The sequence below is a fragment of the Rissa tridactyla genome, chromosome 1 (assembly GCF_028500815.1).
Source record: "Rissa tridactyla isolate bRisTri1 chromosome 1, bRisTri1.patW.cur.20221130, whole genome shotgun sequence".
NCBI lineage: Eukaryota > Metazoa > Chordata > Aves > Charadriiformes > Laridae > Rissa > Rissa tridactyla.
This window is the reverse complement of record NC_071466.1, coordinates 17,900,799-18,044,977: the sequence shown is the minus strand read 5'-3', so window position 1 is coordinate 18,044,977 and position 144,179 is coordinate 17,900,799. Positions and strand designations below refer to the sequence as shown.

At 40.7% G+C, this 144,179-nt stretch overlaps 5 protein-coding genes across 5 annotated transcripts; all 5 read left to right on the top strand.

Annotated features, from left to right (window-relative positions):
• The first annotated feature begins 27,646 nt into the window (after positions 1–27,646).
• LOC128914369 (collagenase 3-like) lies at positions 27,647–34,324 on the top strand. Its single transcript, XM_054213265.1, has 10 exons — positions 27,647–27,778; positions 27,879–28,120; positions 29,304–29,452; positions 29,542–29,667; positions 30,582–30,743; positions 31,370–31,487; positions 32,086–32,219; positions 32,573–32,732; positions 33,503–33,606; positions 34,224–34,324. Exons 1-10 carry the CDS (start codon positions 27,659–27,661, stop codon positions 34,322–34,324), a joined length of 1,416 nt encoding a protein of 471 aa, XP_054069240.1. The 5' UTR covers positions 27,647–27,658.
• A 33,132-nt stretch (positions 34,325–67,456) lies between these two features.
• Positions 67,457–73,874, top strand: LOC128912492 (stromelysin-1-like). The gene is made up of 10 exons (XM_054208490.1): positions 67,457–67,561; positions 67,710–67,954; positions 68,425–68,573; positions 68,670–68,801; positions 69,603–69,764; positions 70,360–70,579; positions 71,739–71,872; positions 72,378–72,537; positions 73,375–73,478; positions 73,680–73,874. Exons 1-10 carry the CDS (start codon positions 67,457–67,459, stop codon positions 73,778–73,780), a joined length of 1,512 nt encoding a protein of 503 aa, XP_054064465.1. The 3' UTR covers positions 73,781–73,874.
• Positions 73,875–82,787: 8,913 nt separating this feature from the next.
• Positions 82,788–91,436, top strand: LOC128914125 (stromelysin-1-like). Its single transcript, XM_054212719.1, has 10 exons — positions 82,788–82,904; positions 83,704–83,948; positions 84,037–84,185; positions 85,191–85,316; positions 85,876–86,037; positions 86,173–86,329; positions 87,317–87,450; positions 87,989–88,148; positions 89,475–89,575; positions 91,336–91,436. The coding sequence occupies exons 1-10, from the start codon at positions 82,788–82,790 to the stop codon at positions 91,434–91,436; spliced, it is 1,452 nt and encodes a 483-aa protein (XP_054068694.1).
• An 11,161-nt stretch (positions 91,437–102,597) lies between these two features.
• LOC128901372 (interstitial collagenase-like) lies at positions 102,598–108,107 on the top strand. The gene is made up of 9 exons (XM_054183339.1): positions 102,598–102,764; positions 103,052–103,200; positions 103,291–103,416; positions 104,143–104,304; positions 104,670–104,787; positions 105,446–105,579; positions 106,609–106,768; positions 107,688–107,788; positions 108,007–108,107. Exons 1-9 carry the CDS (start codon positions 102,613–102,615, stop codon positions 108,105–108,107), a joined length of 1,203 nt encoding a protein of 400 aa, XP_054039314.1. The 5' UTR covers positions 102,598–102,612.
• Positions 108,108–114,994: 6,887 nt separating this feature from the next.
• On the top strand, positions 114,995–122,216 carry LOC128901383 (matrix metalloproteinase-27-like). Its single transcript, XM_054183347.1, has 10 exons — positions 114,995–115,117; positions 115,473–115,711; positions 116,317–116,465; positions 116,563–116,691; positions 118,685–118,846; positions 119,019–119,142; positions 119,847–119,977; positions 120,203–120,362; positions 121,820–121,923; positions 122,116–122,216. The coding sequence occupies exons 1-10, from the start codon at positions 115,016–115,018 to the stop codon at positions 122,214–122,216; spliced, it is 1,401 nt and encodes a 466-aa protein (XP_054039322.1). The 5' UTR covers positions 114,995–115,015.
• The last annotated feature ends 21,963 nt before the right edge of the window (positions 122,217–144,179 follow it).

Here is a 144,179-nt window from a genome sequence, read left to right as displayed (position 1 = left end):
GGGAAGAATACTTTTCTTCTGAATTCCAAGGAGTAGCAGTCACAGCTCTCTATTTACGGATAAACAGAATTCAAGATTTACAGCTCATTTTTCTCCTCATTCCCTTTTTTTTGTGCTATGTATAATCATTTTTCTTATTCCCTGAATTGAATACATAAAGTAACTACTTCTATTACCACTTTTATTACTTTGTATCATATGCTATCTCCTCATCCGTTGCCTGTTTGTCCTTTTGGCACCTGGAACTGCAAATGATATCAATGTGGGTACACCAAGTACTGTGAAAGACAGGATCAGATTTTGAATTTGTGAAGCTCATAGAAGGGGATCCCACCCTCTTACATGACTATATAGCTGTGACGACACTCAAATTACTCCTAGAAATGCATTCATAATATTTATCATTTTTCAGGTGTTGGCATTGTGAGAAGCGCTACCAACCTTACCCAAAGCAAGCTAATTCTGGGAAGAACTGAGAAAAAAAATGGTGTTCTTTGTTTCCATCTAGAAGTATTACAGCCAAAGTGGATCCTGCAAATAGAACAACACATAAGATCCTTCTGGGCTCCCATTGATGATTTCCTAAGGCAGGGCAGACTTAATAGCAGAACTACGGGGAGCTCTGAAGACATTGGTAAAAACAAATTTTAATATTTTGTAGTTATTCTTAGATCAGAATTTAGTGAATGTTTGGTTATTAATAAAATGCCTAGACTTGCTTCAAAAGTAAGTATGTGATGAGAAAGGATTCCAGGGAAAGAGCTGAAGAACCAAAGCTTTCAGCCCGAATGGGCTAAAGCTAAGGTAAAAATCTGCAAGACCCGCTGCTAGGAAATGAAGTGTTCAGTATGACTCCCATTTCCTGAATAGTGCTATAGGTTGATAATTGAGGAGGAAAACATACCTTCTTGTACTTCTGCCCTTTGTACGAATTGCATTGAATCACAGTGCATTTAAGAAGATTAATTAAGGATTGACCGTTGGACCCACATTATATCCTATATGCAGTATTTATCACAAGATACACCAGAAGGACAAAAGGCAAAGCTACTGCACAAAACTGTGTGCCTTAGCAATCCTTCCTTAGAGCAGCATGGCCGTCAGCTTCATTATCTCACAACTCTGAATCAGTGTCCATGTAATATGAAGGGCAAATGATCTGAAATCCTAGGAAGACCAAACATTTTAAATTTTTTTTTATTATTATTGATATGTTTTTGACCCAAAACAATGGACAAGATCAGATTGTTAGTGTTACTAGTTTCATTCATATAAATACTTGCATTTTCTGTGCCACCTGGGCAAAGAAATTTATCCTTAAATGAAGTATCAGTATTTCTTGCTGGTATATTACCTATGCTGTAGGATCTATATAACTAAAAAAGAAAACTAAGCACCAGTGGCTTCCATAGCACACTGAGAGAACGCTGAAATCATCATTAAATAGAGCTGACTTGCAAGTACTACTCAGCATCCCAGGAAACCAAAGCCAACATCTGTTTTTACAAATGCAAAGGTCCTGGATCCAAAATGGCTTCATTTCACTATGACTGGGAGTTTCTGAGAGCAATCATTTAGTGTAGTCATTAGTTTACTCTGGCACAATAAGTGACCACAAGTTCCAGAGTGAAGTGAGAGCTTGTGATCTTAGAAATGGTGTACAGCAATCTGGACTGGTAAAGATGTAAGAAAACCTATAAATCAAAGTCTGTCTGTGCTTTATTTCATAAGACCCCCCTCAAAATGCCTTTTGGAATATTCATAAATTTCAAAATAAGGGAATTTTCACCATCTGTAATATACAGAAGAAGGGGAAGCAGCAGCTGCTCACAAGTTAAACAAAAGTCCTCCTAGCAAGAAGACACACAGCAGATCTCTCTTTTGCCTATGGCTCCAACTTTGGCTTCAGATCTGTGGTGGGAGCAGTGTCCAGAGGCTTGTGGTCACCCTTCCAGTATTCCGGTATCGTCACTAATTTGGGTCACCTGCTACAGGACTGCTTTCAGTTCAACAGCTCTATACTCTGTATCTAGTTCATTATGCCTCATCTGAATGCACATATTTTATGAACCTGACTGGGAGTAACTGGTATTTGAAGCATACAGTCACTGGTAAAATTAAAACTCGATGATTACTTTTCTCATTAGTTATGTGGTGCCATTTATTTGCCAGAGATCATATAGTGCCTTACTCATGTTTACATTCATAGTAATTAAAATTGCACCAACTATATTTTAGGTTCTATCTCAGAAAAACAAAGAAAACATTTTCCAGGAGTAGCTGCAACAACATTGATGCTGCTACAGCCTGCTTATCTTTGCTTGGTTATTATATCTTACCAAATGTAAGATAATGTTCTCATCAGTTTGCCAAACCCTGCAGCACCTCAAGTATTTACTATACATTGGCTTCTGCACCTTTAACAGCAAAGAAACACATCTGAAAAAAAAAAGGTAAAAAAACCCAAATCAATCAAAACAAAACAGAAAAAGATGGTCAAGCTTATTGATAGAGAAAGCCATCCAGGATATGTACAAGCACATGTGGTAACACAGTCTGTCGTACTCCCCATTCCTCCATACAGTTTTTGGTTAATATGTTCAATAAAACCAGACCCAGGACGTAGGCTACTACCTGAAATTCTTAGTCTCACTGGGAACCCGTTGTGCCCCCACCTGATGATGTTCATGCATTGATGATCCACTTCCCTACCTGGCTCCTTCACCTGCTAAGCAACAGAACCAAGTTTCCTTTTTCTTTTATTTCTAATTTAACTGTATGGTTTACACTTGTTGCTTTATGCGATCCTCAATAATCAAAAGTGATTCATGGCTTAATCTTTCTCATTTTATGCCCACATGCTACTGCTGTTACTTTATAGCCATACCTACTAGTGTTTCCACTTTGTATTCAATTCCTTCGTATTCGCAGGTATCTTCCAATATAATGGTATCTTCTTTTGACCTTTCTCTTGCTTCAGAAGAGTTTGCCTTTACACAGTTTATGTACTTTATTTGCTTCTCTTAGAGGTTACTCTTGTCCTACACTCTTAGATTATTTTCTTAGACTTGGACTGTTTTCTCAACAGATTGCATCTACCACTTCCGTGATTTTGTTGTGGTCTGCTTTCCTGAAACCAATTATTCTTATTCCAACTGTTCTCATGTCTTCTTTCTTTCTAAAAGCAAACATAGTATCAATATAGGAAAGAGAAAAGAAAGCTGTGGCAAACAATATAGAGTAGCTACAGTTGCTAGGTAATGACCTAGGTGGGTGATAAGACCTGTCAGTAATTATTTAGCTTTATTTTAATCTGAAGCTGTTGTTTCATATTCATTTTCACTTATGCATAAATGGATGAAACAGTATGTTATCATTGGTTTCTCTTGACAGTTATAATCGTGGGTTTTTTTCACTTCCAATGATCTCTAAAATATTTAAATGTATACAGAAGAACCTTGTAAAATTTAGTAGGGAAGAAACCATGAGTGTCCTATGCAATTAATACATCTGAGATGTAGATAAATAATTATTTACTCAAATCTGTATGAAAAACCACAGAGGGATACTTCCTACCTCCTTTAAAAAACAACTAGTGATTTATATTAAATAACAATACTTTTTCTAGAATGCTAATGCTTCTATAGGATGCTAAGTAGCACGCAAAAAGTATGAAAGGGATGAAGTCTGTACACTAAGAATTTATTGGAATTTAGCAGTAGGTGAAGTGTCTGAGTGATACACAATAAAAGAAAGGAAGGAAACACTTTGGCAAGAAAACCAAAAGTAACCTGTATTCTCATGAAGGCTTTCACAGGATTTTTAAGGATCAGAGGCAACTTCTGTTCTGAAGATCTCAACTAAACAGAGAAGAAAAGAAGAAACTGCAGGGGATGCAACTTCTATGTCATGGAAGGGTGAAGAGCTAAAATGTGCTTTGCTGATTAAGGAATATAAAGGTGCTGAATCCTTTGGCTTTAATACAATGGATGGAGAAACAAATTACAGATTACTTGAAATCTCTCTCTCCCACATGGTCAGAGACTTATTCCAAGCACAGGGCTCAGCTCTGAAGTGAAGAATACTGTGGTCCTGCTGCTAGCATCTGCAGGAGGCTCATTGGCACCCTGCAAGCTCTACTGCTCAGCACTATGGCAGGATTGAGCACACAATGAAATATTTGTACAAACTTGCTTTCCCCCCAGCAGTATTGTGTGTCTTAAACAGGACAGAAAATGACATAAATGTGAAGAAATATTTAGAAGCACACACTGGTTCCTCCTGCTTTTTAATGGTTTGTGCATTGGCATGTTTTCCATCTGTCACATAAAGTTGATTTCTTTGTTATTAGTTGAGGTTACTGTCAGTAGCTACTGTCAGTTCTGCTGTTTATAATCACTATGATGCTCAAACTGGGCAAAATTTATTTGGAGCACGGAGGTGTGCTTTTCAGTTAAACCTTAGTGTCTAACAACAAAAGACAACCAAGAAATGCTCTGTTCTGTGGCACTCTGAGGTTTTTACTGGCAGCAGCAAAGCCACTGCTAGTGTCATTTTCCTTGCGGTGGACTCTTCCCACACTGGCTGAGATGGCTGGTCACCCTCCTGCTAAGGTAACCCGGCGCCTCAAGCTTCTTTTCTGCTCTACTCTGACAAGTGAGAGACTTGCTGTCTGTGCCCTCTGAATTTGTGATGTAAACAGCATTTTTTGTGGTTACCATTCTTGGCAAAAGTGGTGCTTTAGGAATAAAAACTCCTTTGCTTGGAAAACAGGAAAAAGCAGTGAATGCCACTCAGAAGTCGGTATTACAAGCACCCATGCTGTATGGACTGGAAACAAATGAAGAACTGCCGTTACCCCAGAATTGCTGATAAGCTACACAATGCTTAAGAATGAGAAAAATATTTACAGGGCCTTATTTCAGGTCTCTGCTCTGCTCTGCCAGCGCAGCATGCAAACTGAGTTTTTAGCTACCCCGTACAGATTAGGAATCGGTCTTACAGCGAGCTATATTACTAACCTCAGAGCGTGGGACGAGGCTTTGAGATGTCAGTCAGTAGTGAGACAGGCAAGACCAGGTGAAGGGTTTCTGGCAGTTTATTTCCTGGAGAGGTACGACCCTACCTCAGAGTTACAATGGGATGCGCAGCTCCAGAGAGAGGGGAGATCATGAAAGATTACAATTTACCTGTGTCAGGCCAGAGTATGCTGATGTTGCATTTCTTCCCATCCCATGCTCTCGTCTCCAAGCCAGCCTTCTCGAACCTGCAGTAGAGACTGTTCCCTCTGCCTCTCCCAGTCTTTTCTGATGTACCCCCATAGGTCTGTCCAGAAAACATGATTCCAGAACATACCTCTGTTATATACATATATATACATGTATATAACATGTATATATACATATATGTATATAAGGCATATATACGTATATATGTATATATGCCTTATATACAAGATTGTTCCCAAAAGACACAGAAAATGCAGGAGAGACATACTCCTCCACTAACGCAACCTGGAACGGCGTGTCTGCTGCTCTGCACTGAGCAGCACACGACACAGGTCTGCCCACATGGCAATGCAGCTTCTCCAGTCCTATCCCTCAGGTGCTCCAGTATCTTCACACTTCACTTCGCTTCACCGCCACATGATTACGTTTAGGCCTTTGCTAAGGGTTATTCCACATCATGCAGGGCCTAACTGTAACTGTGATTTTGGGGCTGTGAGGACCCTCCAAGGCAATTATTATGACTGATTTATTCAAGTTAATTGCCTGGTAAAGTGCATAATCAGAAACTAGCTCTGGTTGGAAGTTCAGATACTGCTATGGTGAAACAAATGATGCTTGGAAGGCACAAACTGGAGTAGAGGTCTCAGCAAAAATACAATACTCTCAGAGGAGACTGGAGATACCCTCAGAGGAGATTGGAGAAAGCAATGTTCAACAGTAGAAGATAATTAAGAAAAAGGGTCCTAGAGATAAAATAAAAAAGAACATACAAAGACTCCATGGGAAATTTACTTCCCATGTTTAGTACATTTTCCATGATTCTTTACAAGAAAAATTGAGGTTCATGTTTTTATTTTTTTATTTTGCATGGCTTTCACTCTACTTGGGTAGTAGAGTTCATGTTTTGTTATACCACATGATCAGACAATATAGCTGATAATGCTTCATTTCAAGATTTACCCGTAACTAGTGCAATGAGTCGACTATGAAACCCAGAAAAATTAGCAATCATTACAGAAATCCATATGTGCTGATTTCCTTCTAAGACAACATCTTAATAATAAAACAAGGGTGAGCTTCCTTTCTGCTCCCCTTGCCAAGCTGCCCCTCAGGAGCAACTCGGGACCACCCTGTCCAGAGGCTGTGATGGAGGTGGCTGTCGGGACATGAGGTTTTGCTGCAGTCCCTGGCACTGTCCAGCCATCTCCAGGTTTCTCTCTGTCTGTCACAGGCTCCCCGTGAGCAGGGCTGTCTCTTACTTCTCTGTGTGCGAGAAGAAAAACGCCGAGGTCTCCCATAAAGAAATGCAGCCAGACCCTGCTGCAGGGGGCTGGGTAATTTAGAAAGGATTTTACTGTCTGGGGGCACATGCCGCAGAAAGAAGTGTATGAATACAAATATCGTAGTGCATTTGGATGAGTGATGGGAATATATTCCTCTCACATTTAATTGTCAGAAAGCTGACTTTTCTAGTTACGTTGTGTTTGAGATGGAGTTCAACCTGTCTGTGGAGGGGAGCCGCTGCAGACTGGTCCTCAGGCTGGCCAGCGTGAGAGAGGATAGAAAAGGACAAACCAAGACAAAAGCATTAAGAAATGCTTCTTGGAAATGAATCCGGAGCTCAGGTAGGGAGGTATGTTTATGTGCTGGGGTGTTGCAAGAAGTAGGTCAGACTTCCACAGGGGCCGGCCGGGAAGACATTCGAATAGCTGTGGTTTGGCTCTGGTTTGCAGACACCCCACAACGCGCCCTGGTGACTACAGCACCTTCTGGAAGCTTCTGCCAGCCTGTGCTGTGCCTGATGGGGGCTGAGACACCCTGACCCTCCTCACTGTGGGGCTCAAGCCACCCCGATCCTCCTCACCATGGGGCTGAGACACCCCAACTCGTCTCACCCTGACCCATCTCACCCTGACCCATCTCACCAACTGGCCATAACTTCAGTCTTGTTTTCTGCTAAGATTACACAGCTGCTGAACTGTCTCCCTCTTGTCACAAGATGAATAAGTTTTATTTAACTGGCTGAATTATTTCAAGCAAAATATTTTACTTACAACTGACTTGGTAAAACTTACATAATTTCCACTTCCCAAAGACAAGGCAGGGGAAAGGCCAGGATGTTCGGTGGCAGTGGCTTTCTCAATCAGTTCAGTTCTTCCAGGATAGTTTTGTCAATACCAGTGTAGCAATTCAGTAGAAAAAAAATGATCTAGAATAAAGGAAGAATTTGCCAAAGTGCCTAATGACATCCCCTTCCTCCTTAGGCCCTGCCGAGAAACAAGATAAAGTTCTCTGATTCCTTACTTCCCAAAATGAAGACTGAATTAATGGGAAAGCCACAAATTGGCTTCTCATTCTCGTCATGCTCCATGACCGCACGCAGCAAAATCATCAGCAGACAGGAGGAAACCCACAGTGGTGCTGTTCCACAGCAACCACCGGAATTACACTGGGAGTTAACATGCCCTAAAAATCTTATGATCTCTTTCTTCAGGTTGTACAGTCTTCCCTTCTGTTCCAGAAAAATAAGTCCTCAGTATGCGCTGGGGAAGATATTATCCTGCTAGGACTCCAAAGTAGTTACTACAAATAAATTTGTGGAATTACAGATTGATGGAAATATTCTGTTTTATTTCAGCACACTACAAAAACAAGTTTGTAAATCATCTGGTTTTTTTTCTAATATCTTTTTCCAGGATACAGATCTGAAAAAGTAGTTCTCAGTCCCGTTTCAAATACTAAAATTGCAAATGGGAGATTAAAGATAAAAAGACTAATATGCTGTGTTAGTCAAGAAAGTTTATATGTATCTGATAACTCTTTGTTGATTCCTTACTGTAGTGAGCTGTGATATGACAGAAATACAGGATCATATATGTACAAAATATATTTTTATTGAAGTCCAACAGACAAAGTACTGATAGAAAGAGAAATTATTTAATAATCAATAAAAGCTTTCTTGTGCAACTGTTGATCCTAATTCTCTGCAGAATTTCATCACTCTGAAAAATCTGTCTCCTATTCCAGACTATCACTTTTTTGCAAGTGATAGTGATATTGCAAGTTTTCTTGTGATATCCATTGAAACCATCCAGGACCTTGCCCTGTAACTCACATGTATAGGGGCATCAGTGTTAACAGCGAGTGTCTTATATTCTTCATGGGCTTTTGTTCATGACAGATTTAGAACAGAAATATTCGTAATACTATGTGCAGGTATTATCTTTTACTGAAAAGAAATATCTCCTTGGATATCTAGAACAATTAAATGTCTTCCATAACCATCATTAATTAAGCCCGGGGCTAAGAATATAAACTATATTTTTTAAATCATCTGGTAATCAAATAGAAAAAAAAATCTTTGCTATCTCTGTCATTAGTTCGAAAGCATTGTCAAAGCTATTAGCGTTTAATGCAGTTTTTCAACTCCATCACATTTCAGCTTCTGTATGACAGAGCAGATGTTTGAGGCAAAGTTCCCCTCATTTTGTGAATGGCCATGAGGATCCATCCTGGAACATTTGTAACCTCTGGCAAGAACTTCTGACTTAGCTAAAATGTCCACTTCTATTAGCCAAAGCGGCTGCGGGATGATTAACCTATATTTGTGGCCCAGCTATGACAGGCTGAGGACAGCATACCACCCTGACTCAGTAGTTTTATATTCCCTTTGGCCACAAAAACTCATCCTTGATGTCAGTATTTACGCTGCTCAAATCCCTACATTTATAGGTAATTTTTTTTCAACTGGCTTTTAAACTTTGCACACTTGGATTTTAACTATAAGCTCTACATACTAAACTTGAATCCACACTTCTGATGTTTTCCAAGATTCTTCATAAACCATAGACCTGGGGAGAGCAGTTCCGGCACTTCCAACCATTCAACACGTGCTCCAGTAAGTACATCTCTAGCTTGACGATGTAGGAACTGCCATGTAGTGTTTAACAGCTGCTGTGCTGCTATAAAATTGGCTGCTATACTTCCTTTCTTTATCATTAATTTGTGATGACTAGTGCTGTATGTGAGATATGGGGTTCTCATATCCAATGTTTTTAAGTATCTTTGTTTTGTAATAGGCGGTAAATATTTCCTCCTTGGAATGCAAAAACTCATTCCAATGGAGGACAAAACAAAGCAAGTTCAAGGTACCTCAGATCAGGGTCTGCTGTTTCATTAAATATTTTTGCTTATTCTACTTATTTCTAGGTGTTTTGAGTTCAATACCAGGATATGAATCATGTGCTGTGTTTGCTGGGCTTATTTCATTTTGTGGCCGAATACAGACCGTCAGCTCCAGGACACCTAGGATTACAGATATTTCACCTTTCCAAACTTCGGGCTGTAGTTTCCTTCCCCCTTCATTTTGGTTCCTCTTTAATTTTAATAGTTTCACACTAATAAGTTTATTATTTGTTCTTGATAGAGGCTTCAGATAAAGAACACAATTACACTATATTTTGTTATGATTCTTTTATTTGTGCCTATTTTGGAAGGGTTTTTTAACCAAGAATTTGTTAATTAGGAAGCTACCTCCAGATATCAAACTACACAAAATTTCTTGAGCCGTATCTTTTTCAAACAAAGTCTCATTTTTAACATGCTCATCTGCATTAATTTGCAACTAGAATGTACATAATTTCATATAACCAGAGTTAGTCCTTCAAGAAAAATGGAAAGGGGAAAACATGAATCTGTGAGAAAAAAATTTCAACCCATAAATCAGCTTTTCTTCTATGTCTCCTTTTCACGGGAAAAATAAATACATTCCTTAGCAAGACTGCTGCTCGGTTAACTCTGCTTGAGCCCGGGACAGTACCTGGGACAACTTGGAGCATCTTTCACATGAGGAGGATGAAGAAGTAATTCCATCAAATCTTTCTCCCTTGGTCTCATTACAATCATCCTCCCAAATGAATTAATCTAATCCCCTTCATGAATGCTGTACACTGTTATTGGATTTTTTTTTTCACTGCTTTGTCTGGATGCTCTGTGCTCTTAATGCCTAAATCATAGGATATTGTCTACTTTGCTAACGCGATCTCTCTTATTGCATTTCTGTACATTTTTCAGACCCCAAGCCTGTCTAGAATCCCAGTTTATGTGAAATGGGGTAATCTTGAAAACATTTATTCTGCATTAGAGGACTTTCCGTATTTATAAATATCGTGTGGAAGGCAGATGGACATATATTAGAAAAGCTCCTCTTCCCCTCAACTAACCATTGAATGAGATGTTACAATACAAGGATTGTAATCACTGTTTTGTTTATAACTGTATGGGTTAATGGCTTTTGTTAAGAAGAATGCATGACTGACCTCTCTTTCTGATACAGCTGTTAAAAATTTCATTAATTCAGGTTGAGTAGGAGTAAATAATTTCAGTGTTTATTATGCATTCTCCTCTGTGCCATGCCCATTCTAATAGTAGGCAGATCTGTGCTAGCATCTCAGGTTTGGGATTTAGCCTAGAGCTGTAGAGGTTCAACATTTTACCACTGGAAGTCTGTCCCTTGTTAATCAAGATAAGGGTCACTACATTGGAATTTAACCACCTACTCTATAAAGATGACTGACAAGTAGGGTTACCCCTTGTGACGACTTGTTTGGTTTGGTTTGGTTTGGTTTCAGTCTGAGTCAGACAATGCTCAAACTTTTTTAACAAAGATCCCCCGAAACTTAGCAGCTACTCAGAGAAATCAACATCTCTGTAGCTTCATTACTATCAGCAAAGAATGTCTGGATTAAAGCATTCTGCAGCTTCTATGATCAATAATGTCAGGGCTGAACCACCAGATCCTGTTGTAGAAACAGAAAATGCTTACTCTGAACAGAACGTTCCAAGAAAAAAGGCATTTGGGACAAACTGAGCAGGATTTTCCCCATGACGCGTTTTCAGTGCCTGGTCCAATGACATGGAGAGGTATCCAAGTTCTTAAAAAGATAGTTCTGAATGGTATCTGAATATCTGTATATCTAATTACCTGAATAAATATCACATTAGTATTGCTGTCCACGTAGGACTGTATTTGAAAACGCATGTTTTGTTTAGTCAGAAAAACATTTGACTTAGCAGAGCCCTGACACTCTGGAGCAATTCAGATAAATAGTGAGAAAGTTGTTTGCATTTTACCATGTATATCCAACATAGGTTGCTCATAAATGCTAGTGTGAATAAATTAACTGCATCTTTCAGCCACTTCTAATACAGTTTTTTGACTCTTTGCAAAGAGATTTAGAAGTTCTTTGTAGCAGTGTCTGTCTACACCCATAGACTTGAAAAAGAGGACTCTAAGATAAAGTAATATGTCAAATGGATCGCTTGGCTAAAGGATTTAAGAAAACGACAACACAGTATTGTGTCTGGGCAAAGATTAGCTCTGTATTTCTTCAAATAAAAAGACTAAGTATTTAGAAGATATTAATGTGGGCCTTTAACATGCAGCTCATTTAAGAATTCAGCAGTTTGTTGTTACGCTTCTAGTCATTATTTAATAGCACTTGTGGAAAATCCACTAGTGACTCACTGAAAAAACCTCTGCTTTCAAATGTCTGTGAAACACCTTACTCCTCATTCCTTAGATAAACAAGACAGAGGAGTTCCCTCCTCAATTGTCTCTCTAATAATCTAAAAATACTGTCTGAGTTTCAGACTCAGACTTGAGTCATAGTTTTATGTGACTCAAATAACCATCAACCAAATCTTATCAAATCACAACAGAATAGTTTCAGTTCTCTTAGGTTAAAATGGGCACAATAATAATTAATCCTGCCCAACTGCATGTTAACTTTGGCAACCTAACTAACCATTTTATGTTCTCAGGCATATTATAACCCTCATATACATGGTGCTCACTCACACTTCTAAATTCCATAATGAAAGAATTAAGAACAGCCCATTTTGAACGCTTTATCCTCTTACAAATCCCTTTTAGATAGCATTTTCAAGAAATTTTTAGCTAGTCACTTTCTTATTTTTTTCCTTTCTCTAATGAATATTCTAAGCATATGAATCAATAGAGTGCCTAGCATAGAATTTAAAGGGAGAAATCTACCAAAGGTGTGTGTATTTTGGGTTGTCAACTTGGTATTTATTTGGAGCTGGAATACCAACACACTGTGATTAGATAGAGATTGGATTGGGAAGCCATGAGCACTGGATTCTCGTTTGTCAGATCTATTGGTTGAAGAATTAATTTGCAAACTTCATTTGAGCATCCTGCGCTAGAGTTGTCATCATGTACTAGAATCTGGATTTTGAAATCTGTGACTGTCTTTAATGAGTTTGCTGATATTGCTGGTCTCTAAATTAATATTTATTGATTATTTCACCAATATTTTTAGGATCCTCCTCTATATACATACCATTGAATTTTCATTGACTTGGATTTGAGGACTAAATTGAGGTGCTTAACAAACTAACAGAAATGAATGCTCTGAAATTGATGGATAACCTTTAAATTTGGGACCAATCTTTCCCAATTTTACTATATACCCTGCAAGAAACTGCTTAGTTAGGTAATAGATATATATGAGGATTAATCATCTAATGTTTGTGAAACACATTGAATCTAGAAGACTAATTTTTAGAATTTTATCATTGACGGACTACTATGAAATGTGAGAAAACTCAGAGCTAAGAAAATATTTTAGACAAACATTTTGTTCACCAAAAACTACAATTTCAGTTCAGAGTGGGGGGAGGAACATGATTCAGACCAGACCCACAAAAATGAGCAAACCAAGAGCAGTATACTGAGTGTTGTTTCTCAGCAGCTCAGATCTTAAGATACTTAAGTTCCTTCTGAAGACGTTGCAATGACCTACTGGATCAATAACACCCATCATTCAAAGAATTGCAGAAACATAGGTTAGTTTAGGTTGGAAGGGACCTTCAGAGGTCATATGGACAACGCCTTGCACAAAACAGGCTTAATTAGACCATGTTGCTTAGTAACCTGACTATTTGAATTTTGAATAACTCCTGGGATGAAGATCCATAACCTCACTGGGCAGCCCATTCAAATATTTTACCTCCCTCATGATAAAGAAAATTTTTCTAATATCTAAGTGGAATTTCCAGTGTTCCAGTTTGTATTCATTGCCTCTTGTCCTTTCTCTGTGCACATCCAAGAAGTCTCTGTCTCCACCACCTCTGCATTTTCTTATAAGGTACTTGTAAATAGCATTAAAGTTTCCCCCTTGCTTTTTCTTCTCCAGCATGAACAAATACAGGTTTCTCAGCCTTTCCTCCTGTGTCCTGTGCTCGAGCCCCTGACCATCTTGGTAGCCTCTTCCATGTACTAGGGGGTCCAAACCTGGACACACCACTCCAGATGTGGTCTCTCAAATGCCAAACAGGGGGAGATCACTTCCCTGGATCTGATGGCTGTACTTACTAATATTACCCATGGATTTTGCATCAGTTTTGCTTAAGCCTTAATTCTCACAGACATATGAAATGTGATTTTTTTCCTTCTGACAAGAAAGACAAACAAAAAAAAATTCAGATAAAATCATTCTTTTTTAAATTTTTTCTTGTTCTGACTGAAAAAAAATATAAGTTATTCACACAGCGTTAGAAAAAACCACACACTTATCTGGTGCACAGCACATTGTATATCCTATGATTTAACTTACAGTTTGTTTAGCCACATGGGTTTTTCTGCCATGTCAGCATTGAATGGGAAATTGATCTTTTCTTCCTGTCATTTATTCTTTTCCTGTAAATTATAATGAAGCAATGCAGCTAGAATTGCACAATAAGTTAAACCAATACTTATGTTTTGATAATGTTAGAGGACAGTGTGCAGTTCTAGAGTTGTTGTTTTTCTACCACTAAGGAAGTAGTAGCAAAAATCTCCATTCATGTCAGCTTTTATTCTGTTAGGTTAGTTCACATTTCTTCTGCCTTTTGGATTTAGAAGGTAAGCAGCCTATTGTATAAGAGCAAGAGTGAACTCTACAAGAATAAATCTTCACTTGGAAATCAATGGCTCAATATGCTGTGGCAGCCAAAAGAAGTCAACAAAGTGCTGAGCATCATCAGGATAAGTGCTGTGAATGTGAATGATGGAGAGCATGATTCTGCCACTATGTAAAACCTTCCTGTGTTCAATTCTTGAGTACTTTGTGCAATTTTGTTCTCCAAATCTCAGAAAGGGTATAATGACAGTGAAGAAAGTACCCAGAAAAGCAATTTAAATTATTAAGTGAATGGATCAGCTACCAAATTAGGAGTTTGGAGAAGAGGAGATCAAGAACTTGATTTAACTAAGATTTACAAAATCACGAAGGTGAATCATAAGCTGAATGTAAAGCCGTTATGTACCAAATCTTACAGTATTAGAACTAGGGGGCATTGAATCAGGCTTGCAGGAGTCTGATTTAAGACAGAGAAATGAAAACATCTCTTACAGAGTGGTAAGTGAATATCTGGAACTTGCTATTGTAGAAGGCTGTGAAAGCAGCCAGCATCAGTCAAAACCTCATCAGACTCATGTGCTCCCTAGATATCATCTCTTATTACCATTGCTAAGGGACAGAATACTGAGCTAGATGGATCATTTAGTCATTTGTATGTTAAATGGAGAAACCGAAGCAATTCAGCAAAACTGAATGGAAGTATTTGTACTTAATGGTACAATCAGAGTTTTGTGCTCTGGGAATTAGGTACTCCGTGAGACAGGATTAAAAACTGTATTGATCCCTTCTCACACAACAAAGGCAGGAGGAACTGATTCAGCCCTTTAGTACAACAACAAAGCATTCATCTGAGATGTGGGTGAACCTCAGATTCCTCCTTTGAAAATTTAGTCTCCTAGTCAAATTCCCTAATAACCAAAAGTAGATCTGTCATGTTGTAAAGTCTTCTTCAGTCTGAAGACTTCCAGTTCTTGTAATTCAACTGCATTAATACAACATAGAAACAACACTTATTCTTTTTGTCCAGGTGTAAGTCAGAAGTTGATGCGTGTGATGTTTCCCAAACAGAAGTGGTAAAAAATGTTTAATTCAGAATTATTTCACTAGTTTCAAATAATTATTTATAGAAAAGCAACCTCCAGAGAAAGTCTGGATATTTCATAACATTTTGCTATGTTTTTTAGACAAAGCTAAAAGATACTGTTTCAATGTTCCTCTTTCCTCATCCAGGACTAAAGGAAAACAAACCCAAACAAACCTTATTTCTAAGGATTTATCTAAGCTTGAAATTTAAATAGTCTGTTATTTGATAGTAATAGAAGTATTTTGCATAGACAGAGTTTTCCATGTCCATTTTGAATGGGTTTTATAGATTATTTTGCATTGAAAAGAAATAAAGCAATAACAAAACTTAATTCATAAGCTCTGTGAAAGTTCCAGTGAACATTTGTCATGGTTTGCTTTCAGTCAGGAATTTCCATTTTATATGATAAGGAAACCGAAGGACCAATGCTGCCAGGTTTTTTATTAACTTGAAAGATTCTGACACGACTATGGGCAGATATTTTCTAACCTGTTTATGTAATAAATTACACTTTACATCTGGCTAGTGAAAAGTGGACTAAACAAACCGGAGGACACTAAAACTTTAGGAGTATGTGACTTGAAATCTTCCCAAGACCTTGGTCTGACTGTCTCATGGCCATGCTGATAACCTGATCACTTCCAGCACAAAAGCTGGCAAAGAGAAGATGCTGTAACGAGTTTAAAATATTCAGGTATAGAATATATTTGACTTAAGCCTTATGTCATTTTAGTGAGCTTTTTAGTGGTTATGAATCTGCAAGTATGAACCATCATACAAAGCAATTCTCATTTATGAGGCACACGAATATTGCTTACATTGTGTGTGTATTCTTTTATGCAGGTAACATTTCTTTCTTTTTCTAGATGTTCCAATAAATGGAACCATGCTTGCCCACCTGGAGGAAATATGTGCTGATGACTCCCAGTAGCCTCTAGTTTCCCACTAGTGCACCCTCAATTCCTGGGAAAAACAGTGGGAAATTTAGGGTGATCAAACAACTCTGAGCCTTTATTGGGTGGTTAATTAGTGGTATAAGTCATGGAATGGTAACCACCTTTTAGGATGTATGGATAATTATCACAGTGGGAGGGATTTGAAGCAGCTTTTTGATATGCCTAGTGTTTGTGGAAAACATCTGAATATAGTTAACTGTAGAAATGGGCAAAAAGTAGGCATCTGTACTGGATTTTAGACAAAAAATTACAATTGATTTAGCACAGTCCTTTGGTAAAAAATATCACTGCCTTCAGATAATATACATTAGGACAGTGAGATAAACCCAATAAGCGTATGCAGCCTTTGGATGGCTAAAGTCTACATGGAAATTAACAGCAATGGGCCACAGAAAATGACTGAGCAATTTTTTGTTGTGATGTTTTAAAACTAGCTAAATTAGCTAAAGCAGTGACTTCACTGTATTTTCCTTATGTGTCTTACAGATGTAAACTCCCATATGATTCCTTACTCAGGTATTGACTAATAACCACAGAAGTTTTCAGCAGGGATGAAAATACCAGTCTGATTTTTTTCCCTCTGGTGCTCTTTAGCCAGAGAAGGAATAGCTTATTTTATGGTGTCTATGAGGAGTCCACAACATCTAATGGTTAGCCTATCCCTTGGGAAAGGGCAGATTTCAATATACGCTAGCTGAAAACTAACTATAATTAGTATGCTGTTTTTCAGCATGTATTGACAATAAAAAAGAACTATTTTTATGGAGGTATTTGGCAGCAATTCTAAAGAAACACTGTGACAGAGAGAGGGAGAATACAGCAAATAACTTAGATCACTAAAAAAGTACTTGAACACTGTGAAATAGAAAGCTCCATAGGAAGCCCATAGGATTATTCATCATTGGTGAGACTGTATTGTGTCCAATTCTGGACTTCCCAGTGCAAGTGGAACACGGACATGCTGGAGAGAGCACAACAAAGGGCCATGAAGATGATGAAGGGACTGGAGCATCTCCCCTATGAGGAAGTCCTGAGAGAGCCGGGACTGTTCAGCCTGGAGAAGAGGAGGCTCAGGGGGATCTTATCAAAGATGATGGAGCCAGGCTCTTTTCAGTGGTGTCGAAAGACAGGACCAGTGGCAATGGGCACAAACTGAAACACAAGAGGTTCCCTCTGAACATTAGGAAAGGCTTTTTTATTGTAAGGATGACTGAGCACTAGCACAGGTTGCCCAGGGAGGTGATCTCCACCCTTGTAGATATTTAAAAGACATCTGGATGTGGTCCTGGGCAACTAGCTCTTGGTCACCCTATTTGGGCAGGGGAATTGGATAAGATGAGCTACAGAGGTCCCTTCCAACCTGTAATCTATAAAAGTTTAACTTTTCAGAATGAATATGAACAAGCATTTCTGACAAAGGTCACAACCTTGGCAAGTCTTCTTCTGTTAACTGAGAATAGTTCTAATTTTACTTTTCTATAATCCTTTATCCCCACTAACCAGTTTGAATTACTAGCAAATGGTCTTTGTCACTGCAGCAAATCAGAGCACACTGCCTGCTGAGGAAAGAGAAAGAAGCGAAAGATGCCACTTCTTGGTATTTGCTGGTACAGAAAAGAAAATTTTGAATGCCAAGGCTAGGAAAGACATGATTTGAACTTTTCAGCAGACGTAAGAACAGAGATATTTTGATGAGAAATTCATTTCTAAGGAGTTGTAACAAATGCTGCAGAAATTGCTCCCTTTCATTCTCATTTCATCCTACAGCTACTGTGTTCCATGTGCTCAGTGTTTAAAGCCACATCCAGGGAGGCTGAGTACATTTTACCAGGGACTCTGTGGGAGAAAACACCATCATTTTTTCCCCATCCCATGTATTTGCAATTGAATGCTGGTCATTGTATGCTAGGTCTTGTGAAAAAGAGGAAGGAAAGTTGTTATCTTTTGCTGAAAGTGAATACAGAAGGGTATCTGTACAGCAGACGCCAGGTTGAAAAGGGTAGAATGTCAAAGAATGGAAGAAAAAGAATTAAGGACATGGGTAATAATGGCTAAAAAGGCTCTGTTAACGTTATTCATATAAAGGACTCTTAGTGTGCAAGATATGTTATGGTTTTGAATAGGCTAATAAGATGTTCAAAATATTGAAATTATATATCTAGAGAACTTCAGTCTGAATCACATTGAAGTTAATTTGCATTTGCAAACTGTATTGACTGGTTAATTTTTCTATATCTGTTTCTGACCGGTATTTCATGGTAACTGAAGGTCCACTAATATCATGAAGACATTAATCAATACATTTGAGAAAACCTAAAGTAAACACATGAGAATACAATACAGATAGATTTCAAGTGGAAAGCTGTTTTTTTTTTTATACCAAGACTAATTCATACACAAATATCTGTAACATATGGAACTTGAGTATGTCTTAAGTGTCACACATCATAAGCATACTCACTGAAATGTTTCCCAAGTATCTGATTTTGATATTTCATTACTGATACTAAGGTATAGAATCACAGAATAACTTTGCCCAGAAGGGAACTCAGGACGTCTCTGGTCCAACCTCCTGCTCACAACAGGGTCAGCTCTGAGATCAGACCAGGCTGCTCAGGGCTCAGGGCTTCACCCAGTTGGGGCTGAAAACCTCGAAGGACGGAGACTGAACGACCTCTCTGGGCAGCCTATGCCACTGCCTGACTGTCCTCACGGGGAAAACGTTTCTCCTTATATCCAGGCGGAACCTCTCTTTTTTCAGTTAATGCTCGCTGTCTCTCACCCTCTTGCCCTCCACCACACTGACATGCCTGGCTCCAGCTCCTCAAAGACCTCCCACAGGCACTGGGGGCTGCTAAGTCCCCCCAAAGCTGACTCTGCTCCAAGCTGAACAAGTCCATCTCCCCCAGCCTCTCCTCACAGAGCTGGTGCTCCAGCCCCTAACATCTCAGTGGCCTCCCCTGAATTTGATCCATGTAGGGGAGTAAGTTTTTCAATTAAATGTACAGCCACCTTTATATTATATTTCTTTGTAATAGAAAAAGATGAGATGTTTATTTCTGTGCTACTTACCTTTATAGTTAAAAACATACGCCTCAAATCCCCCTTTACTATTCTCCTACCAGTAATTCAAACATTAATTTTGAGCTTACCACTTGCTTGTGGTACTTCCTATAAAACTGTATGCATCAGACATGTAGTTCCCCCGCGCCCTTATTCCCAAGAGCTTTTGCAATAGAGTTAAGAAACTGCTTTTTAAAAAGCCCAGCTGTATAAACAACGCGAATATGGTTGGCAAGCAAAAACCAGGGCTTTAAGAATCATACTTCCTTTCCTAAATGTTTTTTAAATGTATGGTTTTACTCCTAAATCTCCTTATAAATAAAAAATTCACAGTAAGCTTCACTTAAAGAGTTTTTCTTCCATGCGTTTCTGTGAAGGACAAGCACCTGTCCTTAGGGTTCTTTGATGCTGTCTTTTTTTTGTAAATTCAATGCAACTTTTTTCATTAATTTAATGTTATTCTGAATTATTTGTGTGCATATATGGGAGACTTTTATCCTGAAAAGAAATCTGGGGTAGACACCCAGGTGGAAATTCCAGTAGGTATTGTCTTGGAAAAAGAAAAGGCATCAGGGATACTGTTCAACTAAGTTGTACTTTTAATGATTGACGCATCTGGAAATTGTCTGGTAATACTTCATTCAGTATAGATAATTATCTTGTGAACTGCAGCTGTATATTTTTCACTGGTGTTGAAGAGAGGATTATCTCTCCTCCTCAAAATCCATATCATTACCCTGCCTTCTTCCTCTGCTGCATTTTTTCTTACAATACCTGGGATGACAAAGGCTTTCTTGGGGTTAGGTATTAGAGCCAGCACTGGTTTGAAATGTCTGGATTCAGTAATGATGGTACTTGTTCTGATTTGTTATTACTTAAAAGGTATAGAAGATATAGTGCTCTTAGGTAGTGATCAATAGAAAACTGAGTCAGAAATTAGTAGGAGTCTTCATTCCTAATAGCAAATGTGTTAACATACTTCACAGAACAGAGCTTGTGGAGACAGAAGAAGGATGTGTGTGTTTCTGTTAGGTTCCTAGCTCCGATTTTCATATATAATAAGTAGTCTGAACCAAAATGTTTCAGAGGACATTACTTTTTATTTCACATCCTTAAAGGGACCATTTGTCCTTCCTGAAGGTGTAGAATCCACAAATTTGAAGTTCAAATTCCAATTAGACATTTAACACGCAAAATTTCTATTTCATCCAAACAATTTAGTCAAATCCTTTGAGTGCCCAAACTTCTAGAAAGAAATGTTGAATCACTATATAAATAAATCATCAAATATTTTTTTCTTCCTAATGCTGATTTTTATGATATCTGCAATTAACTTTGTCTTTCTATGAACAATAGCTATCTATTCATAGTGGAGGTCTTAAGATTTCAGAATAAAGTTGCTATAGAATATTACTAAAGGAGTAGATTGACAGACAGGGAACATGTGTTGCCATAGTGGAAGAACTAAAATTAAAACATTTCAAAGACATATTATACATATTTGTGGCTTGACACAAGAAATAAAATACATCAAAACATACCAAGACCTAATTATGACTGTCAGAGAGCCACTGTGCCACTGAGGTAGTCTTTAAATATATTTTTGTGAGTATTTGCAAATGTAAACATCAGGATTTAAAAAAATAGAAATGTAAGGTGGTGGATGTCTCAAAAACAAATATAGAAAATTAAGTTTTTACCTTTGAACTGGATTCCTGGGGTTTCATTTTCCATTTTTTGTACTGTTGACCAGCTCCTTCCCATTAGGAGCAAAACTATGTTGGCTAGACGCAAACTTATTGTTTGCCTACAGTTTGGTGGCAATAGAAATAAATGGATATTTTGTACTTGATGTGAATAATCAGAGAACCCTTACAATGGAAGAAGGCTCTGAGGAGATGGGTAAGGGTGATGTGCTCGTGAATCTCAGGGAAGAATATACGGCCATAGGTGTTGCAAAGAAAGCTGAACTTGTCTCAGCACAAATGGGACTGGAGGCCACACCTGCTGCTTGGATCACTGTGCTAAATCAAAATTCCATGTAACTTCACATAATTTCAAGTATGTAAACTTTGTATTAAGCATTAAACCCTGCCTGTGTGGAATATCTGAAAGAGCCCAATCAGAGAGTATTGGATGTTGACAATTGGATACCACATTTTACAATGTAGTAAAGTACCCATTATGAAAGAGTAAAATACTTCTACAATCTCAGAACATTCACTGCAGTCATTCTTCAAATAATCTTTTTTCCCCCACAAGTTCCATATATTTCTTTCAAGAATCGATAAAATTCAATTACAGCAACCGCTATAAATATCTTCCTCAAACTGTTAGTGCAGCCTGGATACAGGAGCACTACCCTGATTGCAGTGAGAAGCACAACAAATAAGCCAGGTCTTGAGCAGATTAGTGACATACCACTGCATATGAAAATAAAAGCTGTTAAAAAGGCGACAACTGCCAAGTTATAACAGATAGTTTAGCATCCTACATTTATCCTGACACAGCAAAAGTCGTAGGTAGTTCATATAGAATGGCTAGACCAAAACTGGAAGCCAGTTCTAGCCCTGAGGAGCGTTCAGAGTGGTAAGGAGGAGCAGAACATGGTCTGACCTCCATGAGAGTTTGCAGCTACTGCCTTGCATGGAGCAGCTGACTGGGGCACCCTCACTTCTCTGGGGCAGTTTTCCTGAATCCCCTAAGTTTCTACCTGTGCAGGAATTGTTTGGACAGAGAAAACTTGGATTCTTGCACCTCTTTGAGGCATTTTCTCTCTTTTAGTTTGGCTGCCAGCATGAGGTGGGAGTCCCTGTTCCTCCAAGGCCAGACACAGCTGTGAGTGGGAGCACTGTCCTGGTAGGAGATGCACAGCGCCCGACTGCCTTCCAGCTGCAGAGCTGCCACCTCGCACAGCAACACAACAAACCTCTGCAACATGATGGCTCCTGGTTTGTTCAGGCACCATCAGAAAATAGGCCTGAAGATCAGCTCTAGAATAGGTCACCTAAACTGAAGTATCACTGTGGGCACCAGATGGTGGGGCTCCACTACAGTCATCTCCATTGCAGTCAGCAGAGCCCAGCTGTGAGGGACTCGGCACAGCAGCCTGGAGAAGGACATCTAGTGCCATTTGAGGTGCAGGAGGGAACCCAAGACATCTGCATGAGACTGTCAGATATGACATAGGACTGATGGGAGCTCCTTGTCCTTAAAACATTAGGTATCTATATGTGGGCAACTGAAATAATCCCAAAATGTCTACCACAGTCTAAACTGAACTGCTGTCTAGGGATTAGCAAGCGTATGGACTTCTCTGTTTATAATGAGAGTTTAGACACATGGCACCCAGGAAGGAGCCCAGATTTACTTCTTTTAATCTACAGCTGCATCTTATCTTGGAGCTCAGTGGATGCAGAAGAAAGGTGCTGCTGATCAGCAGCTCCCAGGGTGGCAGCAGCCCCCAGGTCCTGCCAAGCTCATGCAGGTGCAGTGCTGCAAGCAGCCAGAAAGGCACCTGATCTGTGGTGCCCTTTGCCTCTGTGTGACTTGTGGTCCACAGGGTCTGCAGGTACTCATTCAAACAAGAGCCATTGCCTTTTGGAAACATGTTTATATCATAGAATCATAGAATATGTTGGGTTGGAAGGGACCTCTAAAGGTCATCTAGTCCAACCCCCCTGCGGTAAGCAGGGACATCTTTAACTAGATCAGGTCGCTCAGAGCCTCATCATGCCTGGCCTTGAATGTCTCCAGGGATGGGGCCTCCACCACCTCTCTGGGCAACCTGTTCCAGCATCTCACCACCCTCATTGTAAAATATATATATGTTTCTTGCCTCTGGTACTGGACCCTGCTGAGCACCTCTAGGTACTCCAGTTGTATGTGTTTGCCAGCAAATGGCACAGGGATGCTGCTGTTTAGTATAAAAAGGAGTCAGGTTGTGTAACATCCCTGGCCATCCCAGCTGAAAAGCTGCTTGTGGAAACCATTCTCAGTTGTCTTTGGCCCCCTTCTTGTAACAGGTCCCACAGATGGAGTCCCACCTGGAACGGCAGAGCCAGAGTGAGTGTTTTTAACTACTCTGGGACTCCATTTACCCAGCTGCACAATAGGCCTCAGAATACCATCCTTCTTCCCAGAGGAAGCAGATGTAAATGTGATGGCATAGCCCTAGGCGCTGGAGACTTTCCACTTGAAATACAACTTGTGGTAAGAAACATTAACAAACCGACCCATTGACTTTTGTTTATTTGTCTTAAGTGAAGTGTCTGCTGTTTCAGGGTCACAGAGCATTCACCACATTCACTATGTAGTGCTATTTTGGGCACCAAACACAGAGTGTAAATCAAAACACGACACCTTTCAATTATTTGTGGAAGCAAAATGTATGTTGAAACCGTATGGTTGGCACGATTCTTGTTTTCAAATAATTAGTACCTAAATGCTGCTTTAAGGCACTTCATTCCTTCTCCCCACATCTCCCATCCCTCTTTGTCCATTTTAGCTAGGGGGGAAAACCGGCATGATTGTTCCAGTCTCTGCTGTGCCTGTGAAAATTACCATCAGCCCAGCTAACTTTACCCACACCCACAAGATGCCAGAGCTGCAGAAATTTTGCAGTGCTTGTTGAAATCTTACTATTCAGCAGTTTTGTGGGTTTCAGTGCTTTTAAAATGTGACTTTCCATGCTTGCTTGTTTGCACTGGGGTCAGCACAAGGTCTATGAACCACTACTGGCTGTTTTTACCTTCATTTACATCTCTCTCCACAGTTTTTAACTCCTTTCTTTTTTTTAAACTCAGACAGTGACATCACTTGAGCCTGAGCCGTAGATTTTACATGTTACATTGCCCAACACTGGCAGGCTTTGAAGTTGTCCTTTATCATTGCCAACTTTAAAAACTTGCTTGAGGCTTTGAAGAGTCAATATAGTAAGGTAATATACAGCAACTTCAGAGGTCTGTACTTAGTTACCAGCTCCGTGAAGGCTTTTTGTCTCCCCTTAAAAAAAAAAAAATCACATGCTACGTCTGCAATGCTGTTTTGGAAAAAGGGGGAATACTGCTCATTTTCATTGGCCCTTTTATGTGCTTGTTTGTACAGTCCTTCACCAGTGTTTCTTCAGTTTGTGTACAGAGGACATAAAAATCCATGCCTCAATATAGGCTTCTAGCCACTGGTGTAATATAAATAGCAATAAAATGTGTAAGAAAACATATTGGATCGTGTATATTTACACAGCCAGGGCTCCCAAAGGAATCAACTCAATGTGCAGAAAACACGATTCAGCCATAGTCCACTCTCAGACAGCTCATTACACACAGTCTTTCAGAAATCAATTTCTGTTTTAGCGTTTTCATTTACTCCCGGTGACAAAATAGTTACAGACTCCCTGCCTTTTTTCTCTTTCTACTCACTTGAAGAATCTGTTCAAAACGGTGGACTGTCTTTTCACTTGTTCATTTCATTGTCTTGAAATAGCAAAAGGCCCAGCCTTATGCATCTCTTCTTACACAAATATAGTAAGAGAAGGTTTTTTTCAGAAAGTTGCCTGGTTTAATTTTTTGCTATTATTACTTTGTCCAGGTTTTCGAGTATTCCTTGGAAATGCCTCAGGACAGCTCTACAAAGGGTATCAAAGGCAGTGTTTTTGAAAGAGTTTTCATTGTGAACTTCAAAGGACTTCAGAACATCTGTGTAAAAAATATTGCAGAGATTAGAAAGTGAAAAATCATTCTTCCCTACATAATCTGTCATTCTCTTGTCATGTCTCTTGTCATTGCAAGACAATCCTATTTACTACTGCTTTGACTGCTGCGGTGTAAACATTTTGAAGAGCAGGGCTCCACACCTCCTTGGAGGATCATTCGGTAGGCTAACACTGTTCTTTAATTTTACTCTTTTGCCTAGCTAAATATTTTTTTTTTCTGTTCTACATTTATATCATTCAAATATTGTCTCTGATTACTTGGTTTCGCCTTTAATTACCAGTTAGTGAAACTATATTTATTAAGATAACCCTGAAACCACTCAGGAATAATTTGGGATCATTCTCTCATAAAGTGTGATCACGTTTTGCAGTAACCATTAGGAAATTAATTTCTCCTATTTCAGAAACAAAGATTCCAACATCAGAGCTGAGAAAGAGCAGAGGTCTAAGTGCCTGACGCAGAATAAAAAACTTTTAGTTAAGTCTGGCAAAGGGCAATGATATACAAATGGTGGTATACAATTGTTCTCCCTTAGGTACAAGAAAGCTAATTTCAAAGCATTTTGAATTCACAGGGATGTTACCTGTGGAGTTTTAAGCTATTCGCTTTACTCATAGATTTCTGAGATATGTCTGGTACTGTTCTGCAGAGCAGTGACACTCACAGCTTCATAGTTTCAAGAAAGTGCTCCTTACAGCCATGAAAACTACAAAAAGGCAGCATCACTGCTCCTAAGCTCCAGACAAAGCAAGCAAAATTCACTGTAAACTCTACTTACTGCATAACTGAGTACCCCAACGTTAATGAAAGCAATGCTGCAATTATCAACACAGGAATTTTGGAAGGAAAGAAATAAGACATATACATAATCTGGCAGTCTGCATTAGCAAGGAGCGCAGCACATCAGCAATATAGATTCGGTGCTCGTCCTGAAGCTCTTCAGGGGAGAGCACTTCTTAAGAAGGTGGGATAATCAACAGTCTTTATGCCACGATTGCTGAATCAAAAATTCTCAGCCCTGGTGATGGACAGTGTGAAGGAAAACATACAAACTGCCTGAACAGATGTTGTCTATCCCTAATTGTAACTGTATTTATCACTGGCTGAGATGGGCACTGACATAGAAATAGCCTACATAACAAATTCCTCTCAGCTTTATTTGCTTTTGCTGTTTATCACCATAGGACAGAAGGCTAATATTTTCTGAGTAACAAATTGAGCTTTTACACATTCAGCTTCCCTGATTTTCGTCCTTTTCCTGTTTCGTCAACAAGCCAACATCCACGGCAGGGTAGTCTATTCCAGAAAGAGTGTACCGTTGTCTACCAGAAAGCTGCCTGAGGTTTTCCATGCAGGAGCAGCCTCCATGAAAAAGGAATGTGGGTTCAGACAAAACGGCACCTCTCCTTGGACCCATGCTTTTGAGCACAGGACATGATCGTAGAATCATAGAATACTTTGGGTTGGAAGGGACCTTTAAAGGTCATCTAGTGCAACCCCCCCTGCAATGAGCAGGAACATCTTCAACTAGATCAAGTTGCTCCAAGCCCCGTCCAACCTGACCTTGAATGTTTCCAGGGATGGGGCACCTACCACCTCTCTGGGCAACCCATGCCAGTGTTTCACCACCCTCATTTGTAAAAAATCAAAGTCTTAGCAGCAGCTGAGACTGGAGTGATCCTGGGGAGACAGAAATGATCTTTAAACTTTGAAGTATAATAATGCCCATGTCTGTCATAATGCCAGATTTATCCTATTATCCAGCCGTAAGTCAGAATCACACATTTCTGTCATTCTAGACACACAGGTTCATTGCCTACCTGTAGCTGGTAGATTGCCTCTCTCAGAGTAGTAGCTGTCTCATTGATCTATGGCTGTGCTGCCCTCATAAAGTAAATTAAATTCATGTTTTTTAAAGAAGACAGTTTGTATGAAATTGTCACTTTACATGACCTGATTTACTACTAATAAAAAAAAACATTTTAAATATTCAAAACTATTTCCTGATACTTAGCATTTCTGGTTTTAGGTACCTCTCAAGCAGTAAATTATTCTGAGAGACAGATAGGAAGTCACTTTAAAGATCTCTGCAGTAAAATTTGTGTTAATGCTTTAGAGTTGTGTTTCTTTACAGAAACAAGGAAATATAATATCCTATTGTATACTCCATAATGTTATTTCTTATCATCCAAGGCAACATTTATTAATAATTGAAGTGCATATGATCTATTCCAACTATTAAAAATTACTGTTGAATGAGGGTAATTACTGAAAAGATGCAGAATTTATTTAAAAAATCATGAAGCTTGTTATATATTTTTATTGTCTGTCAAATAGTAGAATGGCAATTTTTCTAGCAGAGTAAGTTATTGCAAAGTTATTGCCAGTGTAAGTCATTGCAAAATAATCAAAAAGTGTGGTTTGCTTCTGCCCATTTCTTCCCACAACCTATGTCAATATTCAGAGACCGTGTTTATACAAAGATACAGTTTGAGAGTCCTCAGTGGGACAACAGATGCCTAAACCACAGTGTTGGGGAGGAGAGAAAAAGTAGCCGTCTAAGCATGTTTACTTTCAGCGACAAGGAAGTTCTAAATTGTCCCTAAGTGGTGACTCACTGGGTTGGGGCTATAAAAGTAAAGGTAACTGCTCTCTAAAACATCAGGGCTTCAGACTTCGCAAATCCAACATGATGCAATCAAGACTTTCAGCTGTCTTTTTCTTGTTGGGTTTGCCATTTTGCCTGGCAATCCCTATTCCCCTTGAAGATAGCCATGAATTCACGGAGAAAGACCTTCAGTTTGCAGAGGTACAGTATAAAATAATTCGTTTGCATGGTTTATAAATAGTAAGTTGTGTAATTACAACTCTTTGGAAACTGGGCTTATTACTTCTTTTCCCTGTCTTAGCGCTATCTCAGGACTCACTATGATCTCTGTCCAAATCCTGCTGGCATAATGAGGAAGAGTGCCAACACAGTGGCATCTAAACTTCGAGAAATGCAAGCATTTTTTGGCTTGGAGGTGACAGGAAAGTTAGATGAAGAAACATACGAGCTGATGAAGAAACCAAGATGCGGTGTCCCAGATGTGGGGGAATATAACTTTTTCCCTAGAAAACTGAAATGGTCAAAAACTAATTTGACATACAGGTAAATGCATGACATTTTGAATGTTATTACTGTTATTACCTTCTTTCCAGATACCTTGTCCAGTAGGTTGCTCAGTATATGAGGCTGATGGGAGAAAGATGCATTTGAGTTTGACAAAATGCATGTTGCAGTTTAAAATCTTTACAGACCCCTTTTGGAAAGGTGCCCCAAGCCCACCTGACAGCCCAAGGAAGTAAATGCGATTTTTTTTCCATTGTGCTGTTTCATGGAGGAAAGCTGGTGTGGTGAAAGCTAGTAACTCCTCATCTGGCCTCCATGTAGACACTCTGGGCACATCCATGGTGATGAATGGAAGAGGGGTAGGGACTAAGATCACACACCTCACCACTGATCCTCACAGTGCTTAAGCACTTCTTAGCTCTGCTTTGGACCTGGCTTAGTGTCTGCTTCATGTATGTCTTGTCCTGGACATGGCAGCATAGATGCAAAGCAGTCTGTGCAATGTGGATGTGAGAGCAGGGACTGATCCTTGTCCCTCTTCCGTTTCACAGTCCAGATGTAGGTATCTGTGCTTATCCAGGTGCTAGATATCTGAAGGGGTCAGACAAACCCCCTCACCATGACCTCAGAAAGCTGACCTTGGGAAGCTACGGTGCTGAGAAGCTTCTTCTCCCTTAATACGACAAGGTTGTCAACAGGGGGTTTTGACCAGCTGCAACCTGAGTTTCTTTAACAGATTCCAAATATGATATCACTGAACTCTAGCAATTCAGTATCTTGGGATAAATATTACTTTAATATGGATGATTCTAGCCTATAAAAAGCTCTTTGGATCATGGTTTGCTCCTTCAGGAAGTGACGATCATGAGATATTTTATATGGCATAAAAAAAGGTTGAAGTTACTGGTATGATTTGACTTAATACAGAATATATCTGTCATTTTCTATATCTTCTGGTGCATATAAAACTAATTACAGAAATCTATTGGATCGTTTCAAATTGCTCTGAATTATTCTAATGAAAATAGAAATGGTTCTTTTTAGAAATGGTTCTTTTTAGTTTTTTGAATACTGTATGCAGCTGCTGAGCTCTGGTTTTAGATAAGAACATAGGGAGGAAAAAAGCAAAAAATTTTAATGAAGTGTACAGTTGGATAAAAGTTGTATTACACATTTTCTGCTATTCACACTATTTAACTGGAGATATTAATCTGTTTGATAGAATTATGAATTACACTTCAGATCTGAGACGTGCTGAAGTAGACAGAGCTTTCAAAAAAGCATTCAAAGTTTGGTCTGATGTGACACCGCTTAACTTCACCAGAATAAGAAGTGGTATAGCTGATATCATGATCTCCTTTGGCACTAAAGGTAACACAGAACCAATTATTTTTACGTTCTACTAATTGCTGCCAATAAAATGGGATGATTGATGTCATTGTTTTGAATATTGTTTAAAGAACATGGTGACTTTTACCCCTTCGATGGACCCTCTGGATTACTGGCTCATGCTTTCCCCCCTGGTCCAGACTATGGAGGAGATGCCCATTTTGATGATGATGAAGCTTGGTCAGATGATTCTAGAGGTAACAGAAGTTCCTGAGTTATTTTAAATGGTGGTAGATGGATAATTTCGTCCTGTTTGATATCTGTAAACAGTTTGTTTTGCCTGTTTACTGTACATTAGTCATTATGTTCACTGTCTACTCATAGGAAGCTGGGTTTAATCTCCAATCATAAAGGGAAGTATAACATACACCTACCATAAATTTTAAGATATACACCTCCTAAATGCAGTGATTAAAAAAAGTCACAAACAAGGTATTTTGTCAGCTTGGCATTTCACTGAGCTTAAGGGCAGCTAGTTCTGATCACAGACTGATGGGAATTACCTTACTGAAGTTTATAGAAAACACATATACTTAACTCAACTGCAAATCAGCTACCTACATCTAATCTAAAAATTCCTTGCCTTGCCTATTCAGGACAGAGAACAATATAGTACAAATAGAACAAAGCACTATTTTTTTTTCATCACCGTGTTATTTCACCCTCCTAGCATCAAAGCTAATTGCTGCAATACTGAAAACGATATGGACTCTCTACCTGAGGTGAATTCCTGGCAGAAATGTTCATGACTTCACTAGGAATAAGATTTCACCCTAGAACTTTCCAGTGTTGCTAAGAAATTTCAAGAAATCTAAATCTGCCTACAGAGCAACATTTTTGAATAAGATTTAGGTTGAACACCAGCTATGAGATACTCAATCGATTAGGCCCTTTTTAAAACAAAACCCATGGTAGTTTGAAAAAGAGAAACAATTATACATCGTTCTTCCATTAATCCAGTTGTCTCCTTCATTGTCCCATATGTTAAAGCACAATTAGTGGTTTAGTGTTCGTTAATTAGTCCAAGTCCACTCTGGTGATACAGGAAGTTATACGTTTACTTTCATGTATACATATACATTACATTTAATTTACTGGGGGTTTTTTATAGGGTATAACTTGTTTCTTGTTGCTGCCCATGAATTTGGTCATTCACTGGGACTTGAACACTCTAGAGACCCTGGAGCTCTGATGTTTCCAATTTACACATACACTGGAAAAACTGGTTTTGTGCTTCCTGACGATGATGTGCAAGGGATCCAAGAGCTCTATGGTAAGTCTGTGTAATACATAATATATGTTTCCTATATCATTATAACCCGTTACAGATGCACTCCACAGTTACTAAAGAGCTGCAAATGTTAAACAACAACAGTCATGACTGATCAAGATCAATTCACCAGATTCTTGGCAACCAGATTTCAGGAACAGATGATATTTAGCTTTTGCAGTTCATAGAGAAAAAAAAAAAAAAGAAAAAAAAAAAGAAGTAACACTGCAGAGTACAGTTGGCCTCTGTGCTGTCTCCTTTGGTGGTGAGCAGAGTCCTTCTACTTTTTGCCCTGCCTCAAAAGAGGAGGTAAAACAGAGCCTGAAGGGAGAAACAGAAATATCCATGTTTCATCATAGAATAAAGAATAAAAAGAATAAAAAGAAAAGATAATAAAACTTTTGGGGGACCTTCAAAACTTGGGATAAAGAAAGCAAGTCCATTTAACATTTTTGCAGCACAGCTGAACTGCAATTAATGTATTTGGCTGAAGGAGGGAAAGAGAGAACAGACTTTTCCCAGAACAAATCATCATTCTGTTTGGGAACTCTTCCATGTCCTATTCAATACCATGATCCAGAGAAAGGAAATGAACTTTGTCAAACTTAAGTCATACTATATGATTCCAGGGGCTGGAGACAAAGATCCCAACCCAAAACATCCCAAAACACCAGAGAAATGTGATGCAGAGTTATCACTTGATGCAATAACGGAACTTCGTGGAGAAATGCTCGTCTTCAAGGACAGGTAAAGAGACTGCCCTATCGTGGGTGGTGGGTACTGGATAAAATTTGAGCATGTGAAAACACCTTTTCAGTTTTTTACCAAAGATCTGAGTAAACATAAATTTAAAAATTCACAGATCAATATAGATGCCTCTAAGAAACTACGTCATAGATCTTTTTAGGCAGGATTTATAATACAATTTGACTTGACTTCCCAGTGAAGTGAAGTGAAGATGTTATGGCTGAAGACTGAGACCGTTTGTACAAATTTATCATTCCACAGGGCTTTCTTCAACATGCACAAATATACTGACTTTTATTTGAATTAAATTCTACTACGTTCAGAAGCCTTACGTATGGCAGCAGTGTTTCTCTTATTCTAAATGAAAAAAAGATTCATTTGTTTTTTGAGATGATCACTGTGTGAGTGACAGAAATGGTCTGCAGCTAGGTAACTAAGAGGAAAGGAAAGGTCTACTAGGGGTTCTATGTATTGAAAAAACTGTGTTGGAAAATAATTTAATTCTTCATTAGCTTTTTTTTAGTATAGCACATCAAACATACTGCTATTCTGTACAATGACAAGAAAAATTAAATCTATTTTTCTTTTCCTGTACTAGGTTTTTCTGGCGACTGCACCCTCAGATGGTTGAGGCAGAACTGGTGTTACTTAAATCCTTTTGGCCAGAGCTTCCAAACAAAATAGATGCAGCTTATGAAAACCCCATCAAAGATCTTGTGTTCATGTTTAAGGGTGAGTTTTCAGTTTTGTTGTTGGCAGAAAAATATACATATTTAGTCAAGCTTAGTGAGTGATGTAGAGGTAATAAATAGAAGAACAAAACATCCTACCTTCCTTGCTCATAAAACAAACTCTGTTGGTTTCATCCCATACAAATCTATACAATTTTCAGTGAATCACGAGATGTAGAATTAATCTCAAGTGCCTAGGGTCATAGTTAGCATAAATAGTTTAATACCTGCTGAGTATGTGACCTAAGAACCTGTTATTTGTATGAAAATAAGGATCAAGACATCCTCATTTTATTCTGCTCTCAAAGCTGAGCCTTTACAAAAGACTGATGCATATTCTGTTCTTATTTTCAGGAAAGAAAGTCTGGGCTTTGAATGGCTATGACATAGTTGAAGACTTTCCTAAAAAGATATATGAAATGGGGTTCCCGAAAGAAATGAAAAGAATAGATGCAGCCGTTCATATTGCAGACACTGGCAAGACTCTCTTTTTTACTGGAAATAAGTACTGGAGGTAAGGTGGAGACAGACTGGTGATTCTTTTCAGTGTCCCCAGTCATAACGTGTCCAGAAGTATCAAAAGATCAGCAGGTTGTTTCAAAGCAGGCACTCGATTGTGGCTCACATCGTGGTTTTCATTGGTATTATAGCTGTGCGGAATATGTCATAAAATTGTATGCAAGACTTTTTTAAACATATGGGCACAGCCTCTAAAAGCCGAAAGAGTGAAAGAAAGGAAAGGTGAATAAAATGCCCTAATACAAGACAGTTTGTAATACGGTCATGTCTCCTAGACAAAATTCCCATCTTGCTTCCTTGAGTAGCTTGTGTGGCACAAAATGGTATCGGTACTGTGAGAGTGAGACCTATCCCAGATCCTCAGTATGGCTGAGTTTTTCTGTCCATGAGTGGGGCTTACAGCCAGGTCTGATGCATAATTAAGATATTACCATTCCTTCCCAGTATCTCTGTGCCGAGCAGCCTCGGGGTAGGCTTGTAGTGCCAATACATCCAGGCACAATCACCTCCATATAATATGTACTTTAGAGATCAGTTCTGAAAATGTTGCTTTATTAGTTTTGTGTTTATTGAGCTTGTACTTCTGGTGGAAGAGTGCCCTGGGTTATTGCTCTGAGTTTCATGATCACATTAGACATAAGGTACCTAAAGGCGGCTGGCTCTTTCTGATGTTATATATGCCCTTTCAAAGCATATAAAGGGCACAGACCAATCTCCCAGCCTGTAAGTCTTCTGAATTTTTATTTTCTTGTGTGTTTAATATAGTTATGATGAAGAGGCGGAGGCTATGGAAGCAGACTACCCCAGGCTGATAGAGGAAGAATTCGCAGGAATTGGTGATCGAGTGGATGCAGTCTATGAAAGAAATGGTTTGTAATCTGATAATGAAACTTTACTACAATTAACTGTTGCTGAAACTTGAGATTAATGTCCTGTGGGAAAACCTCTCTTCTGTAATTTTGATTTTTTCACAACAACAGTTCTGTTCTCAACTGAATCAGGTTTCTGATCTAACTTGCCCACTGGACAAGGTGCTCTTTTAAACTGTGTACATATATATTTGAGGAGCCAACAAAGACCTGCCTCCTTGCTTAGGAAACCTAAAGGGATATGCTTAATATAGGAGTATTATAATGTTCCTTCAAATGGAACCCATTCCTGTCCAACTCTTCAAGGAGTATTTCCGAATCAGACTCTTAAACATTAACAGGCAAGCCCCCTATTTTCCTAAGCAAATGCTGTATAGAAATAAAATGTAGAGCTTGACACTAAATTAAAATACTAGTTATTTTAAAGAGATCCAGGTCTGGCAAATGGAATGAGGACCTTTGAAAATTTAGCTGAGCATTCTAGATACTAAAATATTACATTTAAAATAGTTATTAAATAATGAAAACAAGAAGTATAATTTTTATTAGAAGGATAATTTCAATGTGACAACATAGTTTTCTCAGGTTTAATTCATTTTAACTTTCCTTTTCCTTAGGTTATCTCTACTTCTTCAATGGACCGCTGCAGTTTGAATACAGCATCTGGAGCAAAAGAATTGTCCGTGTCCTGCATACCAACTCCATATTTTGGTGCTAATTACAGTTGAGTGCTATGTCATAGGCTGCAGAGCAGCTTGGAGTACATGGAAATAATAATGTGGGCATATAGATTTATTAGAGGACAGCAAGGTTCTGTGAAAAAGCACTGGCTACCTACCACCTAATGTATACTGTATATATGGAACTATATAGCTGTATGTCAGTCTGGGACTGAATTAACTTAACAGGAAAGAAGAAAAGAAATCATTAGCAATTTCAAGGGGCATTACACCATTTAAAGTTTGTCTGGTATTAAAGTGAGATGCTGGATATATCGTACATGATCATGAGCACTACTAATTCCCAGTAATCTGAGCATGTCTACCATCTTTCAAGGATCTCCTAGCATGTCCCTAGAAATAGACCTGATAAACCTAGCAGGGTTATATTTTTAAACTAGTCCTTCAGGTCTGTGTGAAATTACTGTTAGTGTACTGGGAATTCAGATGTGTAATGAATGAGTCAGGACTGCATGGTGACTCCCTGAGCTGGGTGACACCAGACTGCAACCCTGAAGTTATACAATTCAAAGGTATTTGAATGTATCCCCATTTGAATGGGAATCCCCCCTGGAAATGAATGCCCCTGTCATCTTTCGAATGAGCAGAAGGAACGGAAGCAGCGAGGTGTCATTCCAAAGCAGACAGAAAAGCAAGAAAAGGGAAGAATGTTCCCTGCAGAAATCATCAGCCTGTATGACACTGGGGAAACCAGAAAGTAGCAGCAACAACAAGAGAATCACGCAGGTTGAAACCTTGCATGAAGCTACATACAGTAAGTAACACGGCCCATGTTTGCAGCTGGTGTAAACTGAAGTAGTTCGAGTGACATTTTTATAGAGGTTATGGCTAGCTGTGCCAGCAGAGAACCTGAACATTCAAATCAAAATATTCAAAAGAACCCTTTTTTTTCATGTTGGTCACTCTTTTGATATCTACAGCAATTGTTTCAGTAAAATGTAAGTTGTGTGGGGTTTTTTGTTTGTTTTTAATCAATGCAAATGGTGTGGGACTGTGATTATTTTTCGGTTTAAAAAATAATATTAAATAAACTGGAGGAACAAAATGACATTGTGAAATGACTCCGTGCTTGTCAGGCCACACCTGGAATCCTGTGTTCAGTTTTGCTTCCTGCTTTGCAGAAAAGATGTGGACCGGCTGGAGAGGGTCCAGAGCAGGGCCACAAAGGTGATCAAAGGACTGGGAAGGCTGCCGTGTGAGGAAAGGCTGAGAGAAGTGCGTTTGTTCAGCCTTGAGAAAAGAAGGCTTAGGGGAGACGTTATCACCAATTTCCAGTATTTAAAGGGTGGCTACAAAGAAGATGGAGACTCCCCTTTTTACAAGGAATCACATGGAAGGCGAGGGGTAATGGGTGTAAGTTACTTCTGGGGAGATTCCAATTGGACACAAGAGGAAAATTTTTCACAATGAGAACAATCAGCCATTGGAATAGTGTCCCCAGGGAAGTGGTGGATTCCCCATCATTGGACACTTTTAGAGATTCATCTGGACACGGTGCTGGGCCATCTTGTCTAGAGCATGCTTTTGCCAAGGAAGGCTGGACCAGATGATCCTTGAGGTCCCTTCCAACCTGGTACCCTGTGATTCTATGATTCTGTCATTCCATAACTTAAATCAAAATATCCTACACTCTATGTCATAAAAGCAAGGCAGAGCTATTGGATAAAAGAAATCAGGAACCCTAATGTGTGCATTTTAGTCATTAAAATTTTCCTATCTATTTAAAAATCTGTTTTCCTTTTTTTTTTCCCTCTATAAAAAGAATGTTATAGAAAAGAGAGTAGGTGAGAAAGATAGAAAGACAGAAAGAGAGGAAAAAGGAAAGAACCCTCAAATTTGCACATGAAGAACTGAGTCGGAATTAGTCCATATCATTACAGAAAGTATGAGAAATTATTAAGAAATGCTGTGAAATTCATTTCCACCTTAATCTGAATGCTAAACATTAATACCTAATTGAAACTACACTGTGCTCTTCTGCCTCCTCAAAACCAGCCCCCAAGTGAATCAATCAGCCAGGCCTGCCAAGAAAGCCCATCGACACTGAATACCTGGCACAAGTTGCCAGGCTTACCCACCAACAGGCTAGGAGAGTTTAATTCTGTCACTTACATGACATAGATGGTCAGACAAGGAAACCTAACAGATTAAGTCGTCTCTTCTGACTATAAAACTGTGAATTAATGTATTCCAGACCTTAATATGGTTAGAGGACATTATGGAAACAGACCTGAAGAAAAACACTGTACAAATGGAAAAACTTAAAGTGGACTAAAATCAAAGTTCTGTTATATGACATAATATTGATAAAACTGTTACAGAAAAAGTCAACACAATTCTCTATACCTAGCAAACAGAAATTGGTTCATTTATATGTCAAAATAAATTTTGACAGACATGGTGTGCCTGAAAAAGTAATGCTTGATATTGGGCTGCAGTTTGGCTTACTCTGCAGTAAAATACGCTTCTGGACATGTAACCCTAGTCCTCATTATTCTCAGTATAAAGACTTTGTGGAAAATTGTGTCAAAATAAAAAAGAGTCTTCCACAAGGGCTAGTTGTTGAGTCTGAATGCTCTGAATTTCAAAGGTCTGGCCTGGGCCTCACTGGAGCAGGGAATGCAATGGTGCACAGGGAAGCAAGGGGACATCAATGAATGTCTTTCATATCTACGTGAATTTCTGGGGAAAAGGTACTGCACAGGAAGCTGGATTTTCCAGAGGCTTCAGCGTGATCATATCCAGCTGCTCCCCAGCCCAAACAGCCAGATTCCTGTTTGCCACTCGGCTGACTGGAAGCAGCCTCCGGCACAAGTCCAAGAAGGGCTCCAGCTCATGCGTCTGCATCCCCGGTGAGAGGCGTGCGCTGCTCTGTGGTTAGCTCTACCTCAGCTCAGAAAAGTACCAGGCTGTCAGTTCCTGGCATTTTGTTAAGAAAAAATGGAAACCAAAAATGCTCGTGCCGCAGAAGTAGAAGGCTGAGGTCAGAGCCAGGGGGGCCCTGACGCTGCCGTCAGCCAGAAAGGAAAACTCTCCGCAGAACCCAGTGCCCTGGACACGCTGGCATCTCCTGAGAATAACGTTGAACGCGTTCCTGGTGGGGACCCATATGGCATATTGCCCAAGATCATCAAGTAGTGAAAAGAAATGTCGTTTTCTTGAAACAGAGACTGAACTGACTGCTTTCCCTGAGATACCGTGAGCGAGGAAGGGACCATGAGAGGCTGAGACAGCTGTATCCCAGGATGTAATACAAGCAGAATTAATAACTTCCCACCAGATTGCTAGTTTTTATGTGGAACTACACAAATCCACCTAACAACACATGCACTGCTGTTGATTAATATGCCTTTTATATCTATTTTGATGTCTGCTAAGAATGATCATTTGGATAGGGGGAGAGGGTAAGGCAGGAATAGGAATCTGTCAGGTGCTCCTCAGGAATGGTTTCTGTGCTGGTTAAAAAAGCCTGAACAAGGAAGACTTAGAGGATGCAAATATATATTCTAGGACAGAAAAAAGTGAGCAAACGTCACTTTCCAAAGTGAGAACCCAGACAACTGTCCTCTAAATTCATTAATATGTTGGAATGGCAACATACAGTCTAAGACGTACTGTGAGCTACATGAGATTTACTACTAGCTGAGAAACTGGAGAAATAATTCAATTTCAGCATGAAAATGCTTTTTTTCTCAGCATAGTCTCCAGAAACCTCTCTGAGGACGCTAGATGGCAGTGACAGATTTGCTCCTTAGATATGATGAGTGAGGAAGCTGCAGCTAATTACAGCAAATTCTTACATTTGGTGAAGATATTAGAAAAACAACACTAATAAAGAGAATTTAATGATTATATTCTCTTGAAATGTGGATCTCTGAGTAAAAAGTTAGGGTATTAAAATGTTTAGGAAATTTCTCCATGTATTCACTGTCAGGGCCACTAATTTTTCAGTCTATTGATAGTCCTTTTCTCAACATCAATACAATGTGCTTAAAACAATATACTTCATGAACAGTACTTGGAATAATCCCCTAGTTTAACTTTGGAAAATTACACACATACACATACATAGACATATTCCAACTCCTCAGGAACAGGAGACCTTTTCAGGATACAACTTGATTTCTGAAAAAAATTACACTGAAGAATACGGAAGTAAGGCAAAAGCAGAGAAAAATATCAGTTGCAAAAGACCCAAGTAAACCAGTACAAATATAATCAAAAGTGTCTGAAATATCAAGTATGCGATCGCATCTGCTTGGAAGAACTAAGGAAAATTTCTAAGCCCTTCGCAGCTCATGCTGAGCTAGTATTTCCAGACTTGTGAATATTTTACAGATGGTTTTTATCTTTGAATTGCTAATACCATGCAGATCAGTAAGACTACTGAGCATTGCCTACATAGGCAAAAATTGATTTTCCTATCCTGAAAAGACTTTTGAGCCAAACATCTTTACTGTTTGCAACAGAAAGAAACAAGAAATTTCAGAAATTTTTAGTGGAAAAATATTTGTCCTCCAGGACAGTCCGTAGCCATATTGTCAGTTAGCATACTTACTGGATCCGGGGGGAAGAATATACTGTTTCAGTTTTTTGCTCAGACTGACTTAAATGAGGGTCTACACCTCAGTCTTCAGTCTTCTGGGTGAAAGAACTGCACATTCACTTATGTTATTGTGAGTTTCTGTCTGTCTGTCCTGCTGGCAATATTTCCTTTTTACACAAATACCATTAAATAGTACCCTTCGGAAAAACTGACTACCCACTGATCAGAAAGCTCATTTGGGATGTAAGATCACGCCCTTTTGCCAATTACGTTTGGGGTTTTTTGTACAAAGTGGAGTGTCTACACACACTGTGAGTCTACACCAATTCTCGGGTTTGAGGATTCTGCTGTTTCTGATGAAAAATGTTTCCAGAGAAAACCTCACCAGTTCTCCTTAACATGGTACAGGGGGTACAAAGCCCAGGGAGACTGTGTCTGGCCTGGGATCTTCCTCTTTCTTACCTAACAGTCTTCATGTGGTTGACGTATCCCTCTTAGTCACAGTCTTTCGATTACATACTGCAGTTTGAATTTCCAGCTAATGCTGTTCAGGAGTACCTCTGGCTCTCACTTCAGCTCTCCCCTCAACTTCGTACAGTGTTATCTCCTGTGTACTGTGCTACAGAGAGCGTGCTCTGTTTCTGTCTTCCTCATAGGAAATGGATGAGGGAGCATTTTGCTCCAAGAAAAATCTTTCCAGGCAGCAGAGAGCCAGGTAGTGCTTTCTTATTTACATGTCATATAAAAAATTCTCTGCTGCCACAATATGGGGTGCTTTTGCTTGTGCAGTTTGCTGGTGTCCCCTGAGTGGTCCACGCAGACAGTCCACAGTCGCAGGCAGGAAGGACATGGGCAACTGTAGCTTTGGCTGGAGGAGTCAGAGCTGTTGGTAGAGGGACAAAGATAATTTAGGTGGATTTGGTAGACAACTATGACTTCAGGCCCCCAGCAGCCAAGGCATGCCATGCATATACATTAAATTAATGGTTCCAGACTGTTGCAGGTGAATCAGGACATCAAGTCCTTCCTAGCCATGGTCCTTGTTGCTCTCGAGGACATGAAGGTGCAGAAAGTGCTCCTCCTTAGGGCCTACCGGGGCTTATTAATGTTAAAATAGTATTTTAAATTGTTAATGTTAAAACCAATTACACCGGTACAGTTTTGTTATTGTCAGGGCTGAAATGCGTATCATTTGATGCATCCTTCTTCTATTATGACTACTGATTCAGGAAAGGACTTAGCTCCCAAAGACTTCCCTTCTTCTCCATTCACACTATCGAGAGAATTATCCACCCCCCCCCCCCCGCCCCAAATTTTCCACTGACTATGGCTCTGGGCACTCTTAAGGTCAGTTGGTTCTGGTCTGGGCCTGTAGGGTACCTCAGTAAAAGAAGGTATGCAGGCCTATGAGCAGGTACCACAGAAGCCTTGGGTCATGCTGTGAAGCCTTGGCCACAGAGTACTGGGGAGAAGATGTCGCCCCTCACAGGGGCCAAGCCTGAGAGGTTTGAACACAGATATCTAACTCTCTGCAGGCCTCCAGGTTCTGGCACAGATGTGCCTTTGCCATAGAAAGTTGATAACTCACAAATCTTACCCCTGGTCCAAACTATGTGTTCTTTTGCTATAGCACATGGGTGGATAACGGCAAGTAAATCATCAGAGCTGCATGATGGGGTCAAAAGACATCAGTGATGGAGAAAAGGCAGATTAAGACAAACACCAGAAAAATTTAGTCATGGGAAGCTACAAGGATGTTTGAGGTCTCTCGAGGCAAATTGCAGTGCGGGTGCCCCAGGGCAATTAGAAGATGCCTGCAGTGCCATGGAGTGCAGCTTCAACAAAGGACAGCCCAATGAAGTGACTCACCAGGACAGTGAGGATGCGGCCAGGCAAATGGAATAACTGAGCTTGGTAAAATACATGCTCTCCTTCTAGCTACATATTTTGATCTATTAGTTCAGTCTATTAAATTAGACCCTGCAAGCAAAAACCATAACGGAAAACAATTTTTGTGATTCAGACAGAGCCTAGACACAAGGTTGTTTTACACTGCAAAGTAACCCATATCACAGACTTAGCTGATGGCTGGGCTATCTGGGTGTAGTTTCCAGGAATCATTTGAGGAACCTTTCTCATGGAAAATTTGAATGTGTCACACTAATAATTTAGCAGAGTGTTTTATTGACAAAACGGTTTGGGAAGAAATATTTCTGTAGTTCCAATGTGGAGTTTCTGCTCCAAAACAGAGGGAAAGAAACTCCAATGTGATCATCGGTCCAAAAATTAGCTTGCATATGAGAATAGATTTCCAACTGAGGTCAATGCCAAATTAAGAGAAGCAAAAACTAAATGAGGCTGTCGTAAGTACCGCAGAAGTGTCCTGTCTATAACTCTGTTGGAAATCATGGTGCAAATAAACTTTATCTATAAGGCAATAGAATCATAGAATCATAGAATGTTTTGGGTTGGAAGGGACCTCTAAAGGTCATCTAGTCCAAGCCCCCTGCAGTAAGCAGGGACATCTTTAACTAGATCAGGTTGCTCAGAGCCTCATCAAGCCTGGCCTTGAATGTCTCCAGGCATGGGACCTCCACCACCTCTCTGGGCAACCTGTTCCAGTGTCTCACCACCCTCATTGTAAAGAACATCTTCCTAATGATGGGATCTTAGCATTTCTTGGAAATAAAATGCACCCATCTCTATCTACAGTGACACAAAACAGTGCAATGACAGCATAGTAATACAGCAGGGACATACAGAACTGTAACAGGAGAATCAGGATGTAGTGGGAAATATAAAGCAAGAGATAACATCAGTTATTTCCAATTACTTAATTTATATAACTATTATGAGCATCTAAAGTGTAAGAACTAAGAAAGAAGTAATCAATAAGAAGCCCTGCTAGGGTCTGAACCAAAATTCAGACAAAATAGAAATATCAGCTCACTTGGCTTTGGTTCTAGAAGCAATTGCCCAAATAACAGCTGCTTTGCAGACTCTACTTGGGAAAATTAGTCCTCCCGCACAAGTGATCTCAAGTTTAATAATAACTTGAGAGAAGTTGCTAACAACATATATGCATTGTTTTGGAAGAGCACCTGGTTCTGGTACCATCCAAATTTTTCCACCAAATGACAGGAGAAGCCCTTTGGCAGCTTTCTGCTGGGTGCCAAGGAGGAAGTACACAGCTCATAGCTTCGTATTTGGGAATTTTCTGCGTTACGTTCAGGAGACTTAGAGTCTGAGTTACACGCTATGAAACTGAGTCACTTGATGCAAAAAGTAAATATCGGATGTGGGCTCACTATCCCTGGTGAGGCTGCACAAGCATCAGCTCCAGAGGGAAGATACTTGTTGAACATTCAGGCTCAAACAAACCAGTCGTGCATGCAGCCTTAAATAAACACTGGAAGTTTTAATTTTTGTAGTTCCTCTTGCTCCATTCACAGCTCTCTGCATTGGATTTTTCATGGCATTCCAAAGAATGACTTGCATCACGTTGACATGTGTTTAAAGTGTGAAGTTTCTCCTTGGATCTAATGATTACAGTTGCAGAACATGAGAGTTGCCCAGCTGTCCAAATCAGAGGCCATCTCAGACTGTCCCATTCCTCTCTATCCTTAATGGAAGTGAGGAGTAAATGAAATCCTGGCACAGAATATTTCAAGAGCTGCTGAATTTTGCATTGTGTTTCTTTAGTTCTTTCTTGCATAGATACAGGCGTTCTTAATATCCACATTTTCACTTGAATGTCAGATTTAAAATAATACAGTAAACACTGCAGATTTTTTGTGCTCTTTATGAAGGAGTACTTCCCTATTATCTATTTTTAAATTGTTGTCCTAGTTCACTGAATGTGTCATTGTTCTTACATCGAGAAACAGAGTAAATAAGAGCACCTACTTTCTTTAAGTTGCCTGTTAATGTATCTTTAGCAGATCTCTAATTTGTTTTGACTTTAAAACTGATGTTACGATGTTTTGCCCTTTGATGTGAACGATATTTTTTAATTCTCCTGACAGTTTTGGCAGTCTTTTATTCTTGCTATTTGCTGTGTAAGACTGTGTGACCAGAAGTAGACACAATATTGAGGTCAGACTGAATCAGGTCATTATGCTTCTTGAATTATCATCAATCTCTTTCTCTATACTTTATAACTTTATTGTTTATAGACAGCTCTTATAAGAGGTTCACTTTAACCCCTGTTATCAGAAAAACCATCTAATAAGGGAAGACAAGCCAAGGGAACACAAATTTAAGAATTCCTCCAAAACTCCAGAAAAATAAGCAAGAGACAAGGCATCATCAGTATTACTTCAGTGATTAGTTATCTGCAATTTACCATTTTGTCTGTGTTTATTAAAAGTCAGAGATTTACAAGCTCAGTATTCATCAACACTAACTGTCAATACTGAATCACAAAAAAGCCCATCCATCCTGTTATAATGGAACCACTTGGGACTAAAGGAATATATATTAGCATTAGACAACAATGGAGGGTTATGTGAATCTATTATTTGTTTTACTTCCTCTGATGTATCTTACTACAGGGTGCTTACTGCTCAGATGACTGTGCCAATTTTATGATGCCAGGTTTGAGAGAATGAGTTTAAAAAAAAAAAACAGAAGGAAAGAAATGCAGCCTGAAAATATGCTTCTAGAACTAAAAGATTCGGGAAAACACGCTACTTTATGACAGGGTAGAAGTTTAATGAATGTATGGAATGCAAACTTTGGGGGGACAAGATAGGAACAAAAAGTGTCAACAGGAAAAGGGGGAAGGTTGTCATTACCAGTAAACTCCAACAGTGATGTTATCCTTAAAAGGGAGGATAAATAAAAGCAAACTCCCAGGAGCAAGAAATGTCAAGCCAACTTTGACAAATATGTGAGACCCACAGATCTGATCCTATGCGTAAATAAATGGCCAGATTAAATCTCCCATTTTTGCAGATGAGGCTACAAGGTTGTGGAGCTGTAATTCCACACCACACACACACCTTACAACAACCACAGATGTGTAGGTGGCACAGATGTGTTTAGGTTCAGAATGAGTAGACTAAGTTTTGGTGAGATGATATAATCAAAACAATTCTCAGTATTTCCAGCGATACAATGTCACTGAAAATAGCGCACATGTAAACTACCTATTTTTAAAAATATCACTATGACATAATTAGCCTCACTTCCTCTGTGTTTGATGACTAAACAACAACGTACTGTATGTCCACATAGTCAAGATAGAAACTGCAAGCCTGTATGATATGACAATTACTGTATCATTAATGACTCACATTGAGAACGACCAGAAGAGACTCTTGCTTCTTCTGAAATATTGGGGCAGAAACAGAGGCAGGCTTTAGGGGCCAAGCACCTCAAGGTAAAAAGCTTTCTGTTTTGGCACAGACATGCTGTTTCTTGTCGACTAGGTAAAAGCAGTCTTCATAACTCTGATTTCAGATGAGTCAATTCCTCCTCCAAAGATTTTACGCTGCAGGTAGATCATAGAATGATAGAATGGTTAGAGTTGGAAGGGACCTTAAAGATCACCTAGTTCCAACCCCCCTGCCCTGGGCAGGGACACCTCCCACCAGACCAGGCTGCTCAAAGCCCCATCCAGCCTGGCCTTGAACACTTCCAGGGATGGGGCATCCACAGCTTCCCTGGGCAGCCTGGGATGTGACACACAGTGAGCTGGCAGGTATAACCGCAGTAGCCCGTAAGCAGACCTCCAGTCTGCAGGAGTCAGGGCCCATCCATGGTTTATTTGCTCCCCCCATTTTTCGGTGACGTTCTGTTGGATGGATGAGCCATTAGGCAGAATAACAAAGACAGGGAGAAGGACCACCATGAAGAGGGCCTGGCGGGGAGCAGGGAAGGGGAGGAAGTGAGAGATGGGCAGGAAGGTGAGAAGGATAGGTGATGATCTCCAGACTGCCCCTGGACTGCGGGGCAGGTCAATTCTGCAGTGCAGCCCACTCACACGGTCGGCTGCAATGGGGAAACGCTGGAGCAGACCCTTTGCTGCTCGGTTTCCTTTCTGTGAAGGACACAGTTTGTGCTTGATTTGATTCCCTGAGGGAACTGAAACATAGCAAGGGACTTGCAAGCTGGGAATTGCTCCCAAATCCTTTCACTTAGATGTAAGGAAGATAGTTAAGTGCCCTGGCTTTCTTACAGGTGACGTTGAATGACATGATTCAACATTGTACCTTCAAACTTTCACATTAACGGTACTTGGTAACTGAGCTTTTTTTTTTGGGCATATGATCTATACTGGATATTTTGCTAAGAAAATAGCAGGCTCATATGCAGAGCCAGAGACATGAAAGATTTCCAAGCCTGTTTGTTCTCTCAGGACTGATTTCGGAGTCAGGCTGAACTCTTCCTGTTTGATGTTTCATAGGAAGAAGGACGAGTTACTTTTATGTAAACAGTAAACAATTTCCATGAGCTGGATTGCCAGATCAGGTGTTCCCTGTTTCAACAAAATGATAGAATTACTGGGACTCGGTGTTAAGGTTAAAATGACATATCTTTCTGCAAGAAATTTCTGTTGCTTCTCAACACAAGGAACGCCTCGTAACTCCATGTGTGAGATTAACTGAGAAGCAGCTTTGGGTTGTCATGCTGCCCTCATTCCTTCCCCTTATGATGATAAGAGAACAAAGAGCGAACACGCAAGTTGGTGGTAGAGTGATAATGTCAAAGATGTGCCTTCACAGGCAGAGTCACTGTGGTCATTCCCATAGCTCTTAACAAAAAAAATGCTACATTTTTAAAGCATCTGGTACTACTTTTAAGTGTCACTTATGCTGCTAAGTGGCTCTTTGAGTGGTCTCGTTACACATTTGCAAGACTCGCAGCTAACTCTGTAAGTCCATAAGGCACCTGATATTTCTGACAACGAGCATGGCCAGAACTGCATGAGAGGTCAGACGTACAACCAGCCTGGAGCACATTATGAAGCACAGCAGCTGAACTATGCATTCTTCAACCCAATTGTCTCAGTCACCTTACATGGTAGTTGTCTAAGCAAGTCAAGGGACAGAGCCATTTGTCTTACTTGATTTTTGATAAATCATTTATGCAGGATACAAGATATACAGGTTCAAAATCCTTCTTTTCCTAAGAGACCTGAATATCTGCCATCTAATTCCTAGAGAGAGCTATAATCACCAAATTACCAAATTTCTCAAAGGTGTTTTCTTGTGCCCTTCCACTGAAGCTGTTCTTGTATAAATAACCATATTAAGCCAGCAAGCAGACAGTGGTACTGTCTCCCCAGGTATAGGGAGACCACCTGGCAGCAGGGGACTGTGGCCCCATTCTAACTTACACTGAACTCATTCAAATTCATACAACTTTTCTGGAGAGATCTGAGAAAGTGACTCTTTGCTCCCTACTGCTTGGCAGTATTTTCGGTTATTTCTGATGCTGGAGATCATCGTAAGCAATTGTTGCTTTTTTCTGTTGGGAACATCCCAGATTTAATGTGTGGGTGTAGTACTTGTCTAGAATGATCCAGTTGACTAGTCTGCTTCCTCATTTTGAATCATTAGGTATTTCCATCAAGCAGCTTGCACGGATTTAAATTTCTTTCAGGTCTCAGGTCCCACAAATCTTTTCTCATTTGCTGTGTCAGGCATTCCTGCTTCAGATGGCATAGAGTAAACAGCGAAGACCTGGAGGGCCTTTCTGCACCCGGCAAAAGAGCAAATGCGTGAGGCTACGGCGTATCATGTAACAGGAAATAGCGCTTGCTAGGACTTGTGCAGAGATTAATGTAGTTTGGATTAGTGTTGAAAGAGCAACGTTAGTCCCTAGCCTCTTAATTTTCTTGTATGAAATTTCTGTAGCAGTGTCTGCATTTGGATGTCATCCAAGCAAGCAGGACACCCATCCTGATTGGGTCCCCTGGGAACTGCTGTCACATAAATGACATAAATTAGGCATCTCATTAGGTATCTCATTCCTCGCCCCCCGATGCCTTAAAATCTTTCCTGTTGTTCAGTTTCAAGGAGTACAGAATTCAAGTATCATCCAGCAGAAAACACCCTGCAGGTAAGGAGATGCAATACAAATGTCCTGGGACTTTATCAAACATTTCTCAGTCACAGTCTTGTTCCCAAACCACCTGGAAGTGAACAGGTTATAACACACGATGGCAGATGATGGAACATAAGGGACTCATTTCTTAGCACAAACAATTGCAAAACAGAGTACCTTCAGCGAAGGAAGGTACAGGGGAACCTTCAGGGCTGTAAGAGAAAGCGTAAACCCAGAAAACAACGTGCACTTGCATCAAGATTTGTTTCAGCAGACCAGATGGAATACTTGCACTGTGTTACAGAAAAATGAAGAAAACAAGCTAGGTATATAACAGAAATAAGCAAATCAGTTTGTGCCACAGAACTACAGGATAACTTGTAAAACTCCTTTTTTCATACTTAGCTGTGAGACAGAAATGGCAGAGGCAGTACGCTGGATTAATCACTTCATTAGTAGGGAATGCTGCTTCTGTTCAAGTAATCAGTTCTGCGTTAATGTAATTTCTTTTCTTTTCATTCATTGAACCAAGGTTCACTTAAAGTCAAATAACTGAGACATCATGCACCTAATATTTATTTGAGCTTAAGGAAGATGTGATGTATGTTGCAGGTAGAACTGATTGACTGTGGGAGAAAAATAAATTCCTCTTTTGGAAAGACAGAAATTATTTTGGTTAAAGAATGAATTGGTTTATCACAACTATTTATTGATCTGGGGGAAAAATCCAGCGTCTTCGCAATTAGTTCCTGGACATAGAGGCTAGCTGGATTGTTAGGAATGGAGGTTCACCTTACACCCACACCAGACATATCATTTTGAGTTCTATGTAGTTTCCTTATGACAACAGTTTGACTAGAACTGATGAATTAACTGATGTTTCTGTTCAATGGATGACTTGAAAAAATAGCAGTAAAATATATTTTATTCACAGATCATAGTTCTGTGGTGATTTATACTAAGTCTGTGAAATGTCAGGTTGACCAAAGCTACAATGATGACCAGATTAGAAAAGGATACACAATCGTTTCTAGTGAATAAGGTAGAGCCAGTGATAAAGCACCTATCCTGGCTATTAGCTGGTTTATACAGCTGCCAATGGAACAGACAATAGCAGTGCAGCACAAACTCTGCCCGTACACTGTTAACCCAACACAACTTTTGAATTAGTGGGAACTGGTGAAGATAGCTTCTATCATTTTAGAATCACAGAACATCTCGAGTTAGAAGGGACCCATAAGGATGATTGAGTCCAACTCCCTGCTCCTTACGGGACTGCCTAAAACTAAACCGTATGACTAAGAGTGTTGTCCAGACGCTCCTTGAACAGCTTGCTGCCGTGACCACTTCCCTGGAAAGCTTGTTCCAGTGACCAACCACCCTCTCAGTGAAGAATCTTTTCCTGTCATCCAGTCTGAATTTCCCCTGATGCAGCTTCATTCCATTTCCTTGTGTCCTATCGCTGGTCATACTGGCACCCTGAGTTACGTAAATGAAACAATTTTCACCATTAGCACAGACACAAAAGAAAACAAACAAACAAACAAAAAAACACCAAAAAAAAAGAGAGAAAAAAGATTCATTTTATGACCAAATGCATAAAGAAAGTAGAAAGTTTTGGTTGTTCCTGAAAGTAGGTTAATGCTGTAAATAAGGACAACACACTGGGAGGTATTTGTGTGTTATGAAAAATGCAAAATTGCTCCATTTCATAGTCTAAACCTGACTTACAATACCTAAGGGACTCCGGTTATTTTTCAGTCTTGTTCTCTTTCTGCCTCATCCTGGGACATCCCTGCAGTTGTACAATTTGCCTAATCATCTCCATTGATCATCAGATTTCTTCATCTTGGCTCAGACTTCCATATATCTCCTTTTGAGCATATTGAGGCATCAAGCCATAGCAGAGGTAAAATGCCAAAGCCATCATGATCTATTGAATGTGGTATTTAGAAGAGGGATCTTCCTCACATCTTTTTTTTTAATATCTTAGTGCAGTGTCAGTGGCTTACAACAGCTGGTTTCACAACCAAACAGTATTCCCGTTGGTGCTTGAGCAAGTATTGTTCAGTCCAGTCCTGCTGACTTCAGTGCAATTTTTAACCATGAAACAGAGTGCCAATACCACCTTCCTCCCTGAACAGCAGACCAATAAAACATCTTCCTTGGCCTCCAAATGCATTATGTCATTTATAACCAAACTAAATTGTGGGGTGAAACTGAATGCAGAGCTGACACACGACTGAGCAGTTAGCAGTAGTAGTTAGTTAGTAGTAGTGATATTCACTCCTAGGTCAATTTAATAAAAAAAATAATTGTGCCAATTAAATCATTACACTGAAAAACAACTTTCTGAGCATCTACCCCTTTTCTTTTGTGTTGCAGCCTGGGACCCGTGTCTGCACTTTCCCACACCACAGTTCAGTCCATGCAGAATAACTACTCACTGTTGCTACAAATGAAAACTAAACTAAAACTGTTTTAGACAATAGCAGTTGTCTAGACAATTGCTATCACAGCTGAAACAAACTAGAATCTGTTCAGGCTGAAACAAGTCCAGAGAAATCCTGGTAGGTCAGTACAAAGACTGCGGACTTTTTCTAATGGCGAAAACTTGATTTACTGGACTACGCGGTGCTAAGAATTTTGTCAGAGTAAAAGAATTAAATAACTACTACTTTGAAAGTATTGTTTATAATGGTATATATTCAATTTGTATAATCATAACTCTCTATTAAAGTATTTCTTCAGGAAGCTTGTTCAGAATATCTATGCAAGAGTCACAAAATACTGTTGCACCGAAGTACAAGACACACTGTACAAAATAATAGGAAATCATTCTAATTTTGGTGTTGCTTGTGGAGCTGTTTTCTGTAGCTGGATTCAGTCAGTACTTCCTCTTGCTCTCTTGCTTGTGTAGAACACCATAATACAATGTCTGTTTATGAGCTTTATCGAGACTGATAACTCAGCTTCTTTATTGAGGATGATTTTGTAGCATTAAAAAAATAGTGCTTTTTTCTTGTCTATTCTGAAATTGGAAAAGTGACCCACCTGAAAAATTATTATTAGAGGAAAGCATAGGTTAAAGACATAGGTGGTTGTTTTTCATTTCCTTACTGAGATCACTGCCTGTAAGCTCCTATTCTACCTGCAACATGGTGCCTCCTCACATCTTCATGTTCATGCCTAATGAAGGGTTTGCAGAACCCTTGCATAGGATTTCAGCCCAAACTGCTGTGGGTCATGGCTCAGGGCCCTTCTCAGCAGCCTGTCCTGGGCCAAATATTGTCATGTCGCTAACTTTTGTGGAGAGGCTAATTTACTCTGTGGATGAGGAGTAATAACAGCAGAAGCTTTAATGAATATGGGTTGGCAGTTGTAATGAAGTCTACTCTTACTCCCTCTCTATGTCTTGTTCGCACCAGGGAGCAAATGATAGGTATATCAATGTTTCAAGTGAATAATAAGGCATTTCTATTAAAAACAACATATCATCTACCATTTTATAATAGTCATATCAGCTTTTTTGTTAACAAGGTATAGTAAAAAATACACAATGCTGATGCATGTGGCAGCATTAAAGGTATGCTGGATGACCTCTTTGAATTTTGTGGTTTACTTGTGACTTTGACCCTACAATTAATTTTTGCTTTATTCCTTGCCTTTTTTTTTGTTTTACAAAAAGTTGAAATAATGAGGAAAAAGAGTAAAAAGGGAAGGAAAGGCTAAGTTCAATTGTTTTAAAAATCCTTAGAGGCATATGTGTAAATGAGTGAGAATCTTGACTGACTGGAGAGAAGACACTGAGGTTAAACAGCTGTTTGAAATAGCCCCTGAAATAACGTTCATTTTAGATTATTACTTTTGGGACCTTTAGGCTGGGAATAATTTTTACTTGACTTTAGTCTTCTGAAGGTCAAATTGTCTAGTCCTTCTTCTAGTCAAAGGAGATAAATTTGTGCATCCAGAGATGATTCAGCCCATCCTAACATAGGTAAAAATACAATAAAATTATCTGAACATGATAAGCAAAATGAAAGATGATGAAGATATTAATTTTCTCATGCATATCCCTGACATTTTCTAATCGATAAATAATAAAACTCAGGGTTCATTTTTTAACATGCTTTCCTAGGAGATAAGGGATGTTGTGGGAATGAGACCCACATCAGGGCCTATATAATATTTTAACGTTCACTTCTAGTGAGCATCATCTGACAGGATGCCCGCCAGGATACTGAATGCTCTGGTTTGCCTAAGAGAACAGATAATGAACCAAGGATTTAGAAGAGACTGTGAGCAATAGACTCAAAATATCAGCTAGGAAGGACTGGTATGGTTTACTACTGTATCTTTCAAAGGTTTGTTTGTGAGTTGCTTTTTTCTTATCTTTAATATGAAGCATTCACCTCTCTGAACACCAAGCGTGTTGTCTAAGTGGAGTTGACTTGTACCGCACAAGCTCTGTTCTCACAAGAACAAAAAGTCGGACAGACAGACTGTACAGGTGTCTTGCACCTAGTGTAACATATGGAAGATTTCTAGAGCTCCAACATGTATTTTTCGTTGTGCTGCATCTGCTGCACTGCGAAATCTCAGTGCTGACAGGTAATGAAAGCACCATTTTGGCAAGGTGTCTGAGGGGTATTAGAAGGATTATGACTAGGGAATCACATCAGTCTCCTGACAGTCTTCAATTTTGAATTTTGTAGTTTCGCTCTATTTCTTTTGTACAAGTTCTCAGGGTCATCCTATATCACCCTCTTGTGTATTGACAGTGCCCCTGCATTAGTTTTTTGTGCCCAATTCTTTAGTTAAATTACTAAAGAAGAAAGATCCCATGTGCCAGCTGGTCCCTGAAGTTCTTCAGTTCTTCTCTTAGCATACCCTGTAGTGATCTTTACAGTTAGCTCCTTGATCTCCCTGCAGTTCTACTTCTAATCATCATGTTCTCTGTTTTAAATAATTTAGCTTTGGTGTTGCTTAAAATGCTTTATTAAAGCCCAAGAAAATGTGATCTAATAGATTTACATTGCCTGTTAAAACATTTCATTAGTCAAAGGAAGATATGAAGTTCATTTATCGCATTCCTTTGTTAAGTTCATGCCTTACTTATGTCATATTCTGTTAGCTTCCATTAGTTACCACTACCTTCAAAGTAATTTTTTGCATACTACTATGGTTGGATTAACAGGCTTTCTTTTGTTTGGATTGCTGTTCTACCATATCCAATGTGGGTGTTATATTTACTAAATTCTAGTAGTTCTATGTCACTCCTTGTCAACCAACTTCTTCCAACATGTGCTTACTGGCTTTTTTTCAGAGTTTTCCGTTCATATATTTTGCTCTGAATTATGCTTCAGCTGAAAAATATTGCTTTCTACTCCTTGCCCACGTCCTCATCCTCATGTGGTGTTTGGTCTTATGTTCAGTGCCTATATTCTTACTGAAAAGTGAAATGACAACTTCTGATTTCGAGCCATACCTAGAATATCTTAAATTTCTACTCCACTTTACACATAGCATCTTTGTTTCTTCTTGCCCTTTTTTTTACCTCTCTACATGATTGACAGTTTTCTTGCTACTTAATTTTTCTTTCAAGGTCTAGTTTGGTTTGACAGCTTTCACTTTATCCCTACATGTCCTAACCTCTAAATTAGAGCCTTCTTTGAATGCCTGCATTCTGTCACTTAACTTCAGGCCTGTAAATGAAATGCCAAGCCACATGTAAAATTCTTCTCTGCTTCCCATGTAGTCAACGGAGAGAGGCAGACAGAAAGTGACTCAACCCGCTAATATCTCAGTTTCTGTCCGAAGACATCTGGTTTTCTTTGTTGATTGTAATAAGGAAACTGAATGACTATGTTGCTAACCTAGACATATCTATGAAGCATCTGAATTTATGGGAGATTTATCTTAGATTTAGCCAGTTTCCTGTCTCTTACGTATGTCACCTCTGCTTTTTTTTTAAAATCAATTAATATTCTGATATGCTAAAGTACTTTTCTAAGATTGCATTTTTTGGACATCCAGTTTCTTTTCACCTTTGACGCACAGAAAATTCAGATCTTCTCTCACTCAAGTATCTGAAATTCTTACTTCAGTTGACTTCTCATCGGTTCCTTGATTTTGTCTAATGAAAGTCAAAATGCTATTACTAGTCAGTCAGTACAATTATACATTTTGTAGTCAGATTTGGCTTAATATGCTCGGAACTTAGCAAAACCCAAGCCAAAATAGAAATGCTTCATAATGGGGGCAGTGATTACTGGTAAGCACTGTGTTGACTGTAATACCAAGGTTCATCTGGACCCTGCAGCTGTTAATATTATTTGTTACAACGCAAGGGTGAGACCCTTCTTGTTAAACCCAAATGTTATCTGGTTAAAGCCATGATAATCACCTTTAGTCTCATATTATAGTTAAAGCAAAGAAACAGACTCTTCTTATAAAGCTCCATTCATGTATTTTAAGTGTGTACTTTAGGGTGGGGTGAATCTCATTCTTGGTATGTATATGTTTCAAAGGGTGGTATCCAATGTTAAGGGAAATTAATTTCACTCCTGAAGATGACTTTCATAGGTTTTATTTCTCTCAAAGCATTCCAAATGTTATGCTCAGAATCTACCCAGAGATCTCAGTCAGATATTCAATGGCATGTAATTTTGATCCAGATAAGTTGCTCTTCCTTTGAAGTTACTTGCTTGTTTTTATTCTATCGCATCATAATGCTTAAGGCTAATTGATCTTCCCTTTCTTTCTTCTCACCTCTGCCCACAACATGCACACATCACTAATTGTGTTCCACTCACACCTTGCTCTATCATGTTATTGTTAACCCTGTACTTGGATTCTTATTCTAAGATGCTATCTAATATATTTGGAGCCTTCATCATTTAAATGTTTGGTGTCTCTGTTTACAGTCAAAAATTAAAGATGAGTTGAGTTAAAAAATTTCAGAATTAAAATTCGGGATATTCTGCAAAAGAAAAAGAAAAAAGAATAAGAATTGGTGAGAAAGTATAAAATAAATAACATAACAAAAACAAAGAAAAACAATATGTTTGCTTGTAAGCAATTTTTTTGAATAAATGAATCTCCATTGTACATATGTTTTTGAACTACACTTGAAGACATAAAAAACTGATGATGCAGAAAGATTCAGGAAGCCTCTGAGGTCAATAATGCTCTTGGACAAATAATGTAGAAGTGTGGGAAAGGATAGAAAGAAGCCAAATCCTTGCTGTTGTTGATAACAGGGAAGGGAAGGAGGAAAGGCACATCTCTGGAGAGGCTTTACTGGATTCCACGTCTTTCAGTTTTCTGTCTTTTCCCACGTAGCTTTTGCTATTACAGAGCAATGGAACAGCCCAGGCCAATCGATATTGTACAAGTAATAAATTCAGATTTACAGACAGGTGAATGGCAGCTTTCCCCTGAGTTTGTTACATCAGTTGGCTTTATGATTGGTATTTCTTCTGCAGAAGTGTCTGGTAAATAAAAAGTTGCCCAAATCCCCCACTTAAATATTCTGAAGCGAGACATCAGAAACTCCAACTTAGCTTTTGGGTCTATCTCCTATGCTCTGTCAGGGCCTGGTGAAGAGGGTGCTGGTGGCATCTCTGCCAGGTTCAATGAGACCACGTATGGGGTGGCAGCTGCTCAGCGGGCAGGTTCTCCTCCTGGGATGGGGACCGAGTTGCATGGCCTCTGTCACAGCACTGGGGAAAGAGAGGAAGGAGCATTTTCCCAACTTTATTCAGACCCCAGCCCTGGCAGCTGCTATGGCTTGCAGGGGAAATATTGTTTGTGACAGTCAGTAAAGACCGCACCTGTGCTGCTAAGCTGATAGGGACGGGGCTGCAGCAGTGGTGGGTGATGGGCCATGCTATTCGGTTTTCAGCCCGTTCCCAGCGCCAGTTAGCACCCTGCGGGCAATGCCTCTGCTGGCGTCTGGGCACCCCAGGTGGCAGCATCAATGAAAGGTGCCTGTTTTGGAGCAGGGAGGGCAAGAGAGCTTGGCTGCAAGAGGGCATGAGGCACACCGTGCTTTCCGGGACCAGTACGTGATCCTCTCTGTTTACCTGGGTAGGTGTCACCAGGAGGCTGTCATCACCCTCTCCCTGTGGGTGCACAGATTTTACCTACACGACACACAGTGTAGATTTCTGTAGTAAGGCCTGTGCTGCCTCACCTGCACTGGTACCAATGTAATTATTTAAAGACGTATATGCACCTTGGACTCGAGGCAGTACGTTCAATTCTGTCATCCAATGTATTCTCTCAAGGAAATCCTCAGAACAACTATTGGCCTTAGCTACTTCTCAGGAAGGATCAGCGCCTAGGTCTTCATTATAGCACATGTGATTTTCAGAATATTTCCCTGTCCTAGTTGTGTTTCCTCATTCCCGTAGACCCGTGTCTTCTGGGCATTTGTCAGTCTCCATAAGAATAGTTCTGCCAGGCGTGGAATTGGGTACGTGACTGTTGCAGCAAAATGCAAATACCTTCCAGTAGTTTTTGCTCAAGAACAGAGCCTTAAGCAAATACTAATAATTTAATCACTCTGCTAAATAAATCGTAAGCACCTGAGTCACGCATCATTTTAATGCTCTTAAGAAAGAATTAGCTTCAATAAAACTGATATGGATTACTAAGTCAAAATAATTTTCCAGCAATACAACTAAGGTTAAATGCTCCTTTTCTGAAATGCCTGAATTGGCACATTCTCCTTAATTCCACAACTGGAGTACGGTAGCAATGATTGCACTGGAGATATTTTTCTAGAAAACTCTCCAGAGAAATTAACTAAATATGTTTCTTTTATTGCCACGGGGACAAGATATTATAGGATGATGAAAATCCTCTTGCACTTTCTGCATTATTATTTAACAGCAAACGTAATGTTTTTGCCTTTATTTTCATTATACTTCTTGTACCAATAATAAACACCGTTATCTTTAATTGATTATGTCAAGCGTCCTATAAATTGCTTGTGAGCAGGACACATTCTTGTCCATGTTTGCCATTCTCTGTGCTAACGATTCAGTGGTTGACATGACAGCCAGCTGGTTTTGGCACTATCTTTTTTACTAAAAGGAAAAATACAGAATTATTTGTACAGCTGCACCAAAATGTGGAATGTTTCTTGTGGAAGGATTTATCTCACCATTATAAAAGGGTTTTTATGGTCAATGGAGAAACAGAGGAAACTCTCTAAGAGTTGCTTCAGCCCATTCTAAAGGAGTTATTTCAGGCAGTTTGAGTGAATTATGTTCCCCAGACACCTCTTACACAACCTTGAGAGTAATGGGAGGTACACACACTTCTAACAAACTGGATCCCTACTTTACACAGACAAAAGTAGTTTAAATGATCCCCATCCTTAATGTGCTGGGGTTTTAGTACTAATGAAGGGCATGGCTGCAATGATTTTTTCCAGTCCTCTCAAGCAGTTTGTCTGCATGTACATGTCTTCATGTCCTTCCTCATTCAGGCTCTGCTAGTGCAGTGGAGGAATCTTCTCCCTCCAATCCCTTTACCCGTAAATTATCTCCTCTCAGAGGTCAACTGTGCATCCAGCAATCTTATTAATATTTATTAAGAAAGGCTTAGGGCAGACAGGACAAGCCAAGGTATATAAGCAGCTATGTAGTTGTGCAACTCTCCTTGCTCTCCATCTGCCTTTGGGCATATATATTGTGTTTAAGATTTCCTCATTAGCTGTGACAGATGAAATCACAAGTATTGCTTTGAGCGCTGGCCTCTCCCTGCTCTGAGGGATGTGATATTTCAGTCTGGAAGTTGCAAGATAGTTTTTGTCACAGATGGCAGCTTTCATTTAGTTAGAACTGTGTTTCAATCCTTCTGTGCGTGTGGGATTATTCCTCTGTGTTATGATCCTTTGGTAGTAAGATGATGTGCCAGTAAGGGAATGTATCGCATAATTCTACAGAGACTTTCTCTGAGTGAGTCTGAAGTTCAAACAGTCCAAAGGAAAGCATATTTAACCTCCTCACAAAATAGAGACCTGGAGATAAGAGAATTAATGTGAAAAGGCAAGAACTATGCCTGTGTTTACATTCACTGCATTGGTCGGTATGTGAGTAGGTTCATAGGTAAACAGCGTGGATGGATGTGTGTACCATCTGTGGCACTACCGTAAGTTTAGCAGCTGGGTCTCTCCATTTCTGTGCTCTTAGCTGAACATTAGATACTCTTTATATAGTGTGTTTTAAGAAAAAAAATATATTAAAATTCCTTTTTTCAGTTAAATGCAAAATGTGTTTTACAAGCAATATATACTTGATAGGACTTCATGCCTTAATTCTAATAGTGTTAAACTTGCCAAGTTTAGGCGAAAAGCTAACCTCAAATGTTTTCAGTGCTCTTGGCACTCAACACCCTCTGAATTTAATGTGGCTTAAAAATTTGTTGCAAATAAGCTCTTTCCCTGTTTTTTTCAGCTTTGGGCAGGAAACTGTTCTCTAAATATGTGAAGTAATAGGTGGTGTAGAAGTTTGGAAGAGCTAAAATATAATCTGGGAAATTTTAGCGTATTTGATTAGTATATTTTCTAAAGGAAAGAGAAAGTTTCTTTGTAAAGGAAAGAAAAACAAGGAAATTGCCAAGCATATTACGCTTGAGAAATAATGAAAATTTCTCTATTAACAATTTAACAGTCTTGTATGATTACTTCTAACACATATTCAGTGTCTGATTCATGTTACATGGAATTTCTCAAGTGTGTAGCAATTTATTTCATTAACTGCCCGACTATGACTTTTATTAAAATTGAATCACTTTTGAGCCATTATTACAACAATAAAACTTAGGAGAATTTTTTCACTCTTCCACCTGTGAAATTCCTATTAACACCAAAGGGAATTCACAGCAGATTCTCACTCACTTGACATAAAATGATCAATCTTTCATGTCAATTAAACTTTTCTTAATTTTACCCCTCAGTAACATGTGAATTCTCAAGTATTCCTCAAAGGAGAGAAGTCCTTTTTTTGCAGGACTTAGGAATATAAAATATACAATACTTGTTTTCAGAAGAAATAAATCATGAAAATAATTGCTAGTCGTTTTATTAGACGTTTGTTTCAGAGGCATTGGGATGAACTGTTCTTTGAATGAATCATTCTTTGAACTAATATAAGGGAAGACACACCTTTTTCTTGCAGCATTTTGGCATGTCAAAAGAATTAATTGTTTCAGATGAAAAATAGAAAGAAACCAAGCTTTTAAATGATCCTGCTCTCCATTCACTGCATGTCTTCAACTAAAAATAATACCTGGACAACAAAAAATTAATCACTTAATTCTTCTTCCATATAATGTGAATAAATGATGATACCTCTCTCTATTTTGTTACATTTTTAATTGCTTCACAAATATTATTTGTGTTCTCAGGTATAATGAGGAGAGAATATATGGCATAGACATTAGAGGAATGAACTAATGGGCCCATTTTACACAGCATCCCAGATCTAACAGACAAAATTTGGATGCTGCGAAGACAAAATCCCCACAGTGTAGCTCCTTTGAGAATAGAGTGGCACTCTCGGGCAGAGTGGCTCGAAAGCAGCCCAGCAGAAAAGGACCTGGGGGTGTTGGGGGACAGCCGGCTGAATATGAGCCAGCAGTGTGCCCAGGTGGCCAAGAAGGCCAACAGCATCCTAGCCTGTATCAGGAATAGTGTGGTGAGCCGGACTAGGGAAGTGATCATCCCCCTGTACTCGGCACTGGTGAGGCCCCACCTCGAGTACTGCATTCAGTTTTGGGCCCCTCGCTACAAGAGGGACATTGAGGTGTTGGAGCGTGTCCAGAGAAGGGCTACAAAGCTGGTGAGGGGTCTGGAGGACAAACCTTATGAAGAACGACTGAGGGAGCTGGGGTGGTTTAGCCTGGAGAAGAGGAGGCTGAGGGGAGACCTTATCACCCTCTACAACTACCTGAAAGGAGGTTGTAGAGAGATAGGGGCTGACCTCTTCTCCCTGGTGACAAGTGATAGGACGAGGGGAAACGGGTTCAAGTTACGTCAGGGGAGGTTTAGATTGGATATTAGGAAACATTTTTTCACTGAAAGGGTTATTAAACATTGGAATAGGCTGCCCAGGGAGGTGGTGGATTCACCATCCCTGGAGGTGTTTAAAAAAAGGGTAGATGGGGCACTTAGGGACATGGTTTAGAAGTGGCTCTTGTCAGGGTAGGCTAAAGGTGGACTCAATGATCTTAAAGGTCCCTTCCAACCTCAGCAATTCTATGATTCTATGATTCTGTGATTCTATGAATACCAGTGTCTGAAAGGATATTCCCGGGTCATCTGAGGCAATCCTAACTCTGTATTTTGCAGTGCAAATCCAAAGATCAGAAACACTAAAATATGAAAAAAGTATACAAAATATTTATGAAAAATCTCAGCCTATTCCCTGTGGCATTTTGATCATTTTAATACTAATTAAACTGAATCTGGTTACTATTTTTTTTATGTTGCAAGTATCCATTTGCTAAACAGCATAGACAAAAGAAGCTCTATTACTAGATAGATAAATTTTCATGCTAACAAACTTTTTTTTCAGTGTGAAAGACAAGCAGATGCCTTTAGAATCAAATGCAATATGAGATTATTTATTTAGAGTTTAATTACAGGTGTATCAAGCAATCATCTCTATAGGAAATGAGAGTCGGCATATGTGGGGCTGAGAAGCTATTACTAAGAAACAGGTAAGGCTAACCAAAATTTCATTGGGGAAATAAAATATCCCTAGTTATCTATGGAAGAAATAGAAAGGCAAATTTTGACCTGCGGACAACAGATAGATTAGTGAGTGGGAGGGAGATCAACATGTGCCATAATTGTGTGTGTGTTGATGCTGTGGTTTTAGGTATCCAGCCCAGCCACCTGATTTAGTTTCTGGCTCATCTTTGAAAGGCATTATGTAAGTCTCCCTTAGTTTGTCCTAAATAGCCACCGAGAGGGTACGTGGTGCACTGGATGAAATGTCTTCCACTGCAAGTTCATGTATGATCTGGAGATCATAATGGTTATATGATGAGGTGTTTACAGTAAAGACAGAGCAGATGCATTGATAAGCTTTATGTGTCTTGTAAATGCATGATCTAGGGAAAAATCTGTCATTATAAATTACACAGCTGCCTATTACTTCATTCCTCAAGCTCCGTGACAAGCCACAGCACTTCCTTCTGTTCGCATTCACCTGAACTACTTCTTGCAGTTCTGGGAACAGTTAACTGGGTCTTTAGGATGTGAAGCATTATCCTAAGGGATTTTGATCAAGTCTGTGATCAAGTCTTACAAAACTAGAGTGAAGCAACATCCTGATGAGCCTGCCTTGTGCAGGCTTTCAATTAGCTGGAGGTCACTGGATAATTATTTCCAACGAAGTCATGTGAGTCCAATTCCTTGAGAACATTGTGAGCATGAAAAAATAATTTAATTTAACATCTGTAACCTAATCCCTGCCCTTGCTCATGACTGCACATACAAGCTTGGCTATTGCACCATTCTCAGCAGTGCCAGCTGGAGAAACTGCTGCTCACCAGTCCCTCCCTCGGCTCTACAGCAGAGCCGATGCCTCCCTGACAAGCTTCACTCAAATCTCTTGAATTTGATTAAACAATTAAAGTTACAAAGGTTTAATGGTCCAACTTATTTTGGGTGAGGTAACATGAATTCACTTCAATATCTCAGCTAGATGTTCTGAGAGGACAGTAGCCTCTAGGAAGGCAGCTAGTGGTGAGCTGGAGGAAGCCACTGACAGAAAGTGATGTATTAATAAGATCGTTTTATCTCTTTGCTTTGGCCTGAGTCTACATTCTGGAGATCACAGGTGGTTCTCTGTTAACTACAAGAATCATATGCTCAAAGCAATTTCTATATAAATTAAATAGATTGTGAATTTAATATTTGCAGTATTTATTAAAATTTATCCTTTTAGGATATGCTTTTAGGAAACAGTCTTGGAATTGTGTTCCAAGGCAGTTTAATGTGTTAACTGTAGTGTTTGGTTATTTGAACTGGTAATCCAAATAAGCATTTTCTTTGGTATTCAGGTTTAAAAGAGATGTGAAAAGCTGATTGTTTCCTTTTAGCTTAGCATTGCCAAAAATGAACAATGACAGCACCTTCTTGTAGTGAGCATCTTTAAAGAAGTGTTTTGAAACTTTTTTTAATAACAGTGGCTTTTTTAATAAGAGTTTAAAATAAATCAATATTTTCCTTCTTTTAGACATACAACAAATATTCAATTCTTTTGGCTACCCTGCTTATGTCTGGCAGTTATCCTATAGTCTGTGGCTTCATGTCTAAGAAGTACATGTTTAAAACCATTTAATTGCCAACATTATGACAAAGCTGATTGATTGACAGATTAGACCCTTGGCTACCTGTGGTAACATCTAAAGATTTCCCTCTTCATCACTTTGTTCAAAGACATCTTTCTGCTAAGTGAAACCTTTGTGGGTGCAGGGCTGCTTGGAGCAGACAGGACTCTAAGATGGCTGTCAACGCTTCTGAGCAGGTGAGCAGCTCCACAGGAGATCCTACCTCCTTGTGGTTTTTGTACTACCTGAAAGGAAAGAAGCCATTTGATTCAGAACTATGGGCCATTAGAAAAGTGTAATTTTTTGGTCAGTGGTGGAGGCACCAGAAATTTTGAACCAAATCATGGTGTCTTCCACTGTCTTGTACGTTTCCATACTGCCTCCATCTCTCTTTGACACAGGGCTGTCTCAGAAGGCAGGGCCAGTGCATGAAGCATGTACAGTGAGGGCAAGATAAAGAACTGAGTGGCTGTTCCATGCATACCGATAACTCCCAAATGTCGCCAATGCATCTGGTGGCCACACATCTATGTTTTTACGGGGGGGGGGGGGAGGTGTTAGAATACTATACACTCTCTAACAGAAATTCTTCAAAGTAAAGAAACGATTCATTGCACAAATTATGTTGATCTCTAGCTAAAGATAATAATTAATGAAGGTAAAATTGATGTTTGGTACTCATGGTTTACTGGCAGTTATTTAAGGATCATTGCAGACCACTATACAAAGCAGTGATCATATCCAGATCAAACAAGGGTCAAGGACATGTGAAGATGTCAAAGAATTCCAAGTTTATTAACATATAAGTCTCCTTCAAAAAATGGACCCCTGCTACCTTAAGGCTGCACCAATCACTGGTCAAGTTCATTACTCAATATTTAAAATGGTTGTTCTAATCTCTGCACCTGAATAAATAAATAAATATGTTGCATCTATCACAAGTCATCTGTATCCAGAAGACTTTCTGCTTAAGAAGCACACATGAAAGATAGTGGATATTGTATGAAATTTCAATATTAAAATATACAACATGAGCTGAAGACCAAGATTGCCAGTAGCTAATTACCTAAATTTTCAAATTATGACCATTACACATAACAGCAGGACGACAGTTTCCTGGAGTGCTTTCCTGCTCTCCCTGCCCATGTCCAAAAGAATCAGGGAACTCATGCTTCTTAAGGAGGCGTCTTGAGTTTCATGTAGTTGTAGCACCTTGACTAAATATGTTAGTCAGGGCTTCCATGTTAAATTATCTAAGCTTATCCAGTCCGCACCAAAAGGAATTCCAGCTCCTTATCTCTTCCTAATTCTCAATCCAAAGCATTGCAATCAAGTTCATATAACATTAACAAATAACATATCAACAATGTTAAAAATATTAACAATACGGTTAATGGAAGTATCGAAGTCAAATGCCTAAGCAGTGGTTAAGAGATGGGATTGACCAACTGCACATGGGAAAGCATTTTCTGTGGACTTGGTTTTTGTTCTACGAACCCAAGAAACTACAGAAAATCTTCGTGAGGCTAAATGACCACCACCTTAACTACCAACCCAGAGATCTGGAAGTTTGTTGACACTCTTTATAACAGAATAAGAATTGCACACGTTTAGGTCCTTGACCATTCAAGTCTGTGCTTTAAGACTTTAAGGAGTCTTGGGATGAGACTCTCCTATGGTAGACGAGAGGGGGGCAACAATTTACTGACCATTCCCTTTCAGAAGGAAAGGTGGGATCGTGCCCACATTTCAGTTTCTTTGATCGTTTGGTGTGTTGGGACAGTGACATAGTCTGAATCTAGTAGGGGCCAGGGTGGTAAAGAGGAAACAGTGAATTAATTTTGTCTCACAACCACAGTCCTTCCTGCCTCACCCCTTGCTCAGACCTGTGTCTAAATTCAGAGTATGGCCCCAATATATTGCCAGTTATGAAATAAGGGGTCTTCTGTGAGGTGCCAAAATTTCAAAATTTTGTATTCCAGTTTAATTCCTGCAAACCTCAAAATTCTTTGGCAATGGATTCTGGCCTATCTCTTGGTCACTGATGGATGATATAACACCAATGGACTGCAATTGCTTCGTGACCATGCCTTTGCAAGAAGCTACTAAGTCAGACACTGCTGAGAGGAAATGACATGCAACTTATGAAACTTGTTTATACACTAAATACAAGTGTGGAGAAGACACAGACATCAAAAAAATACCTGAATTCCTGTTTAATTAAAATCAGCCATTGAGGCTATCTCTACGTGCCATCTCTCAGTTCGCAATGAAACCTGGACAAATTGCTCATCTGAAGTAGAAAAATGACTAACATAATTATTAGCAGCAGCTCTTTATTATAACATGAGGATGAAGAGATCCCACTGATGAATGGAGGTATATGGATATACAGTCAAAATTGTGCAATTCAAGTCAATACCTATTTCAGGCTCAGTTTCAATATTCTCAAAATACCGTCTTGCAGATATAGATTGAAAGTGTTTTGTTTTCAGTAAGTATTCTCTGGTTTCCCTGAGTCTTTTAGTAACCAACCTACTTTTTTTTTCCATGTGACAGATTTTCTTCTTGCCTACCTCCCCCCAACCACCTCTTGGCTATTATCTAGCTGAAGACTGGCCCATATAATGATGTAAAGACCTTGTGTTTTTTTCTGTTCAGTTATTGTTCATCAAGTCCCAGAACCTCCCAGTCCCATTCAAGTGAAAAAAAAAACAAAAAGACAGCAGCTTCTTCCGTTTCTGGGTATGTCCAACACCTTCATACCCCATCCTGCTTCTCTGGTACATTATGAGTGAAGAGGAGGTGGGAAAGATGACATCTATAGATCCTTCTATAAATTCAGGACGTGAAATCATAGTGTGTGTGTGTCTATTTAGTTAGTTCAAGTTTCCTTTGACATAATTTGCAGTTGTTTATACAGTTGATGATAACTGTTTATATGACTAGGTTAAATATCCTTCCACTTCTTTCCATAAATGAAAACTGCCAAACAGAATGGGCATGACATTTCTGGATGGAATTTCAACCATATAAAAAATAAGAAATGGCAAAATTCCCAGCTAGAATTTTCACAAATCTGCTAAAATCCTGGCACTTGGGCTAGACCCCACAGGATAATACGAATTACGCTGTCGGAAGACACAGTTCTGTAGTGGAGGAGTATTAGCCTGAATGTTGGCAGGCTTTCAGCGAAATGCTCTGTTCTACTGCTGGGGTCTTCCTGGGAAAGCACCCACTCTTGTCCCTGAGTGTGGTGATTAAGGCACTTGACGGTGATATGGGACGTAGGAGTCTGAATGCCGATGAGCTGAGGGAAGAAATGAGCAGTATTCCTGAATCCGTCCTGGCTGCTTTGCTGCTGTATAAGCTGGCAAGAGTCACCGCTGCGGTCTGTGCCGTCTCCAACCCAGCTGAGGTCAACAGTGACTTTGGGGCACAGAGGGGAGCAGCCTCCCAGGGCAGATGGGAAGATCAGCATCTTGTTGGGGTTACCTCTGGGGACAAGGCATGAAACAGGCACCACACCTGCCAAGAATTAGGTGTTTCTGGGCACCCCTGAAGCAGAACTCATGAACTAATAGACCTATAGTCCAGGCAAAAGTGCCATGTGAGGTCATTTCTTCAGTTCAGCTCACCTCATTTAAGTCAGAGCTGTGTCTTTGCCAATCCTCACTGTGTCCATTGACAAGGCAATTTTCAAGCACTTTAAACTTCTGATTAAAGCCACAACACAGTTCTCGTTTGCATCCCGTAATGCCTAAACCCAGGAGAGTACCCGTATTAGTTTAAAGCCGTAAAAGCTGCTGATGGCTTTGGTGTCAGCACTAGAAGGCAAGTCCTCTCTTGGATACGCTTGCTCACACATCTCAGAGCCGTGCAGGCTGCCTCAGCTGTGAATTTTCCCCACTTGTGCTGCCAAACACATTCCCAAGGCAAGACCCAGCTCTCCCTCCCAGCACTCACCAGCCACTCCATAAATGTCAGCTCCGGCACGCAGGCAACAGACCCTGGAAGGGGAAGACAACAGCTACGAAGGAGCGGTGACAGGCCTATCGGCAGCCATGCAAAAGTCAGTGAGGAATACTAGCTTCCTAAACGTTAAAAAGGGCTTGCTAAAATGTTTGCCAACTGGTTGTGCTGCATCTCGCCGCTCTGACTGCTTCACCCCAGATCCTCTGGACACAGCAAGCAGGGTGTTTACAAAACATTTAGCTGAAAGCAAAGAGGATGAGTGCCATATGCTAACTGCTGCTGCTAGGTGCAGACATACAAACACAGCGTTTAAAATGACCCCGCTCTGTGTCTGAATTTCTTTTGCGGAAATGCTGACAAATACTCTATGAAATGCAGACAAATACTCTACCAATACATTTTGGGGTCCTGTTCCATTCACCAGCAGAGATAATATTTTACCTTGCCAATGAAAAGGGAGAGGTCCTAGCGTCCCAGGCTCATGTCTGGCTGCCTCCCTGCGTCCCCATTCCCACCTGCAATATCCCACCCCTCCTTCATGCTGGGTCGGGTGCTCTTCTCACCCTGAGGGAGCCAATGCCGTTGCTAAATCGAGCAGAAAGCTATCGTTGGTGATATCATTGGTGAGGTTGGGGTTCTTTTTCTGCAGCTTCGGCCATATGAATCGGTTCACTGAGGGCACACTTGGTATCAGAAGGGCACGGGGAAACAGCAGGAGTGCTGGCCAGGGTGGGAGGAGCAGGAGCACCCTGTTACAGCAGCAGTGAGCTATTGGGCAAAGCCACCCTCATCTTGCTAGACGTAAACATCCGTGCCACTTCACCTAGCGGTTCAGAGACCTGGGCTCTGACCTGGGTCAGGCATGCAGTGTGACCCTACTCCAGCTGGCCAGTTAACTCCAGTTTCCTTTGGAAGGAGGCCATGCCTTTTCCCCAGGCCACCTCGCAGACTGCAGAGCTCAGCTGCTGTGGCGCTGGGGTTGTTGTTTTGAAGTTTCCAACATGTTTGCTCTCACTGTTAAAGTGGTTTATTTTCCTTCTTTTTCTCATGTTCAAAAAGAAGTAGATTATTTTTAGCTCATATTTCTCCTTTTGAACTTGCATGTGGGCACTAAGTCAACACAGGAGAATTCTGCTTCAAAAGATGGATGTCTCAGAAATGACAGGCAGGAACGAGGGAACTGAGTGACAGTGGTTCTGCAACGCCTGCATGAAGTGCAATGCATCATGTTCAGAAAAGGACACAGGAATCAAAAGTAGGACTTCTGGCAAATTGGGGAACACAAAATCTACACCTCAAATCCTCATCATCTTCCATTTGACCTTGGAGACATGTATTAAAAAGTTATCTGAAGACCCCCCGCATTCCCAAGGTGCCTGTAGTTCTCTAGGACAATTTCTATCATTTCTTCTTTAGTTGCGACAATGCCCTTGAGTGATAGGCGATGCAGACCCGGATATACGGTCTGGGGTGCTCTACTGAGACCTTTGTGTTGTGGTGTGGGGGTTGCCTGGGGTGAACATGGGATAACAAGGGGATGAAGCCATAAAACTGTGATTACACGGGCCAAGAAAGCAGCACAGGTGATGGTTGTGTAACCACGCTGGGATACCACGTTCAAGAGATGAGATAAATGGGTCATTTGTATAATCAGCTATGTCACTAAAATTGTCAGGGACAAGATGGGCTAAAGGAAGGGATTCATCCCTGACATGCTGACGTCCTGCATGGGTGCCACACTGAGAAAACTGAGGAACGTTTCTGGAGATCTCTTATCATGTGCTACAAGGATCATTGTCCCTTACAAAGAGCCGGGTCCCTTTAGCACCCCTGAAAAATTAGGTGATTTTTATCCAGGTGACTGATTATAGATTCAGATACTTGTCAGTTTAAAATACTGGTCCACTTTAGGAATGAAGAAAAAAAACCATACTGTCCAATAGCATGATTGCGAAATCAGGGGTTTTTGGGCAAGGTAAACTGTCATGTGTTAGCTTGCTTTAAAACCAAATTTGTTTTCTATGTTTCTGTGGGAAATCAGAGGATGTTATAAACTGAGTCATGCAGTTATTGACTTTAGCAAGCACACAAATGATATAAATAGAGAAACACTGGCGAGCCTTGTACAGAAGAAGAGATTGAGAGGTCTTCTAGCAAGAGCTAACAGGACAGGGAGGCAAAGATGAAGACAAAGATCCTTCCTCTCCTTGGGTTACTGTATGTTGCATGTTCTTGTGCTTTCCCAGTGGTTCCAGAAATGGAAAAAGAAGATATGCAATTTGCTAAGGTAAGGACTACAAACAGAACTTAAGAAATAATTTATTGAGAAAAAGATTGTAGTGATGTATTAGTGATGTAGAATATTTTATTAACAACACTCTGCCTTTGAAAAGAAATTATTATGTTCTAAACTGTTGCTTTTTCTTCCCCATCAGAAATATCTGGAAAATTTTTATGATTTTAAAGAAGAGAAAAATTCTCTCTTTAAATCAAAGAACCTCAATCATATGGCTGACAAAATCCGAGAAATGCAGTCATTCTTTGGGCTAGAGGTAACTGGGGAGCTGAATCACAAGACACTGGACATGATGAAGCAGCCTAGATGTGGAATACCAGATGTTCGTTCATACAGCACCTTCCCACAGAGCCCTAGGTGGCAGAAAGAAGATGTGACATATCGGTAACATATATTAAAGCATGTTTGTCCGTACACCACTGGGAAGCTTTGTGAATGCTAGGCAGAAGTAATGACAATGGGTTCTTTACTATTTATTCCTGTATTTCTCCATATAAAGACCCCATTCAGGATAAAAGGGCCACAAATGTGGGGACTGTTCATATCCTTTGCTTTAGGCTTCCAAACAGTGATGAAAATACCAAAATAAGAGTTTACATTAGTTAGTTAACAGCCTACTAAATGATATGCTCAGTGGATAGAAGGGATACAACTGAGAGTACATAGGTTAGGATTTCTGAAAGACGTGAAAGAAAACTGTGAAAAATTCTTCTGTTATGGAAGCAAATTTGAAAATAAAGAACTCAAGACACATAAATAATAATAATCACTGATTAAAGTATTTGACCTTGATATGATGTGCCCCAGCCACATGTGATCTGGTTGCTTTTAATTCCTTTCTCCTTATTTCACAGGATTTTGAACTACACTCCAGACATGCTACAAGCTGATGTAGAGGAAGCAATTGCAAAAGCCTTCCAGCTCTGGAGCAGTGTCACCCCTCTGAGGTTCACCAGGATTTATAGTGGTCAAGCAGATATCATGATCTCCTTCGCAGCTGGATGTAAGGGGACTCCCTTGCCTGGGAATTATAAGTGTTTGTCAGTTTTTCTTACAGAGATGATGAAAAGCATCCCTTTTATCCCTTTTTTTTTTCTAGTTCACGGTGACTTCTATTCGTTTGATGGTCCAGGAGGAACTCTGGCTCATGCCTACCCCCCCAGCAGTGGGATAGGAGGAGATGCCCACTTTGACGAAGATGAAAACTGGACCAAATTTACTACCTATAGTGGTAGGCAATCTTAAGTATTGTGTTGCCTGTTTTTATTAGACAGTGTTGTCTTGAAGATAGCGTAGAGTCACAAAAACCCACGGCAGTAGTTCCAGTATTTACTGAGATGTAAAATGTCAGTGTAATTTAGTAAAATGATTCTGCATATTTTGACCAGGGCTGCAGTCATGGCAGTCCCCTGAAGTTAAGGCACAGACTGCAATTACAGCACCAGTGAAGGAAATAACATTAGCATGAAATAGCAATATTGGGTAATCATAACATTGTAAAGCAAGGAATTTTCACCCTCGGCTAATGAACTTAAAAGTTGTAATATTGAGCTCTCACTTTTTCTTTTTCTTTTTTTTTTTTTATTAAAAGTGATACAGATCTTTAACTTCTGCGAAGGAAAAAAATAATCTTGAGTTTGTTGGTAAATACAATTAAATAGAACAGTGAAGTGTTCTGGTTTCCAACAATATCCAGGGATAATGTTACACGTTACTGGTCTTTGTGAAGTAGTCGCCAGGTGAATTCCATGTCATTTATAATTCCCGAAATCTGACCAGATGACTAAAATGTTCTGACCCAGTTTTGAGTCATTATTAACATTAAAGAAATATTGATTCTTTGTTGTCAGGAAAGTTTCTGCACCATGAACAAAAACTGTCCCAGGGAACCTCTTACTTGGGAGGTAGTTAGATTTTGCTGTTTTATTACGATCACAAATGATATATCATCCATAAGAGGATGGAATCTGTATCCCGCTGTCATGCAAGAAAATTTATTTAGTGTTTGTTCTTTGTGCTGGACTTTTTTTAGGATACAACTTATTTCTCGTTGCTGCTCATGAGTTGGGCCACTCACTAGGTCTTGGTCATTCCAATGTCTTTGGTGCTTTGATGTATCCTATATATATGGCCAGGGATACAAGGGACTACAGGCTTCCTCAGGATGATATTGATGGCATTCAGGCCCTCTATGGTAAGCAAGAAGCAGCATTTTTTTGGTGGATGGTGGATAAACATTTAAAATGAATTTTACTCAACAGCTAAAATGTACTAAACTTTCTACCTCAGGAAGGATACTGAGGTTTAATTTACTGCTATTATTTTGGGGTAAATCTCTTGGTTTCTTTGTGGCTAAAAGTCTACATCTGCAAAATAGAATCCATGGGCTGTATCCATGCCAGTAAGTCAAAAGGTCCAAGAGCCTTCCTCCAATGATACTAGAGGAACAGCTTGTGTCTGTAGTATTAAATTTTCTTACCTTCCGCACAAGCGTGGACATGTACAACTGCCCTTTGGAAATGGTGTTTGCTCTACATTAACTTCTGAGCACATACAGTTTGAGAGACCAATGGCTTGTCAAGGTAAAACAGTGCCAGATACCATTTTAACAGTCAGCGGAACAGACAGCCAAGCTAAATTGCCCAGGAACTTTCCCTGGCATTAATTTTCTAGTTGCATTTCAACCTTAAGAAACCTATGCATTTGGCTTCATATGTTACGCCCTGAAGTTCTGCAACATGAAACACTCTAATTCACCTTCCAATTCCACACTTACCTGTTTCCCAAAGGACCCCCCAGGGAATCTCCTGCACTTCCAACAAAAGCTTTTCCCCCACAAGAGCCAACTGAAATGATACCTGCAGAAGCACCAACTGAAATGTCACCCCGGGAAGAACCAACAGAAACAACTCCCTCCAAAATCCCCACAAGACCAGAGGACTGTGACCCTCATTTGACTTTTGATGCTATCACTACTCTCCGTGGGGAAATACTGTTCTTCAAAGGCAGGTAAGCGCTTTCATTTCTAGCAACACCTTTTTGCAAGATTCACAAAGGCAAAGCATAAAGTTCAGTTTAAGGAATTTATCTTCCCTTGGTTACAAAGGAAGATATTTCTTTCTGAAAGTATTAAGGCAACTTTGCAAAATTTTACTAGTGGGGCTGGTGAGTAATGTGGTTTACTGACAGGTGAGTAAAGTGTTTTAAGCCATCATCTATCATCACCCATGTCTGTTAAAATTGTGCAAGGCTGAATAATCCCAGTGTCATTCCTCAGCCTGCAGCTGCTTCACATGCACCACCATCCTTGTCACACCACCCCATGTGTGGTTCAGGGAGCTGTGGAAAATTTCACTGGTGACTTTCTGTGGTACTTCCACCTTGGGATCCGCACTGGACTACTGTCCAGTACTGTCTGTAGGGAGGCCCCACTCTTAGAGGTGTCCACTTTTTGGGCACGATCTAACACTTGGCACTACCAGGTTGTTGGCTGGGCACATCCACCCTGGCAAGGGTGAACAGCGTGTCAGGCCCAGGGTTTCACCCACTTCTTGGTTGGTAACTGTGTTTTGATTGAACAAGTTTCCTTTGATGAAGTGGGTCTGATTCCCCTTCTAAAGAACATGATGAATTGTAGCTTAAAAACTTAATAATTTTCAGGGAAGAGGAGGAAGGAACAGTTCCTCCTTAAATTGGGTTTTAAAATGCTTCTCAAGAAGTTTAATGAACATTTGTAACCAAATTGAAATTAAGAATGCAGCTGTGCCTACCTGCATAGGACATGGTGAAGATAAAGCTTCAGTTGTCAGCAGTACCACAGAACATCATGTGTTGTCTTGCGCAAGCCATCAGGGTGTCAGTGGAGACGTCTACGGAGCCACCAGCTCTAGATGCACCTGCTTGGGCTGTAAGGTTGGATCAGATGACCTCCAGAGGTCCCTTCCAACCTCAACCATTTTGTGACCTCAGAGCAGCCAGCAGTAAAGGGCAAATGTCTATGAAAAAGTGGGCAAAGTAAAGCACTGCATCACAAAAGAGGTGATATCTCTGCCTCATAAGGAGGACAGGTATCCAAGCAATAGGATTTAAAGTACATTTCTATGCTAGTGATCTCATAGTGAAATACAAACAATGAAACACTGCTGTTTTCATTTCTATCTATCATCAGCTACGTCTGGCGCAAAAGTCCATATTTCTCAGACACTGAGCACGACACCATCTCCTCTTTCTGGCCATCACTGGCAGCTGGCTTTGATGCTGCTTATGAGGTTGACAAGAAGGATCAAGTAATGTTTTTTAAAGGTATTTCTTTTACATTTCCATCAGTCCTTTTTATGAATGAGTACAGTTATAGTAGTACTTCTAGCTTGTATATAGTTCTGTATGTTAAGTAATAATAATAGAAGTAATACAATAGCAATAATAATATATATTCCTAATATTTAAATCCATTTTTATTTTCAAAATGCCATTACTGTCATTAACTAATGCTGCTTCACAACAGAGAAGATCGTAACTGAGACAAAATTGATTGCCTACATGAAGTTATCTAAATATATTTTTAAAGGTGCCAAACACACCTGGAAAATATGTTGAGTTTTAACTACTGAGTATATAGTACTCTAATGTGGAAAATATTTCAAAGCTCTGAAATATTCAAATTTATGTGTGCCCTAGAGGGTCATGTTCTTCTTAGCTGGACATCCGTGCTGTTTGGTGGCATTTACTACACAGAAAGCTCTGGGTCTTTGATGCAGAGGAGCTCAGCCTCCCCGGGAATCCCTACTAACTTCTGGTTTTCCTGCAGATGACCAGTACTGGGCTGTCAGCGGCTACAGCATAGAGCAAGGCTTCCCCAAGCCTATTCAGAACCTCGGCTTCCCCTCAAGTGTCGGGAAAATCGATGCAGCTGTTCATGATCAAAATACCAAAAAAACCTATTTCTTTGTAGGCAACAAGTACTGGAGGTAAGGCTCATTCCTGTTTTGCACAACAGATAATCAAAATAGCTTTTAAAATGACAAGTTATATTAGAATTTGTAGAGTAAATTTGTGGCCTTTTATTGTCAGCCTTTTCAGTCAGTATAAAGTTGAAACTCAGAGGCAATTACTCATGCCTTCTCATAGAACAAAATCTGTAACACCTGAGATAAAGACAACGTCCGTTTACTATCACTAGTCTGTGATTAACAGACACAAGCAAATGAGCTTTGTTTACCTGTTAGGAAGCAGTATTACATGAAATTAATATAAAATGTGATATTAATGTGATAATGTGAGTAGACTTTGTCGGCATTTCATGTATTCATTCAGTAGCTATTGAGGGGCAGAAGTGCTCTCTGAAATGTACAAATGACACATCTATCGAGAAAGCTATGAAAAGAGATTAAAATATTTACATTTTAAGAAACAGTTCAGCTAAGCAGTAATGTTAACCCTAATAACTAATCTGTAATATTATATTGAAAGAGTATTATTCATAGATTGGATGCTGTAAAATTAAAATATTCAATTTGAATATTTATTTAATTTTATTACTCAGTATAAGCCCTATCCAGCTTTATTTTCAGTCTCAGGGAATGGAACTGAACTATTTATTCTGATGTTCTGAAAACAGCCTTTCATAGGCCACTGAAGATGTGAATATTCACATAGCTGGGAATTATACAGTTCTATGAGATCACAGATGCTCACTGTTACTGGATTTTCAGCTGAGAGTAGGCTTGCCTAGTAAAAATTCCTCCTGGTTTCAACATTGAACATCACATGTTTGTTTCTTGTTTTCATGCAATTTCTTTATTTAGTTTCAATGAAAACACTCGATCAATGGAAAGGGGATATCCAAGAAAAATAGCAGCTGACTTCCACGGAATTGGCCACACAATTGATGCTGCCCTTCAGAAAAATGGTAAATAAATTAAAATGTAATTCTGAACAAAACAAAAGACCGCTAACTGAAGCCAAAAAAGTCTATGTTTCAAATACATATATATAGATGAAATGTTTGTTCTGTTATTTTTTTTAATCACCCAAGAAAATAGTGAGTGTATATCAATATGTATACAAAAAGGAAATACTAATTTTCCAATAATTTTCCTTCCAATTCTAGGACATTTCTACTTTTTCCATGGATCAAACCAGTATGAGGTTGACATCAAGAACAAGAAACTCATCCGTATAATGAAGAGCAACAGCTGGTTTAATTGCTAGAAATATTAAGTGATGATGCAGGAGTGTATTTCTACTGGAAATGTTTTTTCATGTTTCTTGGTTATAAACAATATCATTCGGCTGTTACTGTGCATCTGAGTCTGAAATTATGGTCTTTGAAAATTCTAATTTAAAAACTTAAAAATGAAAAACTTAATGTACAGTTTTAATTTATTTTGTTTTCCAATTATTTATTAATCAAATTGTTTTTGACTAATAAAGTATTTTGCTCGAGTATTCTGGTTCTGGTTCTTGTTCTGGTTCAGTCGGCTGGAGACAAGGTATCTGATATGACCACACACAAGCCTGAACAGTGTCAGGACTCCACAGCCATTTTTAATAGGCTCAGTATCTGTAGGGGGGAAGTTAAAGAGAAGCAGAAGTAGGTAGGCAGCTTCAACAGGCAATAAGAAATGACCTGGGGGACAGAGGAGGGGACACTCAGGAACAATGCAGGGGAGGTGGAAGAGGTAGGAGAAGATCCTACACGATGGTGTGAGAAGGACTGTGGAGAGACTGGTGGCTGTGGCCTCAACCACCGTGACCCCACTGCATGGAGACAGAGGGGTCAAGGCAGAGATGGGGACAGGTGCCTGCTGGTCGATGGGGAACATGGCAATGGGCTGAGAGGACCTGTGGTCCAGTGTCGCTGTGGGTGGTTTTGGTGGGCAGAGTTGTTGGTACAGCAGGACGTGAGCGGCCAGAGAGAAGAGTAGGTGTTTGGTTTTGGGATGGAGGCAGCATGCAGGCAGGGTGGGAAGTGATGGATATATGGTTACAGGGTACCACTTAGTCAGGGGATTACCCTTGCTGAGCTGTGACCACGTGCCATGGGAATGGAGTCGGGGCTGATGGTCCAGCTTGTAACGCTGGACAAGAATTTACTGACAAGAACCACTTCCCAGAGCAAAGCCAAAGCAATAAGAAAACAACCCAGGATATTCATATAACTACCACAGACAAATCCTCCAGAGGAAGATTGGTGAGACACAGACAAAAACACATGTGCTTCCTCTGTCTATCTTGTATGGGTCTCCCTCAACAGGGCAATAGCTCAATGACTAAAACACCCCTTGGGCTGTAAGAAAGCTTGGCTGAAGTCCGCCCTCTCCTTGAAAGGATTTTATGTCATCTCTCAAAATACTGCTCTGATGATGTGATTATACAAGGAAGGTAACTCCTCCTCGCTATTCCTATTTATCTAGCAGAATTGACAAAGGCAGCAAGAGGGAGAACAGTCTTCCAGTTACCACAGCTCAAACCCTGTTGGGCAGAGGTGAGATTTGCTCCCAGTCTTCTGCACAGGGCATATCCCTCAGACATCTTGTCAAAACACCAACTAACATCCACACACCATCCACCAGGTTCAGAGAAAGCCATGTGTCTTCTAGTGTACCCGCAGACCCACCGTCCCACTGTGCTAGCAGACAAGACCAGGGACAGACAGTCGAGATGCTGCCATGTCTGATCTTGGAAAACCTCTTCTTTGCCATGTTCTGCTCCTCATGCATGCCTTGTGCCATGCTGGATACGCACTGAGCACCCCTACAGCAAGACCTAAAACCAACCGAGGTGACAAATTAAGCCATGAATCTCAGCAGGGCTTAAAAGTCATGTAGGGACTGAACAGCTCAGCATTGCCACAAAGACAGCGGCGCACCATGGTGAAGTCATGGACTGACAAGTGGGTGAGCTCACCTGGCAGCAATCCAGGCAGGGCAGAGACACAGGAAAACTGGTGTTGCCCCAGTATCTCCCAGTGTCTTTCTCAATAGCTTGTGCTGTGTACACAGCCTGTCCAGAAGAAACTTCAGTCCAAGGACTTTTGATGCCTCCAGGGTTAGGCAGGGCACTTGCGAGTACTGCTTGTATTTAAATAATGGAGTGAATTCCCTTTGATTTCAAAAGTGCCTACATGCTTTGATATCTAACTAGATACCTTCTGGTATGTGAAGGCTACCTTCAGAAATCAGGCCTTTAGGCTTTGGTTGTGGCTGAGACTTGAAAGCGGTTAAGGAGGAACCAAAGAGAACATTTCAGCAACAGTGAAGCAGAACATTGATGATGTTTATAATGACTCACCTTGGCCATTATACTAACTTATTTCTCGTACATAAGGCCAGTACTGTTTTTTAGTTATGATCTCAAGGAAACAGCTAAATTAAAACTTTACCCCCACCTCCAGGTATTAATTAGATTTAACTACAAGTATCTGAAAAACTAGTGATATTTACTTGGCTGTGAAGGAGAAGCTAGAAAGTATCTGTTGTCTTGTCAAACCTGCACCTTAAATGGAAGACAACATAGCATGGATTTCACATGGACAAGGGGACTGGTGGGATGTGTTAACCATGGATTTTCCATCTGTATTTCTGCTTTGTCACGGAATCACAGAATCACGGAATTTTTCAGAGTTGGAAGGAACCTCTAGAGATCATCTAGTCCAACTCCCCTGCCAAAGCAGGATTGCCTAGAGCACATTACTCAGGACTGCATCCAGGCGGGTCTTGAAAGCCTCCAGAGAAGGGGACTCCACAACCTCCCTGGGCAGCCTGTTGCAGTGCTCGTATTTGATCGGAACTTCCTATGTTCCAGCTTGTGCCCGTTACCCCTTGTCCTGTTAGTGGAAACCACTGAAAAGAGCCTGGCTCCATCCTCCTTAAACCCACCCTTTAGATACTTGTAAACGTTAATAAGGTCTCCCGTCAGCCTTCTCTTCTCCAGGCTAAAGAGTCCCAGCTTTCTCAGCTTTTCCTCATAAGGGAGATGCTCCAATCCCTCAATCATCTTTATTGCCCTACACTGGACTCCCTCCAGTAGTTCCCTGTCTTTCTTGAACTGGGGAGCCCACAGCTGGACGCAATATTCCAGTTGTGGCCTCACCAGTGCAGAGTAGAGGGGGAGAATGACCTCCCTTGACCTGCTGGCCACACTCTTCCCTATGCAGCCCAGAATTCCCTTGGCCTTCTTGGCAACAAGGGCACACTGCTGGCTCATGGATAATTTACTGTCTACCAAGACCCACAGATCCTATTCTTCAGAGCTGCTTTCCAGCAGGTCCACCCCTAACCTATACTGGTGCCTGACATTCTTCCTCCCCAGGTGCAGGACCCTACACTTCTCCTTGTTGAACCTCATTATGTTCTTCTCTGCCCAGCTCTCCAGCCTGTCTAGCTCACGCTGGATGGCAGCACGGCCCTCTGGGGTGTCAGCCACCCCCCCCAGTTTGGTATCATCAGCAAACTTGCTGAGCATACACTCTGTCCCCTCGTCCAGGTCGCTGATGAATATGTTAAACAATACTGGTCCAAGTATTGACCCCTGGGGGACACCACTGGTTACAGGCCTCCAACTGAAGCCTACTCCATTAAACACAGCCCTCTGAGTCCTGTCACACAGCCAGCTCTCAATCCACCTCACTGTCCCCTCGTCTAGTCCACACTTCCTCAGTTTCCTAAGGAGGATGTTATGAGAGACAGTGCCAAAAGCCTTGCTGAAGTCAAGGTAGATGACATCTGCTGCTCTGCCCCCATCTAGCCAACCAGTTTTAACATCATAGAAGGCTATGAGATTGGTCAAGCATGATTCACCCTTGGTAAATCCATGTTGACCACTTCCAATAACTTCCTGCTCTTGAACGTGCTTGGATATGACATCCAGAACAAGTCTCTCCATTACCTTGCCACGGATGGAGGTGGGACTAACAGGTCTGTAGTTCCCTGGGTCCTCCTTCCTGCCCTTTTTGAAGACTGGAGTGATATTGGCCTTCCTCCAGTCCTCAGGCACTTGTCATAGTGTCTTAAACTTTAGCAAGGAAAGAACATTACTTTTGGCTTGGGGAAAAGCAATGAAATTCCTGGCAAATGGTATAATAATACGTAATTCAGATGGGTTTGGAAACAGGAGGGCTGGAGCTCCCTGCCTACACTTAGAATCATAGAATCATAGAATCTTCATGGTTGGAAAGGACCCTTAAGATCATCGAGTCCAACCAAACAACCTACAATCTCTGCCACTAGAGCATGCCCTGAAGTGCCACATCTAGACATTTCTTAAACACCTCTAGGGATGGTGACTCAACCACCTCCCTGGGCAGGCTGTTCCAGTGCCTGACCACTCTTTCAGTAAAGTAATTCCTCCCAATATCTAATCTAAACCTCCCCTGCCACAACTTCAGACCATTTCCTCTGGTCCTGTCATTATTCACCTGAGAGAAGAGGCCAACACCCACCTCTCTCCAACCTCCTTTCAGGTAGTTGTAGAGGGCAATGAGGTCTCCCCTCAGCTTCCTCTTCTCCAAGCTAAACATGCCCAGCTCCCTCAGCCTCTCCTCATATGACCTGGTCTCCAGACCCCTCACCAGCCTGGTAGCTCTCCTCTGGACACGCTCCAGCACTTCAAGGTCCCTCTTGTCCAGAGGGGCCCAGAACTGAACACAGGACTCGAGGTGAGGCCTCACCAGTGCCGAGTACAGAGGCACGACCACTTCCCTGCTCCTGCTGGCCACACTATTCCTGATACAAGCCAGAATGCTGTTGGCCTTCTTGGCCACCTGGGCACACTGCTGGCTCATGTTAAGCTGGCCGTCCACCAGCACCCCCAGGTCCTTTTCTGCTGGGCAGCTTTCCAGCCACTCAGCCCCAAGCCTGTAGCGTTGCTTGGGGTTGTTGTGACCAAAATGCAGGACCCAGCACTTGGCCTTATTAAACCTCATACAGTTGGCCTTGGCCCGTCGATCCAGCCTGTCCAGGTCCCTCAGTAGAGCCTTCCTACCCTCAAGCAGATCAACACTCCCACCTAGCTTGGTGTCATCTGCAAACTTACTGAGGGTGCACTCAATCCCCTCATCCAGATCATTGATAAAGATATTCAACAAAACTGGCCCCAAAACTGAGCCCTGAGGGACACCGCTGGTGACCGGCCGCCAAGAGGATTTCACCCCATTAATCACAACTCTCTGGGCACGGCCATCCAGCCAGTTTTTAACCCAGCCAAGAGTACGCTTGTCTATGCCATGATTCGCCAGCTTCTCCAGGAGAATGCTGTGGGGGACGGTGACAAAGGCCTTACCAAAATCCAGATAGACAACGTCCACAGCCTACCCTGCATCCAGAAGGTGGGTCACATGGTCATAGAAAGAAATCAGGTTGGTTAAGCAGGACCTCCCCTTCCTAAAGCCATGCTGGCTGGCCCTGATCCCTTGGCAGCCCTGCACTTGCCGTGAGAGCTCACTCAAGATGATCCTCTCCATGATCTTTCCTGGTACTGAGGTCAGGCTGACAGGCCTGTAGTTTCCCGGATCCTCCTTTGAGGATCCCTCCTTAGTGGGCAAGAGATTTCTTGTAACTATGATTTTGTTATAACTCATAAATGATTGCTGGAATTAAAGGCCTCTTGGATACCAGCAGGGGAAATTTGTCCATAAACATAATTTCAAGTACTCATCCTCTATGAATATGAACTTTCCCTGGAGTCTGAAACCAGGAATGCAAAAAATAGAGACACACACAAAAAAAACCCCAGTTAAGTCTGAAATTCTTGACTGGACAAATGTTGTCCCAGACCCAATCTCTTGCACATGAAAACTCAGGCAAAAATGTCTTAATGACTTCACTGACAATTTAATAGGGCCCTTACGGAGTATTAGCTGTGCGAGCTTGTAACAGTACAGGCTAACACAATAATATCAGGAGCACAAGAAACAAAAAGAGTCTCAGAGCGCCTGCTGGCACTTCAGTCACCTAACATATGCTGGGCACTTCTAAATGCTGCGGCAAAGCAATGGGCTCCAGACCTGGACATCCCACAGTGCAGTCACAAGCACTCGCTCTGCAGCTGGAAGACTCGTTTAGTCACACGAGCAGCAGCTGTCATATGCTGCTTTTTGGAAAGGAGGAGTGTGTTACACAGAAGTCTTTGGAGATGTTGTGACAAGTATCTTCTGTATTTCCTCTTCCTGGCCTGATTTTCAAGACAGTTGCTGTGGCTGCGGAGGAAATTTGGAAATACGCATCCGATGCTGTTCCCTGTGCCTGGGATTTAAGATCTTCCTGGGCAGGTTTTGCATACAAAGCAAGAATCCACTCACAGGGACAGACAGCACTGCCACAAGCAAGGAGAAATTGAAGAATTAAGCTCCCACGAGGCCCTGAATACTCAGCACTGGAGAGCAAGGGTGACCTGTGTGCAAGCTGACTGGGACGAGAGGGGCCTGTCAGTCAATCAGCATTACCCTGCTGGAGACGGATGACTCTTATATAAAAGCCAGAAGCAGGTCACACACTCGTCTTCATCAGCAATATGTTTTGCAGGCTAGGTCTGTGCAGACAGGCCTGAGGGTCTGCAGCACAGCCAGGATGGAAGTGCCGAAGGTGCGGGGTTGAGCACCGCTTACCAGGCGCACAGGCTGAAGCTGCAGTTCTGCAGCTCAAAAGCTTCCCGTGCATGAATCTGTTCTCCCAGGTTTTGGCCAGGGGTCCTACGCTGCTGCCAGAGTGTCCTGACCAGGACACTGAGGGTGTGTAAGGCAGCAGAGTGGGCCAGTTTCAAGCTCCACATAATTAAGCCCTTAGTCTTTGTAGAATAAACAATTTAATTGCATCCTGTTGAGGTTCTGTGAGATGCTCTTTCACTTTCCTTTTTTCTATACTACAACATGCAATAGTTTTCAAATATATAAGCTGTCCATTAGCAATAACCTTGCCAAAAAAGGAGCAAATTTTAATGCTTCTAGTCAGTGTTACATCTCTTTCTCTGGTACAGCTAGCAGGGGTGGCGGCTATGGGAATGCATCCAAGGCAGAAGATTGACTCTGGGAGAGGGAAAGATAAAGGCAATCTAAAGACATTATCCAAGCACTTTTAAAGGTTGAAAGAAGGAGAAAATAATAATTTTCACACTCACTTCTTTAAGTCAAATCAAGAGATTGTCATTACATGTTGTTCTACTTCTGGATGAAGCCACCTCAAAGGACATCATCAAAGATCTCTGTTGGTTATGGAACTTTCTTCATAAAGCATACTCTGGGTGATTGAAAGATAAGTGAGAAGGTGACTGATCACATGAGGGCAATGGTGAATGGTATCAAGAAAAGTGAGAGGTTGAAAGTGTCACAAAAGGATGTATCTGAGAAGGCTGCTATTCAGAAAACTATGTATATTTCATCAATAGATTCCTAGATGGTTTTCATGGCTTCTAATGGCCCTTTCATTCAAGAGAAAAATGAGTGAGGAAAATTTATCAAGTCCTACAGGCTGGAAAGTTACTTCCTTCATCTAGAACCATAGAAACACTATCACATAGAGACACTGTGTGGGAAGAGAAAAAAGTTGGAAAGCTATAGTAGGGCTGTAAGTACCAGAAGCTATTTCTGCAGAGAGGTTTTGTGGTGTGTAAGCTGCACAGGAGAACTCTGCACCCAGTTTTTAGATTTTTCATCTCACCCACTCGGCTAGGGGCACCTACCATAACTATGTGAGTAGAGTCATTATCAAAAGCTCCCTCAGGGGATCGCTTCCCCTTGGCTCAGCTGCCCTAGATCTGGGTCATTCCCTGAGCCTGTCCATCTCCTTCCAGAACCAGGAAGGGGGCCTCTTCCCTAACATGAATGCCTTGGTTAGGTGTCTAGTCTCAGGGTAGGAATTCAGTCATCAGTGATCAGTCCCCAATTTCCCACTGTGGATGGCCACAAGGCATGCTGTGCTCTGGGGATCCTCCTGGTATCAACACAGCGCTCTTCAGCAGCAGGCAATTTCAGCGAATATCTCAAGTGTGCAATATATTTATAACATCTCCTTTCACAGCTCTATTACCCTGCCAGCTCTGTGGAAGGGAGTTTATTTCTCTGCACATGCAATGTCCCACCTGCCCTGCAGTGCTGAAGGTGTACCCTAAATCCTGTGTCAGCCCCACGTAGAAGTCTCAGATACAGAAGGCTGTCTCCAATGGCTGTAGACATCTCTCTTCAGGATTCCAAGGACCTTCACTGTCACCTCTGATTTGTCCTTATTTGTGGCAGTGCGCGGAGGGTGTGATGGGGCATGGAGCAAAAGTGGACCCAACGCTAGAATAGACCTGACGTTGAGTCTTAGCAGTTCTTACAATCAACGGCAGATATGGAGAACAGAGAATGTTCTCCTCTGAAGGGGAAAACCTCTAAGAGTTTGATCCAGAAAACCTCGATGCACCCTAAAACCTTATAGTAAGAAGGAGAGTACGAAATATGAAGTAATTGGGCAATTCACTGAGAACAGTGGAAACTGCTGAATGAAAGTGGCATGGAAACACCTTGGCTCAATTTTTATAATGAGTTTAGCTATGCTGAGAAAAGTGTTTTAATTTCCTCGCGGGATGACCACATTTTGCTACAGACAAAAAGAAGTTTCATGCAGGTGAGAACTGTATCAAAGAAAAACTGCATGAACAAATCACTACTTCAGTAAGCTGTGAGTTTCAGCATTAAGCTTCTAATTTTGAAGGACTCCATCAAAGGGAGAGATGATGGCACTATAATAATCTCTAAAAGTGCATGTTCCTGTACAGACAACTACAAAAAAACTAGAATTTTTTTTTCTACTTGTAGTCTCCAGTCCTGCAACCTTCTGTGAATGCTTTTCCCTTCACGTACTTCAACAACCCATTTGAAATCAATAGGAACTTTGAATGAAAAACTTTAAACAGATATGCTTTAATTTTTTTGAGAGCAAAGGACATTTTAGTAACTAAAAGGTTAATGAACTTATTAAAAAGAACTACAGGTCTATTATCTCCTCATTAATCATATTTCCATGTTGCAAAACCTGCATGAATGTGGAACCGGATGAAAGACAGCACTAAGCTTTTTTTTATGATAAAACCATTGTTTTGCATGTGCTTTGTTGCTAACTAGAAATTGTGAGAATCAGAGAGTCAGGGACTGGAAAGCTTTTATGAAGCAAACATGTCCTATATAAAGGTGAAGAAAGTGTGTGGCAGACTACAAAGAAGGTTTTTCTAAAGGCAAGTGAAAATGAATATGGAGAAGGTTCCATTTCTCCTGTTATTATGTGCAGCACTTTCTTGTGCTTTTCCTGCAGATACAAGACAGAATAAAGAAAGAGGCATGCAGCTTATCCAGATGAGGAGGGCAGATCTCTGGGGAGGAGATCTTTAGCAACTGTTGAGTGCTCATTGCAGTCTCTGGAACTAGTATATAGTAGCCGAGGAGACAGTTCTGCAAATTCCAGTAGAATGAATAATATGATTGGGTATTTGTCAAAATAGAGGGGGCTGCATTCTGTACCATGATGACAAAGGCCTCTTTACCCTGACTCATTCTTGTTTTAATTTTTTGTAGAGAACAATTAAAACTGATGATGCATTCACTTGTGTGTTGCTTCTACAAATAATTAAACACTTGAGTCAGTCTACATTTGATTTGTAGTTCGGGTGGAAATGTGGTTATTTATGTGATTTCTGCTATTATGAGACATAACTCTTCATAAATTAAGGCTACTATTTTGTCTGAGTTATTACTGTCAAAAAAATGTGGGAAAATGGGATACTACTGCTGAAATTCTGTATTCAGTCATATATTTCAAACAGCTTCTGCACTGCTTGCTCTAAAGCACCCTGGGTAAGCCTAGAGCATAGGGTAAGTGGAGGGTACATTAACAGAAAATAATCAAGTTATTCGACTAATGCTAATTTTGGATGCATTCTGAGTAAACTGCAAAACATTTATAGTCATAACATAATGCAAAAAACTATAATTAAGAGAAAAATATTCATACAGGCTTTAACAAACTCTATTACCCATACTCCCATGGAACAGAAAGAAAAGTAACAAAGGTGAATATCTGAAGTGGTGTAAGTATAACTTTTTAAGCTCTACAAGAGCAAACAGCATTGACTGTCCTAAAATGCTTTTTTTTTTTTTTAACTAGAAGTACCTGAAAAATTACTATGGCTTTAAGAAAGATGGAGAATCTTTAATTTGGAAAAGTAATAGTCCAATGACCCAAAAAATAAAAGAAATGCAGGAATTCTTTGGGCTGGAGGTGACGGGGAAACCGAATTCTGGCACTTTGGACGTGGTACAGAAACATCGCTGTGGATTCCATGATGTAGCCGGGTTCTCCACCTTTGCAGGAGAGCCAAAATGGGCAAAACAGGTTCTGACATACAGGGAGTTATAGTGGAATTCTTGTTGTAATGTCAGTGTGTTACGCAGCATAAGTTATAAGAACATAGCTGGTTTTCTATCTTGTATTTTAAAGGATATTAAACTACACTCCAGACCTGCATCCGGCAAACGTCAGTGAGGCGATCAAGAAAGCACTAAGTGCTTGGAGCAGCATCACTCCACTGAAATTCATCAAGAAGGAGAGAGGGGATGCAGACATAATGATCTCCTTTGCAGCCAGAGGTAAAACCCTACATAACCGCTACGAGTTATTGCCGAGTTACTGCCTATATGGAGCAGCTGATCTGAAATGCTAATGATTTCTTCTCATAAATAGCATGCACAAAGTTCAGTGTCAGGTTGAAAAAGCAGGCAGAAAAACACAGTTCCTGCTCTAGGCGCTATGGCTATAATTTTTGAAGAACTTTCCGGGAGAGTATAAAGGCAGATGAAGGGAAGGTGGGATAAAATAAAGGTAACAAGCTGCCTGTGGTTCCCTGGATCCATACCCAGTATATGATGCCCAACGTGTGCGCAAACCACAAGAGGCTTAGCATTTGTGGGATATACCCAGACTCAGAGCCGTAGGGTGTGGGTAGCTCTAGTTACACTCCTGGGATTAGTCATGGGCTTTGTGTGGGCTAAATAAGCTCTAGACAGACTCAAGGTTTATATTTTTGGGTTTTCCCTCAGGGCAGGCTTACCAGAAGGCTGCCTCTTTCGTTAACAGTCATGCACACATACACTATTCTAGTCGGCTCCCCTGCTCCCACCCAAACAAATCCACTCATCTGGGCTATGCACAGTGAGCAGGCACCGCGTGTAACCTCTGTGTCCTTAAATCCTTTTCTGGAGACTACATTCAAGGGCTTACAGTCTTCATCAACACTTAAATTACCAGTCAGGTTCAGGTAACCACCTGATGGCTGCTGACACAGAGTTTATGAAAATTTTACCTTATGAACAGAAAAGGAAATATATTTCAACCTAAACCACTTCCTCATCTTCCCTTGCAGCAACAGTATGTAGATGTCAACCCATTTCTTGAGGAAACCAAGATTTCACTCCTGATGCATCAGTTCAAATTTTCCTAAGTTTTCCCTGTGAAAAATAGAGCTTTTGGCAAATCTGTGTGGAAGGGGAACTTGAAAGTTTACAAAATCAGCAGAACAGAGATTGCTCTGTGCATGGCTGAGATCTGTTACCTCCATAACCCCCAGGTAGCTGTGTATGCGACTTGCTCCTCAGGTCACAATGACTTCATCCCCTTTGATGGCCCAGGAGGGTCCATTGCTCATGCCTATGCACCCGGCAAGGACTTTGGTGGAGATGCTCACTCTGATGAGGACAAAACCTGGACCAAAAGCACCAAGGGTAGGAAATTAAGTTCTCTGAGCCCTTCCTGAAGCAGGCTGTACATGAAATCAAGGGTGCAGTGTCTGTCTCCTCTCTTCCTTAAGAAGTGCTTAAAAATGTGGCTGATTTTAAGGAGTATTGGGCAGCTGGTTTCCATAGCTATAAAAGGCCTCTGAGCCCTCTGGTTAAAAAAGTTAAGGTTCCAGCTGAACTTCTGCCATGGTCTGGGTGGAAATTTATTTGGGAGGGAGCTGAGGGACCTGGCAGCCCCCTTCTCCCCTCTCCTCCAACCTCCTTGTCTCTCCTCAAACAGTTACATCTCCTGCACTGGTCCAGGGTCCTTCGCCCAGCCTGACTTCTGCAGGATCTACAGACTTGTACTTATCCTTGTACTCTACTGTAATGATGTCATTGTTTTTCTTTCTGACCAGAATTTCATCTCCAACTGAATTTTCCATAACAGCTTTGCTTCCTTAGGAAAGCAGTTCTGAAAGCTTCTGACCTTATGTCAATCATGTTTTCAGGACAAATGAAAAGACACAGCTCTCCTACTATGTGTTTTGTTTGTTGTTTTCAGGTACAAACTTGTTTTATGTTGCTGCCCATGAGTTTGGCCATTCACTGGGACTTTTTCATTCCAAAGACCCCAATGCTCTGATGTACCCAGTTTATAGTAAATTTGACCCTTCAGTATCTCCTCTCCATCAGGATGATACTAATGGCATACAGTACCTCTACGGTAATTCACAATTATTAATCAAATTATGCTTATAATTTCAAAGACTTTGGAATACCTTTAAGTGACATTTTTGTGTACTGAATATACCTGAATGAGTTTCTCACTTAAATTTCTTCCATAAACTGCTTCTTTTAGGACCATCTTCTAACACCTACAATGACCAAAGGGAATCTACTGAGATAACAGACCCAAATGAATCAAAAGATCCTGCACTGCCAAACACCTGTGGCCCCGATTTAACTTTTGATGCTGTCACCACTTTCTGTGGAGAAATAATGTTCTTCGAAGACAAGTAAGTCAGCTTTCTGAAAATAAAATGGCATAGAAAAACAGCTTTACACAGAACATCAGCCACTCTAGGCAGGAAGGCAAGACAGGGAATCGGGATAAGTGGTGGGAGGCAAAAACAAGATAGATATAAGGAGGAAGACCACCGTTCAAACAAGTCATGCTATGAATAGGGTGGCGAAAGATGGCTCCTCTGAAAACATGGTCTGTTTTCACCTTATGTTGTGAGCAAGTGTTTGGTATCTGGGAGAGTTCAGCTTTGGCAAAAGGCCCCACCAGCCCTGGGACTCTCAGCACCTTCATTGCTGTCCTTGCCTTTAGAGAGCTGAGGGTTTACCAGTCCTGACACAATACCTACTGTAAGAGCCCCTGCAGTCATTATTTAGTATAACAAAAAAAGAAAAGAATAACTGATTCAGTGCTAAACTCAGACAAACTCTCTCTCTCCAGGGCAGGACAGCCCAAAGACTTGAGGAGAAGGGGTAAAAGAGCTGATTCCCCTCCTTTTCATGTGTTAAGGTTGTGTGTCCCCTGCTTCAGGCATCAACCAACATCAACATTAAAGTGAGGTTTGACCTCAGAGTTTTGAATCCGCAAAGCCAGTGAAGTGTTATTTTGCAGAAGATCCTCACAGACAGGGACTATTTCTCTAAGCTGGTGTTGGTTACCCCAGGGTGGGGTTTCATTTCCAAAATCTTACCCCATACCAGCCATGTCCCTCTAGGCTCCCTTTCTACGTGAGGGAAAATAATAACTGTTTTGACAAAACAGTTCATCTGACCTATTTTAGATGTCTGCATCAAGATGAGAGGAATCCCACCATGGAAATATTTTTCTTTCTGTTGACATTACAGGGAGCTTAGGGTGACCAAGTCAGGCACACAGCTGGGTTTAGTCAGATAAATCTGCCCTGGTTGCCATGATGTGGTTTCATGCATTAGTGTGTGTGAATGTCTGATTTTATTTAAAACCTGTTCTATACTTATGTAAGGCATTTTTGGCACAAGTATCCTGCAGTCAGAACAGCTGATTTTAATTTAATAACTTCGTTCTGGCCACGGCTGCCACCTGGTGTTGATGCGGCTTATGAAATTCCTGAGAAAGACAAAACCATAATTTTTAAAGGTAAAATGTTGTCTTGTTATTTTCCTATGTTGTCTTTCCAAGTAACCTTGAGAGCTTCTGTCTGGCTTAATAAACACTTAAGCTCCTCCTGTAGGATTCCATGAGCTTTAATTTAGTCCAATAAGTCACTGTATAGCAATGACAGAGATAAAAAAATATTACCCAAGATAAGGAACATGTATCTGATTTTTTAATGATGTCAATACAGAAAAATTTCTCTGCCAAAATAGATGTCATTATTTTCCTTTTTTTCTGGAAAATTATCTCTCGAATTTAAAAATGATAACACATGCTTCTTCCTTGCTTGTGGAAAACTAACATAAGTATGAAGGAAGGCTGAGATGTCCATTTTCATAAAAAGTGGTATGAAGAACTATTCTTGCCTTTTTTTTTTACTCTATAACTAATATGTAGAATGTTTTCAAGTAACCATTAGTTTGTCTCTGTATTTTTCCATTAAAACATTAGCTTTCATGAAAAGGATTGTGTCATTCCCAGAAGATTCTGATAACATGTTTTCATCAACTTTTCTTGATAGGGAATGAATTCTGGGTTGTGAGAGGAGATGCCATACTTCCTGAATACCCCCAGAAAATCTATACCCTGGGCTTTTCAAAGGATGTTACCAAAATAGATGCTGCTTTTTATAAAGGAAATGAGGGGAAGACATATTACTTCATAGCAGACAAATTTTGGAGGTAATATTTCCTGTGCCACTTTCCTAAATAGGAAATAATCACATGATCAATATCATGTCATGGTTTAGGGTGCATTAGTCACACACTTTTGGCAATCTCTTTCGGTGTCACAACTGGCTATGGAAAAATATTTGAAGGGGAAGCAAAACAGTGTTTTTAGCTTTCCTTTTAATCGATTTAATTATTTAATGGCTCGTTGGTTTATTTATTTATTTATTTTCATTTAACTGCCTTGGGGAAAAAAGCCATCCGACAGTTCCACAAGGGAACTCAAGAAATCAGTCAGAACCTCACTATTGATATGAAAGATGTTTCTGTGGGGTAAGAAGGAGCATCCCATCACTTTTCCAGTTACCAACAGAGAGTTTCATAATGTTGCTGGTAAAGGCCATGTACTTCAAAGAATTTTCTGCTACTACTCAGGTTTGTGTTACAGGACATATATTTCTAAAGGCTGAAGGAGGTGCTCCTTCATTTCCTTCCTTCTGCTAGGTTCAGGTTACCTACTGCTTCTGGTGCTGCTACTGCTTCAGGTACTGCTACCTGAAGAGAGAAGTTGTGTCATTCATCTGGAAAAGTTCAGGTTACCTACTGCTACCAGAAGCAGTAGGTAACCTGAACTTTTCCAGATGAATGACACAACTTCTCTCTTTCCTGCCATCACAATGCCCAAGTCATTGAACATACAGCAGAAAATCAGACTTCTACATTTTAGTTCAAATTCTCATAGCTTGAAGGCCTTCAGCTGAGCAGTGTGGTCATTAAATCTCTTACTGAGCAAAGGTATCAGAAAGGAAAATGCTTTCAGAAGCCTTCTTATTCCAGCACTTAGAGATCAACTGCACTTCACTAAAAATGTAACAGCCTGCTATAAGCAACTTAAGTAAAATGACTTAAAATAACTCATAACTTAAAAAAAACCCAACAGATTTTTCCTGATAAACATTTCTTACAGAGACAGAACATGAAAGCAATCTGTTTATAATCTTACCAATCTAACTTATGTTTGAAATAAGGTTATCTACCTCTCTACCTCTCCTTTAGATAATGTCTTTCAGAAAAAAATATTTAGCAAATTTATGATGTATTACGTATTCTTAGACGTACCTTGGCCTGATGTAAACAGAAGCAATTCTTCCAATGCAGCTAATAGAGTAATAATTATTTATGGCACATTGCGTCTGTCTCAAAGCTACCTAAATGATACTGGTAGTCTTCAACAAACTCAGTTACCTGTTGGTAGGTTGTTTGCAGTTTTCACTGACACCAGGTTGTTTATCATTTTTCTCAAGTGTAATAAAAAGTATAATAAAAGGTATTTCTCAGGTATAATAAAAGAAGTCAGTCTATGGACAGGAAGCCCATGCTGATAAGAGATGCATTTCCAGGAATTAAGGGGAAGATCGATGTTGTTTTTCAACATGAAAGTGAGTAACGGTTCTCTAATAAAATCTGTATGAAATGTTCAGGGTCACAGGGCTGAGAATGCTTGCACAGAGAGAAGCACTTCTAAATGCTGCTCATAGCCCTCAGGACGACCAACAAGACCCTGAAATAGTCACATAACACTCCCATACTTCACTTCCCCGCCTTGAAAAATAGTGATGATATACCTTTATTGACAGCTTCACAGCTGGAAAGGCCAGCTCTAAGGGACAGAATGATATGTCTGTATTCATGTTGATGTGCACCTTACACCATGAAGATCACCACTCAAGACAGCACCACTCAACAACGTAAGGTCTATCTGCTGTGAGCAAGGCTATCACAGCCTGGCCCTCTGACATAAAATCATAGAATCATAGAATTTTCATGGTTGGAAGGGACCTTTGAGATCATCGAGTCCAACCATACACACAAAAAAACCCAAACCCCTATAATCTCTGCCACTAGAGCATGCCCTGAAGTGCCACATCTAGACGTTTCTTAAACACTTCTAGGGATGGTGACTCAACCACCCCCCTGGGCAGGCCGTTCCAGTGCCTGACCACTCTTTCAGTAAAGTAATTCCTCACAATATCTAATCTAAACCTCCCCTGCTGCAACTTCTGACCATTTCCTCTGGTCCTGTCATTATTCACCTGGGAGAAGAGGCCAACACCCACCTCTCTCCAACCTCCTTTCAGGTAGTTGTAGAGGGCAATGAGGTCTCCCCTCAGCCTCCTCTTCTCCAAGCTAAACATGCCCAGCTCCCTCAGCCTCTCCTCATATGACCTGGTCTCCAGACCCCTCACCAGCCTGGTAGCTCTCCTCTGGACACGCTCCAGCACTTCAATGTCCCTCTTGTCCAGAGGGGCCCAGAACTGAACACAGCACTCGAGGTGAGGCCTCACCAGTGCCGAGTACAGAGGCACGATCACTTCCCTGCTCCTGCTGGCCACGCTATTCCTGATACAAGCCAGAATGCTGTTGGCCTTCTTGGCCACCTGGGCACACTGCTGGCTCATGTTAAGCTGGCCATCCACCAGCACCACTTGGAGAATAATAATTGACACTAGCTTCTCCTGCATGAGGGAGAATGTTATTAGACAGGGAGATGCTGGAATAGACTCAAGGGTGCATCCACACTGCCAAATGCCATGGCTTCCCGGTTGTCTTCTGGCTCCTCTGATCATCCAACCCCATGCATGTTAATTGCTTCCCAGCAAATCCATCAGCTTCCCCCCGAAAGAGTCTTACATGTGGTGCTGGGGATCCTTAACTGCAGCCCTCCCTCCCGGAGGGTGATGTGGACACAGCTGCCCCAGGCTGGATCTCTCCTTCCCTTCGCAGTATCTGGCGGCACCCCAGCAAGCTCATACCTTCTCACACCTTGCCGTGCCCTGTGCCACACTCCAGGCTGTGCAATACCTACCCACAGGTGGTTGGAAATACACCCTTCCGGAGGGTTTCAACACAGCCATTGCGTAGCAGCAGATATTTTAAACTGCAGGAACACAGAGGATAATTTTTTTGTAGAATCACCTTATGGGATTCATTAAGGATATTATGCAGTGTGCACATGGCTGGTTTGCTATGGGAGGTGTCCCCATGCTGCTGTGCACCATTTTGCAGAGGTTACACCTGGGAGCAGATCCTGTTGGCAGCGTAAGTGTATCCAAAGATTTTGAGCTCTTTCTGGATGTTGTTAAAGCATACTAATCTTTGCACCTGCAATGTCATAATTCATCTCAGCTTTTTTCCCTAGACGACTTCTATTTCTTCCATGGAAGAAAGCAATTTGAGTTTAACCCTGACAAGAAGAGAGTTACTCGCCTCCTAAAGACAAATTTCTGGTTTCTGTGTTAAGAAAACGAAGTCTGTAATGGTGTTGGAAAGAATGTAGTGTTATTGCACTGGAAACACTTTTTCTTTTATAAATATATGGAATGCATAGGTACTTCAATGTCAGTCAGCAAACATCAGCCCCTGCACAATCTGTGTTTCTGTAAATAGCAGAACTGTATTTAATGTACTGATGTGTATATATGTAATTAACATCAGGATTACTAGCTTATCCAAGAACAATGCAGTTTTTACTTTTGATACAAAATTGTGCCTTGTTTTATTTTTTCCACCATCTTCTTTTGACTCTTCATGCTGTAAATCACCTTACGCAGAGCCCTACCAGCCAGGAGTCCCTGAGAAAGAGCATTTCTGTTCCTACAGCTAGCATCAGTTTTAACCAGTTTTAGATATTTCAAAGTTAAGCAAGCAGCCTAATCAAAGCTATTGCTCATAATTACAGACAGGAGATACAGAGAGGAATCCTTCCCAGACTGAGGTGGGTGCCTGGGGATGGAAGTGCTCCTTTCCATTACTGGCTGGACAGGCAGCCTGTTTGAGCAGTTTATGTTAGACACCTCATTAGAGAAGCCTAAGCTTAAGTGTGATGAATCCTACCATAAGATGTTTATTGGTATATATGTGATTAAAAGCTCATCTCCACAAAGGAGCAGAGGGGCACATTGACATATAGGAGAGCCCCTGTCATCCCTGAACTGTTCTCCAGCTGTCCTGGGGGAGCCTCCATGGGCTGGGGGACACCCATCATCATGTGTCAACAGGAGAGGGTCCCCATCATGTCTCAGGCAACTGCAAGGGGGACAGGGATGAGTATACAGGGGAAGAGCATTTGGGGATTTTATAAAACTTACTGTGTCATGTTTGAAGGGGACTGCAGGAATGTGCAAAATTTAATAGGGGAAAGATGAAAGGCAGGGAAGGATCAAGGTAGACTTGATCTAGCGGAACAGCTTTGGGAAAATAGATAAGTGGATGAAGGGGGCTGGTTGCATGCAAACAGGCTTCAGATCAGTGTGCTGCTTTGGTCATGCCCTACACATTACCATCTTCTCAGTAAATCATATTTTAGGTGTGGGTGAGCTCTTTCTACATGTGCTTGGGTGAACTTCAAGCTGGACTGGTTGCAGAGTAGGTTAAGAGGTCTGAACACCAGCAGCTGAAGCATGGCAGCAAGCTGCAGGGACTTGTACATTCCTGGGGATACAGGAGCTTCTGGGGCAGCTACTGGGAGGATTGCATGTCTGAGCCCAGCTGCCAAGGGCATCCACGCTGTATTTCCACGTCGATGTTTCACCAGTGGGTGGAAGTCCTCAACAGCCAGGTGGGAGGAATGCGATGGGGCCACCAGTCCTCTTCATATTTGCTCAAGTGCCCCGTGTTCTCTGTGATGATCTCAGTGGCCAGCCTCATGGCTCTCTGGACCCAGGGGACAGACAGTAGATGCCAGTTCAGTACTGGCTCATAAGTATTCAAATGGACAGCTAGCAAGATCTAAGGTCTTAGACAACATATCTGTTCTTTTCTTTTATACATGTAAAAAAATCTCATCCAGTACACACTGTCTCCCCTTCATTGGACAACTTCCCTAAAAAAAGAAAAAAAAGACAGAGAAAAGATAGTTCTTCTATTTGATTCTTCTTGTCCATGAATCACAGAATGAATGAGGCTGGTTGGAACTCTGTAGGTCATCTGGTTTGACCCCCCTGCTCAAGCAGGGCCACCTAGAGTGGGCTGCTGAGGCTCTAGGTGGCTTTTGGAGATACTATATTTGCACATATCCAAAGATGGAGATTCCATCATCTCACTGGGCAACCTGTGTCAGTGCTCGATCACCCTCATAGTAAAAAAGCGTTTCCTGATGTTCAGAGGGAACCTCCTCTCTGTCAGTTTGTGCCCATTGCCTCTGGGCCTGTCTGGACAAGGCAGTTGTATTGTATTTATACATACAATCACATTGTATGAATGCAATGAGATATTTCACCACACTTTACGGAATATTTTTTCTGATGCTTTTTTAAAACCCCTAGTAGCAAGACTACTCAAATGGGGCACTCCAGTGTGGATCTAAACACTGAGCAAATTTTATCTGAATTCCACCAAGGTCCAAAACATATTATGGCACTTTCAGTCTTGCAAGACAAATACTGCTGCCACACCTTGCTGTGGAGGTGGCAAACAAGACTTTGCTGACCAAGCAGAACTTGAGCCAAAATTATTAGTTTTAAATACATCACCTCCAGAAAAGGAAATGAGTAGCTCTGATTGGCATCTGATATTGACACGGTCAGGGAAGCAGGTTCAAGTCTTGATTGTTTCTATTGAATTTAGTAGGAAATATTTCGGTGCTGTTTATTTGGTCCTCACTATTCACCTCATGCTATTCTTGTTTTCTAATTCTGGTTTTCCTTCACATTTCTGGTGTGGCTTTTTGAGTGGTCTCACAACTGCAAGACTTAAGCAGTCCATAGTCTCAGCTATAACAGTAAAAGCCAAAAAGGTGCATGAGTGGTTTGGCTCACACTTTAGAGATTTTTAGTTCCTTAAGGAAGTTTCTAACCGTCCTGGGTTTGAGTGGTTTTCTTCAGTTGTTCCTGCTGCTGATTCTCCTTGCAGTATCTGTGCCCACCATAGCACTGCCATTGTAGTCAACTGCACTAGACTATGTTATTCTAAATGGGATAATCTCTTCTGGCTCTAATCTTTCCAACTTTTTTTGGAAATATTCTCTTTCAGATGGGATTATAATTCTTAGAGCAAAGCTGGCTTGTCCTAGACCTTTCATGATTGTTTTGTAGTTTTCTGGTTCCCAAATATTTATCTGACTAGGTCTTCCTGCCCCATCCCTGGAAGTGTTCAAGGCCAGGCTGGATGGGGCTTTGAGCAACCTGGTCTAGTGGAAGGTGTCCATGCCCATGGAACTAGATAATCTTTAAGGCCCCTTCCAACCCAAACCATCCTATGATTCTATGATTCTATGACAATCTGAAGTCTTGGATCTGTAGAAGAAGTAGAGCTCAACTGACTCTAGTACAACCTGTCTTAATATAATTTAGCTGTTTTAGTGTTGGATGTTGGTGTCTTTTTTTGCTTCCCAATTCTTATTTTGAAAATCTCTGGTATTACTGACAAGTCAGCCTCATCATTTGGGTGAAAGCAGGCTTTTGAACTGAAGGTCATTGGCCTGTATTTGATATCTTGCACTCTTCTGAGATATAGTTTGAGACCTGGATGCTGAGTTGATATATTCATTGTCTGTGGTACTCTCAGTCCAAGCATTTCAGTTATGGTCTTCTGTCTTCTAAACGCATCAGATTTTTCCACACTATAGTAAATTTCTAACCTGTTTGCATGGAAAATTGGGTGAAGACAAAAAAGTCTCTTCACAAGGAACAAGCTTATCATGTGATTCTTTCTCGTCTAGAATTCAGATCACAAAAATTACTCTGTTTTCTTCTGTGTTTTATTTATAATGGTCTCATTTGTTTTGGTTTTCACCATCTTGTCTTGGAGGACATTCTGCCTACATCTGAATGTATCTATTTGCCTTTTATTTGCCAAGGACTCTGTAGTGTGTCCATCAGACACAATCCAGGAGGTCCAACATGGAATGCCCAACATTATCTACCCCAGGGAAAAACAGTTTGGTTTGGATGTTCTTTTTCTTACCATTTGTTGGTTTTCTTGGTTTCTCACACTCACCCTGCCTGGAAGGAACAAATGTCCTTTGATATTGTTCTTGGCATGATTACATATGTATTATCACAACAAGTAGGGCCGTGGTACTGAATCGAAATGCTGTTGTATAATGATTTGGACACCCTGAACTAAAAGACCCCAGAGAGTTTACCACCTAAGTAAAACAGGCAAAGGTAATTTACACACCCTGGCAGAAAGGAATAAAATTAAAATGGGTCCATTTAACTACTGTTTGCAGGAAGTTGTTCCTAGTGAAATATTGGCTTGGGTTTACGGAAACAGGGGAAAACCAAAACCTTTCTTCATGACAGAAGCATCAGATTTATAGGTTCAGAAGTGCTGAAGGCAACTCAGAACTGCAAAGATGCATCTCTCAGCTGCCATTGGTATTCCAGAGAAAATAGTTAAAAGCTACCAAGGTGCAGACTTTATTTCCAGATGATTCCCTGGCAGCCTCTGAACTTCCAGCTGGCTGGTCTCCAATCAGCCTGTTCATGTTTTCTCCCTGAGAGCAAGACAACAGCCCTTGCAGGTTCACAAGCAGTAGCTGTCTCACGGGATGTTTTGGCATTGGTGCTGTACATCCAACTGGGGGTCTGTGAGCCTGTAGCAACTCCAGTATGTCTCAAATGGCCCAGAGCCCCGGGGCGTATGCAGACCTATTTTCTAGATCAGTGTGGAGACATTGATCTCTTCTGGCTGTCTGGCTGCCTCTTTCAGGGCAAATTTTACATTTGCACAGCTTGTGTGACAACCTCTAAGTTTAGAAACAAAGGACTTTGAGTTGGTAAGCTTGGCTCTGCAAGGCATCCCAGGGCCTGTCTGCCTGGGACACAACAGAGCAGGTTCCCACCCCAGGCAACAGCTCAGTTGCAGGGATGAAGACTGTGATTTGGTTTTCCGTGTTCAGGAAACAGGTGCTTGGCATGGAAAGTGGCATTCCTTCCCTTCTCCTTTTACTGAAATCATCGATGATGCCATGTCTGAGACTGTGCAAGTCACTGAGGTGTAGCTCAGGCACTGCCCCAGTCTGTGACTTGTCACGTTGAATTGCTCTTCTACAGGATAATTAGGACTGATTCAGCACCTGACATCCTGAGCCCTATCGCGGTGGCCTTTGGACTTCAGAGTGGTTTGAACTATACCATTGTGTTCCTAACACTGCCCAGCACAGCACCCTCATTCATAATCAGAGTGACAGATCATTCTGCTGTAGCAGAATCAATAGCATTTCTATAAAGGAAATGTTTAACATTGGGTGACGTTAAGCCACAAGCTTGTGTAAACTTTGTGACATCTGACTTGGAGTGTTGCCTTTGGCTTTGTCATCTCAGTATTAAAACGTACTTGGCTCATTAAGAGAAAATTCATGACAAATTCTCTAACTTCATGAGAATATATCCCAACCAGTTGAATATTGCTGCAGTGACACGATTTATATCTTTGACACTTCAGCCTTTGCATGAAAAGTGACATCCTCCAAGGAAAATAACTTGTTTCAGGATAACATTCTGGGGTTGCAGAAAGATTTTTATTTTGTTGCTTCTAAATAGACCAGAAACACATGAAGAGATTAATATATGCATAAGAGCACAGAACAGACGTAGAAGTACTTCCTGCAAGAATGATGACTGTACTTTGTAGTGCCACCTGCTACTGAGAAAGTAATTGCAAACATCATTGTGACAAATTATAACAGTGAACAATTCTTAGAATTACGAGCTGGTAATGTTACAAAATTTTACATTTTGTAACATTAAAGTTACAGAACTACCAATCAAAGTTCCCTTTTCTACAGTAATTCTGTAGTGAGAGATTTTGGTTTAGGGAAACCTCAGTATGATTCACACCGTGAGTTTATTTTTTCATTATTTAGTCAGGGGTGTGGGTGGAAATTTCTTCTTAGGGAGAGAAGGACGAAAGCCCTTAGAACATTTTAAAATATTATCAGATGTAACTAGGGGAAATAACTACATGAATAGCCTGAAGGGTCAAATGCAAGCCCTAAGTAAGTGAGGTACAAAGTAAATGCAAATCACTCAGACAGAAAATTGTTCAAGCCTGGGAAACACTTCTGGGGAAATTTGTCTCCTCTTATGCTTCTGCCTAAATGTCCTTTTCAGTCAATGCTGGAAAGAGGAAAAGTGCTGGATAGACCCTTAGCAGTGCTTACGTTCCTATGCAGACTTAATGAATGAGGAACGGTGAGTAGTGTACCTAGAAAAGGGACAGTTCGAGGTCTCTTGCCTCAACATGAACAACAAGGCTGCAGTTTTGCTGAGGAAGAAGTGTGCAAATAAAGCAGGATTATTGCTAATACAGGGAGACACAAGCCTGTGCTGCCTGGGTGTACAATGGAAAAACTCTTGAAAACACTGGCCCTTTCGTAACAACAGTGTCAACCCCCTCTTCCTTATGCACCCAGTTTGTGTTTAGCAGTGATTTAGCAGATGGACCTGGCAGGGTGATTCAGGGCAACCTCAGTGAGGTACTGGTGCTTGCGGTCCATGCAAGAGCTGTTTCTGAGGAACAGCTGGAGGTAGGTAAGGGCAAAGTTTACCTCTCTCCATTGGTTATATGGAGATTTTAGGCAAAGTTCAGGCTGGGCCAATGTGTTAGGAGTTGCCCAAATCTGGTACTCTGATAGAGGTGAAGCTGCTGCAGGTTCATGATCCAAGCTCGAGCCAGCAGCGACAATGAGCATGTATTCCCAGTAGGCACATGCACACAGACATACACACACATGCACACAAGTACAAACACACAAAGACACCACAGATCCCCCAGCAGCTGGGCGCGGACACCCCATCCATCCAGCAGCTGCCCTGGGATGTGCTGGTGTCCCCTGCTGCCTCATGCACGCACACACAAATGGATCCCAGTTGCTGACTTGGGCCCCCAGTCCCTCCCACAGAACCCTGGTCTCTCCAGTATCCAGCCCTGGCTTACAGCCACTTTGGCACCCAGCTTACAGCCTCTTACTCTACTTTCTGGCTTATCCAGAAAGTAGAGGGTTTTTTTGTTTTGTTTTGGTTTGGTTTTTGTGTGTGTATGGTTGGACTCGATGATCTCAAAGGTCCTTTCCAACCATGAAGATTCTATGATTCTATGATCCTATGATCCATCCAGAACTTTGTTAGTGCTTACACACATACATACGTACCCAGTTGACATGCGTGCACCCCGGTCTCTACAGTCACAGTACCACAGGCACAGGGGCCTCCAGCCCCTATCCCACCCCAGGGGCTGTCACTGAGACCCACACACACCCCTGCACACAGGACAGAGCCCCTAGCCCAGGAAAATAGTTAGAAATGGGGGTTAGTGAGAGGCCAGGACAGACTGTTCCAGTCAGGTGCAGGTGTAACACAGCTGTCCCGCAAGTAAAGTGGGGGTCTTTGTAGACACCAGTTGGCACTCATGAAAAATTCTTATTGTATTTCAAGGGGTCTCCAGTTCATTTTGTTGGGTTTTGTGTCTTTTGTCTGAAGGCAAATGCTTGAAAAGGAGAGGGTGGCAACGTGCTAGCTGCCACACCATGGGAAGAGCAGACAGCTGAAACATCTCATTCCCTTGTTCAAGGAAGATGTGCCAAAGGACACGCAGTAGGAAGCCAATGCAGACGGTGAAACGGGACATGGCTTTGTCGCCCAACACTGTGGAAATTCCCAAGACGGAGGGAAGCCACTGCTTCTGCTTCCTCTTCCTGATGCTGTTTAAGGTTTTTCACTTGATGACTCTTCAACTACATAAACACCTCCCACAGCTAGCGCTGGAGTCCAGAACTTTCTAGTCCTGCCACTGGCTTCCTTGAAAAGTAATTTATATAAAGTTTCCTGGAGAACAACCAGATGTCCCCTCTCACCCTCTTCCTGACTCAATATCCTCTTGGTCACATTAAAATTTGGCCATAGACCCTTTGCAGAAATGTGCAAGGCCGCAGAACCTCTCTGTGTAAGCCGCAACACATGATTTCCTAACGTTCCCATCTCAGCCACCAGACATCTGATTAATCTGCATCTCTTCTTCGCCTGAATGTGTTTAAACATGCCTATGATGTCTTTGGAAAATAAAAGAGGAAATAACAAGTTAACTACTCCTTAAAAAAAAAAAAAAAAAAAAAGAAAAAGAAAAAGAAAGAAAGAAACAGGGGTATTGAATCAGGAAGTATATAAAACAACCTATAGAAACACCTGAAGGAGAAATATTTACAGGGAAATAACACTAGTTTAGAAACAGTTAGAGGAGTTAAGCAGCATTTCACAAATCCCAAGATCATGAGAGTTGTAGCAAAGACTTTGGAGAAGTATCCAACATGCACAATTCTTTTTGTTCATGTCTGAAAATCAAGATGGATTAAGAATAATCAATAATTAACTTTCCTTGGACTATAAACCATAAGGTTGAATCTTTTTACATCCACAAAAGCTGTTGCCTTCGAAGAATTATTGTCCTAGTCATTTCCAATACCAGCACTGGTTTAAAGTAATTTGCTTTTTTCAGGAATGATGTATGCTCTGCTGAACCTAGATATAATTAGGCGGTGTTATACTACAGTGAGTGCAGAATCATATACTAAGTACATTATTTTTCCCTGACGTTTGGGAAACTCAGTGAAGTACTTCCCAGCACAATTAAAATTTTCATCCTGTATTGAGCTCCTTCAGAGCAAAACTTGCTCATATATCAGAAAAAAAAATTGATAATGGTACATATTTATATTTCTCCCTGTCACACTAGACATTTACTGTTTCCCTTTTAAGGTTTCCAAGGAGGATCTTTACCCCCAACACCAAAACCATTCTGAAAGATGTCCAGCCTGTACTTGACAGCTTCCAGAGTTAGCAAACGTGCAACCACTTCAGGCCATCTAATCTGGTGTTTAGCAGTTAGAAATGTTTTCCTCAATTTAGGAGTCTACACTGTAGGTTCCCACATGTGTCCTGGGTATTTAAAATCCTCTTATCATGGATAGAGACCTAGCCAATACAGTCAATGAAGTACAGAGAGCAATTCATCTCACCTTAAAGTCCATGTCACATGGTCAGTTGAATCACTCTCTAGAATCCATTGTCCAAAATGGGAGCTTAAGACACCCAAATAACTTATGGATATCTACACGACGAAACACTTAAAGCTCACTCCACCTCTTTACCCATTTGCCTGTACTTGAGACACCCACCTGGGGCTGGCTGCCATGACACAGGAGCTATGGAGACCTATATCTTTCCAGGGCAGCTGGAGATCAGGTGGGATTCCCTACAGCATCTCAAATAGCACAAATGCAGGTGAATCCCAAACCTTATGTCTAAACTTAATCCCTGTTGTTTAAAACCATTCTAGAGTCTTGGAGAACAATCACTGCTTCTCTTTTAGGAAAAACCTTTCATATATTTAACAGTATTTACCATGGATCCCTTTGCTCTTCCTTCCATGATACAGTGAACACAGAGTCACAAAATCACTCTAATCTTCCTTTTCCAGACTCACAAAAATTCCTGTTGGGCTTAATGGAGTCTTTCCGACCAAAGCTCATCTCTCTGCCTGGATCCAAAAACACTTTTGCAGCTGAGACCTTATCTGTACTGGCAAGAGTATAGACATTGTTCTACCTACCAAACATATGGGAACCCAGTTTATACATTCCAGTAACATGACTGATTTTTGTTAATATCAGTCAAAAAATGTTGAATCATTTTAGCACTCAGTTTTGCAAGCGTCATAAGATTGTTTTAGATAGAACTTTTAGTTAGCTTATGAGAGCCCTCCAGGAGGTATGATGCTGATTATTCCTAGATAAGATTGGTTCTTTGTACTGTCTTTTATATTTTATTATTAGATATTATGACATGATATGCTACATTTTGTTAAATATTAAAACATATGTATCGTATATATATCATAATGCTATTCATTATAATACAATATATTATGATACAGCTATATGTTATTTCCTATTATTTCTCCAAGTTTGTCAAGACCTTGTGCCATAAATCATCTAAATTCATGACTCAAAAAAACCTATGAAATGTAGCTCCACATTTTACCTGAAAAGCATTTTCTTATTTATTAAACACTCTGGAAAATTGCCTGAAACAGAAGGTTCAGGCAAAATAAGGACAGTAACATTAGTTAAACACATTACTTCACTACCTGATGATGAAACTGTTATGTATCATTTTTACTAATCAGAGGATATTATACAGCATGAGTCAGACTGATTTAAAAATTTGCTATATAAACAAAGCTGAGAAGCGTGTTCAATAGCTCAAGAGTCAAACCGAGGCAAACAGCCTTAGGCAAGGATGCAGACTCTTTGGCTTCTCCTGCTGCTATATGTGGCCATCTCCTCTGCTTTTCCTGTGGTTCCAGAAGCAGAAGATGAAGGGAAAACCCTACAGCTTGTAGAGGTAAGTGATTTTCAGTGCATTTCTAAGTGAAACATAAGGTAGTCTGAGAGATAACTATAATTGCAATTATTTTCACAGAATATGGCTTGAAATTAAAGATGTACCATTTTGCAGAGGTTTCAAGAGAAAACTTTTCCTATCAATCTAGAAAATGTGTGAAAATTATGTGTTATTTATTTACCAAAAAGTCACTTGAATATTGCATAACTTCACTTTCGACGTTGTCAGTAAAGTACTAACAAAACTGCCAAAGCATGAGTTCTAGCAGCAAGGCTCTGTGGCTGTGCAGAAAAAGTCAAACTCAGCAACAATTTGCATTTCAGAAGGTGCTTTGAAACTTGTGATATGACTGGTTTCACTAACATAAGGGAGGACACTTGCTTGAAGCAGGCAGGTATTTCAACATTTTGCTGAACGGATCTTTTATGGAATACTTTGTAAACAAGGGACATTTATAGAAACACAACACTTACACAGACACAAGACTTTTTATTGGAGACAAAATTGTTGAAATTTAGTAGGGAGACACGAGTTTCTAATATCATATTTTGTAGCTAAAAATAAATGACATGATCTGCCAAGTGCCAACTCTTCAGTAGTAGTCACCTGCTTTGTTGGGAGTCCTGCCTGTGTGGAATCTCACTGCCAATCTCTATTTCCTGGAATGAGACCAGTTATAAGCTTCCTCATAAGTTTTGCCGTTAGAGTAATCAGGCACCATAAATAATGAGGAGTTAATTATCAACAGTAAATATTAGATTTTAAAGACCATCAGCGAAACAAGAAATTTAGAAAACTACACAAAAACTGTAAGTTATATCTGACTCTTCACACCAGTTCCTGGGGAAAATAGGCTGTTCTTGCTCCTGGTAAACACAGGGCATGTCGATATGGGAATAGCTCAAGATTACTTAGAAAATTTAAGTAGGACTGAAGACAGTACTGATATGCCACAATTCTTTTTTTAAACTCTGGTTCAGAGTTATCTACAGAACTTCTACGATCTTCAAAGGGATCACCAGCCTCATTTAAGAAACAAGGATGAAAATCCCCTTGTCGAAAAGCTCAAGGAAATGCAGGCATTCTTTGGACTAGAAGTGACCGGGAAACCTGATCTTCACACTTTGGAGATGATGAAAAAACCCAGATGTGGTATACCTGATGTAGGGCAATACGTGTTCACAGCGGGGAATCCCAAATGGAAAAGAAACAGTCTGACGTACAGGTAATCTTTCCTAATCTGGTTCAAAAAGATATAAATGTAGCAACCCAACTTTGGGGGATGTGAAGTAAGTAATATGCCATAATAATGCCATATATGGACATCCAGAGTGATCAACTGATTTCTGGAAGAAGACAGGCACTCTAGACAGCAGTATCTAAAATGAAGCCATTATAAATTTGCATTGACAAAAGATATGTCTAAGATTTCTGACTTTTGCACAAGTTATTATTTTTCATCTAAAATGTTGTGTTCCTAACAATATATAATGTACTGGGTTTGCCTTGAAGGATTTTGAATTACACCCCAAAGATGAGAAAAGCTGATGTAGATGAAGCAATCAGAAAAGCTCTCAGTGTCTGGAGCAATGTGACACCATTGACATTCCGAAAGGTTGAGGACAAAGAAGCAGATATAATGATCTCTTTTGCTTATAGAGGTAACATTGATATCTTTACCTATTAAACAACCTTCTGTAATCATAGAAATAATTTAGGATTCTAACTGATTTTTTCCCTCTTCACTTTAGACCACCGCGACAACTCTCCTTTTGATGGCCCCAATGGGCAGCTGGCTCATGCTTTCCAGCCTGGTGAAGGTATTGGTGGAGATGTGCATCTTGATGAGGAGGAAGCCTGGTCAAAAAATGGAAGAGGTAAGGACTTTGTAACTGGATCCGTTTATACAGTTTTACCTCATGCAATCTTTTCTCATGAGATGCTTAGTTTATGAGCCTGATTACAGGCAAAAAGTGAGAAAAACTGGCAGAACTTGTCCTTTTAAATTGGTCTTTTTTTTTTCATTTGTAGGAATCAATTCTCAGAAAAGAGATTTTTTAGGTCATAGTGGTTTTTAATGGCAACTAAGTCAGCACTTAAAAATACTTTTTTTATTCAGATGAAACCTAAAACTTGGATACAGGAAGATCTGATGGTGAATTTATCAAGTCAAATCCTTTATCTTTCTTAACCTAGCACTTAATAGCTTGGTGCTAACTAGGGTGTTCAACTATCACCAAACCAGTCATCTCAGTGTTTGATTTGAAGGATTTTTCTGTTGGATAAGTGAACTTCCACTCGTCATTGGCATGATCCTTGATCTGAGAAGTCTATGTGATAGCAGGAGCAACAGGGTTTGTGTTTAAGACACAAGGACACTAGAGAAAGGACAATGAGACCACTGTTAAGGCTGGACATTCTTTAATTACTCATATAGCTCTTCTGCTACAATATTTTTGAGTTGTAATGTTGATAGCATTACTTACAGCTTCTCCTGTACCTGTAGTGTATTTTGGGAGGATGTGTAAGTGTTTCCCACTTAGTCAACTGTGCTGAATGCTGAAATGGATTTTACATTGTTTCATATGATTTTTATCCTACAGGCTACAATTTGTTCATTGTTGTTGCCCATGAGCTTGGCCATTCACTGGGTCTGTCTCATTCAACTGATCCCGGAGCACTGATGTACCCAACTTACTCCTACACGGACCCCAATGAATTTCTTCTTCCTCAGGATGACATTGATGGGATTCAAGCCATCTATGGTAAGAAAAATGTTTTTATTTAATATTTTTACTTCGGAAGCTGGTAAACAGTAATAAGAACATATTTAAAATATGCTTATTCCACCAAAATGAGTTTAACTGTTGCTGAACAACAGATAACAAAAGAGCAAAAATTCCTGGAAGCTAACTTCAGCTGTAGTCCAGTTCTGCAAAAAACTCCTTTTGGAAAGGATGAACGCAACTGGTTTTATCAACATTGAAAGTCTGCTTTTAGTGACAGACCCTTCATTTAAAATCATATGCCTTCTCATTCTTTGTAAATAAGGTCCTTGGTGTCCTCAGAGACCTTCTGAACACTGCAGTTATATATCTCCATACTAAAAGATAAAATATTCTTCCTACAGGACAGTCTAATGCTGCTGTGCAGCCAACAGGACCCGTAACTCCACAAGCTTGTGACCCAAATTTGACATTTGATGCTATTACTACCCTACGTGGAGAAATGATATTCTTCAAGGGCAGGTAACAACAATAAGAATATACAATATCTCTTTAAAATATTCAGTGGTTTTAAAAAAATCTGTGATCCATGGGGGAAAACTGTCCTTTTGGAATGTGGAACAAAGAGAAGTACTAGAAAATCACCATGTATTTACACAAATGAGAGTTCTCCAATATTAATCCCAAGAGCCTTAGTGGACAAGAGCAGTGAAGGAGATGAGGGCTGGTAGGTTGTTTTCCAAGTATTCTGCTGCTGTGGCCACTGCTGCAGCGGACTTGTCCCTGAACTCGATTCAACTAATAGCAAAGTAAGAGCATTCGTGCTTCCCTTGTGTCCATGGGTCCCACACTCTAACTTCTGCTACTGCTCAATACAAGAGCAGGAACAGAACTGAGCGCACTGTCATGTAGAAAGATGTCTTTTGGGTGGTTATGAAGCCAACTCTTAGCCTCCCTGTCCTACAGAGAAATAGAAGGGTTATATTCAATTTGCCTGATTTTGAGCATGCAACTGAGGTGCTAAAGTTAAGAGTGAAGTCACTCTAGATTTCCTTTACATTCGATGGATGGAGATACGCGCACCCATCTCCCTCCTGTTATACTCCAGGAGCCATAGTAATTGTTTTGCACTTATGATAGGATTGGGACTATTTTAAAATATAAATTTTGTTTAAACCAGATATATGCTGCGCAAACATCCTGCAAGGACAGAGACAGAGCTCAATTTTATCTCACTGTTCTGGCCAAAGTTACCGTCAGGAATTCAAGCCGCTTACGAAAATGTTGAGAGGGATGAAGTTTTACTTTTTAAAGGTAATGGAATCTGAAATTCTCCACTTTTTCTCACCAGTTACTCCCTGCTTCTTTGCAAACTATGCAATTACAGAAGTCAAAGTGTTTTTTTAACCAAGACCAGTGAAACTGAGAATCTTACAAGCCCGCAAATAATAGAGTTATAGTGCTCTAAGGGACCTCCAGAGATTGTAATCCTGAAAACTTGCCCTTCTGTTAATGCCCTGAAAAACAAAACATGAAAATAGCTTTCCTTCTTCAGGTCTAGCTCGCTTCAGGTAACAGCATTTTGCTTTATGTAGAAGGATTTTTGCTGAATTCAGTTGGCAAATGCAGGCATTTCTACACTACTGTTACGGACATACTTATTTAGTGATATTCTTGAAAAACAAAACAAAACAAAACAAAAAAACAACAACAAAATAAATGTTGGTGGAAAAGCATACTGTGAGAGGAAAATTGTTCACTGAAAAATCAGTCCTTTTCTTTAAAGGTCTCAAATACGCTTTTAATGCCTCAAATAGCTTCATTACGCACATATTACAGTACATGATATATTACCACATATGAATATATTCATTGCATCTAAAATAAACAAAACATTTTGATTAGGCATATGCCTTTCTTAATACTTTAATCTAATGCACATTGTCTAATTTTCAAAATATTATATGGCTCTATAATCAAATAGTATATTACAGGAATTTAATAAACTCAATATCCCAATCCAATGTCACCAGATTAATTCACCAACCTCTAGCCCTCCCCAAGTTGTTACCCAGACAAATAACTTAAATTAATTTGAAAAAAAACAGGGAAAATTGCTGTCCATACACCTTACGATTCTAATGTTTTACTCATAAAAACAGAAGGCACTTCCACTGTCTTCATGATGTAGTCCCAGTGTAAGAATTAGAATAATTTTCTAAAGTAATAAACTGAAAGGAATAACACTGATGTCTAAGACACATTGTTTGCTACGCATGTAAAACACAATTAAATGTTGTTTATAAATATCAAAAACAAATGGAATGCACTTATATTTTTCAGAGGATAAATATTGGATTCTCAGGGGATATGATATTGCACCTGGCTATCCTAAACCAATCTATCGTTTGGGGTTCCCAAAGACAGTTAAAAGAGTTAATGCAGCTTACAGTGATGAAACCACAGGAAAAACATACTTCTTTATAGCTGACAGATACTGGAGGTAAGATTTAATGTTCGTTTACCAGAGGGCACATTTTCACTTGTCCCTGAGGACTGATGTATTACTATAAAATTCAAATGCAATGATGTTTAAACCAGGTATATTCCAGAAATTTGAACAGGATTCTCTGGAAATTCAAAAATTGTAAGCATTTGCTAGGAAATGTCAACCTTTCGATAGGATTATTTTTGTCATTCATTAGATTCCTGTAGCAGGAATGTAGTTACTTGCAAATGAATGAAACATTTGCCCAATAAAAGAGTGATTTTCTAGTAAATTATTAACTTTTTTTCCACAACCGTGCTGTTTTCTCTGCAACATTGTGATAGTGTCTGCATTTCATTCACATTTGAAACAAAATGAACTGCTAATAAAAAGTGTTGTAATTGCATTTCTCTGTGAACAAACTATAAATATTCTCCAATTGTGCAGCTGGTCATATTTATAATTTAATTGTGGCTCATGACAACTTTCAGAGAGTAATTTTGTCTAAGCAGCACATGGTTAACACTAATACAAGTATGTTTCAGGACTGTGCTACCATCTTCTGCTCTCAGGCTTTATGTTTTACTTTTATACTGAACTGGATACCCAGTGCCTTGAAATAGAAACTCATTTTATGTGCAAGTGATGGCCAAGGCTCTGGACAGGCCGGAAAGGCATTAATATATTTCTGGGCTGCATTCCCAAGTTTCTTGAGAGCCTTGTTACAAACTTTACCAAATGCAGGTTTTTGAATCTCAAGACACTCATACTGTGAGAACCTTAATACAAAATAGGAAGAATCATAAAGTTACTTTAGATAATCTTTATAAGACTTCTTAGTAACAGCTGAGTTGCATATGTGTATGAATTTGCTTTGGACTTTCAAAATATCGACTGCTTCCTCAAAAATTGTAACCATGTTTCTTGTGTTAAGATATGATGAAAATAAAAAATCCATGGATCATGGTTATCCCAGGAAAATAGTCTCTGACTTTGGGAAAATTGGCAGAGTTGATGCTGCTTTCCAGAAAGATGGTAAGTAAAACACACCTTTAATCTGGGTTTCTGTATTTGACTTATTCTGTAGATAGAATATTTGGGATTCTGTAGAGAGAAGCACCGGTTTTCAAAAACCTGTTATTAACCTTAATGAGATGGAAATGAAAAATAGCAAGTATACATGGATTTTTTTTTTCCAAAATAGTGAAAATAAGTCACCTATGAAATATAATTGGATTGAATTTTACTTTTAGGCTATGTCTACTTCTTCCATGGAACAACTCAGTTCCAGTTTGATCCTCGTGCCAAACGGATTGTCAGACAAATGAAGAGCATCAGCTGGTTTAATTGCTGATTGCAATGTTTCTCTGTATGCATACTGTATGTTTTTATGTGCTGAATTTTTCAGCATTTCATGACTATCAGGTCAAAATGGATTTCTGCCCAAATTCTGTGGGAGTATAGTCTTAATTATTATTTATTGTAAAACAAATACTTTGAGATAATTTATCACAATTTATTTCACCTGCTACATTAAAGTTTCCTAATAAATTATGTTTGTCATATCACTGTGCCTTGGTGTCCTATTTGCACTAATACTCAAGAGCCAAGTCTAGCTTCCAAACACTAAAAAATGTATTCTGTCATGGAACATCAGATCTTTTTCCCAAAACCAGAGAAAAGAACAGCCAGCTGGCTCTCAAATCCATCACCCCACACAAGTCCTGGTGAAAATCCTATGATCAATTGGGCCAGTTGGGGCTCAATAGCATCAGTCTACAAATCACACTTATGCTTCCTGTTCCTCTTTCCCCAGCTTCCACTCTTAGCCTTCCCTCCAGGGTATATGTCTTTGAAAGTATAGGCGATTTTTTTTTTCTCATGTTTTTGGGTTTAGGAGCTGGATTTAAGCCTGGAAATGTAGATTAGAAAGGACCCCTGAGATCACTGGAAACGGTCCCTTGCTATCACAGGTAGCCCACACCATATAATAGACAAATAAACCTCTTTATTCAAGGCTATTTAAAGTGCTTACTTCTCCAGCAGTTAGTAAATCCACCCCAAGGTCAGTGGGCTAAAGGATGAAAAAGTTTGTTTAAAAAATGAAAATTCTTGGCCAAAAAATATTTCTGATACAAAAAGTTCATGAAAAAGACAGCTTGACTTCCAGATTAACTGCAATCTTTTCAAATATCCTCAATTAAAATGGTGTTTGAAAGGTTATCCACTTTCTCTTTAGTCTTTGTAACTCAGCCGATAACATTACAACCCATATGACCACAACAAAATGTATTATCTCATACAACATCTGTATTATTCAGCATACTCCAGAGGAAGGTTTCAGGTTACTGTAATAGAACTAATTGCATTTTGAGAAAAGAGTGTGTAACCTCATAAAAACATACCCATTCCATTTTTTTTCACTACTTTACTGTCTGTATTAGAAACCTGTTAAACTGTATCCTTCATAAATAAAGAACAGACTTGATAGCTCTTATATGTATTAAAGTCATAAGTAAAAATTAGTCTCAATACTATTAAAAGATAAGAAACTGTATAATTGCAAATTAACTTGAATATATTATTTTCTTTATAAAACCTTAAAAATATATTATAAAATAATAAAAAATAAAATAAAATTACAATAAATCAAAGGCTTTAACAAAGAAGTTAATTTATGTGAATCCTGTTCTCACAAGTTTCTTCATATTCTTCTATTTATGTATCAGTTCTTTAATTCAAAACCTTAGTAGCAATGCTATTTAATCATATTTTCTTGTGAAAGCCAGCACTACTGAACTACCAATGAAAATTAAACCAAAATTTGTTTTAGAAGTATATAAATCTAAATCGATAATGTTGTTTCAGCAGAGATGGTCTACAAATATAACACAAGATTTACAGGGAAATATAATATTTCTTACTAGAATAATTATATATTAAAAAATAAAACCTGGAGGCACACATTCCCTTCAGATATGAAGTAGAAACAGAAGATCTCAAGGCAATGCCAGAACAGCTCCCCAGATTTAGAGCAGAACACTGATCCCTCCCTAGAAGAAATAAGTGGTGGATACTAATGGGGCAGAGAAAATGTTAAATGGAGACAAGGAATAAGGAGGTAGTGCTGTTTTGGTGAAAGAGAGAGATAAAGGGTGATTTACTAACCATGGAAGATGAAGAAGTTAAAGAGAGCATGGAGTTTATAATGGCATATTTTTAGTACATGCCTTTTGGTATCCTGGGAAATTCTGATTTTTAGTTGCCAGGCAAGTTTTTTTTTTAAATTTGTTGTGTGGCTATCCCTTGAGCAGGAAGACCAAGAGCTCAAAATTCAGTGATTTCTTTGCAAGAAATATTGCCCATGCTTATACGAATGAATATTTCCTCTGCCTGTGTGAGCATGGCAATTGCTCTGTTCCAGCCACACCATTAGGAGGAGGGCGCACCTGGTGCCGGCAGCTCTCGTCTGCCTGCAGGCACAAGCACCGCTTTCAGTAATTTGGAATCTAGGTGTTGGTTCCAGCTCAGTCCACACAATCACCTGCCATTTTCTTACTCCCTTTAATAAGTTTATGGTCCGATTTCCTAATTACTGTACTATGGTGGAGTACCGTACAACTCCCTAGTGTCTGGTTACTGTTTTCGTGTGCAGTTATAGCCCATATCATTATTAACTGACACAGACTGGCCCAGGTAGGAATCCAACTCCCTAAACACATACTTAGTGCATTTTAGCTGCTGTAGGGTACCCAAGTCACACATTCAGGTACGAAACAGAACTTCTGGGAGATCAGCGCTTCCCAAAGCCCCACAGAGCCTACACTGTCTCTAGGCATCTATGTTTGGGTGGTTGAATCCTGCCCCGACAAGCTGCAGTTTTTGCTAAAGGTTTCCCAAGGGTCAAATACCTTATTTGAACCATTTGCCATTGTATCAGACTTTTCAGTTGAGCAGAGTAATGATTCAGCTTTGTTGACTCTATGGTAGGACTGAGCCTGAAAAGTCATGGCTCAATTCAGCTGCCTGAACAGGTATCTAGTACCATTAAGGTGCCTGAAGGTTTCCAGTTGGCCGCCAACTCCCAGTCTAGAATCGTAGAACCATGGAATAGTTTGGGTTGGAAGGGACCTTTAAAGGTCATCTAGTCCAATTCTTCTCCAATAAGCAGGGACCTCTTCAACCAGATCAGGTTGCCCAGAGCCCCACCCAACCTGATCTTGAATGTCTCCAGGGATGGGGAATCCACGACCTCCCTGGGCAACCTGTGACAGTGTTTCACAGCCCTCGTGGTAAAAAATTTCTTTCTTATACCTAGTCTAAATCTACCATCTTTTAGTTTAAAATCTTTACCCCTTGTCCTATCGCTACAGGCCCTGCCAAAAAGTTTGTCCCCATCTTTCCCGTAAGCCCCCTTTAAGTACTAAAAGGCCACAACAAGGTCTCCCTGAAGCCTTCTCTTCTCCAGGCTGAACAACCACAACTCTCTCAGCCTGTCCTTACAGAAGAGGTGCTCCAGCCCTCTGATCATTTTTGTGGCCCTCCTCTGGACCCACTCCAACAGGCCCATGTCTTTCCTGTGTGGAGGGCCCCAGAGCCGGACGCAGTACTCCAGGTGGGGTCTCACCAGAACAGAGTTGAGGGGCAGAATCACCTCCCTCGACCTGCTGGCCGCATGTGGCCACATGGTCTAGAAGTCACATGTCCCCTCTAAATCCTGGGTCACAGCCACCAGGCTTGTGTCAATGTCTCAGGTGCACTAGACTTTCTCAAAAGGACAACAAATCACTGTTTAGGCAGCTCAATTGCAGCCTGAGTGTTTTCACGTGGTGTCAGGTTTTCACGTGGTGTCAGGCTTGTGCTCTCATCATAGTCAATGGTATTGGTCAAAATGTTTGGTAAGCTCCTGAGAGCTGTACAAATCATCCTAAATTTATCTCCTACATGTGGTCAGATGAAATGCTCTCTAGATGCCATCTGAATTATATTGATTAGATTTCTGTTGATATAATCCAAACTTACACAGTTAACTCATGTGCAGCCACCGATGTTGTGAACACTTAGGAAAGAGGAATCCCTGCTGGTATTGTGCAAGATCACCATGATGCAGCAGTATTGATGATTCTTGTGATGCTCTGTGTAGCGTCACTTTGTCCTACTGATGTGATGAGGACAGGCAGTGACCTTTCTGGGTTAAAACATAGGTCACATTATTGCGGTCTGGATAAAACCAATTCTAGGACGAGAAAAGAAGTCACGAGGTAAACCAGCATCCACCAACTCTAACCAATGTCAAAGATAAGCATTAGGAAACCATAACCAGAAGCTGTTTATACAGCTTCTTCTTTTCCCAGACCTCAAAGCCAGCTATAGGCATATTTGTGAAACATCGATTGCGAAAAAAAACGTGTTCAGGCCTCTCTTCCATGAACAGTGGGAACTGGATGCTGTGTTGTGTGGGTGGTCAAGTTGCAAAACCCTAAAAGTCCTTTGAGTGACATAGGCCTCCGTCATCTGTCACTCCAATGTCTTCTGAGAAAACACTAATGTAGCTTGAGCTGTTGGCTGAAACTAGACACATAGACTAAATTAGTTGTTTAATCTTCTCTACATTCAATAAAGACTGAGAGAGGATGTACAGAGGCCAGTTCATCCTATTCTAAGATAGCTGGTTGAATCACTCTCTGCAGATACGTATTTGTCAATTTTCTATAGAGGAATGCTTAACTAATTAATGTATAAAGTTAGGTGCAACTAATCTTAACCTGGCTGCTCTCATTTTCTCTGTCCTTCAACTGCTACACAGCAGACAACTGTGGGGATCAGATGGTGAACGATGGTGGGAAAAAATATAACCACTTCTCCCAGCTCACATCAAGTCTTCTCATAGTGCTGCCTTTATTTTTTACAAAAATATATTCATATCAGGCAAAGCATGTTTTCCGAAAAGGTGTTCTAGTGCCTAGTGGAAAATATGCATGGTGCAAAAGCCACTGAACAGGGGTTTGTCTTTGGTGACCTACGCCACATACATGGCATATGTCAGATGATAGTACTGTGGTCATTCCTTCTAGCTTTGAAATCTTTGAGACAAACAAATATATCCATTTAAAAACATAAAACAGATGTCAAAAAAAAGACATTCTGTACTTCTGGATAAACACACATACGATTTCCAGCATCAGTTCAGCTGAGCTCCTCATCTCAGAAAATTTGTTGTCACAGTTTGTACCTCAGTTACAGAACTGCGTGGGATCCAGGGTCTCTTATCTTACAATGCAACGATAATAAAAACAAACTAAGGGAAGGTATTTTTTGTTTTGCTTTTGGTGTGGGGGTTTTTCTGGTGTTATTTTTTTCATTTTTTTTTTATGGTAGCTGAGAAATGCCATTAACAAACAAGTTTAACTAACAAGGCTACATTGTGAAATTTGGGCTAAAAAATTCATCGTTAATGCCTCCAGCTGGCAAAAGGTTGGCTGCAAGTGACAGCAAAAAAGCCAAAAACACAGAAGAAAGGATTTCCTGAAAAAGCCACAGTGCAACATGAGGGTGTTGCGTACAACTGTTTGTAAACATTGAGTACGTGCTGTCAGAGCTCCTCTGAGGTGCCAAACACCTTCAGCTCCCATTGCCACCAGTGGAAGAGGAAGGTGCTTGTCCAGCATGGGGGGGAATCCCATAATTTGTCACAGCTTCTGTGACTCTTGAAACTTCCTTTATTCTGAATTACTTAAGACAGGAAATAATCATATCCCCTGTGGCTAATGTGGTTAAACTGAAGAAACTTTTTATGATGAAATGGCAGATAGATGATAGATAGATAGATAGATAGATAGATAGATAGATAGACAGACAGACAGACAGACAGACACACAGACAGAAAGAAAGAAAGAAAGAAAGAAAAAGAAAGAAAGAAAGAAAGAAAGAAAGAAAGAAAGAAAGAAAGAAAGAAAGAAAGAAAGAAAGAAAGAAAGAAAGAAAGAAAGAATCAATCATAGAATCATAGAATTGTTAGGGTTGGAAGGGACCTTAAAGATCATCTAGTTCCACCCCCCTGCCATGGGCAGGGACATCTCCCACTAGATCAGGTTGCTCAGAGCCCCATCCAGCCTGGCCTCAAAAACTTCCAGGGATGAGGCTTCCACCACCTCCCTGGGCAACCTGTTCCAGTGTCTCACCACCCTCATGGTGAAGAACTTCTTCCTAACGTCCAGTCTGAATCATCCCATCTCTAGTTTTAACCCATTCCCTCTAGTCCTACCGTTACGCAACATCCTAAAAAGTCCCTCACCAGCTTTCTTGTAGGCCCCCTTAAGATACTGGTAGGCCACTATAAGGTCTCCTTGGAACCTTCTTTTATCCAGACTGAACAACACCAGCTCTCTCAGTATCCTCACAGGAGAGGTGCTCCAGCCCTCTGATCATCCTCGTGGCCCTTCTCTGGGCACTTTCCAGCACGTCCATATCTCTCTTGTAGTAGGGGCAGATAGACAGATAGATAGATAGATAGATAGATAGATAGATAAGATAAGATAAAATAAGATAAGTGCAGAGATATAGGATTATTCACATTTTTTAGGCTGTATTCATAGGGTAAAATCATTTTTGTTTATGTATATCCCAGATTCCATGAGTATAATTTAAAGGAAACGTACTTTTTTAAAGAGTTGCAGGGAAGAGGTGGGAAGTGATTTGGGTTTTTCATCCCTTTTCCAAAACACCCAGTCTCACTTCATGCATAAATTTAAAAATAAAACTTTCTGCTCACAGTAATTTCTCCCAAAGTTTTAATTTTTTTGGATGGTATTCATATCTGGCTCATCGCTCCCATTTTCCAGGCTGGGAATGGTTGAGTCCTTGTACGTTTAGTGGCCCTATTTCACACAGATGGATTGGTAAAACTTAAAAGGTTTTGCATTTGTCCACCACTTCATCTGGTGTGAAATTGCTCAGGTTCATTAAAATTCAGTGTAAAATAACTGAAACTGAGTGCCAGTTTGGAAATGGTAGCCAAGCAGTTTAGGAGTATTCAAATACTAACTGACTTCAGATGTCTGTGAAATCGGATGGGTTTAATTAAGCTTTATTGTGTCACCCAGCACAGCATTATAGGATGTGTGGAGAGCATGATAAACTCTGAGTCACTCTGCAGCTGGCTCTACAAAGCACCCCACAACTGTATGAACTGGGATGGGAGAGAGGATGCACACGGAGCAGAAAGCAGACTGCTCTCATACCAGGACAGAGACGAGAGTGAGAATGAAGGATCTTTCATTTTTGCTTTTAACGTGTGCAGCTGTTTCTAGCGCTCTTCCCACCCACCCAGAGAAAGAAAACAAAGAAGACGCAAAGCTTGTACAGGTAACTACATTGTCCATATCTGAGATCTATTGAGTCCTCTCTTTTTAGATATAATCTGCATGTTCCATTAGCATTTTGCTGTCTTTCCGACACAATGTTATTACACAGAACTCTGTTGCCCAGACTTTGCCAAAGTAAGATAAATCTCTAAAAAATGGAAATGTCAAGTAAATAAGAGTCAGGGACAACATGGTCTGTTTCTGTTTAGCTCTGATTCTCAGAAAAACATCTGTTGTGCTCCAAAATCACAGGCAGATGGTTTTGCCAGCAAAGAACACAAAAAATGTCAGTCCTAAGGTATTTGTTTAAGAAACAGATCAAAAAGTGAAATGTGTTTCCTTTATTTTTTCACTAGGACTATTTAAATAAATTCTATGCTGTTGAGCCAGATCCAAATCAACTTGGATGGAAAATAAATGCTGAACCCACAGCTGAAAAACTTCGGAAAATGCAACAGTTTTTTGGTTTGGAAGTGACTGGAAAACCAAACTCTGAGACGCTGGAAATGATGAAGAAACCCAGGTGTGGAGTTCCTGATGTGGGTCTCTATGGTGTTACTCTGCCAGGGTGGAAAAAAAACAAGCTGACATACAGGTAGTATTTCAATGATTACTTCTGGAGTTCAAATTTTGGTTTTGTGAATATACACGTTCGTTATATGTAAATATAACTTCTATAGCAATTGTTTGCAGCTGGGAATACAAAGAAGTTTCTCTTTCCCCAGCTCTTAGCTAAGCGTATTCCTGAGAGGAATTTCTGAGAGTCAAGCTGGGTATTTTACATTTTCTGAGTCTACCATAGTATTTTTCCTGTCATGTATCACTCCTGACAAATATTCTGTGAGCCAAACTGAAATATAAATTGTACCCTGTACACACCCCCTTATCTTCAAAATTTCCTGAGACTGACAGTTTAGTAGTCACAGAAACCTGAGGAGATGATTTTCCTCATGCTCAAGAGACAACCTCCTGGCTATGGGCCATTTTGAGAAAAACTGATACTGTGTACACAATTTTTATTACAAAAAAGACATGTTGGACAGATATTCCTCAAACTCACGCAGTCCAAGATGAATTTGGGGAGCTATTAGATCACAAGTTAAATTGCTTCTTATATACCTCTGTTCATCATCTTAACAATTTTAGAGAATTTTTTTCTGCAAACCCTAAGTGTTGTTACTTGAACCCTCCTAACTGTAGAATTGTGAACCACACACCAGACATGAGCAAAGAGGATGTGGATAAAGCAATCCAGAAGGCATTTAAAGTGTGGAGCACTGTCACCCCGCTGATTTTTACTCGTATTCATGAGGGAATAGCAGATATAATGATTGCTTTTGGGACCAAAGGTAATATGCTGACTGCATACCAATGGTAAGATTAATCTAAAGATTTTCCAATAACGATGACAAAAACTCAACATTGTTTCAACATCATATTATTTAGCTCATGCACGTTGCCCTCGTTATTTTGATGGCCCCCTTGGTGTCCTTGCTCATGCCTTTCCACCTGGCAATGGTTTTGGTGGTGATGTGCACTTCGATGAGGATGAAGACTGGACCACAGGCTCAGCTGGTAGGTGAAAAAAGGTTTCCGAAGAGTCATGGAGATGGGTAAATTCCTTTCTGATTTTATTTAGGTGAAGGAATAGACTGAGATGAAACACAGCATTAACCATAAGTGCAGTTTAAGGATATTACAGGCCATCCTCCAACTTGAATACTTAGAATGACACTGACATAAAATGACCCTGACCTACTCTAGTTCTTATTTGACACCGGCAAAGATACCAACGGGACAACCCTTTTTTAGATACAAATGCTACAGATGCGAGCCACTCTTACCTGGGGGCTGGTAGAGCCCATGCCCGCCATGGTTTTACAACCTGTTGTAAAAGCTTTCTGACTTTTTCCATTCTGGTGCACACACTGGCACCAAGCCTGGCACTACCACACACAGCAGCCCTCAAAGGAGATGCCCACCACCTAAAAAACATTACAGCCACCAGTCATAATGAAGAATCTTCACTAATAGTACCAAGAGAGGTCCAGCTATAGGCTGTTGTAGCTTTACTGTGCATTCAAGACAGAATGAGCTTATACATGAAAGCGTTCTCCAAGCAATTTCAGCTGCCTGCCAGCAGTCGAGAGTTTGAACATGCCGTTCAGGCCACCCAGGAGCTAAGATGCGGTGTGTAGAGCTGACTATAGATGTGTGCCACCAGGCCAGTAAAGAGAGGAACACCTAGTGCTCAATCATCTGGCTGGTACCTGTCTGCTCCCCTCAACCCCCAGGCTGGCCATGCAGCATATACGACCTCCGACAGATCCACAAGTATACAGGCACATTACCCTGTTAGATCCTTTTCCAATCCAGTTTTTGGGATGGAAAACTGCAGAGGATAACTGTAGTAGGAGAATTGAGGTCACACTGCAGGAAAAGCATGGGGGTAACAAACAAGAAGAGTACTGTAAAAGGTGGAGAGATGTGGGTTTACTGTGGTGGAAAGAAAATGAAGGATGAGGGGTGGACATGTCATGCTAATAAAATGTAATGTTTCCCCCTTATTGAGACTGAATGGGTCAACCCCAGTTTTGCTGCTGTTCCTCAACAGCATGGCTCCAGCAACCAGGATTGCAGAACTCGTTGGAGAGCTCGGAGGACTCGTGAGAGGAGAGGACCGGAAACACATGTGGAAAAATTGAGACTTTGTTTGTTTTTTTGAGAAATGGAAATCTTGTCTTCAGCCAGCCTTTCTTGGGCAATCGATGACCAGTCCTCTGCTCTGCCACAGACTTGTGATCTTCACTAAGTCTGTTGATATTGCTGGCTCTAGTCTGCAGGGCAGACGATCACTCTTTCCTAATTCAGAAAGGCGTATTACATGGACGGATGCATGTTAAAGGAAATCCCATTTTTATCTATTTACTGTGATAACATGTTTCACTGGGAATAAGCATCCATAACCATAATATTGCAAACTGATATTTTGTTTGACAAGGCTATAAAGAACCCATACACTTGAAAGACTTAATGATAAGAAGTTAAATCACTCTGCTGACTTTATGTTTTTCCTTGTCTATTCATGATCTCATCTTTCTTTCTCAGGTTTATAGGAGGGAAGCTGACACACAGAGTGACACTTTGATACCTCAAGTGAACACAGAGTGCATCGTCTTATCCTTGCCCTGGAGAGCTGTTAGTTTGATCTGACTCACTATCCAATCTGTTCTAGCTCAGCCAGGAAACCCTGCCAGGACATTCCTCAGAGCTGCACCCACATTCACCCCAGACATCTACTCATGCCACACACATACTTTCAGGAGCTAACAGAAAGAACAGCAGGAAAGAGGGCCAAAAGTCACTCCCTTCTAGTGGGGGAAGAGCACAACCTTATCCTACGTATAATATAAGTTTACTATGTGTTTACTATATGTTTATATGCATACTGTAATGAATTTCAATATATTATATGAAAACCATCACTGATCAACAGCCCTGCTGTGTTCATAGTGTATCAGCCATTTGCAGACCAGAATTAGAATGATCTCTTTATCCATTTTTTAAGGGTTCAACTTGTTCCTTGTTGCCGCTCATGAGTTTGGCCATGCCCTGGGCCTCTCCCATTCTAATGATCAGACGGCCTTGATGTTCCCCAATTACGCCTACGTTAGCCCCAGTGAATTTCCCCTCTCTCCAGATGATATAAGGGGCATTCAGTCCATTTATGGTGAGTAAAATCAATGGCTTAAAAAAAGAAGTAAACAGGAGAGAAATAATCTGCTTCACAAAGTTTCACCATAAAAATCATTGTGTTCTCATAATATCAAAAATGCATTTATATGTGAAAACCTTAATGTTTCTACAAATTTGTTGTATCCTTTCTAAAATGTGCCCCTTAGGATCTCGACAAAATGCCCCAGATAAAAGGCCAGCCACCCCTACCTCACCTAAAACCTGTAGCTCCCAGATGTCTTTCGATGCTGTAACTACACTCCGACAAGAAGTCATTTTTCTAAAGGGCAGGTAAATATTGATAGGACATCTCTGTCTGTGAGTTTCATTTTTTCATTATTTCTACAAAGACTGAATATTTCGGTGGTTTGCGTGATTATGGGATTTATAATGAGATAAATGGATAGATTTCAGTTCATGGAAACAAAACTATTAGTAGATATGAGTTATGTTAATATTTTTCAGGATCCCCTGAAAAAACATGCTTCATTTTTTTCACAAAAACATTTTAGTCCCAATAAAGCTTCATTTCCAAATGTATAGACGGTCACACCAAGCAGTGACATGAATAAATGCTGCAACCATTTCCTAAGAAATTAGTATTTTCTACCACATAGTTGGATCAATCTCTTCTCCAGTCACTTATGCAAGCACAAAGTCGCCCAGGTATACAGAGAATAAATTACAGTCAGGCTCATCTGAGACTCTATAACTCTCTTACTATATGGTATAGGAACAACCAGAACAACAGCTACTTGTAACTGATGCCAGTAATTAATCAGTACCAATGGGAAGGGTAATTCCAAAAAGAAGCCAGAATTAAAAAAGCCTCATTTCCCACCGAGGGGAGTGTTTTCCTTTCTGACACATCAATCCAGGTAACTCCACTGACAAGAAAGAGCTTGTTAGTTACAATGTTGTTGACATTCTTTTGTATATATAGAAATATCTGTGGTTTACTATTTACTACAAAAGCTGTTTCATATTTAATTCAGACACTTATGGCGAGTCTATCCCGATAACTCAGAAGTTGAACTTGAATTAATTTCTACCTTCTGGCCAGCACTACCACCTGGTATTCAAGCTGTGTATGAGAACATGAAAGATCAGATCCTGTTCTTCAAAGGTGAAGTATGATATTTTCTTTAAATTTTTCTTACCTTTAATTTTGTGGGAAGATGTAGAAAGGAAGGGTAGCTATACGTACATAAAATTCACTTTTCAAGTGAATAAAAAAACCCTCAGAATGTTTAATCTAGTTTTCCTACAACCTACATTAAGGGAGTGTATTTTTTCTTTTAGTGTCTCAAAATCACTGGCGAAACTAAATTTTTTATTTTTTTTTTAACAGGCAATAAATTCTGGGTTATCAGCGGATATCAGGTGTTGCTTGGTTATCCAAAGAATATCAACACACTGGGCTTCCCTAAAGGTGTCAAGAAAATTGATGCAGCTGTTTGTAATAAAAATACAGGGAAGACAGACTTTTTCATAGGTGACAAGTACTGGAGGTAAGAAAAATTGACAAATGTGTTTTTTTATGATTGACTCCAATATAATCTGGATGCAATTGACTCCTGTACAGGGAGAAGAATATAGCTTCGACTTTTTAGTGCTGGGGGGTGTCCTGAAGTGGGCATTCAAGATATGGACCCATTTTGATGCATTATACCCGGAAGATGAAAAAATTCCAGCATGTAGAGAATTTTTACACATACAATAGACAAAAGCATCTCTAGAAAATAAAGATCTGAAAGCTGACCTGCTTCAGCAGAAGGCTGGCTGGGATGGCTTGTGCAGGATTTCTGATTTCTGAAAAGTCCTGGATTACTTTATCTCTTTTAGAGAGGTAGAAGTGATATTCCATTTTCCTTTCTTTGGCTGGTTAGCATTGGATTTGCAACGTGCTTCTTTTAAATCTTGTTCCCAAGCTGGCATGAATGATTCCTGATACCCAAACAGCGGACAAACAGAAACAAAAAGTCAGCTTTGGGAAGCTGGTAGATTCCTAATGTGGGCAAGAAGAACTGCTGCAGAAGTCTTCTGCTGGCAACCAGGAGCATGCACGGGTCAAACAGACTTTATCGTAACTAATTGTGGGGTTCCTCAGTGAGGCATACAGTGTCAGCTGGATTTCCAGCTGCATGCCATTTCCTGTCCTTTGTTTTTGGTAGTTTTGGAAAGAATAATTACAATATCTTGCATTGCTATTTTACTGCCTTGGTCACAAGACAAGGGCATGTAAGAAAACCACATCACGGATTTCTTATCTAGTAACTCAGTCTCTCAGTCTCACGTCCATGTGAAAAGTATTTCTTGTATCCAAGGAGAAGTAAAACAAAGGCTTGTTTATTTCTTTGCTTTTTGCCTGAGAGGGTTCTTCAAATCTTCTAAAATGTTTTACACCCTCCTTTCAGCCCCCAGATTCAGCCCCATCTTATAAAAATCAGCCTGGCTCGGTTAAGAACAACTTGGTTGTATTAGAAATATGTCAGCTTCCTTTCCTCCATCTAAATCTGTCAACTGGTAGAGGACTACGTACGATATTATACCAAAGTCTAAGAGGAGTTTACAATAAATACGCACAGTCACTATAGCAGGATTCATGCAATAAACGTGCAGTTGCTATAGCGGGAATCAGCCTGGCCAGTTTCCATGCACTGCCTGTCGCACTGCTATCGTTAGAGGAGGTAAATCCCACCCCCACTGTCAAAAATGTGTGTCTTCCTTCAATTTGCCTTACTCCAGATGCTTCTTTGGAGCTGTGCCTGCCTTTGTCAGCAAACAAGTAGCCACCTCGTGGCCAGCATCTTGCAGACATTTGTGCGAGTGGATAACTTTACTCTCTGGAACCCCAGTGAAATCAGTCAAACTACAGGTGGTGGACGCCTTTCAGCAGACACTTAATTCTTTACAGAATTGATGTCTAAGCCCTGTAAAATTACATGTCTCGCTTCATATGATTTAGGTATGATGAAAACAGCCAGTCCATGGAGAAGGGTTATCCCAGACAGACGGTCAATGACTTTCCAGGAATTAGCCAGAAGGTTGACGCTGTTTTCCAACAGAAAGGTAAATGAAACGAGCTTTTAAGTCAAATTGGTTTACTTGTAAAGAACATAAGTTCTGTAGTTATGATGAACGTCATTATTGCTATATCCTACAAAAGACAGAACTGAAGAAATGCTCTGTGTGTTCCCTGCTTTGTCAGAATGAAGCTATTTCTTGTATCCATAACACAATGCTTTACTTTTTTACTTCCAGGTTTCTTCTACTTCTTCCACGGATCGAAGCAGTGGGAATTTGACCCTACTGCTAAAAAAGTTCTCCGCGAAATAAAGAGTAACAGCTGGTTTAACTGTTAATATCATTAGACTGTCTTACACACAGCAAGGTTGTTCATATATACACTACTATACAGAAGAGGCAACAGGACTAGTTTTCATATATGTCTACTATTTCAATAAATCAGCATGTCAGCTCTAATTGTATCTCCAAAGGCTAGAATAAAGCTGCATTTTTTCCCCTGATTAAGTGCAAAATGTCCAACAAAATTTATTATTTTATACTCCAGATGGGTTTTCAAATATTTTGGCAATAAATGTTTTCAGGTTGATGTCAACTATTTTCTACTTCAGCTGTTCTATATTTCTGAGGTGTGAAAGACTTCATGCTAACATGCTAATATCCTTCCAACATAGAATATTTGTATTTAGCTTCTTTTATCTTCAAATGTCTTCAAGAGCCAGGCTTTTCATTAATCACTTGTTTTTCTGTCCTCTCTCCTGTCTTCTCCTCCTGCTCTTTGACTTTTGTAGCCTTGTCCCTTTCACATCATATAATTATTTTGCACCGAAATCACCCTCCTGTCTAAACACATTATCTCACCCTGATCTTTCTTTCCAGTGTTACAGTTAGCATTTCATCAGCAGCCATTTTTTGTGAATCTAGGTATGACAGCCTTCACAAATCAGCCCTGCCCTATGCAAGAAATAGATTCATTTACCACGTTGTGGAGCACAACTTTTGCTCCACTACTGCAAAGCATGTGCTTCAAGTGCACATATGTCAGATTTATCACATGCTGCCATCGCACACGGAGCAAGCTCCTCACAAAATCAGGCAAAATCTATAAAGTCACAGCCACATCCTCTCCAAGTATTTCCTTTACATTTAATTCTGGAACCAGGCCCAGAACACACTGCCAAATGGCCGGCCATACTGCATGCACAGCTAGGTGTACCTGAGAACATGGTCTCATTAGTATTGGCTTGTCCTCCTGCTCCCTAGTTCTCATATATCTGGCTGGTTTACACACCTGTTGCGTGTTTGAGTAGAAAGTTTCTTTTTGCAGTGTGTTTTCACAGTACCAGGTACAACAATGCAACGATTCCTGAACCTTACCTACCTGCTTTGGTGCAAACACATTCCTACTATTGCAATGAGAACCCCACTAGCTTGGTTCCCACCAGGAACACAAAAATAGAGTCTCAGATATGCAGATCTACGAAACCAACCGTGGTGAACACCATCATGCTCTAGATCCCCAAGAAAATTTAAGCTTTGTGAGGTGAAATGGTAGACATTTTGTTGAGATTCATCTGACGACTTTAGTTTTCTGTCTATCTACATACTACTCTACATGAGTTAGGGAAGATCCCTGTACCGAAAGAAGAGGGAGAAGTTTTCCACGTTACTCATCTCATCATCTCATCTCATCTCATCCAAAGACTGTGCCAGGGCAAACCAGTACCTTCAGCCCTGGAGAAAACATCTGTTTGCGGAGGAAGGCTAGCCAACTAGCTTAGAGTAGCTAACTTTCAGACAGCTAAAGTTCAGTTAAATTAATCGTGGTTTTGCTGGGTATCTTTCAGTTTTTATGTGATCAAAAATAGAAGTACATCCTACTTTTGTGCTCTCTGATCACTTTTTGGCAAGTTACACCAGCAGCTTTTTATATCACCACAAGCCAGTGATAAAGTTGTCTGAAGGCACCTGCTTGGACTGACACTGCCTATGGAGTGACCATGATACCCCATGAGACAAGAGCAGACCATGCTGGAGGCAGGTGAGATGGAGACAGTTCCTTACCTGTTTCTGTATTTCCAGCCTCCTTAAACTCTTCACCAGCGTTCAATTCAATTAATGACTGTGTAGAAAGCACAGTTTAACAGCACAATCGCAGAAGCTGCCAAGTTACACCCAAGTGTTTATACTCAGAGTCAAGATTACTCTTTCACACACACTCTGCTCAGTGTGTAATACAATTGTAATTTTAGTTGCAAGAAAAGTTCAACCATTGAGTCATCAAGATTATTCAGTTCTTTGTAATACATGGGCAAGTTCCTCTGTCTTCTGATACATAAACAAACATCATAGGTGCCCTGTCCTCCTTCTTTTCCCAGGTGAAATATTATTGCACAATTCATATAAATACCTTGTCTTAAGGAAAGTTAATCTTTAACAGTGAAATGCTGTTAATGAAGTTTTCTGACTGGCAGCTTTGGCATTCTGTTAAATAAGCGAGGGTTGCATGTTCACGGGTCACCTGCAAAGATAAATAAAGCAATGAGTGCTGCTTTGCCTTTATTTGCGAAGAAGGCCTGAAAAGCCACTCCCAACACAAAAAGACTTGACTTTTGATTAGTGATAACAGCTTGGTCACTCAGTTTTCCCTCTTCACTGGTCATTTCTTTGGAGGACTAGGGACCAGTATAGGAGTGTCACAGCAGCAATCCAGTAAGTGATGAGCACTTAGATAGTGGTGGTTCTTTCCATTCCTCTCTGTCAGGAGCCTGGCTAACATGGGATTATGTCTTGCACCTCACCATATCATCCCACAGCCCTAGAGAGCTCCCAATGCCACCTCCCCAGCACTCTCTCTGCCACCTATAGCTCCTCATAATGCATGTCCCCATACTACATTTAGGTTACCAACTGAGTAAAGCCGTGCAGACCCCACAGCCCAGACAAGGGATGAGTTATCCGTCTTCCCATTAATATGTTTTTTTCTCCTCTAGCCAGCTGCTATTTTCCACAAAACCCGTAAGAACTACAGCATCTCAGCTCAGCTTGTCTGAATTTGGCCAGTACCTTCAGTTACCGTGGGACCAGGTGGACACGCAAACAGATATACAGAAAACAGGATCCCACGAGGTGAAGCTAAAATAATTTTCTCGGTGTTTTTTACTAAACATCCTTCTTGCTTTGCACTGCACATTTCCATTTGGGTGTGTAATGTCATATTCCCCCTACTGTTGACCAGAGGACTTTGGAAGGGCAGACAAGGCAAGGCAGAAAAGACATGTAAAAACAGGGAGAAAGCTAATCCACACTTGTCTTTCCAGTTGTTTCATATCACAAAGAAAAAATGGCCATTTATTTCTCAACCAATTAATGTTTTTTTAACAGCTGTTTTTCAAAAGGATCATAAGACCGTGATGATGAGCCTGGATTAGGAAATGAGGAAATTATGCATCCTAATGTAATGTGCTGCTGAGACACACAAATTACAGCATCCCTGGTAGATTGTCCTGAAAAGTCCTGCTTGCTTCTCTGCCTGCAAGACCCTGGTCTCCCAGCACTGGCACGGAAGTGCTTTAGCTACCAGAGTGGGGCAGGAGCTGCGTAAAATTAACGACTTGCTAGAGCAGAGTTTAAAACCCACCTCTTTCCCTTACCCTTTCAGGTGAGCAGCCTATCCCCTGTGATTTTGGGTGACAGACAGATACCCAAAATTCCTTGAGAAAACTGATACTGACTCTTTCTAAGGGTTTCGTACCTTAAAGGAGTAGAAAAGACAGGTATGGGAGCTTATATGTGGAGAAAGAACTTGTCATTACCTGGACATACATAACCGCTCTTCCTGATAACTTCATGCTTCTTGTTGCTAATTGCCCAAATCTTGATAACAGAAAGGAAGCTGCAAGGCCAGTATTTCAGCGTTGATAGCCAACACGCTCTTTGACCAGCTCATGAAGTTTGAACCTTTTTGAACACTGAACCTGCAGACATGCCAGGAGCGTACCCAAAGCAGAGCACTGAAGCACAGTACAGCCATTGCAGGCACCAAGACAGGACACAAGAAACAAATGCCAATGAACGCACAATGTGCCTGGCTAAAAGAGGGGAGAGCACTTCTCTGAGGGCTACAAACACAGGCAGAGTCTCTTGCAGGGGGAACGCTCTTAATGGCAGCCATCTCAGTGACATTACAGAGCGCACCCTGTACACATACTTTGTAGACAGGCCCTAAAGGTTCGAGATGTGGGTTCTGTCATTCTGGCTGTGAATCAGGGTTTTAAATGGTCTGCCCCCATTCATTAATTAAATCAGCTTCTTGGGGGGGGGGTGGAGGGGGGGGATGGTTCTGCTGTAGTTTTTCCTCATGCATCATGTGCTTCATGTGTTTCTATGATCTGTAAGCACTGTGTCTTACTACCTTTCCGTAAGTGAATGGACATAGATGCGTGTGTTTGTGTGCTCCCATTAATGTGCCTTACCCACGGGTGCATGTGTGTCTGTGCGGCCTCTGTGGGGCTCTGCTGGCCTGTGGGGACTAAAGGAGTACAATATCTCACCCGCAGCATGGAAATGCCTTTTGTCCATTTTATGAACAAATGCTGCTTGTAGGACTGAGGGCAATACAGCCTCCACGTAACTGAGAAACACGAGGTGTTAAACCATCAGATAAAAAGCCAACATGAGCTCTTAAAGACTAGGTACGGGGTGGGTAACTCAGACTTTTGGCAGTGGTGGACCTGGCAGTGCTAGGTTAACAGTTGGACTTGCTGACCTTGAAGGTCTCTTCCAACCAAAACGATTCTGTGATATATTAAGTGACTGTGGGGCGTCTCTTTGGCCTTGGACTGGTGAGGGTGGTGGTTACTTTTGGAGCAGATGCTGAGGATACAGGAGATTAGCACAGGCTGACAAAGTCAATGCTGATTCTTGCAACAGGATGGAGTTCTGAAGCCTACACTGCAGGGCACAGCCTGCGAGGGGACAGGGCTGGGCCAGAGGGACACAGCTGCCACCCACGGGCACAGCTGGAACCCACGGGTCACAGCCGGTACCCACGGGTCACAGCTGGAACCCAGCGGTCACAGCTGGAACCTACGGGTCACAGCTGCCACCCAGCGGTCACAGCTGCCACCCAGCGGTCACAGCTGGAACCTACGGGTCACAGCTGCCACCCAGCGGTCACAGCTGGAACCCACGGGCACAGCTGGAACCCACGGGTCACAGCTGCCACCCAGCGGTCACAGCTGGAACCCACGGTCACAGCTGGAACCTACGGGTCACAGCTGCCACCCAGCGGTCACAGCTGCCACCCAGCGGTCACAGCTGGAACCCACCGGCACAGCTGGAACCCAGCGGTCACAGCTGGAACCTACGGGTCACAGCTGCCACCCAGCGGTCACAGCTGGAACCCACGGGCACAGCTGGAACCCACGGGTCACAGCTGCCACCCAGCGGTCACAGCTGCCCCGGCATCTGCTCCGGGTTATCCCCCGGCAGCTCGGCTCCTCGAGTGCTTCATTCTCATTGTGCGGTCAGGCAGCTCACAGTTTTCCGAATACTGCTTTGCATAAAGCTATGTTAAAGAGGGAAATGTATGCAAGGAGAAGCACTTAGATTTGAAAGTGAAAAATGCTTTGTTAAATCTACGAACAGCGTAATTTAAACTAAGTAAGCTGAGCCACGCGTTTGCTGGTGATTCAAAATCATCAAGGAGAAAACATATAGAAAAAGACCGATAGAGTAGTAGAAACTATGTCCTGAAGGACTGAGGCCCCTACATTGTCAGCAACTATTACAGAAACTGGTACAGGCTGTTTTACCTTAGATTGAGAAGGTTACACTGAAAAATAAATATGCAAAAGTGAAGGTGTTTTCAAAAAAAAACCCAAAGCTTACAGACATATGGTAAATGTCATTATTAAAAGGAAGAACTTGGTAATAAAGATGAAAAACATATAGTTTACAAAAAGCACTGCAAACCATTTTTCAAACATGTATGTAGGTATGTATAACACAAATATACATGTATATTTACCTCTAGCTATGTTTCAGAGTGTCATCATCACTTTTTTAAGCACTTATTTTGATTTTCACCCAAGATTACAGAGGAAGTGATTTATACAATAAATATATGAACTCTTTTCTTTAAATTGTGGTGTAATTTAGCTTAGGTTATTGTATTTTCCCAAGCAGCTGAACAATGTATTTATCACTTAATACTGCTGCAAACGGGATTATTGTGAACAAACTGGGCTCTTAGTGCAAAAGAAATACACGTTGTTTAAGGAAGCAAGAAAAGGTTACACTGGTCTCAGGAGGAGACCAAACTGCTACAGGTTTGGTCTCTCTGCAGCAAAATTCTGCAAGTTGATGAGTGTTTGTTTACAGAGACACACAGGAACATCACCTGGATGTGTACTTTAACAAGCATAGAATATGGAAGGAGAATGGCTATTATTAAAGATGTCTTTTTCACTTCTAAGAGTGATGAATTCTTTCCTCATTACCAGAATCACAGTGCGGCCTGTGTATACCATGAGCTAGAGGACAGGCTTTAATTAGAAAAGAAGGTGCTTGTTCAGGAAAGCCTTAGAGCTCATGCCAAAATTCAAACACATGTTTAAGTAACACTACTTTTGCTATTTTTGCTCAGTCAGAGTCCTAAGGAAGACATCTGTGCTCATTATGACCATGGAAATGTACTGCCGTAACAAAGTTCACACAAAACGCGATCATTCCTCAAGCACTCGGTTAAGGAAATGTGTGCTCACACCGTTACATTGAAAATGATCTGAGTGTGAAACAAGAATGAGCCCCACCATCTTCCTTCGCTTGCAGTGCCCTCGACTCTCATCCCCAGAGCTGATTAAAAAAAATAAAGTAACTTAACATACGGCAAATAGAAAAGTCTGGCAATGAAAATTGGGCAGTTACTAGCATAAAGAGAATACAGTTTATTTATACTGAAATTAGGTCTTATGCTGAATTGAGGTTCAACTCAGAAAGAAAGGAAATTGTAATTTTGGAGTTTTCTATGATATCAAACATTCAGGTTTTGACAAGCTTAGTTTATTTGCATAAGCTTTCTCTAAGGCAAATAGAAATTTTGGCAAAGAAGTTTAAACAATAACTTTAGTCTGTAGAGTGATTACTATTCTGTAGATGATTAATGCTCATCTTTTTTTATTTCAGATACACAGCTCTGAAGAGATAGAAAGGAATGGATGTGTATCTGTAGAATTACTTAAGAAAAAGACAAGGATATATCAAAGAGGTTACATGGAAAAAGCATGTGACATATTTGAGAATAGCTGGACCACAACACTAGCACATCCTTGATGATGAGTTCTGTAGATTTCTTTCTTTAGATGTCTAAGTCTGATCTAAAGACTGAGGCAAGGTACCCCCCAGAAGGATGCAACTTATCCTATGACAGGCATCCTGTGAAAAGAATCTTCATCTAGGATGATCAGATGAATCAACATCTGGAAGAACTTATCTTTTTCAATAATTTTCAAAGGAAGCCTATGATTGCATAATCCCAGAAGTATAATTTTTGTTTGAATTATTAACCACTAATTTGCCAACATGTAGGCTTCTAGTGCTATTCGAGGTTTCTTAGGGTATCCTGCATGGACACCAGCTGCAGTTCTTGGAAGTTGAGGGTCTTCTCGGGACTTTAGGCCCTGTATCATGTCTGCCGGGCACGTGGAAATATTTTGGATACCCTGTAGTTAGTGGCACTAAATGCTTGCACTCAGGCAACTGAATTAGCTGACTCAGATGTAACTTAGGTGAATCTGCTGTGCAGGTGTGAGAAATAAATTCCAGTCTGAATGAAATTGGCTCAGGCAGAAGCCTCTGTGAAGCACATTTTTATTCATGTTCTTGCAAGAGCAGGTGACCTAGCAAGTAGGCACACTTTTAGTTCTTGAAACACACCTTTTTATTTCCTAATCCCAGACGAATTTTTCCCTCCCCTGTTTCCCATTGGTTAGGTACTCCAGGGTTCAGAGTCTGACCGAGGCGCCTAAAATTTTTCCCAGACGTCTTGCCTCTGTTTACTTCTCTTCATGCTACACCTAAAGGGATTATCTGACTAGTTTATTTCTTCCCTTTTTGGTAAAAAAAATTGCTCAATGTCATTAGCCCTGGTCAAATGTTTGACTACCCTTCTAGACACTAATCCAGTAGGAATCAGTTTGTCCTTTTGTCTGTGTGATAAGAGATGTTCTACAAGCCTTTGCTGGAGCCTCTTTGTCTTAGTCGTTCCCTTATCGTGTCACCTCTGATGGAAACGGCTTTTCTCCTCTGCAAAAGCAATGCCTGCCTTTCCTACACAGGCTATCACAAATTGAAATGATCTCATGACATGTTAAGGGCTAAAATTTTCCCGTGGTATGACGTTTCTGACCACCTCCTGCTTCTTTTATCTCGTTGCTATTACACAACGTTGCCGCTAGATGTCAGATGATGAAAGGGCCCCACTAGTGCCCACAGAGCACGAATGGGATTAACAGATGAATTAGAGGGAAGTACTGCACAGGGTAAGAGGAATGGCCAGAAAAAAAGTAACTTTCTTGATATTTAGCTTTTGGCAGTTTTAAATTACTGGTTTTCTGGGAAGAATCACACTGTTGTGACACAAGAATACAGGAAAGCTCCTGAAGCCACCTTCTTCCTTTGGCTTTTACACTGTTTTTAAAGCATCTTTCAAAACACACCCTGATTCATTACAGGAACTTTTAAGCATTACCACAATGCTAACACTAAATAACAATAGAAAACTGGGACACAGAGGTTACACAATGCAAATTAAAACCATATAAAGAAAAAAATAAATGATCAGGTCTAGTTTCTTCAGTCATTATAGATTTACCTATATTTACAGCTCAGCTGGCTCAATGACCTTGCCCTTGCTAGATTACACTAACTATGGGGCTTGGTGATGAAATATCATGCTATGCTTACATATATACAAGCAATTTGGCAAACTGGACACTCTAAAGAAAAGGAGATTTGGTACATCCTCTATATCACATCACGGAGTTGATGGATAGTCTCCATAGCAGGTTAGGGGACCTTACGCAAAGATCAGAGCCAGGGAGACAGCCCTGGACCACATCCTGGTACCCAACAGGAGGACCGGCCTTGGACTGTGAATCCAGCTCCTCTGTCGTTGTGGTCGCAACTTCCAGGACAAGATCTAGAAAGGGGAGGGATGGTGAAAAGGCAATGTTCTGTGTAGAAGTACAGGACAAAAAGGCTTCCCACTTTCATCAGCATACAGGAAAAGCTCTGTATTCTGTGATTACACCAGTATAATCTGGTTGCTTTATCAAAGTTTATAGGAAAAAAAAAAAAGAAAAAAAAAAGTGCTTTAGAGAACTTCATTCTCTTCTAGTACCTTGTGTAAAGCGGAATGATGCAAATGAATTGTGATCACAGTAAATAATACTAAAATCAAAGTTGATGTCAGACATATCCCGCCCTAACTATGGAGGGAAAGCCATGGGACAGAATGCATGAAATACTGAAATCATAAATTAATTACTTAGGATGACAAAGGGACTTTAAATTGCATTGGAAGCATGATGTAACATTATTTCATGGCACTGAACCGCCTTATCCCTTCTGCTGAATGCTCTAAGTGGGTGTGAATCATTGTGTTGGTGCTACTGGGGATATGACACTTTGGAAAATTTTACCTTTTCCAAAAGAAGAATGTAAACTCAGAATCCTGACCTCTAACCCTCAGGTGGTAAGAAATACAATCATCTACCCATGACGGAAATACCTATGGGGTTTTTTCATTATTTAGAATTCAATTTATTCACGTTGCTGCCCATTAATTTGGACATGCTCTGGGACTCGGCCATCCCACTGATACACTTGTCCTACTTACAAATACCAGTCTCTATTTGGATTTTGTTTGCCAAAGGATGATGTGAAAGGGATCCAAGAATTGTATGGTACGTTCTGTATAACTCTTAAAGAACGATCTGCTTAACATGAAATGAAAAGAATTGCAGCTCATTTCTACCTCTTTTGATGGTGCTAGAAAAAGTAATTCTCCTCTTCAGAGATGGATAAGGTTTACACTCTCTCTGTCATACAATGTGCTAGTCCTGACTCAACAAATATTTCTAGATGTTTTGCACACTTTCTTCATTTTGTACAGTTTCCCAATATGTTGTATAGTTTCATTACAGAATAGCTGAAACCTGAGTTTCTTTGTTGGCAATAAGTTTTGGAAGCGACAAAACCTGTATGTTTTCTTAAGACTTTGTTGTCTGGCTATGATAAAGGAGATGAACACTGTTTTTCCTCCAGAGAGGTTAAATTATGACTGCACTTAAGTCATAAATTACATTATATCTGGGTGAAGACTCTGCCTTTAAAGGGTTGCAATATCTTGACTAAAAAAAGACTCAGAGAGATAATGTTATCTGGTCTGTGGGACAGGTGATCATTCCCCGACACAAGGAGTCCTTTGAACACAAGGCCACAGTTTGATTCGGATTTGCCACCTCCTGAGCAGGGGAGGGTGAAGATGAGTGCATGCTCTTCCTGCGTGAGCATCAATCAAATTAACACTTAGAAAAGTTCAGTCAATGACTGCTTGGATCCATTTCAGCTCAAGTTTGCAGCAGAACTGCCAAACCCTAATTGCTCTGCTGAGCTGGGACAACTTCTCCCTCTTCGCTGGTCTGCCACTTCAGCTACTCCGAAATCAGGGGCCAAGGGGACCAAGAATCTCTTCTGCAGAAAATTTAAAGTTCTTTCAGAAAACAGCCAACCAGCAATCTGCTTAAAGCTATGACACACACTGTTTCTCTTGGGTGTCCCAGACTTAAAGCAGTCAGCACATTTGTACCATTTTGGAGCAATAGTCCACTGAAATCCAGCATACCTCAGCCACACTTCACCACAGCCTACCATGAGCTGGCAGGGAGTCATGCAGGACTTCACTGGACTTGTGCCTTAATAGCACATTGCCAAAAATAATGACTGCCAGCAAAATAATTTGAAAAGCAAAGAAAACGTCCTAAAATAAAATGTAATTTTCATTTTTCATCAGGAACTGAAAAATGCCCCAGATTTCATGAATTGGTTACCATATCCTTTGTGGGCTGTGAGTCATGTCCTAGATCTGTGGCAGGAAGAATTCTTATAAATTAAGTTCTTTATTACCATTCAGTCTCCCAATCTGAGGCTCGTAGGGGAGATGCCACCTACAAAAATGCCTGACAGACCAGAGGTGACATGACTGTAGCTGAAGTAAAGCATGAATCAGTGCTGGGGACTGATCTCCAGCTGTAGATATAAAGAATATGATCAGATCAAAGACAAATCATAGGACTCATATGATGAGGCTACTAGACTGAAGCATGTAAGACGGCATTTCAGACCGAGCCTAAAACCTAAGGCTGCATTTGTAGCAGGAAATAGAATACACTTGGGACCGTTCTCTGACTTGGAGGCCAACAGGCATGAAACAGATCATGCCCATGCTATTAAACTCTTTTAATGTCCAAAATGGGTTGGCTACATCCAAGCTGGTTACTGGGAATCATCCCTGACGCATGGCATGTCCTAAATAGTGCCTGGGAACCAGGGTTGGTCCAAAATGAAACCACCCAAGGGCCACTCCAGCAATTTAGTAGTACAGGGCATTGAGATCTAGTGCCTGAGAATGTTTTCAGTACCACGGTATTTACCAGTACCAGCCGTAGTCTGAGCATCCATCCGTCTCTCCCAAACTCTGCCAAACACCAGGGCTCACAACGCCAGTGCAGCAGCTTCCAGTGAGGCCCACCAGGCAAAATGCTTTCTGCTCTCCTCACCTAGTCTCCTTCTTTTTAATTGTATGCCCATTTAGTTAGTTCCCATTTAATTTTATGCCTGGCAGTCTGACAAGAGGATTTAGATGGCTTTGACAAGAATTTGAATCATAGTTGCAGCCGCTGCAACCATTTCACAAGGGGCAACATAACAGTGGCTTAGAGAAAGCCACAACACCACAGTAAAAAAGGGAAGAAACTATGAAGCAGGATATCCTTTGGAGTCTGCTACTGCTCATTCAAAACAGATGTAAAATACATTGGTCTAGTGGTACGATGGCAGACACAAGATTACCTTGGACAGCTGGCCTAGTAAAATTGCACAGAATCTTTTTAGACACACGCACACACAAGCATATGCATCTATATTTGTGTGCATATATTTATATAACTTTGAGGAGGACCCAGCCAACATACTGCAGAGGTGCTCTGTGTGTGTGCACAGGGCCAAGCTGCCCTCAGCGAATCTGTAGCCCTTTGACTTTCTTCTGCACTTCCTCCCAACTCACACAGCTTTCATCAAGGTAGCTAAGGGTTTGCTGTGACCAAGGCAACAGTCCTGGTTGCAGTAAATTCAGTGCAGATTTTCTATGGCCTCCTCTAGATAGATCCCTACAGGGTAAATCTGTTTCCCACCTGCCAGATGAAAGCCCTGCAAAATCAATATTTTACATATGTTCCACTTGCATCACGTGTTCAGATTCAAGCACGGAGGAGGACACTTTCTTGACCAGAACTTTGTGCTGCCCCAAGCTATCTGTCATGAAGAGTCTTGGACTAGATCAGCAGTTAGTGCCAGGACTTCAGGAGGTGACATCCCTTTCATTAACCATAAATATCTATTATACAAGTAATTATGTAAATGTTAATCCTTAGTGCCAGTGCAGAGTAACAAGCACTTTTGGGGAATGAGCTGTTACTTTCTAAAGCAGACAGCTAAAGTCAGGAAAGATGAATCCATACTTGATATCAAAAACTACTTCTGACAGTGTGACAAAGACTCATGTGTCATCCACATTAGTGTTCTCCTTCTTGCTAGCCCAGTAGAACATCCCTGACTGACAGGTTTTTTGAATCTCTTCATTTGAAGGGAACATGAAGTTCAAGCTGGCAAGCAACTCGCTTGTACCCTGGGCCATTCATTAAAGCAAAGTCATCCACAACACTGCAAGGCTCATTGACCATTCCTTCATTTCCTCAGCTCATGTTAAATGTTGATGCTGCTTATGACATTTCTGAGAGGCATTTGGTTTATTTTTTCAAAGGTCATTTATTTCAGGGTGAACGGGCGGGGGAGGAGGGGTGAAAGTATAACAGTTTAAGGAAGAAAAAGCTCTTAAGCCTACTGGTCTCTTGATAGATGAATACAACTGTCCATAACTTATATCGTTAGTTTGATCACTAGAATACAGATCCAGCACTGAGAGTGGGAATGTCTAAAGCTAACTGTCAATTCAATGTCTTTTTTTGTGGATCAGTCAGCTGGGGATGGAGAAAGATGTAACGGCTAACCTTATCTTTAGCAATCGCAACAGGAAATTACACCAAATTCTGCCTTCTCCTAAGTTACTTTTTAGCCATATTGCCCACACTTTGACAATTTATAGCAGTATACTAGTTTCCTAAAGAGTCATAGGAAGAACTATATATGACCTAGGACTTTTGTCTTGCACAGAAGTTGTAGCTCTGTACAGAGAAGTTATTCCTGCAGAGGAGAACACTTCCTGAAGGTAAGTGAACACTACTGAAAACCACGTGAAGGTTAGCGTACCAAAAGGCTTAATAAGGAAGGAGCCATTTACAAGCATGTTTACATCTAGTAGGATCAATTCCATCATTTCTTTTTACCTTTCACAACACGGAGATCAGAAACTTCTCCAGTATCTCTTATCTTCCATGCAAGAGGTCTTATATTTTTGTACTTTTTTAAAGAAACGGGTCCCATCTTTAGATAAAGACATCAAGTGATGGAGAATTTCACAGCTCGTTAAATAAGATGTTTTAGCATTTGAACTATTTCCTATTAATTTGCATAGAAAAGTGAAATGTCTTCAATCAGATCCAAGGTCTTCGAGGACTTTAGACATCATCGGTCGTATCCCGAAGTTATACAGGAAGACCAGTGTTCAACCTGATCTGCACTAGTGGAAGCGAATTACCTAAAGGATGAAAAGGAGGTGCTCTTCTTTGTGGGAGATTAATATTATACTCACATTCATTACTGTCTCACCCTTTTGGATTGTACTTCTATTGGAAAACAAAGATTTTATTTTTCACTAAGGAAATGCAGAGAAACTAAAAGCATTGAACAATGCTTTATAGATGGCTGTATATGAGTATTTCAAGCAAGACTCCCTTTATACTCAATCTGGACCTGTGATTTACTCCAATATCTGAATAACAGTTTGGAGGGTATCTCCATTAAATAGAGCTAAAGCCAAACAGAGATTGCTCTGACATCTCTCCAGCCTTCCCAGGGCTTCCAATTTCATAAGTAGAGTGAGATAAACTCTCATGCCATGGTTAAACACAAAGCACAGGCATAATTCATCACATCTTGGCTCCCTCAGTTTCAGAGGTATCAATGTTTAGAAGATCCACAAAATGCTTATCCCATATTCTTCAGAATAGCACAAGGCACAAAATAGTCCTGAAATAAACTGTTCAGCTAAATTGTTCTATAAACACCGAACTGCACCAGAGAAAGAGAGTAAGAGAGGTCACAGAGATATCTAAGTCCTGGGCCCTTAACCAGCAATGAATGTGTTAGATACATGTAGTAGACCCCTTCTTACCACAAGCACCTTTTCCACCCTCACCACTGCTTGTTCTTTCTCCAGGAAGTTGCTGGGGAGAAATATGCACAGCCCAGAAGCCAGTCTAATGAAACCTGCATTTAAAATAGAATCAATCATCCTTAACATTTTCTAGCGCCATGTAAGTAGAAGTGCAATTTGAAATACTTAAAATATTTAAGGAAATAAAGAATAAATATATCTTAAAATTGGTAAAATAAGAGAATTGGTGTAAAAACAATGAAATATTTTCACATCTTTGCTTTCCTAAACCATTTTGGTTATTTATCTCTCTTATCTAACATATTCCTTTTTTTTCTGACCTGTCTAAATAATTCTAACTTGGTTTCTTTGCTTTTCCTAATGAAAAAGGAAATGGTAATGGTAACTGAAGAAAGAGTCAGCTACTCCAAAAAACAAGTGAAAAAAAAATCCGTGACTTTTCCAATAAAAGTTTTCTGGAAAATCCTGACCCACCTATCTTAAAATCAGCTCCCACTGACTAAGAAAATGAAATAAGGATGCAGAGTGAATGCAATATTACTACAGCTGTTCAAACTACTAAGCAAACACATTGATTCATTCTAAAGAAACCACATTCTGAAAAGCTGTAAAATCTTCAAAGGAGGTATTAAATTCATTTTATTTCATGAATACAGAGTATGTGTATTTTCTGGCATAGGCATGAGTAATAAAATAACTAAGGATGGAACTAAACCAAACGTCTGTGCTACTGTAGTTAGTACTTAGCAAAGCTGCTATCGAGTGCATCTGTCTTTCCACGAAGACTATCATTAAAAGTAGCATCAAAGCTTTTAATCTGATTTTCCATTTTATTGCCTTGACAGTGGGATACTAATCTTGGAGAAAACCAACCATGAGTTGGTTTTGATGAGCCTTCTATACCAGTCCTAGAAAATTTCCATTGTTCTAAACCTAATGATGTTTCTTACTTGCAGTTTCTATAGCTTTTTTCTTAGATCAAGCAGTTTTCTGCAGCTCCCTATAGATTTTCAACTTAGCACATTTAACCAAAATCTTCAAACATTTCCTTTTCTGGCCTATGTAGCCCATTTTTTTAAAGTATGAGAATCCTTGCAGACGATATGATGTAAACTGCACAATCCAAGTGAAATTGTCTGAAACCAATTGCACAGGTGAGGAGTAAAGGTTAGTTAGGCAGCCATAGCAGGGCTACTGGGAGTGAGCAAGTGTGAGGGTTGCATGCTTTCCTGAGGGAGAGACAGCAGAAGAGGCAGGAAGGGGTTGTTTAGTATCTTACTGCTCACTATACACCACCATCACAAGCACTATTTAGATCTCATTAACTGATTGCAGTGAAGAAGTCTTGCCATTCCAAATACATTTTCAAAGGTGTGAAAAAACCAGCATTAACGCTGGTCCATTCATAATAATCGTTTCTTCTTCCAAAGCTATGATGAAAAGAAAAGAAAGATGGGAAAAGACCATCCAAAACATATTCATAAAGAGTTCAGAGGAATCAGCGGCAAAGTAGATGCAGTGCTGGAAGTGAATGGTGCATACTTAACTACACAGCAAACAGGTCTGACCCTGCCAGTCTGTCCTCTGTGGAAGTAAGGAAGTTAATATAAGCACAATGCCTGTTTCCAAAAATAGCATTTTTATTGATTTATTTCTGTGATGAAGCTGAATGAGATTTCCCATCCAGCTGCTTTAACAAAGACTCTGGAACATATCAGCTCCACATCCGAGCCATGAAATCATCAGATGATTTCAAATCCCAAGATATAATTCTGCATTTAGTTTAGCATTTTTCTCCATGCTACTTTTAAACTGTTAAGAAATTCTTAATATTCTCTGTCCTCAGTTTTCTGCTGAAAAGGCCACAGCACACAAAAACTTTGAGGTTTCAATGAGGAAAAAGCTGTGTATATATCTATTGCACAAGTAAAAAATTACCTCTTTGAGTCTTGAAAAATTACTTGAAAATCTCATCTAATTATGGCTCCAACAGGGAAGCTCTGAATCCCAAATACTGGACTTTATAGGAACATCATGCAGTTGTGACAAAAAAGACTGGGAAATTACTGAAGCTTGTTCCAGATAATTTCGTGTGACAAGCACTCAGTGAGCCAACTAGGAAAGATGCCCTGCTAGACTTGTTATTTGTGAATGGAGAAGAACTTGTGGCATGTGGAGGAAAAGGAAGCTATTGGAAGTACTCAACATGGATTCACCAAGGGGAAATCATGTCTGACTAATCTTATAGCCTTCTATGAATGCATGACTGGATGGATAGATGAGGGGAGGGCAGTAGATGTGGTCTACCTTGACTTAAGCAAGGCGTTTGACATGGTCTCCCACAGCATCCTCATAGGGAAGCTTAGGAAGAGTGGGATTGATGAATGGACAGTAAGGTGGATAGATAACTGGTTGAAAGACAGAGCTCAGAGGGTCGTGATTAGGGGCACAGAGTCTAGTTGGAGGTCAGTGACGAGTGGTGTTCCCCAGGGGTCAGTACTGGGTCCAGTCCTCTTCAATATATTCATCAATGACCTGGATGAGGGGATAGAGTGCACCCTCAGCACGTTTGCTGATGACACAAAGCTGGGGGGGGGATGGCTGACAGACCGGAAGGCTGTGCCGCCATACAGAGAGACCTGGACAGGCTGCAGATCTGGGCAAAGAGGAACCTTATGAAATTCAATAAGGGCAAGTGTAGGGCGCTGCACCTGGGGAGGAATAACCCCATGCACCAGTCCAGGTTGGGGGCTGACCTGCTGGAGAGCAGCTCAGCTGAAAGAGACCTGGGAGTCCTGGTGGACAACAGGATGACCATGAGCCAGCAACGTGCCCTCGTGGCCAAAAAGGTCAATGGCATCCTGGGGTGCATCAAGAAGAGTGTGGCCAGCAGGTGGAGGGAGGTCATCCTCCCCCTCTACTCTGCCCTGGTGAGGCCACACCTGGAGTACTGGGTCCAGTTCTGTGCTCCCCGGTTCAAGAAGGACAGGGAACTGCTGGAGAGGGTACAGCAAAGGGCCACCAAGATAATTAGGGGACTCGAACATCTCTCTTATGAAGAAAGGCTGAGGGATTTGGGTCTGTTCAGTCTGGAAAAAAGACAGCTGAGGGGGGATCTTATCAACACTTATAAATACTGAAAGGGTGGGTGTCAGGAGGATGGGGCCAGTCTCTTTTCAGTGGTGCCCGGGGACAGGACAAGAGGTAATGGGCACAAACTTGAGCATAGGAAGTTCCACCTAAACATGAGGAGGAACTTCTTTACTTTGAGGGTGGCAGAGCACTGGAACAGGCTGCCCAGAGAGGTGGTGGAGTCTCCATCTCTGGAGACATTCAAAACCCGCTTGGATGCGTTCCTGTGCAACCTGCTCTGGGTGACCCTGCTCTGGCAGGGGGGTTGGACTAGGTGATCTCCAGAGGTCCCTTCCAACCCCCACCATTCTGTGATTCTGTGAGATGTGATGGTAGGTGACTGTCTTGACCATAGAGATAACAAAATGTTTGAATTTAAAATTTTCAGTGTAATGAGAAAAAAAGGCAGCAAAGTTGCTACCCTGGACTTCAGGACAGAAAACCTTAAGCTACTTAGGAAGCTACTTAGCAGTGTCCCCTGGGAATCTGCTTTTGAGGGCTGGTCCACGAATGCTGTACAGTTTTTAAGAACTACCTTTTAAAAGCACAGAAGTCAGCAAATCCATTGCATCAGAAGTCAAGTAAACAGTGCAGAAACCCAGCTTGGCTGACCAAGGAAGTCCTCAAGGAGATCAAGAGGAGAAAGAAATAGTACCACCTCTGTAAGCATGATCAGGCTTCGCAGGAAGATTGCAGAGCCATGGTTCATATATGCAGGGAGAAGACATGTAAAGCCAAAACTCAGCTGAGGTTGAAACTGGCTCGTGTTGTGTCAGTCAACAAGAAAGCCTTTTTTAAGTATGTTAATTGCAAGAGGAGAACTAAGGAAAACAACGAAACTGGTGAAAGGGCTAGAATGAATGTCCTATGAGGAGCATCTGAGGACTCTGGGTTTGTCTAGTTTGGAGAAAAGGAGGATGAGGGGCCACCTCATTGCGCCCTGCAGCTTCCTGAGGACAGGAAGTGGAGAGGGAAGAGCTGATGCCTTCTCCCTGACATCCAGTGACAGGACACGGAGGAATGGTTCAAAGCTGCACCAGATGGGGTTCAGATGACATTAGGAAATATTTCTTTACCAAGAGGGTGGTCAAATACTGGAACAGGCTTCCTAGAGGAAGGTCGTCAATGCCTCAAGCCTGTCAGTGTTTAAGAGGCATTTGGACAATGCCCTTAATAACATTCTTTAACTTTTGGTCAGCCCTGAATTGGTCAGGCAGTCGGACTAGATGATCATTGTAGGTCCCTTCCAACTGAACTGAACTGAACTATTCTATTCTATTCTATTCTATTCTATTCTATTCTATTCTATTCTATTCTATTCTATTCTATTCTATTCTATTCTGTATTCTGTTTATATTGACATAAGACCTACCATAACGCAGAAGTGAGTGGTCCACATTGAACCCATGAATGTTAATAAGAAGTAGAAATATTAGTACTGACACCAGTATTTTAGAATTGATTTGGCAATGAATTTGAGTTGGTTGACAAGGAATGTATCATTGTGCTGCAGTCAGTGCAGCCTAGATAGCCAAGCCTGTGCTACCTCTGGACACTACACGTCAATAACTCAGGGAACGCTAAAAACAGAGTTGGGGAACACAGATTTCAGTGTTGGTTAACGGTGTAAGCTGAGTCTCTGAGGCACACTAGTGGGGTGATAGCCACCACTGCAATGAATCTAAGGAGGTCCCAAACTGAAAGTCTATAAACTAAACCACCTTTTTTCAGAAAAAGGAGTTTAGTTATTAAACAGTTAAGATCAGGAAGATTTTATTATTTTTTTTAATATAAATAACTTGTCTAGAGCATGACAACACTGAAAAGAGAATGGTTACAGCCAGGCAAATGGTTTTTCCTGTGGCAGGCAACAATAGCTACTGACATGCATTCAACACAGAACATGTTCTGCAGATGTTCAGAGGTATCAGTCAACAGCAGATGGTGCTCACTGGGACTCACATCTCATACCCTCCAACAGCAGGAGCTGCTTCTGGGAGCTCTGTCTAGAGATGATTGTGAAACCCTTCTCAGTGACTCAACAACAAATGCATAGATGTGGGTTTGCCAACAGATATTTTAGTCTACAGACAGCAGTAGGGGCATTTTATGAATGCAGACAGGATGTGGCAAGCATGAGGTTCTACCCCAGAAGTTCTTCATCAAGATATTTCTTCACGACAGCAAGATGCAGGAGAGTGAATTTGTCTGTTCTGCCTGAAACATATTGTTTATATTCAGGCTAAGTTTAGATAAAGTACCGCAGGAATAGCCTACATTTGCAGCAGCGTGGAGCTCAGCATGTATGTTGTGGTTTAACTCCAGCTGGCAACTAAGCACCACACAGCTGCTTGCTCCCTCCCCTCGCAGTCGGATGGGGGAGAGAATCGGAAGGGTAAAAGTGAGAAAATTCATGGCTTGAGGTAAAGACAGTTTCATAGGTAGAGCAAAAGCTGTGCACGCAAGCAAAGCAAAACAAGGAATTCATTCACCACTTCCCATCAGCAGGCAGGTATCCAGCCATCTCCAGGAAAGCAGGGTTCAATCATGTGTAATGGTGACTTGGGATTACAAATGCCATCACTCCAAATGTCGTCCCCCCCCCGCCTCTTCCTTCTTCTTCCCCCAGCTGAGCATGGCATCATATTCTGTGGAATATCCCTTTGGTCAGTTGGGGTCAGGTGTCCCAGCTATCTCCCCTCCCAGCTCCTTATGTACCCCCAACCTCCTCGCTGGTGGGGTGGTGTGAGGAGCAGAAAAGGCTTTGACACTGCGTAAGTGCTGCTCAGCAATAGCTAAAACACCCCTGTGCTATTAACATTGTTTTCATTATAAATCCAAAACATAGCCCCATACCAGCTATTATGAAGAAAATTAACTCTATCCCAGCCAAAACCAGCTCAATGTACCATAGGAACAAGGTAAATCCTTACCTACAACAAGCTTCAAGCTACCCAGGCTTTTAATTGCACCTGAGCAATTCAGTTTTAAGTTAACTTGTCTATATTTGAAATACACTGCTGTCAAAGTAGACTATAGAGCTGCAACATGCACTAGCTGTTCAGAAGTCAACTACCTGGGGCAAGATCCAGTTGCCTACATGCATAGTGCTGGCTACTTAATGCCAAGGACTCAGGTACCCAAGACACCACACAGAACAGGGAAACATGGCACCAAACAAATGAGGGCCCATGTTTTTCCAGAGAAGCACCTGGAATCCATGGCTGAACACCTGCCTGCCGATGGGAAGTGGTGAATGAATTCCTTGTTCGCCTTGCTTTTGCTCTACATATGAAACTCTTTACCTCAAGCCATGAATTTTCTCACTTTTACCCTTACGATTTTCTCCCCCCATCCCACTGTGAGGGGAAGGAGCGAGTGGCTGTGTGGAGCTTAGTTGCCAGCTGGGGTTAAACCACGACAATCCCGCTGTGACAAAACAAACAAATGTCTGGGTGTGAAATTCTGCTTGAACTTGACTCCCCAAACTCAGCATCCCCAGAGCTGAAACTTATCACTAGTAATTTAGCATTATATGTTAATTCTGCATTTTTAAAGCTGTATGAGGCCTGTTACATGTCTATAATGTAAAAAGATGTTAGAAAACAAGTGTGGAAATATGGACTTGTATTAAGTCTCTCAGATTTTATGATCACTGTGTAACAAGTGTATGTTATTGCAACAGAGCCTTTAGAATGATCTAGTTACTCTAATGAACACTTCCTTTGTCCTTTGTTCCTTTTTTCATTTTTAAGGATTTATTTACTTCTTTTCTGGTCCAAAAGCCTGTTAAGTATGTCAGAGAGAAGGAAAATGTGATTAATGGTGTGAAAATCAGTTCCTAGAATAGTTGCTATAACAGTCCTCAGTAGATCATCAGATGGAAGTAGAAGAAAGTGAAACCTGGACCATGAGGACCAGAAACAAGGTTACTCCCTTTCTAAGGTTTTCCTTCCGTGCAAGCACACATCACAAGGAATGCTACAACTCAGCTCAGCAATATAAAACTATTCCAATAAATAGATCAATGATGGCATTTTGAAGAGCTTCAGTCTCACCTCAGAAACTCCTGGACCCAGAATATTGTTACCTTTCTCCTACCTAGAATCAGTTCTAATGAAATTCAATGAGAAATTCTTTCTGACCACTTCCTAAAGACCTGCATTTCCAGAGAACAGGGTGACATAATGGGAAACCATTGCAGAAGCTGTGACTAACCAGACACTTTGCCAGTGGAACCAGCAAAATTATTCCAGAGACAGCAGCTCTCTGGAGGAAAAACCGCTCCTGTGGTTTATGTGGTCCTATGCAAGACAGATGAGCAGATCAGCAAGTGTTCACACCCATCCAGTGTCTCACCATTGGAGTGCGGCCTACAGCCTCTTCAGTCTGACCTTTCATCACCACAGTCTGTTTTCATCAAGGAAAAGGTGATGACAGAGCAGAAGCCACTCACCACTTCTCCATTTGAGTTCGAAAGAACTTACTGCATGATCTTATGAATGGGCCCTGACGCACTACCTACACAGTT

Bases quoted from the DNA above. Each gene is read 5' to 3' on its own strand.
- LOC128901383 (XM_054183347.1), top strand. From the start codon at position 115,016: ATGAAGGATCTTTCATTTTTGCTTTTAACGTGTGCAGCTGTTTCTAGC. The intron at 115,712-116,316 runs GTAGTATTTCAA...TCCTAACTGTAG, and splicing joins AAAAACAAGCTGACATACAG to AATTGTGAACCACACACCAG. The intron at 119,143-119,846 runs GTAAATATTGAT...TATTTAATTCAG, and splicing joins GTCATTTTTCTAAAGGGCAG to ACACTTATGGCGAGTCTATC.
- LOC128912492 (XM_054208490.1), top strand. From the start codon at position 67,457: ATGAAGACAAAGATCCTTCCTCTCCTTGGGTTACTGTATGTTGCATGT. The intron at 67,562-67,709 runs GTAAGGACTACA...CTTCCCCATCAG, and splicing joins AAGATATGCAATTTGCTAAG to AAATATCTGGAAAATTTTTA. The intron at 71,873-72,377 runs GTATTTCTTTTA...GTTTTCCTGCAG, and splicing joins TCAAGTAATGTTTTTTAAAG to ATGACCAGTACTGGGCTGTC.
- LOC128914125 (XM_054212719.1), top strand. From the start codon at position 82,788: ATGAATATGGAGAAGGTTCCATTTCTCCTGTTATTATGTGCAGCACTT. The intron at 86,038-86,172 runs GTAATTCACAAT...TGCTTCTTTTAG, and splicing joins TGGCATACAGTACCTCTACG to GACCATCTTCTAACACCTAC. The intron at 87,451-87,988 runs GTAAAATGTTGT...TTTTCTTGATAG, and splicing joins CAAAACCATAATTTTTAAAG to GGAATGAATTCTGGGTTGTG.
- LOC128901372 (XM_054183339.1), top strand. From the start codon at position 102,613: ATGCAGGCATTCTTTGGACTAGAAGTGACCGGGAAACCTGATCTTCAC. The intron at 102,765-103,051 runs GTAATCTTTCCT...TTTGCCTTGAAG, and splicing joins AGAAACAGTCTGACGTACAG to GATTTTGAATTACACCCCAA. The intron at 104,305-104,669 runs GTAAGAAAAATG...TTCTTCCTACAG, and splicing joins TGGGATTCAAGCCATCTATG to GACAGTCTAATGCTGCTGTG.
- LOC128914369 (XM_054213265.1), top strand. From the start codon at position 27,659: ATGATGCAATCAAGACTTTCAGCTGTCTTTTTCTTGTTGGGTTTGCCA. The intron at 27,779-27,878 runs GTACAGTATAAA...TCCCTGTCTTAG, and splicing joins AAGACCTTCAGTTTGCAGAG to CGCTATCTCAGGACTCACTA. The intron at 29,668-30,581 runs GTAACAGAAGTT...GGTTTTTTATAG, and splicing joins TTGGTCAGATGATTCTAGAG to GGTATAACTTGTTTCTTGTT.